The sequence below is a fragment of the Rutilus rutilus genome, assembly GCF_951802725.1.
Source record: "Rutilus rutilus genome assembly, chromosome: 8".
In the NCBI taxonomy this organism is placed as follows: Eukaryota; Metazoa; Chordata; class Actinopteri; order Cypriniformes; family Leuciscidae; genus Rutilus; species Rutilus rutilus.
This window is the reverse complement of record NC_140222.1, coordinates 23531176-23633511: the sequence shown is the minus strand read 5'-3', so window position 1 is coordinate 23633511 and position 102336 is coordinate 23531176. Positions and strand designations below refer to the sequence as shown.

The 102336-nt window shown below is 37.5% G+C and overlaps 1 protein-coding gene across 1 annotated transcript; it reads left to right on the top strand.

Annotated features, from left to right (window-relative positions):
* Positions 1-18766: 18766 nt before the first annotated feature.
* Positions 18767-88023, top strand: cntnap5b (contactin associated protein family member 5b). Its single transcript, XM_084417929.1, has 24 exons — positions 18767-18843; positions 35124-35234; positions 36817-37010; positions 38988-39135; positions 46739-46942; positions 48297-48481; positions 49557-49700; positions 54628-54892; positions 57658-57801; positions 58226-58397; positions 66888-66994; positions 67289-67408; positions 69432-69632; positions 72947-73103; positions 73293-73420; positions 75155-75325; positions 78125-78343; positions 78510-78749; positions 80078-80302; positions 80713-80846; positions 82675-82762; positions 82971-83174; positions 84347-84418; positions 84754-88023. Exons 1-24 carry the CDS (start codon positions 18774-18776, stop codon positions 84954-84956), a joined length of 3906 nt encoding a protein of 1301 aa, XP_084274055.1. The 5' UTR covers positions 18767-18773; the 3' UTR covers positions 84957-88023.
* The last annotated feature ends 14313 nt before the right edge of the window (positions 88024-102336 follow it).

Below are 102336 nucleotides of genomic sequence, written 5' to 3'. Positions count from 1 at the left end.
TTGTCCGAAGACATAGGCTCAGGAACAGTCTCTGGCTGGGCAGACGTGACGTGAACAGTCTCTGGCTGGGCAGACGTGACGTGAACAGTCTCTGGCTGGGCAGACGTGACGTGAACAGTCTCTGGCTGGGCAGACGTGACGTGAACAGTCTCTGGCTGGGCAGACGTGACGTGAACAGTCTCTGGCTGGGCAGACGTGACGTGAACAGGCTCTGGCTGGGCAGACTTGACCTTCCTCCTTCTCCGCCTACGATGGCAAGGCGGTAGCACCGAGCCCACCGCCTTAGGGGAAGTTCCACTCACCAGCTCAGGTGTGTTGGTAATCTTCTCAGGAGACCCAGACGTGACTGCTGTATCCCACTGACTCCGATGCTCAAGGTATCTGGAAAAACCCCAAAAGTCCAGGATTTCCAGACCCTTCATTTCCCACCCCGGCAATGGGTCATCAAGACAGGAATTAAAAATTTCTTTTAATGCTGCCTCATTGTATCCCATACCTCTTGATAGAGTCCAAAAAAATTGAGCTAGTCCACCCACCGACTGTCCCTGTTGGCGTAATGATGTTAGATTACTGAGTCGTCCCCTCCTCTCTTCATTGGTGGTAGGGGAACAGATTCGGAAACCCGTACTGCTGGATCTAAACATACTTCTTTTTGCTGAGTCCTCGAAATGGCTGGTTCGTTCTGTCACGTAGCGACTAAAGAAACTCAGGGAGGACTCAATTGCAAAAAGGAAAATAATGTTTATTTACAAGAGAGAAAACAAAACACAAAACAAAACCCACAAAGGGGAAAACATAACTAAATACAAAACAACAACTTCAAAAAGGAACATACCAAACGGGTCACGGGAGAACAGGAGAACATTACAAGACAACGAACCAGCACAAGACTACAAACACAAGGAGGCTAAATAGGGGAACAAACAAAGGAGGGTAACGAACACAACAGGTGGGGCAAATTAACCAATAACTGGATAACAAGATGGGAGGGGCTAAACGACAGACACGAGCACATGGCTCAAAACAATAAAACACCCATGTGCATGACAAGACAGGACAGGCATGTGACAAAACCAACACAGACTGTGGAAACTTCACACTGGACTTCAAGCATCTTGGATTGTGTGCCTCTCCATTCTTCCTCCAGACTCTGGGACCTTGGTTTCCAAATGAGATGCAAAATTTGCTCTCATCAGAAAAGAGGACTTTGGTCCACTGTGCTTTATTAAATCCAGAGTCAACGCAGCCGTCTACCAGGACATTTTCAGCGCTGGACATATGAGCTGGAAGCCCAAATTATGTACAAATAAACAACTAAATACTTGGGCCCTGAATCTATAATCTATGGAAGTTTAACGTTTTGAATGGAATTATGGAAATAAATAAACTTTTCCATGATATTCAAATTTTTTGGAAAGGGTCTGTATTGGCGACAAACGTTCTTCCATTGTCTTCCATCTGTAGCAGCAGACAATTTTAGATAAAATCTCATTATCTTTTGGGTTTCATCACGTTTAAATGGTGCAAAACAATCAAGTAGTTTAGCATTTTGACAGTATGACTAGATTAGTTTGTTACATTGCTGTTTCATTGGCACAATCGAATTTAGACTACCTTTTTTAATGCAATGTGACAAGTCATTAAAAGGTAAATTGACAGTCATTTTACCACTTACATTGAAAGCAATTGCAGGATGTCACATTTTTTAACAAAGAAAATGGAAGTAGCTTGAACAATGTTTTATACTAGCCTTGTGAAAAATACTTTAAAAAGTACTTACTTATTATGGAAATAATGAACTGGAAACACTTTACATAACATTATTTAATGCATTAACTTACATGAACCAACCATGAGCAATAGATTTGTTACTGTATTCGTTAGTCTTTGTTAACGTTAGTTAATAAAACTACAGCTGTTCATTGTTAGTTAATGTTAATTCACAGTGTATAAACAGTTAAATCGGCCAATGGCCAAGAGCTGCATGATGACATCATGACTTTGCGTAAACATACACGCCACTTTCAAGTCAAAAGTGGCGTGTTATTTATACGCATTTTGAGCTATCCGCGTGTATGTTCACGCCGAAACGAACCGTCATCTTCCGCGTGTATGTCTACGCCGTTAAATGTCCGAGTGAAACGGAGCAAAATGTACGTCAAAATTAATCATGTTGGTCCCCTTTGGAAAACGTGTAGATGTCACAGTTTAACAGCCTCAGACGTGAATCTTACACGTACCATTATCCCCGGACGTTTGCTAATCCTACCATCTAATCATAACCATTTCTTAAAACTACGTAGGCTACAATTATAAAGAAAAACAACAGACAGACAAATATAATCACAATAATTTATTTAATGAGAAATTGTCAAAATCGGTACCAAAAGTTGTTCACGTGACGATGTGTCCTCTCTGGCAGTGGTTTTGTATGAGGTAACAGCAGAATTTAACTTATTAATTCAAATCCATGAAAATGTTAATCCGTCTTCGGTTCAGTTCGCTCTGAGCGGCAGTGCGCGCTTCATTTCAAATGTGAATGTGCATGACGCAATCTGTGACGAAGCAGGCGAGGCGAGAGCCAATGAGCGTTTGATATTACTGCCGTAACCATAGTAACCTGTCGTAACGCTTCTTGAGGGCGCAATTTTTGAATTTGAATTCATAACAAGCGCGGGGTTTTGACGTTACGGTCAAGATGACGATTACTGGATAAAGGGCTGAGTTTGGATCTTTTTCTTGCAAATAATGGATTCTGAAGGTTTGGATTACATCAAGCTAATAAAATTGGTGTATTTTGTGAATCGATGTTGTGTTGTAAGGTTAATTATTGTGATTATACATTTTAATATTGTCCATAAAATGGGTATGTTTAGGTGTGGGAGTACAGTTAAGGGATCTTACATTTATAATCTATACATGGTATTAACCCCAGTGACGGGTAGGTTTAGGGACGGAGTTGGGGTAGGTCATATTTATAATGTAACTCAACGGCGTTGATAAACACGCTGAAAAGCGATTATGCGTGTTGATAGCACGCCAAAAATGGAAATCGAATTGGCGTGTCATACATACGCCATTTCATGAGATCAGCCTGCCAAGAGTGAAAATAATTGCTTTTATCAGCAAAGGATATGCATGTACATTCGTTAGTTAAATTGCTGTTTAATTGTCACATTTGAGTTTTTACATGCTAATATATAGGGATGCCCAAATACTATGTTCGGAAATAACCAAGGCTTTAAGAAGTTATCTGAAACATTCTTAAAAAGGGCCACATTTTTAGAGACATTATGGTAAAGCACAGGAAAACCTTGTTGGAATACAGTAGCACTCCAAGGCAGTGCACGTCCAATGAGGTCGTTCTGGAGAGGTATCTCTCTTTTTGCTATCATAATAAGAAAAATAGCGCATCGCTACAAGGTTTAATTCTTGTAGGAACGTCTGGCATTTTCTTGTGAGGTTCTTAATACCCAGACAGTAACTGAGAGAGCCATGGGCCCTTGTCATATTCCTTGACATGTCGCATAATGGGCCTATTGACAAACTGCCTGAGCTTCCCTTGGGCGGACGGCACATGAGTGGTGGTGAGTCTGAAACTCTTTTAGGAAAAGAAGCGTCTGATAAACAGTGCTTCGACCTATTGAAGTCCAACATAGACATAAATGTCATGATGACAGCTGGAGAGGCAGGGGAAAAAACCCTTTCAATTTAACAAGAGGGGAAATTAAAAAGAAGCAGAGTGTCAGTGTATTAGAGGAAACTGGAATAAAGAACCGTACTTTCCCTGCTCCGTTTTGACAGACCGCTACATTACCAGAGGAAAGTAACTCTTGACACCTGCAGTCTTGTGTGGAATGGTAATATAGACCTGAAGGCATTGCTAAGAAGAGCATGACATACTGAAAAATTACATTCATATTGAAATTTTTGACATTTGTTTTAAGACTTTGCAAACTTGGCACTATTTGAGACATATCTGAAACCTATTGAGACACCTTTAAAAGCTATGTGAGATTAATGGGGGTTTATTCTTTGTAGAAAAGGTGAATTACATCAATGTCTCAATTTCCCCTCCATTTTATCTCATTGATGTGAAGGAGAAACTATCATTATGATAATTTGGTCTTTGAAAGAATTTGAGAAAAGTTTGAGTTCATATTGAGATCTGACTTTTGTGATATGTAAATGTCTTGATTTGCTCTCCATTTTACTTTAAGTTTTAATTTTGCCTCAGATGTTCCTCTGAAGCTCCCTAGGATACATAAGTTAGACAAATGTCGACCTACAATAAAAGTATCAAATGAATGTGAATAGCATAACACATATCATTCAGTCTTGAACGAAATGTTTGAGTTCATATTGAGATCTGACTTTTGATATTGAGATCACTTCAAAAACTTGAGAGATTATTACTGGGGTTTTTTATTTATCAATTTGCTCCCCATTTTATCTTGTTGCTGTGAAGGAGAGAATGTTGAGACAATAAAGATATTTCTTTTGTGTGTTTGCATGGACAACTGAAGGTTCATCCTATAGGGAAAATTACTCGGATTGGTCTTTTTCTTTGTTTTATTTAAAGAAGGTAATCAATTTTGTCTCCTTAAAATCCCTAGGAGAAATTAAAACAAATTAGACAATTGTTGACATAAGATAAGAGTATAAAATGAATGTGGATGGCATAGCACAGATCATTTGCTCATGAAATGTTTGAGTTCATACTCTGATTTTGCAGACTTTGGCAAACCTGTAGAATTAATGGAGTAACATTTAATCTCATTGCGTCCAAAGAGAAACTACCGAGTTAGTAAAGAGATCTCCATTTATGAATTTCTTTCCTATGGTTGTGGATAACTGTAGAAGTTGAGTACTGAAATATCTGACTTTTGATTGCAGAAATATCCTGAGCAAAGTTTGGAGTTTGGAGTCTGTTCAGGTGAGCAATCTGAGTAGAAGGAAACGTAACCATAAATTGTTTGGCTCCATTTGCTCTCTAATAAATTTTCATTACAGTCTACTAGAATCAAATTAAATATTAAAGAGATCTCATGTGATTTTCATTTTCCAGGGGATAAAGAACAATCCAAATGGTATGAGGTGAACATAATGCACATTCATGTTTTAATAGCTGATGTACAGTACATGAACACGCTGGAGTTAAATGGAGAAATGGACCAAAAATAAATAAATAATATATATATTTAATATATAAAAATATATATATACATACAGACCCTTTCCAAAAAATTAGAATATCATGGAAAAATGTATTTCATATCAAAAGGACATTTTCAGATCACTTCATGCTTCCTTCAGCAGACAAGCTTTATGGAGATTCATTTTCTTCATTTTCCAGCAGGATTTGCACCTGCCCACACTGCCAAAAGAACCAAAACCTGGTTCAATGACCATGGTATCACTGTGTAATTAATGTGTGATTTCATGTAATATTCTAATTTTTTGAAATCCTGTTTTCGTGGGTTTTATGAGCTGGAAGCCCAAATTATGTACAAATAAACAACTAAATACTTGAACTCGTTTAAGTTGTGGGCCCTGAATCTATAATCTATGGAAGTTTAACGTTTTGAATGGAATTATGGAAATAAATCAACTTTTCCATGATATTCTAATTTTTTGGAAAGGGTCTGTATATATATATATATATTGTGTACAGCAAAGAGGCTCATTGCTGATCTGCTCACCCTCTTCTGCACTTTGTTTCGAAATGATGTTAACCATACAAAGGCCCGCAGCTATTCAATATGACTGAACTGTTGTGTAATTCCTCCATTATGAATCAAATCACAGGCATTTACTGAAGTGCCTCATAATGGCTTTATAATGGAAATTATCGTCGCTATCATCGGTCGTAAAAGTTAATAAATTTCAGCATATGCTCAGGGTGAGCTAATGTAAGAGGTTAATGGCGTTTCTACGGGAACGGGTGGAGCGTTCCGTAAATTTACCCCACAAAACCGCGATACTGGAATGTCAGGATGTCACACCATAACCAGATCCAGATAATGAGCGTCAATTTCTCGGAAACACAAGCCAGAGGTCTTCCAGCTGAGGAGAATCTCCATTAAGGCTGAAGTGCTTTGTCAGCCGAACTGTATTGCATCTTGCTTAACCAGATTAAGTGAATTTAGATCTATGGGAAGCACGTCCAGCTCTTCTTTCTGGGGAAATAAAACCTGTGAAATATTTGTAATACCTTGAGCAATCAAAGGAGCCAAACACCGGTTCTCTAGAGTCACGGCCTGTTAGTTGTGTAATTCACTTTCACTGTCTGAATTCAGATATCAGAAGCGTAATTAGTCACCTTTCTCTCTGTAGATGCCTTTTTTTGACACATTCTCTCCTTCCTTTTTTTTATCTCCCTTTATTTCCATCTGGCTTCCCAGCGAGGTGGGACAGAATCCATTGAAAACAGATGTTCCCTCACCTAGCCAGCTATTTTCCAGCACAGGCGCAGGAGGGATTATTCCACGCGACCTGAAGTGCCCTTTCAAAACACGTGCACGAAAGTGACGGCAGCGCCATAGTGAATGAATTTGAGCATCCGCACGTTTTCGAACATCGTCTGCTGGGCTGCCATAAGTCCCGCCATAAGTCCCATTGGGTAAGTTCACTCTATTAGTGTACTGATGATTTCAAACCCCCACATCCATAGAAGCCAATGATCCATGACGGATAGGACGGTTCCTCCGCCTTGGTTCCTTGCCATTTTCAGCACAGCCCTGATTTCCCCACTGTAAACTCGCGACTTTGGGTTTCCCGGGACTAGAACTCTAGGGATTGAAATGTCAAAAGAGTGTACGTTGCTTTAAGTGTAAATTTGAATTTAATTGAATTTAAATATATAGATAATAATACTGTGCTATAAAATGCCTACTAAAATATAGTTCTTACTCTAAAATCTAATTAGGCATATTAAAATCTGTTCTTGAATTAAGTACAATATGCACACATTTTGTGACTCTATATTTGTGCCAAACATAAAGCAGCATCACCACCATCTTTCGGAAATGCAAATCATTTGTTTAAAGAGTTTTGAGTTGTTGTTTTTGTCGTCGAGCAGTAGCTCCCTCAGCTGAGATTGTACCGCTAATCCGGAGCAAACAGAAGCCATAATTAAAGTCCAATACACTTCCGCATGGATGTAAAGAACCCATGGTGACAGACAGACAGAAATCTCCAGGAGAGTGAACACACACTGCTCTCTCTGACTGGATGTCAGCCAGCTGTCAATACCCATCTGCTGCTGGACTATGCAGATGAATGAGGAGAGTTTATCAGGTTTCAGAGTTGAAGAACAGTTCCGGCTCCTGCTTTGAAGTGGGATGAATTCAGTTGACAAGGTTTACGTTGCTTCCTTGTTGTTGCCAATTAGAGGCTAAAATTGAAATGACTACATAAAGTTTTGCAGATGCTCTTATCACACCAGTCTACAAATGATGAACAGCACAAGCTATTTATCGTTGGAGTCAACAGTGTTCCAAGTACAAAAGTTTCAGGTGGAAGCTAGAGTGGTACTCAATCTAAAGCTGTAGGGGAATGCTGAAAGAGAAAATATTTTGTGGTATAGGGTACAAATTACCTTTACTGTTGTGGTTCAGTTCCCAGGTGTGTCTTCAGCTGTTTCTTGAAGGTTGTTCCACCAAAGAGAAATGGAGAAGGTTCTGGAAAAAGCACAGTAAATGTGTACCTTGTTGCGAAGGAAACACCACACACTAAAATAAAGCTTCTAAAAGGTTCTTTTTCGTGGAACCTTTCAGTGAACAGTTCTTAAAAGGTGTTAAGAACATTTTTAAAATCTAAAAACTTTTTTTTATCCACTATAAAGAACTTTCTGTGGAATGGAATGATTTCATGAATGTTAAAAGTTCTTCATGGAATCATATAGATGCCAATACAAAAAAACGTTCCTTTCAACCCTCTGATGCTCTTCACATGGTAGTCAAAAATTTAAAGAGCATCTTGCATGTAAAAAAAAAAATCTAAATGAATATATAACCGTGTATGAAAATACCATATGAAAAGATAATGCAGGATTTAAAATGTTTTAAAACGACATAAGGACACCAATTTAGTAGATAAAGTGAGCGTTTATTTGCCTGCTCGTACAAACCGGGTCTTCTAACCTGCAAGATGCTCTTTAATTGTTTTAATGTTTGTTTGTTTTTTGTAGGGGATTCTATGGTACTATGTTATATTTATGCTGTAGTTATAATCCATTTATTAAATTTTTGAACATAGACCTGAAAAATGTCCAACTTTAACTTAAATCTTGAATGGTTTGGAGCACGGACTTAAGTTTGATTTCTTTTTAAAAACGACAGATTGGCAAGATTGGTAAAAAATGCACAAAAATAACATTTACATTTTTTATGAAATATGTTTTCCAAAACACGTTTTACTAGTTGTGTTCCAAATATGAGCTTGCTATCTCAAAATATTAGTTTTCAGTGATATTTAGTTTGGGTGCAGTACCAAACGTTTCCACTAGATGAAATTTGTTTCCCATTCATTTCTACGAGGAGTACAAGTGGCTATTTTTTACATGACCATTTGTGACCCTGGACCACAAAACATGGGTCAATTTTTTTGAAATTGAGATTTATACATACCCTGAAAGCTGAATAAATAATATTTCCATTGATGTATGGTTTGTTAGGATGGGACAATATTTGGCCGTGATACAACTAATTGTAAATCTGTAATCTGAGGGTGCAAAAAATCGAAACATTGATAAAATCGCCTTTAAAGTTGTCCATTTATGTTAACGATTGTATAAACATTTATATATTTACGGTAGGAAATTTACTAAATATCTTCATGGAACATGATCTTTCCTTAATATCCTAATGATTTTTGGCATAAAAGAAAAATCAATAATTCAATAAACTATTGCCACAAATATACAGTACCTACTTGTGACTGATTTTGTGATCCAGGGTCACATTTAACCTTTTCAAATCATGTTCATGATTTTGCGTGTGTGTGTGTGTGTGTGTTCCATAGCAAGTCCCAAAACCTAAAAACATTTTTTTCGGTCAAAAATGACCGAAGAGAACCAGAAGGTTAAGAGTGTACTGTTTGTACTGGCTCCAAAATTCAGAAACCAATATTTTGATCTGGAGAACTGACTGAGGAACCATAATAACCTGCTTCTCAATGTGCAAAGAACATTTGAAACACCTTTGTTCAAAGTTAACATGAAATTGTTCATTAATATATCATTCATTGGTGAAAATAGGGAGTTTCATACTAGAATGGGACCAGACCTGAATGTGCGTTTGCAGTGGATTGCGGAGGTATTTCGACCAGGATGTTAAGCCTGAAAATCAAGCCCATCCTTAAGAGCCTCTTGACATATTCCAAAGGTATGCTTCTTTTTTCAAACCTTACATTCAAACCTTACATTTCATTAACCTTACCCAGCATTGAACTTTTCGCAAGGTCATAGAAAGGTTGAGTTACCTAGTAGCTAAAACAATGACTTTGACGTCAGCCAAACAGGAAAGTCAGAAGTGGAGCAAGAAATTTAAATGAAAGACATACACTTCAAAAGGGTAGCAGCCTAACTCTTAAAGATACTGCAGAGCAGCCGAGGTGCTTTTGGGTTGTTTGAGATAAGAATGAGTCAGGAAGACAAGACCTTTATCAGTTGTAAAATAAGTGTTTCTGGATCTCGGATGACTTCTAGTGACTATTTGTTTTCATTGTTGTAACTAGTCACTTTTTAGATATAAGATATACAGGAGCCAAACAGGCCAGTGTATTAAAATCGATGCATGAACCTTCATCAAGTTCAACGATAATGAAATCCTGGACATGTATATTGAACCTCTTAATTTTTAATGACTCAGGAAAACCAAGAACAGAGAGAGTTCATAACCACACACACACACAAAGGAAGAAAGACTGAAATAGAGAAAAAAAAAATGAAGAACATAAAAATGGGAAACATCATCCACAATATGTAATTAATAAATAATGTCATTTTTTATTAATGGTTGTTCTTGCTCTACTTTTGTCTGTGTGTGGCTTCACCTTTGCTGGAATTGAAGGGGCTTTGTTTTACCCCATCTCTTTGGTCTATTTCTCTCGTTTCTTTCTCTTCCCGTCTTTTATCTGTTTGTTTCTCGCTCACCCTTTTTTCCTGAAGCTTTGCTCCTGGAGATGAACGCGGTGTCCTTTACACAGAAAGACTCACATTCTCTCCTTCTTAGCATGTTTTTCATCCAGCGTTGAGGAGTTTCTAACTAAAGCAGCGGTACGACAATAGATCAGCCGTGTTCAGAATAGTTCTATATAACTTTTCAAGAGATAAGCCGAATTTTACCACAAGTAGCAGTGTCGCACAACCAAATGCTTTTTCAGTGTCTGAATATATAATATGTGACACATTAAATTTGTGAATGAAAATGAGGTTGTTGCTTGACTGTAGCATTACATGTTCTGATTTAACTTGGTTTGTACTATACGGTAATGTTAAAGTCTTGATTCTTTATAGTGAGCTGGTTCACCCTAGACTGGGTAAACCCAGCCTGATCTGCCGGCAATTTGATTTCACCCTGTAGCTCAGCCTGGAAACCTGTACATTTATCTCTGCTGCTTCCTTTACAGATTTGCGGGAACCAATCACAAACTGGCTTATCCACCTGGCGCGCTATTGGCGGGTTTAATCCAATTCCAGAGCCGTTACGGCTCTGTCCAATTCCTTTTACTAACCTCTCGACGATACTCAATGTCTTCTTTTTAGCAAATAAATCACTCGAGTGGGTGTAAATACCACAAACTTTCATGTTTTTTTTTTTTTTTTTTGCATAACCTGCAAAAATCGCTCGATTCCATTGCTGCTTCTGCAAACCGCTGACCAACACGTTTGGTTACACATTTCCTGCCTGGAGTTTTCGCGTAGCTCTGCAAAGTACGTCACCCGGATCGTTGGTCTGATTGGTTGAAGGACTATCCAATTGACCCTTCGCTAAGCCACGCCCAAAAACCGCCACTGGCCAATCGTGGCTTAGCAACCGTAACTAGGCGCGGGAGGTCTGGCAAGCTTTCGAGCGAGGGAAACATGCCGAAGCGTTGTGCGTATGGATTGTGCAAATCTGATACGCGGTATCCTAAAAGTTTGGACAGGGTGGTGGATTTTGTTCCCTTCCCGAAACCTAAAACCCAAGAGGAGAAATGCCGGGCGTCATCTTCATTTATATTGCGCTTTTAACAATGTAGATTGTTCCAAAGCAGCTTTACATTGATAATAGAAAATTAAAAGTAATGTGTTTTGGCTTTATAGCTCTAGAATAAAGTTATTGTCCAGCTCGTGGATCAAGCAGTGTGATTAAAGGCAAGACGGAGGCTCACTGACATAACTTAACGTTACTTAAAAATATATTTCAGCATTTTGTTTATCAACGGCTAAACTAGTACCCCAATCCGATCGCGACTCTCCCGGTGTTAGTTCTAGCAGAGAATGTCTAATATGGCGAGAAGTTCCACTCTCACTACACTTCCGGCTTCTGAACTGGTTGCAGTTCCACTCTGATTCCATATGAGGGCGCTCACAGGACGAGTGCAGAATGAATGGAGGTCAATGGCGGTATACCCCTCAAAATCCACTTTTCTCAGGATATAATTTTTTGTCTAGTAATTTGAATGTTGTATTCGAAAGAAGATGCAAAGAAATTACACATTGCTGGGTGTTAGATTTTTTAGAGTCACTTATTTGCTTTAAAAAGTCTTTCAAAATGTCAATGACGTCAGAATGCTGACGTCATTAGCAGAATGCTAGCGTGTTATGGGCAACAACAACTCAACCTGTAAGAAATCAAAACGACATAAGTACTCGTTCATTCAACTTTCGACCTAAAACCCATGTTGAACTTGCAAAATCTACAATCAGATCTGAGATTTCTCAACGGCAATCGGGTGAAAGAGACAAATTTAGCCGTCTAGCCCCATTGACTCCCATTCATTTTGCACTCATGGCGAGCGCCCCCAGTGGAACTCTGGTGGTACTACAACCAAAATTCGGTTCAATAGGGCTTAATAGGGAGTGGGCAGGCTCTCCGTAGACGGGCTCTGGTTCTAGTATAAGTAAAAGGTAGGCTAGTTAGTAAAAGGAGGGAACATCAGGGGGCTTGCCGGAGATCTCCAAGGAAAAGGTTGGTATGCAAACTTAATCAGTTCATAACAGTAATGTTAGTCGCTTATGTGACCCACGACGTGTGAGCAGTAGCCTGGCGCACTAAAAATATAAGCGGGAGAATGTTATCATTGCAAAGTGGTCAGGCTAATGTCTTGTGTTTATTCCACAATACTTATGGATAAACTGTTTGATTTATAAATATTCAAATTTCACTCACCCTGCTGTGCATGCACATAGCTGTTCCTCAATTTGTGTGTTTCCCATTTGAATGGTCAGCGTATGAGGCGGCTGCTGCTTGCGCTGGGACCTAACGATCTAGACTTTAGCTTCAATTTTGATGAAATTATTCTCTAATCGTTTGCATATTATGTCGTGGATATATCCCTCTAATGCATACTGCAGTCCCTTTTGTCTTGCTCTCTCAGATTTTCACCTGTTGACCAAAAATGACTAATTATCTCCTTGGGAATGTCTGAGACCGGTGCATACTGTAATAGACGTGCCAGGTGCAAAAGCTTGACAGGCGTAGCAACAGTAACTAAGGAGGGCGGGGCTTAGCGAAGGGTCAAATGCGTCATTTGAACTATGCCCGTTGATCATGCCTCTTGTGCAATAGAAAATACATAGCAGACTCCCCAGACCAATGTTCAATCTTAAAAGATTGAGCTTGGTCTGGTGATAGCCAGACTAGGTTCACCCCTATCTTTCATACAGTATGTAGATTAAAAAGTCTGACATATTCTAGTGAATCCGTTTGTCTTTTTCAATTCTCACTTTTATTTGTAAAGTCTGAGTCGTTTGCTTGTATATGTATCGTTTAAAAGTCTGATTAATTTAAAGAATCATTAAAAAAAACGAATTATCGATAACCAGGCCAAAATGTTCTTTTTTTAGGGTGAAAAAATATTAGCTATGTTTTCAATTACTGTGTGTGAATTGCACTTTTTTTCAAGTTTTTGACTAGATTATTAACTTCTTTAAATCATGTTAGCAAGTTCTGAAATTGCTTTCCCAACACCATTCTCATCTCACCCTCATGCAACTGATGGCACCCGTCCAGTCTATCATTACCCAGCTTATTAAAGCGAGGTTAACCAAATGAAATCCAAACGCTCTCGACCGCAGGTGGAAGGCGAGAACCTTGACCGCGGACGGAAGACATGAGACGTGAGGAGCCGAGGGGAAGGGAGAGCGGGGAGAGTAAATTAAAAGCCGGTAATCTGTAAGTCTAACAGCATGATCAGAGCACAGCATGCTGGGAAGTTAAAAAACGATGAGACGGGAAATGGATCTCCAGCGAGAAAGACCAAGAAGAATTCCTAATGAGGAGAAAGCGAATTCCTGAAGGTTGGTAGTAAAATCCTTGGAATTATCTGTCAGAGAAAACCTTCTTAAACCTAAATAAGTTAACTACAATTTAAACTACAACTACGATAATTCAAATGTTCTATCGCTTTATGCATTATATAAATTGATAAAGTAGTTTTCTACACTGTAAAAAAATTATGATCAATAAGTTATGACAAAATGTTTTTACATTGCATTAACTCATCAAAATAAGTTAGGCAATGTTCAACTTTGTCTATAAGTTATACAAAATTCAACTCGTGTTTAAGTCTGTTTAATGTAATTTAAGTTGAAATTACTTAAACTTACAAGTTGATTGTACTTAAAAATTTAAGGCAGCAACGTTTTTAGTGTATTTGACTTAAATAACAAGTTTATATATATATATATTATGTGTGTGTGTGTGTGTGTGTGTGTGTGTGTGTGTAAGCAATAAGGTATGAGAGGCTGTGCTGTATTGTGAATAAGTCACGGCTGAAGGGCGTTGTTAGGCACGACGCGAAGTGGAGTATAAAACGGTTACCACACAATACAAATATTAAAGCCAAAAAATATGTATCAAAGCAACTTTCATGAAGTAAAATCACTAAAAGCCTTCCTCCGCTGGAAAAAAAATAGTCCCTGATCGTGAACGGCAACAGAATTTACAATATTTCGCCATTAGATGGCGGCAAAGACTGTCTTTATGAGTGAGTCTGTAGAGAAGACTTTTATATTGAAAGGACTGAAACTTGTTGCGATTGTGAACACTGAGAAGCAAGACGCAACTGACAAATGACTAGCTGGAAAAAACCCAACTGTTAAAAGGACAAGATACCGCAGCGGACATTCTTACGGATTTTTTTATTACGAATATAGGACTGACCTGAAAGAAAATGCTACATATAGGCCTACTGTAAATGCAGGTACACTGGCTTCTCACAATACTCTATAGAGCTGGTAAGTCCCGCCCCTTCCGCTAATCCCCCTGGACCTCTAGGTTGAAAAATCGTCAATGCAAGTGAATGGGAGAAAATAATTATTTTCTGGTCCCGTTTGAATTTTGCCATGAATGTGAACATATGTTGTCTGTGAATTTTTAATATAACTTTTCGTGTAAAGAATGCTACAATTTAGCGTGTAGAAGTTTGATACGGGTAGACTTTGTGTGTGAGCACTTTGTGGACTACAACTCCTCGCTGCTTTCGACGCGTTTGAAACGTCAACACCACTAGCACACGGACACTAGCTCACGGATCCCGCTAAACATGGCTGTGTCTTTGGTGCACTTCACCTCCTTCTTTCAGGGAGAGGACAAAATCGTTGATGTTGGCGAAAACCACGGGTAAGTCAACTTTATGGGGTGACGTCACATAGGCGACATGTAGTCTTTCTCGTTATGTCTTTTCCACAACTGCTAGCCGAAGAATCATACCATATACTGTCAAACTCGTAACAGGAAAAGTTATATAAAAAATTCACAGACAACATATGTTCAATTCATGGCACAATTCAAACGGGATCAGAAAATATTTATTTTCTCCCATTCACTTGCATTGACGGATTTTCAACTTTGAGGTCCAGCGGGGTTTTACGGAAGGGGCGGGACTTACCAGCTCTATACATACAACCGGCGTAGCGTCATAGAACGTCTCTGAAAAGGTTCACGCCCACTTTTAGGGGAAAACAAACCGGCGAGCGCCATACACAGTATCGGATTGAGGACGTGTACTAACCCTTACAAACATGTAATTTTTATTTAAACATTTTTTTTCACACAATAGGCTACCCCTATTATGTATTTGTATTTAATTAAAATTTTCCACACAGTATTTTGTATTTTTATTTTATTTTAAATACATTTCCATGTATTTATGCCCATCTCTGCCTGCCATTATCATCAATATCTTGCTGTTATGGAAATATCATGAATTACGGATGATGCTATCGAAAGCTAAATCAGGCTAGTTGTATGGCTGGACAGAAAAGTGCACTCAGTAGCTACTCTAAATATAAAGACATAATATTATACATTTAAAGATGTTTACTTCTTAAAACCGAAGTAAAATCATTCACTGGCTACCTGGTGACTCGATGAGGTACGAGTAAATGTCCGGGTAAGACACTTCTGGCCACTGGGTGGGGTTGTTAGACCAATTTGACGCTGGTAGGGACATGTTTTTAAGTTGCCCAAATTAAGTTTATAAATTTATCGTTCACACTCTATGGAAGGCAGGGTGGACATATAATTACTCGACATATTTCATCTAAGTGATTTCTGAAGTTATACACGTCTGCCGGCTGTGTACGGACGTTGTTTTGTGCCGCTATTTTGTATTGAAGTCTATGGGAAGTCTGGTTTGTTTTCCCCTAAAAAGGGGCGGTTACGAAATTTACAGTTAAGTTCCCGGATGTGCCGGTTGTATGTATAGCGCTGAATGACTGATGATCAGCTTCAATGAACGATATCAATGAGAATGTATGTTTACGTTGCTAAGAGTGGTTGCTAGGGGTGTTGTGTAATGATTCATAGAATGGTACTATGAATCATTACACAACACCCCTAGCAACCACTCTTAGCAACGTAAACATACGTTCTCATATATGTGCACACCTTGATGGCAAATTGCTTGGTCAACAATATTTCAACAATATTGAAACCCTCCACCTCTCCAACTCCACCTGCCTAGATCTGCTACTGGATTTATCATAAACATTTATCCTTTCTATACTGTTCATAAAAAGCTTAGTATGAGTCATAGAGATTGTAGAAAATAGTGTCAATGTTTCTGAACACAATAAATATGAATTAAACATCAACTGTGTTTATGCATGCATGTATACAATTACAAATACAGCTGCACTGCACTTATCTCTAAATTTTCCCAATGAGAAAATTACTGCAATTCTATTGCGGCAACATTGCGGAAAATTGCATTTACAAAAACATGTAACAAGATGTAAATGTGCCATGGCCGGCCACTATCTCTGTGTACGGACTGTATCAAAGAGGCTCTTTGCTTTTTGAACAGAGGGCGATATCATCATCTGTCCAAATGACCTCTGGGATTAATGCTCCAATCCCTGTAGTCTGGATTCTTATAATCCAGTCTCAAACACATGCCATTGTGCCCTTTAACATGCTGAGAGATTACCATCGCATCAATAAAATGCATTAACACTAATGTGTGTGTATATATATATGTGTGTGCGTGTATGTGTGTGTGTGTGTGTGTGTGTGTATATATATATATATATATATATATATATATATATATGTATGTGTGTGTGTGTGTGTGTGTGTGTGTGTGTGTGTAATTATTATTATTATATATATATTTTTGCATATAACTTGAGCTTTCTTTGTGCTCAGCTGCACCGGGTTCATAAAACAGTCACATTATGATGTCTTCAACTTGGTTTTCTCCATAGTGTATCATGATGGATCACCAAGCACTCGTCTTTGTATTTTAGATAATACAGAAAATAATTACCTCACTCATCCAGTCTCAAAGGGAACGTATCACATTAGCATTCTGGAGAAAATTGACTTTATAATGATATTAATCTTTGAGAGTTTTCAGGCAACATTTTTCTTTTATATTACACTCTTAAAAATAAAAGTAGTGATTCCATTTTTGGTTCCTCAAAGAACATTTCAGTGAACAGTTCTTAAAAAAAAAAAAAAAAAAAATCTTCTTAGTGTTAAGATTATTAACAGTTTAATAATTGAAAAGAACCCTTTTCTACTATAAAGAACTTTTGGTCCAATGGAAAGGTTCCATGGATGTTAAAGGTTATTCATGAAACAATAAATGCCAATATGGAGCCTTATGTTTAAGAGTGTAATAAATTATAAGCTAGGTCTATCCACTATTTTGTAGCCTACTAAGCTATGTCCACTATTTTTAGAGTTGTAAGGCCTGTTCACATCAATAACGATAAAGATATCATTCTAAAAAAAAAATCTAAATATAAAAGAATTCAGAGTTCACTCATGTATCGATAACGGCACGGATAAACGATATCCTTTAGAATCACTTTCAGAACATGTTTTTTTTTTTGTTTTTTGTTTTTTTTTACTGATGAACGATCATTTTGACAGCCAATCAGAATCCATCCTGTTTTAAAGAGCTCGAGCATTTAAAGTGGCATACGACAAACTCGCTCTATGTGAACGCTAATGTGGTCATCTTTATAGTTATCTTTACTGTTATTGTTCTTGGTGCAAACGGGACTTTAGACTTGATTTTTAGGTTTTCAGTGAGCAGTCCATTTGGTCACTGCAAAGCTTGTCCTAGTTGCAACATCTCGATTGTTTCTCCTAGACAGAAATCGGATTAAAAGCAGTGCAAATTCAGATCTTTACTGAAGGTTTCCAGATTTTTCTCACAGAAAAAAAGACCATTAATATCTCACAAAGAATCTCAGAAGACAAACAAATATAAAACTAAATCGCAATTTTATTCTCATTAAGACTAGATAATCCACATAATCTCTCCGTATTTTTTATAACGCTATATTCAGCTATTCACATGTTTTTTGCGTATGTATGACTCCAAATGTATGTTAGGAAAAACAACCACCAGCAGTACTTGCTATACCTACTTGATATTATTTTCCAAAGTTTAAGGATTATGTGTAGAATTTTAAACAATTTTAACTGATTGATATTGAAATGTTATGATATTATATAAAGATTTGAGACGCATACCACAAAAACAAACAGACAAATATTGCGAGTAAACGCGTCGTGTTAGAACTGGAGCGCGTCAGCTAGCGCTGTCCACATGTGTGGTGCTGAATTCTCTCTCTCTCTCTCTCTCTCTCTCTCTCTCTCTCTCTCTCTCTCTCTCTCTCTCTCTCTCAAAACTCAGCTGCTTTCCACAGATCGTATCATTCGGCTTACAGCGCACAACCTCTCCACGCTGTGTCTGCGCTTCAAAACGCACCAAGCCTCATTCTGACCTCACTATCTTCTTGACATCTGCTGGACATGTACAGTTCGGAATATGACTCAGATCTGAAGACATCAAGGCAAACCCGCTAAAAAAAAAACTTCGTGTACATAGAGTCTCGTGGGAAGAGCCTAACGTATGTCTTTAAGAGCAACTATGGGGGGAGTGTCTCGTTCGATTCATCACAGGACAGACTAGCCGAAGAGCCGCTGGACCCGATCCCGAACAGGATCCGAACTGGCTTTTTTTGGAGCTATTTTACACTGCCTGGGAATATAGTGCAACTTGGATAGCGTTACTGTGCTTTTGGAGAGATGATCGTGGTGGTGATGCATGCGCTGAGTCTCCACGCGTTCGCGCTCCTGTGCGCATTACGATCCACGCTGGCAGCGAATAACTGTTAGTATATTTACATACATTATCTTTATATATATATATATATATATATATATATATATATATATATATATATAAAATATACATATACATACACACACACGCGTGTGTGTGTTTTACTTGTTTAATGTTTACAAAAATATTGTTTAGTAATATATGAATAGTATTACATGCTAACTATATATATATTTTTTTTTTTGTGCATATATATCTGCTGTTTTCAGGATCTGATGTGTGTATGACAATAACTTTATAGCTTATTAGTAACAGCACTCTTAGTAGTTTTTATTTTGTGTTATATTAATAGTTTCTCATTGGAGGCACAAAACTCTCCATGGGTTCTAATTTCGGAAGCTTTTTATGGCTATCATAATGGTGATAGTATATATTCATTATCTTTTAATGCTTTGTACAGTATGGTTGTTATGCATTTCTGTTGGCAGCGAGTTTAATTAAATGCATGTTTAAGGTGCTGCCACTGAACTAATGAGGGCAGTCTGGGAGAAACAGCAACAGTCAAGACTTGTTCCACTCTTTGCTTTTGACTTTTGTGAAATCCAGGAAGCAAATACATACATTAAGGTGATTTATCTGTATGCAATGAAACGACTTAGGAGCTATAAATACGTTATTCAATAAATAATGTATTGATGAGTAAAATCTAAATACAGATAGACTTCTGTGGTCCACTTTAGAGTGAGATGCGACCTCTAGGTGGCGCTGTTTTCCCGTATAGATCTAACCTGTAATGTCATTGACATCCAAATGAATCATAGCGCCGTATTCAAGGGCCTTACACATACCATCAGTGGCACTTATGATGATTTATGTAATTCGTAGGAGGACATTACTTGAAAGAAAAGTTTAGCTCTAGGACTAAATGGCTTGGGGATAATTGTAGTTGTAATTTGAATAGCCGAGTGCACATTCTCTTTTGGTTGATTCATAGCTGATGGATCAATTTGAATGGTTGGATTTAAGAAAGGCTGGCAAACCAACCAAAGAAAATAAAAATACAGCAGGCAGAGCGACACTTGGCAAAACTTCTTTCCGAGCTTGTAAATATGAGTCATAAATCCGTCGAATTGAGATTTACATTACTCTCCGAGGAAGATTTGTTACCTCAGACTCTGGTGTTGCACTTGTGGTTGTCCAACATGAATATGCAAATCCCTTACGGTTCATTTGCATATGAGTCTAAACATAACATCCATAAAGAACTTGGCAGGTTGGAATCCAGGCCATGTTTGTGGATAGCGACTGGTTCCTTGACAGATAATTTAATGTTACATTAAGTGCATTATGATATTATTTATTAGTTTATTTTATATATATATGTCTATGTGTGTGTGTGTGTGTATAATATAAATTAGATAATAATTATATACATATATAATAAATTAAATATTAGATAAATTACATATATAATTTAATATTTCATTTTATTATAAATGTAGCCTATATAATTAACTAACTTATTATATATGTGATATATATATGTATGTATATATAAAATATGTATATGTGTATATATATATATATATATATATATATATATATATATAATATGTATGTATGGGTGTGTGTGTGTGTATGATGTGTATATATATATATATATATATATATATATATATATATAATCACATTGACTATTTATTTGATGATTATTTTACTAAAAAATAAAAGATTTTAATGACTACAGCAGTCGACTACAAGTTTGTGCAAAACCATTTGATCTGCGCTATTCAGGATGATTTGAGACTTATGAAGCTTTAACTGTCCAATCAAATTGCTCTTTACTTTTTAATACCAACTTTGATTAGCATGTTGTTTGATGGTCTGATCTGTAGCATCTACAAACTCAAAAGCATGTCACCCTTGACTGGAAATGGCTTCATGTTTGCGGCATAATTAGTAGCGCCTTTCTGGCCAAATAAATATTAGTGTTAGATAATAATGATAGATTAAGGATATAACAGAAGGCTGCAGGACATCGCAGGCACGAAACCATCTGTGGTTTAAACGCGAGCAGTTTGCTGATATTAATAACTGCACTAACCGTGCCGTTCTCATAACCCATTAGGTTGCACAGATTATAATTAACAAACTCTTCATACAACAGATTGCAAAGAGATAAAAGTGAGTCTCGTAATGAAATGCAGAACTGGAAAAGGGCCTAGAAACCGGCACCGAAAATATCAACGCCTCTGTATACTTTATTTACAGTGTATGGTAAGATTTGGAGACAACATTACAGTCTATTAAATGTAATGAGGGGAGCGTGTCTTTGAGAGAGTCTGTAGTTGGTGGCCTAGATTTCCTCTCTGCTTTGATCGAACATGCCTGACAGCGTTCAGACGAAAAAGTCAATTACTCCTTTTAATTACCTGATCTGGAAGGTCCAGACTCTGAAAAATCAGCTGGGACCTTATTGTGCTCTTAAATCGTCAATGTAAAGAGGTTGTGGAGTTGTGGTTGGTGCTTCAGGACCCAAAATGTTGTTATTCGACATGCGTGGTGACTGAAATCAAATATTGACGGTTTGGATGAAAACCATTGTGCATAAACTATTTTTACTCTTTGTTAACCTTGTCTGTCCTTGATGAATTTGTGCCAAAATTATGTTGAGATTTTGATTCCCTATATTTTATGTCAGCAATGTTGGGTTTAATGCATTACTGTAATTGAATTATTTTCCCCTTGAAAAAGTAAAGGATTAGCTACTCTTAATTTTTCTGTAAGTCAATTAGTTACTTCTGATGTAACTGCATTAAAAGGATAGTTCACCCAAAAATGAAATTTCAGTCATTAATTACTCAACCTCATGTCGTTGCAAACTAGTAAGACCTTCGTTCATCTTCGGAACACAAATGAAGATCTTTTTGATGAAATCCAAGAGCCATAGACAGCAATGTCATTGCAACTTTCAAGGCTCAGAAAGGTAGTAAAGACAAAGTTAAAATAGTCCATGTGACTACAGTGGTTCAACCTTAATGTTATGATGCGACGAGAAAAGTTTTTGTCAAAAAAAAAAAAAAAAAAACGACTTTATTCAACAATCTCTTCTCTTCCACGTAATTCCCCTACGCTGTTGACGTAGTGTAAACAGTGCAGCGCTTCCAGGTTCTACGTCAGAACGCCGCCTCACAATTGGTCGACGTTGGTCATGTGAGCACCACGAAACATGCTGAAACAGGAGCTAGCCAATAATGAGCCGGCGTTCTGATGTAGAACTGACAGCGAAGAGAAGAGATTGTTGGATAAAGTCATTACTTTTGTGTTTTTTTGCGCACAAAAAGTATTCTCGTCGCTTCATAACGTTAAAGTTGAACAACTGTAGTCACATGGACTATTTTAACGATGTCTTTACTACCTTTCCGGGCCTTGAAAGTTGCAATGACGTTGCTGCCTATGGCTGGTTCAGAAACCTCTCAGATTTCATCAAAAATATCTTCATTTGTGTTCCGAAGATGAACGAAGGTCTTACGGGTTTGGACTGACATGAGGGTGAGTTTAAACTGACTAAAAAAAAAGAAAAAAGAAGAGTTGAATCTTGTATAACTTATTCTTTTTTAAAATTGCTTAACTTTTACAGTGCATATGCATGATTGTTCTGTTTTATTCTTTACAGTGCAACATTTCTTTGCGAGCCACCAGTTGAGAACCACTTTGAAGGACAAATTCACTTAGAAATGCGTTCATTGTGTTTAGATGTTTTAAATTAGGATAAAGAATGAAAACTAGCTGGTTCACAGACAGAAAGGGCATTTCTTCTGGCCTCTCAAACGTCTCTCTCCCCTTGTCTAGGAAAGAAAACCGCAGCGCTTGCACTGTACAGTAGATCATTGTCTAACTCAATAATTGCCTCGATCTTGTCAGCACATGTGTCAGCTGTAATTTCGGCCCCAAACAAGAGGCGGATCCATAGCCGTTGTGAAAGCCTGACCTTAGAAGTTAAAGACAAACACCCAACCCACCTACAAAATTGCAAACGGCCTTTAGCCCGTGTACCTCTGTCTTTTTCACTGCCGGTGAGTGTTTATCACGACAGCGCCATTGGGTATTTTAAGACGTTTTATAAATGCCAGAATATCTATTCTGAAAGATGCGTGGGTTGGGGGGAAAAAAGGCAGAAAATGAGAAGATAAAGGAAAAAAGGAAAAGATTCTTAGCCAGTCTGAGAGATCCAAGGGAACGTCTTGGTTTTTAATAAGTGGCAAATTCCATAGGAAATTCCAAACCATTAATCAAAAGATAAGTAGTCAAGTTTGAATTCCTCTTCAGGGGTTTGGTGCAGTACATGAAGCAGTACTACTGAAATAACAAGATATACAATATATAAACAAGTTCTGCTTCATATTTCAATAGTACAAAATCCATCTTGACAAACAGCTGCTTTCAAATTCCAAAGTTTCCGTTGAACCAGAGTATCAGTGTCAAGTTTCCAAGGTGTGTGGGCCATATTCCTGGAGTAACATCCTTTCCATGAACCGCCAACCATCCATTCACTAATGTATTTTGCATACAAAAACGAAATTCTGGCTGAAATCGTAATCACGGTTGAGTAATCTAAAACTGAAATCTGATTTGTTGGTGCAGTGTGACTTCCTGGAGTACGCAAAATTCTGTTTGCATCAAGCTTCATTCGCTAATTGTCTATTTGCGCGAATTTGCATGTCAAATTGTGTTTTGTACGATTTTTTTAAGTTTGTATTTAAAATTCGCAATTTACAGAACTTAAAAGTAAAAAAAGAGTACACAAAATTCTGATCACATTAACCCTTAAACACATAACACGGGTCTTTAGTGACCCGGGACGTCATTCTCTACCCTCCTCCTCATTCATTTTTTAAAGTTTGACATCAACCTTCTAAGTGTTCCTCAATCAATTCATTCTAAACAATATAACAAGAAGAAAAAATGCCTGTTTTCCCATTATTATTATTTTTGTAAAAAGTGTATAGGGTTGGTAATGACCTTGAGTTGTGTAGCAGTGTAAGTATATTTTTCTGCACAACAATAATTGAATCTTTGATGTGCACTCAATTCTGATACACAACGATGAAGTGACGTTTCACTCATAGTTACCGCAAGCAGAAAACAAAAGAGTAGGAAGCATCATCAGCAAGTCTTATTTCAATCTTTCTACTTCAAAATTTCACATTTAATTTAATGTGTTATTTGTCGTTACTTTGTAATTATTTGTGGAACTTACTGGCAATTTCTGAGTGGAAATTGTTTAAAAGTAATTTTTTATTTTATTTTTTCAGTGTACTTTGGTAAATCTATTTCATATAAGGCTGAGGGCACATAAAAACAAAATTAACTGTGATTGGTCGCTTTACATGTCAATCAGATGGTATTTCCTGTCTAAGTGGGCGGTTCTAAAACTATAGTTTATGCCAATAAAAAATAAAAAAAGTTGCCATTGTTGTCTTTTGGAAAATAAAAAGACATATACAAACTCAAAAAAGTCATGCAAAGAAAAATCTTCCCAGGTTTATCAAGTTTATTTAACATGTTCTCACAAAACGCATAGCACAACCAGGACAGCCCAGCTGTCAGCCTTTAGAGAACCGTGCGGAGATGACTGACAGGTCTAATCCATCGACGTAAAAAACGGTGATAACAAACCTGAACTCAACTGATGTTCACTGCAGACAGTACCTTGAAAAACACGCTTCTTTAATGTATCTTCCCTTAATGAGATGCTTTTCAGTCTGTGTTAGTGGGCGTTTAGTCTGCCAAACATATGCTCCCCGACTTCGTAAATATCATCCAAAGCACAACAAACTCTTAACAAGCCGCTAATGGCGTTTCACAAATATCCCAGAAAGTTCTGCCAGCATCCCACACTCTTTGTGGTACAGCGCCGGAGACGTTCCCCGCTCTGATCAGTGCAGAGAAAAGGTTTTGTAAACCCATCTCAATATCTTTGATGGCGTCCCGGGTCACGGTTGTGTATTGTTGTTTACTTGAGTCAATAACCAATCGGAGGCCTTGATAAGTTTGTTTTTCCAAGTCTGCTGTATTAACCAAAGGGGAAAAACAGCAACAATGAAAAACACTGAGCTATATCTGGCCACATACGTACTAAGCAGTCTCAGCTGTTAAAATATTAACGCTTTAACCTTGTCGTAATTCCAGATCCTTGTGTAAACTAGTCTAGGACATTATTCTTATGTCCAGGGAATTGAAGTTGCTTTCAAATGTTCCAGTTTTAAAATGAAAATAAGCTTAGGGTTTGGTTGCATGTAATTATGGATAATTTATTGTTATTACTATAGTAACTACCGTACATATGTACCAAGGACACTAAAATTAAAGTGTTATATATAATACTCTTTATAGCATTTTAAAATGAGTATTGTATAACATTCATTATTTAAGTTCTGTAAATAGATTGTAATTTAATAGTACTTTATCATTTTTATTATTGTGTATAAAAACTATTATTATCATTATTATTATTATTATTATTATTATTATTATATTAAACATAATGCAATATAAAAAATACAGCTAATATAAAAAATAAAATACAATATACATATTTTTTCAGTTATGTATAATTTGAGTTATGTATAATTTGTCTACATACAGATTGTAATTTATTTGTATTATGTTTAAATCTCCTGTATGTATATAACTATTTAATATTTATAACTATTTTTTATTATCATTATTATTATTATTATAAATAGAACTAATATAAAAAATGCAAATATAAAAATACAAATTTATTTTGAAATTAAAACAAGTGGTGTATATTAATGTATATTATTAGTATTTGTATTATTATAAACATCTAATAGAAAAATACAAATAATAGAAAAATAGAAAATACTATATATTTTTATTTTGAAATTAAAATGAGTGTTGTATATTAATGTATATAATCATTATTATTATTATTATTATTATTATTATTAGATATAGAAAAAAAAAAAATATATATATATATATATAAATTCATTTATTATTATTATTATTATTATTATTATAATATAGCACTCCTATTTCCTTGATGAAATTATCAAGACCCTGATCCAAAGATGATTTATTTATATTGTATGGTTGTATTGTCCTGCCCTGGTTGCACCGGATTGTTTGTGGATTACAGAAGCGCAGAGAACCTTCTCTTTGAATGATTTATTTATATTTTTACCTACATTAAAATCTCATCTCAGTAACAATTATTCAAATTCTGTGATTCATATTCCAAAAATCGTGTATGCATCTAATATGTTACTGCTATTATAACTCTGTTCTGTTAAAAATGAGTGTGGACGTTATATCGATCATTCCCACAGTACAGATCATCTACCTGTCTGACTCAGGATGGTGTAATAATGGACAGAGATCGTATCATTATATCTGTGTTTTACTAGTCACTATTGTGAGGGTCAGGGAACGTCAGTGATGTTGCGACTTCAACTCGTATTGTTATTGAGCTCTATGTGAAGAAGATTAGTTTAAATCGGTTTGAAATTGGTTTGAAATCAGTTTTCGTCCTTGAAACTCAAAAAGAGCTATTTAGCCAAATGTTCAGGCTGCTCTGCAACAAAAATGGACTGGGGTGCAAAGTATAAAGCTCCAAAAAACATCATAAAAGTGGTCTATCCATCTGACTCAGACACAAATCAGAGTGATGTTCAGACCAATAAGTTGTTATTCAAGGAAAGTGTTGCTTTTTCTTGCACTGAATGCCAGAAGTGTCAATCAATACATGTACAAGCTCTCAGCATGAACTTCATTCAAACGTCTGAGTTGACTCCAAATCAATTAAGATCTGATTCAATTCTCAGCATAAACTCTTAAAAACAATGTACGTGTGGCGGTTGGCTTGTTTTCTATAACAAAAATGCCGTGCACTGTGTAATTCTGTCATTATTTACTCAGAAAGGACATATAGATTGGCATACAACATGAGGGTGTCTAAATAATGACTTTATTGAGATTTTATGTTTAAAACTCCCAATATTCCATTCTTATTCCATGATGAAATGTCCTCATCTTGCGATGCGCAGTTAAATGGCTGACGGTAAATTAGCCAGCCTTTGTCGTGCTCTTCTTGTTGTGTTCCACCTGCCGAGGTGAGCGTGGAGTGTCACAATGGAAGTGAAGAGTCTCTCTGTGTCGCTGTCAGGTTTAAATAATAGCCTCTCTTTCATTTTCCTCTTACATCAGCCCTCGCTGTCATGGGCAACCGCTAGTAAAATCAGGTCAGTGCTAAATGCCAAGCTTGAAGAGGGGGGCAAAAATGTGGCATTTTAATTACCCAAAATGCTGCACGATAGGGTGCAGAGGTCTGAGGTGGTGCTGTAAGTGGGACATGGTTGAATGTAAAATCCTGTTGTGAAAGGAGGATGATAAATGGTTTTGTAAATAATGTTTTTGTTTTGTAATCATTTTATTTAATTATTTATTGAAGTGTTTTTGTAATTATTATTACCATTAGTGTTTTCTCCATTTGGATGAGGAAGGAAGGAAGGAATAGGAAGGAAGGAAGGAAGGAAAGAAAGAAAGAAAGAAAGAAAGAAAGAAAGAAAGAAAGAAAGAAAGAAAGAAAGAAAGAAAGAAAGAAAGAAAGAAAGAAAGAAAGAAGGAAGAGTAATGAAAGGAAGGAAGGAAGGAAGGAAGAGTAAAGGCAGAAAGAAATAGGCAAAAAGGAAGGAAGGAAGGAAAGAAGGAAGGAAGAGTAATGAAAGGAAGGAAGGAAAGAAGGAAGGACGAGTAATGAAAGGAAGGAAGGAAGGAAGGAAGGAAGGAAGAGTAAAGGCAGAAAGAAATAGGCAAAAAGGAAGGAAGGAAGGAAGGAAGGAAGGAAGGAAGGAAGGAAGGAAGGAAGGAAGGAAGGAAGGAAGGAAGGAAGAGTAATGAAAGGAAGGAAGGAAAGAAGGAAGGAAGAGTAATGAAAGGAAGGAAGGAAGGAAGGAAGGAAGGAAGAGTAAAGGCAGAAAGAAATAGGCAAAAAGGAAGGAAGGAAGGAAGGAAGGAAGGAAGGAAGGAAGGAAGGAAGGAAGGAAGGAAGGAAGGAAGGAAGGAAGGAAGGAAGGAAGAGTAAAGGCAGAAAGAAATAGGCAAAAAGGAAGGAAGGAAGGAAGGAAGGAAGGAAGGAAGGAAGGAAGGAAGGAAGGAAGGAAGGAAGGAAGAGTAATGGAAGGAAGGAAGGAAGGAAGGAAGGAAGGAAGGAAGGAAGGAAGGAAGGAAGGAAGGAAGGAAGGAAGAGTAAAGGCAGAAAGAAATAGGCAAAAAGGAAGGAAGAGCAATGAAAGAAAGGAAGGAAGGAAGAGTAAAGGCAGAAAGAAATAGGCAAAAAGGAAGGAAGGAAGGAAGGAAGCAAGGAAGGAAGGGTAAAGGCAGAAAGAAATAGGCAAGAAGGAAGGAAGGAAGGAAGGAAGGAAGGAAGGAAGGAAGGAAGGAAGGAAGGAAGGAAGGAAGGAAGGAAGAGTAAAGGCAGAAAGAAATAGGCAAGAAGGAAGGAAGGAAGGAAGGAAGAGTAAAGGCAGAAAGAAATAGGCAAGAAGGAAGGAAGGAAGGAAGGAAGGAAGGAAGGAAGGAAGGAAGGAAGGAAGGAAGGAAGGAAGGAAGGAAGGAAGGAAGGAAGGAAGGGATGGATGGATCAATAAAAGAAATATAAGGAAAACAGACAGGAAGAAAAGAAAGAAGGAAAACAATTTGTAAAATATATATATATATATATATATATATATAATTTATTTATTTACAAATTGTATCTGTATATGAAAAAAACTTCCTTCCTTCCTTTTTGTCTATCCCTTCATTCATTTATATATGCAAAATAATAGATATTATATTGGAGTATTATTTTTATTTATTAATAATTATTAATTTACTTTTTATATAATGAGGACACATTTTATCTACCAAATAATAATATATTATAGATATAATAGTTTTATTATTAATGAATTAATAATAATAATAATAATAATAATAAAATTATAATATGCAGACATTTATAATGTTACTAAAGATTTGTATTTCAAATAAATCATTAAGCAGCTAAAACTGTTTTTTTTTATTTTTTTATTTTTTTTATTAATGATAATAAGACCCATTATTAATAATTGAACACCAATAATAATTGAGCATCAAATCATCATTTCAGAATGATTTCTGAAGGATCATGTGACACTGAAGACTGGAGTAATGATGCTGAAAAGGAATAAATTACAATTTTCAAAAATGTTCAAATAGAAAACCGTTCCAAATGTAATAATATTTCACAATATTACTGTTTAACTGTATTATTGATCATATAAATGCAGCCTTGATGAGCAGAAGAGACTTCATTATTACAGACTTTAGACCTGTGCGTGTGTGTGTGTGTGTGTGTGTGTGCGTGCGCGTGTGTGTGTTTGAATAGCCGTGGCGCCTTTAGGACAATCAAAAATGCCACAAACAAGACAGAGTCCCTCGTTGCTTAATCTACACAGATGTTGGTCTTGGTTTTATCTTCACATGCAAGATTAAACTCCTCTCACGAGGCTCAGGAATGATCCGGCAATTCTTAAACTACTTAAATGTGTTGGGAATGGGTAATTCAGCATCAGATAGCAAGAAGAGGGGTAGTAGAATGATCATTTTAGAGCCTATTTTTCACTGGATAGGCGTTTTGAGTTGGCTATATGGTGCTTTGGAAATTTTTTATAGGTTCTTCATATTAATATCTTGGGTTTTGAATCGTTTAAAGCTAGAGTGGGCAATTTATGAGCAAATTATGCAATAATAGAGTCATTTTTATTGTTTAGTAAGCTTTTATTTCTTTATTTTATCGTGTCATTTAACGAATTTGCTGGCAAACATCGCTGGCTTTTTTCGCTCTATTTAGAGCCTTTATTTTTAAGAGTGTACTGCTAAAAAGTCAAAAAGTAAAAAGTCTCATAACGTTGTGCACTGGTCTTCTTTTGAATGTTGAAGCTTACTAACTAGTGTTTGAAAACAAGTTTAGGTAAAAAAAGAAAAGAAGAAGAAGAAGAAAGCTTTAATCCACAGAGGACGGATTGTGTTCTGTGTACAAGGAAATCTGGGACACTCCGAGAGCGTGCAAACTCTCCAACAGGATTTAAATGAGTGTTTCACACTTTCTACAGGATGTAGGTGTCCATTCACAGATGTCCAGGCGTTTTCTGTTGCACCCCCCCTTCCCTACCTCTTTATGCTTCCATTGGTAAAGTTTGTTGGAGGCACCAGACTCAATTCAATGTGGGAAAAGCTTCTTTAAAACTGCATTAGAAATCACATGTTCTGTCACAGCGCAGATGCACTGGGACATCCAGGGATTCCATTAAAGGTGTGGACTCTTAAAAGCAGCTGGGGTCAGGAAAAATGGACTGTCGTGCTGGGCTTGCACCGGGCTGCTTTTACATCTAATAAAGCGTATGAATACTGCACAGGAGGGGGAATCGGGGGGGGAGCACAGGTCTTTGCTATTTCTTGGATTCTTGCCTCTGTTAATAGCCTCACACGTGTTTTTCCAAACTGCATTTGCTTAAAAGCTTTCAGTTTTAAATGGCAAACCATAGAGAACTGAGTAATGTCTGTAGGATGTTTTTATGATTCTGAGAGCTCGTCTCTGTTTGCGAACATTTCTAAACAACAGCCACGTCTTTCTTATAATGCTAACGTTTTACACCGTTCGACTGTCTAGCAAGCAAAACGGCGAATTAGGCGACCTATCCTCAAGCTAATACCAGTGCTGCTGAGTTGTTTTCCTCCCATAAACATTAATTTCGCAGCATGCATATGTCAGTAGAGCTGGCAGTGCTGACTAGGAGAATTTCCAAGGTAAACATAAAAATTTAATCTCCCCCCACCCCTCCAACCCTGTCTTCGCATTCATGCCGAGCATCCGTCTGATCCCGGTAGAAACAATTATGCGTAGTGTGTTTGTCAAATACAGGAAAACCAATGTTTTTTTACAGTTCAACAAGCAGCCCTGAGTGTGCGCTAACATCCCTTGGCCTTCGTTCTTGTCATGAATTGCTATTTAGAAAAAGTGAGCAGTGTTCTTGATTCGTTAAAGAGTTTTATTAATTACATGCATACATGAGTACACTTCATTTACACTAATTACTAATCTAAACAGAGATTATATTAGCATGATTAACCAATTATGTATGCAGCAATCAGGTCATTGTATTTGATTAGAATAAATCATTTTTTGGCATTCTGATGATTGGCATGAATTCAAACATTAAAGAATCATAATAGGCATGATTTTATAAAAAATTAAATAAAAAAACCCTGTAGATTTTGTTTTCTTGATTAGCTGTTTGTAGATGTGGGGGGTGGGGGTAACTCGCAAAAATTTGATTAAATGGAGAGCAAAGGAGGCTTTTGTTTAAAGCAGCACTCAGTAGCTTCGGGATTTCTTCGCTGTATTCTCGCTTTTTGCTGGCAGGTTTCTCTCTAGAGCTCCCCCCACAGCTTCGGAATAGATATTTGACAACACTGTTGTAAAAACTCGTTGGCGATTCTCAGACACCAGAGGCTAGTAGATCAACGACATCAAAGCAGATGGGATATTCTTTAAAACGTCTTCATTCAGGTTCGGACAGCGTGAGGGAGCGCAATAATGACAGCATTTTAGCAGATTTCTTTTGGCCGTAAAGCAGTTGTTTACATCGCGAGACCTGATATCACGCGATACTTCCTGACGCGGTGGCCCGCCGCCCCAAAGTTGCAAGTGCGTATTTTCCGCTCACGGGCACCAGGGGGGTGCGAAACGACCACCATTCAACCCGAAATAAGTATTATAACCATTCCAATGACTCCGAAGCTGTTCAGTTAAGGTAAAAAAGTTACTTAGTTCACCTTTAAAAGGACAGTTCACCCAAAAATTAAAATTCTGTCATTAATTACTCACACTCATGTCGTTCCAAACCCTTAAGACTTCCGTTCATCTTCAGAACACAAATGAAGATCTTTTTTGGTCAAATCTGAGATTTCTGTCCCTCTGTTGACAGCACAGCTAGTACTTGCTTCAAGTGATGCTTCAGAAAGTCCATAAAGAGATCGTAAAACTATTCCATATGAATCAAACGGTTTAGTCCAACATTTTCTGAAGAGTCTCGATCACTTTATATGATGAACAGGTTGAATTTAGGCTTTTGTTCACATTTAAACATTCAACTCACACATCGGTTGTGGTAAACAAAAGCTCAAGCGTGTTCACTTGACGTGCGAGAACCAATGAGGTTCATTCTCGTGTCACGCAGCACGTTTGAGCTCGATGAACCAATGAGGTTCATTCTCTCATTAGAATGAACCAATGAGTCATTGGTTCTTGCGGGTTACACAATACGTTTGAGCTTCAAGAACCAATGGTGTATTACACAGCACATTTGAGCTTCCACAAGAACCAATGAGGTTCATTCTTATGTGTTGGGCAGCACGTTTGAGCTTCTGCAAGAACCAATGAGGTTCATTCTCTCATTACGCAGCACGTTTGAGCTTCTACTAGAATGAACCTCATTGGTTCTTGCGGGTTACACAATACGTTTGAGCTTCAAGAACCAATGGTGTATTACACAGCACGTTTGAGCTTCCACAAGAACCAATGAGGTTCATTCTTATGTGTTGGGCAGCACGTTTGAGCTTCCACAAGAACCAATAAGGTTTATTCTTGTGTTACACAGCACGTTTTAGCTTCTGCAAGAACCAATGAGGTTCATTCTCATCTTACGCAGCACATTTGAACTTCCGCAAGAGGTTTGTTCTCGCACGTCAAGCAAGAATGGTTGAGCTTCTGTTTATGTTCGCTGATCAGTGTTTATGTGAATAAAAGCCTAAACATTTTGGACTAAACTGCTCAATTCATATGGATTAGTTTGACCATCTCTTTATGAACTTTCTTAAGCGTCAAAGTGTCAGTTGCGTAGCTGTCAATGGAGGGACAGAAAGATCTCAGATTTCATCAATAATATCTTTATTTGTGTTCTGAAGATGAATGAAAGTCTTACAGGTTTGGAACGACATGAGGGTGTGTAATTAATAACAGATATTGATTTTTTTTGGTGAACTATCCCTTTAAATATCTTTATGGAAAACACTGATCCATGACTGAGAACTCCTCTCTTATTAAGTCTTATGAGCTATGCAAGAACAAAAGCTCAGCAGTATTTTTTATTATTATTATTATTTTTACCTCTGGGAAGCATTTAAAGGATGTGTTACAAAGCAGCTCATGTAATGGACTTCAAAAGTATTCCTCTTTTAGAGCCATGACCGAGCGATTGGCATGCATGCTCAAGACACTTTGAATTATGCTCAAATAAGAGATACAGTATTGGTTCCAATCTTGCCCATCTGGTGTCTTGATTGTTTTCATGGATAAATCTGTAGAAAAAGAGTGCATTTCCAAGCCAAGTTGAGTACAGGACACTGGGTGCTCAGTACAGGACACTCAGTATGTTGCAGCAACTTCTGTTCACTTTCACAGAACCTTCCTCTTCATTTGCATTGCACAATTCCATTTGGAACTAATAGATCCACAGAATTCTCTGACAATCTCCTGGTATCCACAAATTTCATTCAGTTTAAGTTCTTTAAGTTGAAGAGTTAAAAACCATTGCATTTTGGTTTTTAACTCTTCAACTTAACAAAGAACTTAAATTGTTGAAACGCTGCAGTTTTTGAATAAAATTTACTGATACCCATAGAGTTAGTACACTTACTGGAGTTTGCAAAGGCAAATGCTGTGGATCCATTGGTTTCAAATGGCATTGTGCATTGAATGTAGTAAAAGTAGTAGTTCGAGCTTCAACGGATGCTCTGTCATGCAACCAAAAGTTACTGCAGCTCTAACATAGACACCATTAAGAAACAGATTTGTAGTTTCGTAAGAGCGGTGAATCGGTTTGTTTCAAAGGGAACAGCGCATCACAAGGTTGTAGAAGGAGAAACTCTCTGAAAATTACATCCTGGCATCCGACCGAGAGTTAAGAACACTTTAAAGTTTGCTGCAACATTGACCAGAGTAGGATCCAGTTGTGTTTTCAGAAATCCCACTTGATTTTAAATAAGACATGGCTTTTTCAACCCCCCTCAAAAGGGTCATACATATTCCTGTCCATCAAACATCTCAAGGAATGAAGCTTCAGGTTTATGGTTGTGCTGTATCGATTCTCATCTCTTGTGCCATCAGAGGATCAGGTGCTAGGCAGCCACTAGGTCAATCTCACTTCCCTTCTGCACAAGAAAAAAATCTAATCTGGTCTCTTTCCGCTGGCGGACGCAATGCTACCGATATCCTCCACACGAACGTCACAGCAGCGATATGAGAAAGCCCCTGTCAGTCATTCCTGTCATTCATATTTATGAGATTCAGAAACATCACTTGCTCAATTTGCTCACGTTACACGCTTACAGTGGAAAAGATAGAGAGATAGCCAGCAAAAGAGACTCCCTGTTGAAATATGCATCATGGGGCGGGTTTTTAAATGGCTTCATCTGGAGGAAACCTGCTTCGGAGGTTGCCTGTTTATTAGGGATTTTTTTCCCCAGAGCTAAATATACCGTCGATCCAGAAGAGGACGATTCTTTTTGACTTGTTTGCTCGAGTATCTTTGCCTCTCAAAGCCGTTGTAAGAGAGGAGACAGGGCCACATCTAGCTACCATCCTCTCTCCTTCCTACGACCTTACCCTGATACTCACTATTTCATGTCTCTTTATCTCCCTCTTTCTCCCTCTCATCTCCCCGTCTCACCTGGTCTGGAATACATTTGCAATTCTGTGAGTGATGGTATTTGATGTCAGGCTCATTCAGGAAGCGTTTGAAAGGTTAATTAGCTGAGAAATCAGTGCGGTTTTCTCAAACATTGAAATGAGAGCCGTTGTCAGATTTCTCACTCTCTCTCCTTTCTGCTCATTCTTTCTTGTCATTATCTTGCTCTGCACGTTAACCTGGGGAATGGATGTTGAAAGTCCCGTTTTTTTGACTGGATGAAAGGAAGTTTATCCCTGGGAGCACTGCAGACTGCTTTCTTCTGGTCCATTAACTGGTATATTCTGCCAAGGTTGAGGGTGTAAACAATTTTGCAACATTCACAAGCCATTTCATGTCTGTAGGGTTGACGTATTTCTTGGGAGAAGCTGAATATACAATGGGGAAAACAATGAAGGGCAGGACTTGATCCGTTATCCATTGGGAGTTAATTGGTTTATTAAAACTGGGCATTTCATACCAAAATAGAGTCATTCACAAACCATGAACGTCAAATCTGATTTGTTAATGTGTTTCCTGCTGTTCTAGATCACTGCAATGGGCCACTGGTCTCTGCTCTTCCTCCCACATCATTCCAGAGCTCCTCATCTTCCTCCGACAGTCAGTCACCATATTTCGCCAAACTCAACAGAAGAGATGGTGAGTAATCCCACTATAAAAATGGGAAAATGTGTTGTTGTTACCCTACTGAGGTATGTTTTCAGGTTTTACTGGTAATATCAAATTACATTATATACAGTAAAATGGGAAGTTTTGATTGTCATATACCATTTTAAATAAGATTATATTATATTCATTTTATAATTTGGTGAAAACATTACAATTATTATTTTAAATACAAACAGTATTTCGACAGTATTACATCAAGTACATGTTTTGATTAACTGGCAAAAACTGTACAGCGATGGTATCTGGTGCTAATACCATGGTGATTTTTATATAAATCATGCACTGATTGATTATTGTGTTTTTGCCTACTGGATGTGCACACTGTTTGCTTAATTCTTGTGTTTATAGACCATGGTATTTACATGGTACTAGAAAGAAAACATGTCCGTTGCATTCAGAACATGAAACTCTGTCATTTGATATGCCACAGCAGATATACATATCCAGTATGACTTGTGATGGAGTATTAGCATGCAGTACCCAGCCTTTTAGAGTCGATTTGATGTAATTCAGTTTGCTTACGGGTCAAAAGCAGACCAAACAGTGAATTACTGCCTGACAGTGACAGGGACCCCCATGTGACACGCACCTCTGTGGCTTGGTGTGGTTGTGCTAGTAGAGTAGTTCCTTGTGCTGAGACTAGCGCTGGGTTTGCTGTACAGTATATTTGCTCAGCCTTTTAATTGCAGTGCCAATGTAAGTTAGATTCACTGAGCTAATTAGTGTGAACAGACAGGTTTAAAAGAACCTCACTTGGCAGGCTTGTCTGAAGTTGAAGCTTGGCTGTCTGCGAAATGCTTCAAATATCTGTTTGCCTTTAATTAAAAGTTTATATTTTGTTAATGAAGGAATGTTTCCTAATTAACTACAGTGCTGAGAAACTTGCCAAAAGAAGCAACGCAATATTTTATTTATTTAGAGTTTTTCACAAGCCTGGCAGTAGATGTATAGTCGTTTTATCAGTAGCATGCTAGCTTTTCTTATACATTGTAGATTGTCATTGTAGATTGGCAAAATGTTGCATTGCTTTGTAATGATGTCTTGTGCATGAGCGAGCTGATATAAAAATAAAACATGCTATTCTAGGTTTCTTTCTCTCAAGACGTGTTGGGAATTCGGAATCATTTTAGTGAATCATTTCAATTAGAATGTTGGGTTTCTTTAATGAGTTGGTTCATTAAAGGTGTGATCACAATAGACTTTGTCTCATTCACTTAACATAACATAATTGACATAATTTCCTCTCGCCCATATTTATAGTGTGAAATAATTCAACATTCATAAATTCTACAGTAAAACCACCTTTGGGCTGTTGATATGAGCCATCAATAGCCTTAGTTTAGTATTAGTAATCCATGCAATCGGGAATTTGGCGAAAGATTTCCCCGTAGAGATTTTGCAACATGTTCAAGTTGGTCATACGGATTTGCCGCGTTGAGCAACCAAAAGCTGTTTGGTTTGAAAGTACTTTTGTTGTTGTTTTTTGCCTGTGAAATTTTTGTGGGTTGTACCTGGGCTTAGTTACATTACAACCCTTCTGTTCTTGTGTTAGGTGGCGGCGGCTGGGCTCCAGAACGAACAGACAGGCTACGGTGGCTGCAGGTGGACCTGCGGGAAAGGGTCGAGATCACAGCTGTGGCGACCCAGGGTCGTTTCGGGAATCCTGATTGGGTTACGAGTTACATGTTGCTGTACAGTGACACAGGAAGAGCTTGGAAGCAGTTCAGACAAGAGGACAACATAGGGGTGAGTTATCCAAGTACTCTTATAAATAATCCAGCCTTTTATTATATTTATTATGCATTAGTACTTCAGTCAGGGCAATAAGTACTCTAAAAGCTTTCCAAATAATGTGGATCAGGGGGGCTTTTATGACCGGAATAAAATGCATGCACACCCATAATCATTAAGCATCTGTATCCTTAACTAAATCATAATAATTTACTAGGATAAATTAACCCATCCTCCCCTGCACTGTTGGTACACACTTCCCATCGAAAACCAGCCACCCGTGAAACGTTACATTTTTAATTATCGACCTGAATTTCACTTAATCACCCAACCTAAGATTAAATACACCACCTATCTTGAGTGACGTGACTTTATATCCATTTCATGGTCTCCTGACTTCACCGGTCACTGGCAGTGCAGCTAAAATCCTTGTCTTCCCAACTTGAATTACGTTTTCTTTTCTTTTTTGGATAGTTTTATTTTGACAACTTTGGAATCAATCGGAGCGGCCATTGCACCACAAGAGACAGCGGTTGCATTGCCTCCACACTTACAGGCAAACAAATGGGCTTCACCCTCCTCTTCTGAATCAATAGTAGTCATTTCAAAGCTCCATCATTCCCTGGCGTTCTTATTAAGCACCGGCTAAAAGAGAGCTGGGGCGAAACATTACTGAGATCTTACCTGCCATCTCCGTCAACTCTCATTAAGAAAGCTTGGTTTTCCTGCTAATGTAATCATTGGAGCTAAACAAACAGAGAGCAGGAGGAGGAGGTGGATGCGGAGGTGGTGTATATATTTTCTGAGGCTAACTCGTCTCGTTGCAACTTTTTATGTAATTTAAATTTTTTTTGTTCAAAGATGGTTTAATGTTTGGTTCTTTTATCTTCCACCCCAGTGGGAGGAAAAAAAAGGTGCTGATTAGTTTGAGAACTGAGTTTAATGAAAGTCTTTGAAGGTGTGAAGCATTTTAATGAGTGGAAGATTAAAAGACGTGGAACATTTTTAAAGTGCGGTAGGTGCCTCCTGGTCATGCCGTTTTTCTGTTAGGCGCTACAGCTGGAGGTAGGACCCCCAGCTATTCTAAAACTGGAGGTTTAGATTAGCATTGACGCTTTGAGTGCAACTTAAAGAAACTAACGCTGCCAGAGGCTCCCCGCTAACTTTTTGTGTTAGTTTTTTTAAAATCTTAGGTAAATGCAGCTTGGCAAAAGTTCAGCTCTATGTATAGATAATCAACTCTCTGACTTTTGAAGAGTTTCTCTGAGGTAAACCTATATGCTAATTGAGACTAAGCTGGCTAAAAAACTGTTAGCATTCCCAGTCATTTCAATGTAAGTCTTTGGACTTTCTCATGCCACTTGGGAGGCTATGTGCAGTCAATGAAGAAACAGAATGATGAAGTAACGGCATCTACCAGCACATGTTAACTAGCTAAACCTTCAGACTTGAGTGCTAACATTGTACAACGTTAGCAATTGCACCTTAGTCACTGAAGAAATGTCTTAAATTGGCAATATCTTAATGTTTACCAAGACTTCACTACAGCACATACTGTAAATAGATGTAGGAGAGCTAGTAACACATTAGTGTTAAGGCGTGGTCACATTAGGAAAAGTTTCTATGAAAATTTAGTATTACCAACTTGAAATTCTCTATGTGGATTCCTATTGAAATTACTCATAAAAAAAATTAGCTAAACAATGGTACAATTGACAGCACCTCTACAAAGGCCTTCCATCTGGCAGGTTTAACTTTAGAAGAGTTTATGTGAGTCAAACATACATGCTAATTGAGATAAATGCATGCTAGCAATATACAACTTTGTCATTTTTGTACCACAGAATGCATTTCTTTGCAAACAAAAATGTGTCTGAAAATTATACCTTGTATACCTCTCCTCGTTTGTCATTATATTAACTCATCAATACATAGCAAGGCCAAATTTTGGGTAATTTTCTGTTTTGCAAACTTATTTATTTTTTCCTGCAGACTTTCCCTGGAAACACAAATTCCGATGGGATTGTTCACCACAAGCTCTCACACTCTATAAGAACTCGATTTCTGCGGTTCTTGCCGGTGGACTGGAGTCCCGGGGGGTGGATGGGCCTAAGAGTGGAGGTCTATGGCTGTTTATACAGTGAGTACTGAATTTACATTTGGTGGATAATAGGTATTTTGTTTTTTAAACAAGACATGAAATGGAAATTCATCGTTGTAAATGCATCTTAGTGGTCTTATTGTGAACGGTTCATCAATGTGTACAAGGCTGTTATTGGCTTTAAAAAACAAATTGTATGTGAAAATCGGACCAAATTTTCGTGCCGAACATTCATGTTGTTGTGAAAAGCCAAGCCAAGTCAACATCTTATAACCCAACTATAATCGACCCAGCTATTCATCGACGGCACATAAAATGCAAACTCACAATTAAAATTTAGTTCAGCTTCATAGCAATTCACTTTTCCATGTCCGCAATGATTGTTTAATTGTCGCGCTCCCAACTCTGAAAGATTTGAAGAAAACCCTGACATTCCTGACTGTATATTCCGATATTGTGGTGATGTTGGTGCGAGTCTTGCACACTCAATCATACTGATATGGTGTGAAGGAAGAAAGGACAAAAAACAAGCAAGCTGTGGTTTCAAAAGTTCAGCTAGTCTGTTTTTAGCTGATGCTAGTTCAATGTAACGTTGTTTTACTGCAGTCGGGTTGAGTTGGTTTAGACTTACCCTTCACTGGGTATCAAAGTGCAGGGTAACAATCAATCGGTTACCTCAAGGGTAGCTTGCACCACACGTCTAGCGTTTGAAATATTTATAATGCAGCCTTTCTAGTGCTTGTTTTCTCTCTTTTTTTTTTCTTCCCCTGATTGTTCCTTTCTCTCAGTCTCTCCTGAGGTGCTTTGTATTTGCAGTCTGCGCACTAGCTGCACCGATTGTCAATTCAAAGCTTGACTCGGCGACCTATCACTGCCATGTTTATTTTCTAAACGTTAATTTTGTGAGATAGGGCAGAATGTGACACCGCTGGGGGCGACTCGGTTTACCACGTTGATCAAACATGATAAGTGGGTGCTGACCACACAGTATTTCAGTAATAGGGTTTGATAACAGAGACGCTAGTGCTTTCTCAAAGTCAGACCGCTGGCAGGTTAGCACTAGCATTAGCGGCGGGCGCAGGCTCGCATTCCAAAGGAGCCGCAAATGAATTAGGCAGTGAATTAGTGCTCGGTAATTACATTTATAATTATCCCCGCGCTAGTACGCGCTGAACATACAATGGCTTGACACTGCGGTGCTCAATGTTAGTACAAAGGGCATATGAACAGGGGTGGAAAGAGGACTAAAAAATATACTCAAGTAAAAGTACTATTACTTTCTCAAAACAGCAGCCATGATTAACAGCAGTTGGTGCCATCTACTGTGCTGTGGTTAAAGTTTTCAATGCACGATTTTATTCGAGACCGAATACTCTCACCCTATCCGATCACGTAATGGATAGGGAGAGATGCAAAAAACTTGGCGTCAAACGCGGGGCGAAGTGAATTCGAACAAGTCTGAGACTTCAGAGAGGGAAAGACACAGAAAGAAAGCACATGTTTAGGATAGCGCATGGTCTCCCTCCATTCATATTTCTCTTCTTATTTGCTAATAAGCAAATTATTAATTGCTTTATTAATAATCTTCCTGATCAGTTTCATCATTTTAGCATCCCGGATAGCTTAGAAAAACTTGATATTGCAACAGAAACTTTTAACTCTCTCTTTTCCAGCACTTTAGACACAGTTGCTCCTTTGCGCTTAAAGAAGATTAAAGAAAATAATCCAACGCCGTGGTACAACGAGCACACTCGGGCCCTTAAGAGAGCAGCCAGAAAAATGGAGCGCAACTGGAAGAAAACAAAATTAGAGGTATTTCGCATTTCATGGAAAGAGAGCTCGATTGCTTACAGAGAGGCTTTAAAAGCTGCTAGATCTGCTTATTTTTCAAACCTATTAGAAGAAAATAAACATAATCCTAGGTATTTATTTGAAACAGTGGCTAAACTAACGAAAAAGAAAGCTTCAAACACAGAAGGTTCCAAGCAGCACAGCAGTAATGACTTTATGAACTTCTTCACTTATAAGATTGATAATATCAGGGATAAAATTATAACTATGCAACCGTCTACTACAGTATCGCATCAGGCAGTGCATTGTAGTCTCCCTGAGGAAAAATTTGATTCATTCATTGCTATAGGAGAGGAAGAATTTACTAAACTCGTTAAATCATCTAAATCTACAACATGTATGTTAGACCCTATACCGACTAAGCTACTGAAAGAGATGCTTCCAGAGGTCATAGATCCTCTTCTTAATATCATTAATTCCTCTTTGTCTCTAGGATACGTACCAAAAAACTTTAAGCTGGCTATGATTAAACCGCTTGTTAAAAAAATGCAACTTGATCCTTCAGAATTAGTCAATTACAGGCCGATCTCGAATCTACCCTTTCTGTCAAAGATACTAGAAAAGGCAGTATCTTCACAACTATGTTCCTTTCTAGAAAGAAATGATATCTGCGAGGATTTTCAGTCCGGATTTAGACCATACCATAGTACTGAGACTGCTCTCGTTAGAGTAACAAATGATTTGCTCTTATCATCCGATCGTGGTTGTGTCTCTCTATTAGTGTTACTCGATCTTAGTGCTGCGTTTGACACCATTGACCACGACATTCTTTTAAATAGACTAGAAAACTATGTTGGCATTAGTGGAATTGCACTAGCATGGTTTAAATCATACTTATCTGACCGTTATCAGTTTGTAGCAGTAAATGAAGAGATGTCTTATCAATCACAAGTTCAGTATGGCGTACCACAGGGCTCAGTACTAGGACCGCTGCTGTTCACTCTGTACATGCTGCCATTAGGAGATATTATTAGGAAACATGGAATTAGCTTCCACTGTTATGCCGACGATACTCAGCTCTATATTTCTTCAAAACCTAACGAAACTTACCAATTCACTAAATTAACAGAATGCATAGCTGATATAAAAAACTGGATGACTCGTAATTTCCTACTTCTAAATTCTGAAAAAACAGAGATTCTAATTATTGGACAAAAAACTTCCTCACGTAATAACCTAGAATACTGTCTAACACTTGATGGCTGCTCTGTTAAGTCTTCGTCGTCGGTTAGGAACCTGGGTGTGCTCTTTGATACCAATCTTTCATTTGAAAGTCACGTGTCTAGTATCTGTAAAACCGCATTTTTCCATCTTAAAAATATATCTAAATTACGTCATATGCTCTCATTGACAAATGCGGAACAATTAGTCCATGCGTTCATGACCTCAAGGCTAGATTATTGTAATGCTCTACTGGGTGGTTGCCCTGCACGCTTAATAAACAAACTACAGCTGGTCCAAAACGCAGCAGCTCGAGTTCTTACCAGAACCAGGAAGTATGACCATATTAGCCCGGTTCTGTCAAAACTGCACTGGCTCCCTATTAAACATCGCATCAATTTTAAAATATTGCTGATTACTTACAAAGCACTAAATGGTTTAGCTCCGCGGTACTTGAGCGAGCTCTTAACGCATTATACTCCTTCACGTCTATTGCGATCTCAAAATTCCGGCCAGTTGATAATACCTAGAATATCTAAATCAACTGCTGGCGGTAGATCCTTTTCCTATTTAGCACCAAAACTTTGGAACAGCCTTCCTACCATTGTCCGGGAAGCAGACACACTCTGTCAGTTCAAATCTAGATTAAAGACACATCTCTTTGACATAGCGTTCACATAATACATTATAGACTTCTATAATTCAATATTAGGCTGCATAGATTAGGTCAGCTGGAACCGGGAACACTTCCCATAAATCCTGATGTACTTGTTACATCATGAGAAGAATGGCATCTACGCTAATTTTAGTGTCTTTGTTTATCCCAAGGTTTTCCCGCAGCCTGCCGGATCCAGGCCGTTTCCAGATCTGATGAAGGACCTTCGCCTGGACCCGATGTCAATGCAGTGCTGAAGGGCCAACTAGTCTCTCCCTATGGAGGATCCCTTTCCCACTCTACAGATAACGCGTCGTCGGGAAAACTCAATTTGCGTATCTACCCCGAATTGATAAAATAAAATAAAATTCTGAATCAAAACTATAAGGAAACACCAGTAATTTGTTTAGGTTTGGTTTGTAGGGAATTCCAAACCTGCACACATATATTCAAACGCACATAACTATAGAACTCGTTCTTAATGTGCATCTGAACGCCATCAGCGTTTCTCACAGGTTCGCGTTTAAAGTCTGTGTAGAGAGAATGGTGTCGTCTTGGCGGCCCTAATTTAAAAACAAATGATCGTTGCGACGGAAGCGAATCAATCAAAACTAACTTTAGCTGGAAAATAACTTTATTAAAGAACCGCTATAAAGCCAAAACAATCTTACGTTATATTATACATTTATCTCTGTGAAGCTGCTTTGAGACAATCTACATTGTTAAAAGCGCTATATAAATGAAGATGACTTGACTTGACTCTTCTGGAGGATAAACCGGACATCCTCAGCGTTGCGTTGGCCTTATTCATGCACTCCCAGAATGCTCCTGAAGTCAATTAGTTTTAAATCTGTCAAGCGCCTCTGCTGCTAACTGCAATTTAAGGCCGTGGCTTCGTGGTATAAACTGTTTGTGTGTGTATGTCTGAAATGGGGAGTGTGTAGCAAGAGCATACGTTCTCTAAGTGTGTGTGTGTGTGTGTGTGTATCCCTGTACAGTCATTAATTCACAATGGAGCACTGCTGTGTTGATGCCACCAAGAGACCCATAAATAAAGAGAGGTCTAATTCTTAGTTTATGGAGGACTTTGCGTGTGTGTATTAAGCAAAAAGTAGGCCCACACAGAATATGTTCAATTTTCCCACATACTATATGTTCTAAGTAATGGGGGGACAATTATGAAATTTTGTTAAATAGATCTTAACAGAGTAAATTTGGTATGGAGTTATTTTCTTTTCAATCTGATTCCAAGGACTGTCAAGACCAGTATAGCAGATTTCGACACTGTTACTTATTTTTATTATCATTAATATTGTTGTTTTTACCATTTATATCATTTTAACCTTTTAAAACATGATATTTAAAAGTCATCATCATCATTGAAGACTAAAAATTGACTGTTTAGTGTTTTTTTTGTGTTTTTTATTCATTTTCTTTATAATTTCATAATGTATTTTGTGAAGTCAGACTATGTTTGTACTTGTGTGCTGAGCATAGAGCTGGTAGAGTTATATTTTGCTTAGAGGTATGCAATGTTCACTTAGCAGAGATGATGATGATACTTCAAATGTGTACAGCTGGTATGCTCTTTGCAAGAAAATGAATGTTTCAACTGATGCAAATGTACCATGTATACCACTAATGCATTAATGTATACACTGAGCAATAGTTTCTTAATGTGGAAAGTGGATTGTACCATGTCAAAGCATTAGGTGTTTTTCTACCTCAAAAGGAAGCTGTAAGTCTCTCTGTAATGTATATAAGCTCAATCTTACTGTAGCACCTCGGAGAAACATAAAGGCATGAGGGCGTGAGAGGAAGGTAACTTAGAGATGATGGGGTAAGGAAGGAGAAACCCAGAGAATCCATTTACAGCTATTATGATAGGGTGAGAAGATAGAGAAATGGGGAACAGAGAAATCTGGAATGAAGACCTCTCATGTAGCCTTATATTCTTATATGCCTGTTTCTCTCTGTCTGACACATGATACATAATAAATAGAGATCTCTTGGCAAAAGTAACTGGTGTAGCTTCCGTGATTCATCCATAATGGGGGAAACCATGATTTTTAAATCTACAATCATTATCACCAAAATGCAAAAATATATTAAGTCAATCTTAAATATCAATGTGTTTAATATTTTTGTCTTGTACTAATCTTAAATTAATACAAATTAAGATGTTCAAAGTGAAAAATATGTAGATGGACTTCATTCCATCAGAAATTCATTGGTTCAAGTGTTATATGAATATTATTTATATACTAGTATAATTTGTGTTAATATTTTGAATTAACTTTTTTATTTTTATATTTTTACTTGTCATTTTATTTAGTAACTTTTTTTATTTTTATTTTGTTTAATGCTGTAGTCATTTGTTTAATTTATTTATTTATTTATTATACAGGTTAAATTATGCTGGTTAATTATTATTTTATTTTATTTTTCAGTTTTAGTTTATTTATTTCTTCAACTTAAACTCGTTGCTTTGGCAACCATTCAAATTTTCGTTTAGTTTTTTTTTTTTTTTTTCATCTAATATTAATATTTTATTTCAGCATTTTATTTTGCCGTCTACAATCCTGAATAATGCATTATTCAAGCGTGACGTGATTCAACCGCGTGTTGTGTTTATCGAGCCGCCTGGCTGAGTTCAGATGCAGTCGAGAGTTTGAACTTCATTGTTTTTGTTCTTTCCCCTCAGGAAGGATTATACAATATGCATTTTATTCTGCTAAACCTGCCAGTGTTTTCAACTTCTTTCTATCCTCTCAGTTCTATACGACTCTTCTTTCTATCCTCTCAGTTCTCAAGGTCATTGTTTATGTAACTTCTATGGTTTTTTGATTACTGTTGTGCATCTAAGATTAAAAGACTTTGAGATAAAGATACATTTCCTTATCATTCCATCTTGACACGCATTGTGCCTCCATCGAGACGCCAACTCATGCAAAAAAACGAAAACCAAACACATTCTCGTCTGATCTCCTCACTTTATCTAACTCAGCCTCATTGCGCTTGCTGATGTTCCTGGACCCTCTGTGTTAGTTCTATATTCAGCAGACGGCTCCGAGCTTTTTGCGCGGCTTTGCTTGTCATGGCTGGTTAGCTTCAGTCTCTCGCACTCCGGCATCCGGCGAGGAGAGATGGAGAAAGAGAGCGAAAATTTAATGTCTGACCTCTGAGCCCGGGTCAAAAACCATGCACATTTCTTCCTTTTACCGCCCTGGGTAGAATTTGTTCTGAAGGGTTGCTTTGAGGCAGGCTTGGATTTTTCTTTAAATTCTGGCCAACGTTTTTTAAGAAGGAAATAAGAAAAATAAACTGACCTTACCTCTCAAGACGGGTCTTATTCAGAGACTTCATTGTGTTTCTTTTTTTCTTTTTTCTTTTTTTTACATGCACCTAATAAATGAGTGACACATTGCAAACTTTTGAGTGCAAGTTATATTAAATAATATGAAATAATTAAACGTATATAATAATAAAAAATAAAAAATAATAATTATTATGTTTTTATATAAATTAAAATAACACTTTCCCAAAGTTTACAGGTGTTTTTGTTTAGTTCTTTTTTGTTTGTTTTTTGTTTTTACTTTGCTTTGCTTTTTGTTTTTGTTTTTGTTTTTGTTTTTGTTTTGCGTTTGCTTTTCCTTTTGCTTTGCTTTCTGTTTTTGTTTTGCTTTTGTGTTTGCTTTGCTTTTGATTTGATTTGCTTTTTTGCTTTGTTTTTTGTTTTTGCTTTACTTTTTGTTTTTGCTTTGCTTTTGCTTTACTTTCCTTTTGATTTAGCTTTTTCTCTCTAAAAGATTATGAAAACACTTTTTTTTATTTTGGAAAATCATTTACTTATGAATTATGCACAATTATGGAAGTTTTAAAAGTAAATAAGGAAAATTTTGCACTTTTATCTTTATTGTTATTTATGACCATGATGCAGATTCATCTTTTTTTTCATAATTTTTTTTTTCATAGAGTCGGATGTTGCAGACTTCAATGGTAGGAGCTCTTTGCTGTACCGGTTTAATCAGAAGTCCACCAGCACGGTGAAAGATGTCATCTCCCTGCGGTTTAAGAGCCAGCGTGCGGACGGGGTCCTTGTGCATGGAGAGGGACAAAGGGGCGATTACATAACCCTAGAGCTGCATAAGGGCCGACTGGCCCTGCATATCAATCTGGGTGAGTGAGAGGTCTCTAGCCTTTTAAACTCAAAACTCAAGTGGGACGCCTGAAACATATTCTACGCCAGCATGTGGATGCAAATGCTTCGGAAAAACTTGATTTCATGCATTTTTGTGTTCTGAATTGCGGCAGGTAATAGATATGGACTAAAAGCCACAAAACTCAGATCTTGTTATCTTTGCAAGAGATTCACACTGTCTGTGTTTAGGTTATTCCACATATGGGTTTTGTAGAGCTCTCCTATCATTGCAGAAAGAGGCTTCGTTCACAGACACAATCTGATCTTATCGTAATCATGTGAGAGGCAGTTGTGAAACAAAGATTTGATTAAGAGGCCAAATCTGCGGCGTAATCACACATAAGTGTATGGAGCTGTCACGAAGAGTGGTCTAGTGTAGATTTCTGAGCCTCATGTTCAATTAGCACCATCACTCAGATGGAATAAGCTGTATGTTACGCTAAGAGCTGATTGCTAAGTATTCCAAGCCGAGATTGTTGATGCCGTTTATCAGGACAATGTTTTTGTGTTTACATCCGCCCCTTCATCTGAAAGCTGTCAAAGCTCATGCTGTATTTTGTCACCTTCATGGGTGATTCTCACTAAAATTTGTCTGCTTCATGTTTTGCTCCAAAATCAAAAGAGGTTATTTTTTTGCATACAGAAAATGAAACGTATATTTAGGCATATATTTATTTTGCTTAATGAGACAATTTTCATTAATGTTTAATTTATATATATATATATATATATATATATATATATAAACATTTATATTTTATAGTTAGATTTTTAATCGATTGACAACACTCATTTATATATAATTTAAATATAAATAAATAAATAAAAATATATACATTTTTCGCTAATACATTTAGGGATTACAACAAATATTGTTATGATAAATACTTGCCTTTTCCCCCATCACCGTCACTTCAGAAGGAAGATTTGCTTAATTGTCATGCAATAAATATCACAATGCAAAAAATATTATTGATGGTAAAAATAGTCTCTATTTTCTTTATGCAAAATATAATTTCTTCCGTCTCTCTTTATATTTTTGTGCTGAAATACGAGCTGAACATGTTCCTGACAGGCTTCTCTCACTTTGTCAAGATACTCTGTTCTTTCTGCACTTTTATCATCAGTACAGCAGGTTTTTTTCCAGGAAGTTCAGAAGGATCAAACATAGGAGACGGCACACGGCACACCTTTCCCAAGCTATTTATGGCTCGTTTGGAGAATATGTGCTTGAAAAGAGACTGTTTGATCATTTTGTTTGTAAGGTTGCCTATTATAAAGATGCTGTAAAATTAGCAACTGAAATGTTGTAATTTTGTCTTCTCTATCAAGACGACGCTAAGACGCACCCTAGCAGCGGCCATGTCTCTGTGTTTCTGGGTAGTCTTCTGGACGACCAGCACTGGCACTCCGTCCTGATCGAGCGATTTAACAAACAGATCAATTTCACCGTGGACAGGCTAACCAAACACGTGAGGACGGGTGGGCTGGATGATTCGCTGGAAGTCGATTATGAGGTGAGAATGTTTTTGATTACTTGCATTGTTTTTGTTTTTTTACATTTTTGTAAAGTATGCTTAACTATGGAAGCTTGTTTCCACCACAGAATAAAAAAAATAAAAAGGTAAACTTTAAGACAAAAAGTCAAAATTGCAAGTTATAAAGTCAGAATTGCGATATGTAAACTTGCAATTTGAGAAAAAAAGTCTCACAATTCTGTGACGGAAACTTCCGTACTTAACAGATCCTTATGGAAAAAAGTTACTTTTATCTAAGATCCCAGTCAAAATGAGAATTATATGGCTAGCTGATGTTAGTTTTAAGGTCTCCATACTTTTAGCAGATGTTTGCATTTTTAAATTTACACTCTCTTCTGGGAAAATGGACTAAAATATTGATGAGTTGTCCGAACTACAGATTTTTGTCAAATGGAATGGTACCTAGAATCAATTCATAATAAATCGACTGTTTAATTTATTAGTTTTAACAAATTTAATAATGCATTATTTTAAGAGATCTAGAATAAATGTATTCATTTATTATTAATAATTAATCATTTTAAAAATTAACCATTGCAGTCAATTTCGTCCCCCTTTTGATCTCCTTTTATTTGTATATTAATACATTATTTGTATATTCTGTTGTCTGTTTTTCGTTTGTTTATTTGTTGCACTTTAAAGTGCATTTTATGAAATTTGCTATGCAAGTAAAATATAATAAAAACAATAATAATAGTGTTTGTTTGTTTGCTGTTTACATTGTTTGTTGCACTTTGAAGACCATGACATAACATTTATGTTATTTTATGTTAATATTTATTTATTTATTTATTTTTTGACTGGATTTGATTTGTCTCAAAACAGTGCAGAAAATGCTGTACATTTTGAGCTGGACCTGCATAATTGCTTAACTACCTGTAATCAGTAACATGTTGAGTTAAAGTTTAGTAACATGGTGACCATAATCAAGTCATTTCGATTGGTTAAGAGCATAATACCTCTAGCGCCAAACCACTTGACTAATGATTGGACGCATTTCTCGCTGTGTTGTAAAACCTCTCCATCGCTGTTGTTTTTCATTCATTTCACAAAGCTCAGTTTTGGAGGCATCCCTCTTCCTGGAAAACCAGGCACGTTCCTGCGGAAAAACTTCCATGGATGTATGGAGAACCTCTACTATAATGGTGTCAACATCATCGACCTCGCTAAACGACGCAAACCTCAGATCTACACTGTGGTGAGGATGTTTGTTTTGAACATTTATTATTGATAATCTCATTCATTTGTTATTGTTGTTGTCAGAGCCATGAAAAGCTATAAAATAGGAAAAATCACCACAGGTCTTGATGAATTAGCAATCCCATCACACCCTATCCATAATGAATGGTTCTTGACCCGAGTATTTAGTGATTTCTCCCTAATAGCACCAGCTTGGAGAGATGCCAGAACTTTCTGCAGCCAAGTTTGTGGATCGTGATGAATTTTCATAGTTGGGACACAAACAGTGTTTGTAGCGAGATTGATTTATATTTTCATTCTCATTAGTTTTCACCTGCATTTTTGCAGAAATGGATCTTAACGCTGGCGTAGTTCTCTGTGGAACTGGGCAGCAGGGAGCGAAATGGAGCCGTTTGGATTCGTTCGAGCCGTCGCCAGTATACTATGGCACCGCAAGGGAGCTTTTTAAGAGAATGAATTGTGGTTTTGTCCACATTATTCCCACAGCGCTGAGAGCCATGTCATTAAAATATCTTTTACAAGGTGGGCAATCAGTCTCCAAGAGCTGCTCAGGCCTTGGATTACGCCTCATAAATGTTCTGCTGACGAAATACCTCATAAAAGCGTACGTCGCGAAAGGTCTGGGGACTAAATTACAGTCATTTTGAAATTAAGGTGGGGTTTTAATGAGACGGATGGCTTTGTGTAATGACACATTTCTACTTCTTCATCCGGCTTCACTACAACTGTGATGTTCAGATGTCCGTGTTATTTAATAGTGTTTTGGTTGTATTGAGATATTTGCTATCAATATATAATTGTTAACAGACAGATAGACAGATAGACAGATAGATAGATAGATAGATAGATAGATAGATAGATAGATAGATAGATAGATAGATAGATAGATAGATAGATAGATAGATAGATGGATGGATGGATGGATGGATGGATGGATGGATGGATGGATGGATGGATGGACGGACGGAAGGATGGACGGATGGATGGATGGATGGACGGAATGATGGATGGATGGATGGATGGATGGATGGATGGATAGACAGACAGATGGATGGATGGACAGATAGATGGATAGATGGATGGATGGACGGATGGATGGATGGATGGATGGATGGATGGATGGATGGATGGATGGATAGACGGACGGACGGATGGATGGACAGACAGAATGATAGATGGATGGATGGATGGATGGATGGACAGAATGATAGATAGATAGACAGACAGACAGACGGACGGATGGACGGATGGATGGATGGATGGACGGACAGAATGATGTATGGATGGATGGATGGATGGATAGACAGACAGACAGACAGACGGATGGATGGACAGATAGATGGATGGATGGATGGATAGACGGACGGACGGATGGATGGACAGACAGAATGATAGATGGATGGATGGATGGATGGATGGATGGATGGACAGAATGATAGATAGATAGACAGACAGACAGACGGACGGATGGATGGATGGATGGACGGACAGAATGATGTATGGATGGATGGATGGATAGACAGACAGACGGATGGATGGACAGATAGATGGATGGATGGATGGATGGATGGACGGACAGACAGACGGATGGATGGATGGATGGATGGATGGATGGATGGATGGATGGATGGATGGATGGACAGACAGAATGATAGACAGACAGACAGACAGACGGACGGACGGACGATGGATGGACAGACAGACAGAATGATGGATGGATGGATGGATGGATGGATGGATGGACAGATAGACAGACAGACAGACAGACAGATGGATGGATGGATGGACAGACAGACAGAATGATAGATGGATTGATGGATGGATGGATGGACAGATAGACAGACAGACAGATGGATGGATGGACAGACAGACAGAATGATAGATGGATTGATGGATGGATGGATGGATGGATGGATGGATGGATGGACAGACAGATAGATTGACAGACAGACAGAATGAGAGACAGACAGACATAGATGGATAGAAAGAAAGAAAGAAAGAAAGAAAGAAAGAAAGAAAGAAAGAAAGAAAGAAAGAAAGAAAGAAAGAAAGAAAGAAAGAAAGCTAGAAAAAGGAATCACCGAGGAAATCACAAAGGAATCACAGTCCTCTTAATCAAGGAACTTTTGTAAGATCTCAGTCTTCAGGTCTGGTATTGTTAGCGCTCGTTTCCCCGCTATGATTATGTGTAATGGCTTGTCGTCTGCTGTCATATCATGTCCCATCAGTGCAGTGGACTACACCAGAGTACAGCTAATCACTCCAGCCATTAATCTGGCCCACATGCTGGATATTGCTTCCTTTAATGGACCGGGAGGGAGTTCAGCGGGACTCTGGTACTAATGACGGAGAGGACCGAGTCCCACTTAGTCTGTGCCACCCTCTGAGAATTTCACAGCGGACACCTCCTCTCTCTCCGGCTCTCTCTCAATTATGCAGTACGTTTTCAGTGAGGCAAATATACAGGCTCCTAAGGGGCCTTTGGAGCCTAATTAGGGCCAGGAAATGAGGCATGGTGTCTCTTGAGCGACTAGCGCCATCATAGTGGGATTTTAGAGCATATGTGGAATGGGATTACTAGGGTCAAAAAGACTTTTATATGTCGGTTATATTACATTTGAATGTCTCCTAATCAGTTTGATTTGACCAGGGACAGTTTTGACACTGCCAGAAATATTTTTCTCCAGTATTTTTTCTTTTTCTTTTTCCCTAGTAAAATATTTAAGCTTCTCGCCATTTACTCCACAAGCAAAATGTATATTTTGAATAAATATTCACTTTGTTTTCTGAGAATATTATATACACATACAGTGCTGGTCAGAATTATTTGCCCCCTTGGTAAATTTGATCAAAGATTGCTGTAAAAAATAAATCTGCATTGTTTATCCTTTTGATATTGTATTAAAGAAAATCTAACCTTTCATTGAAGTAAAAGAATTGAAAGTGGGGGGGAAATCACATTATGAAATAAATGCTTTTATCCAAAACACGTTGGGAACAATTATTTGCCCCCTTTTATTAAATACTTTTTGCAACCTCCTTTTTCCAAGATAACAAGTCTTCTCGTATAATTACGGATGAGTTTGGAGAACACCTGACAAGAGATCAGAGACCATTCCTCCATACAGAATCTCTCCAGATCCTTCAGATTCCCAGATCCATGTTGGTGCTTCTTCTCGTCAGTTCAGCCCATTCATTTTCTATAGGGTTCAGGTCAGGGACTGGGATGGCAGATGCTTGGTTTTGTGCTCAGTTGACCCATTTTTGTTTTGATTTTGATGAACTAAACCCATATTAAGTGTTTGCTGCCAAAAAGATATTTTTTTATTTTATTTGTTTCATCTGTCCATAGAACGTTTGAAAAGTAACTGACACTACTGGAACTTCAAACGGGACGGGTTCTATGGTCAGATGAAACAAAATAATTCGCTTTTTTTTGGCAGCGCCAGCAAACACTTAATATGGATTTGTTTCATACAGGGATAAAAAAAAAGTACCCCATGTGCAAATTGAAATACTCTGCTGGATCTTTAATGCTGTGGGCCTAATTTTCTGCCAGAGATCCTGGACATCTTGTTCAGATACATGGCATCATGAATTCAATCAAATACCAACAGATACACTAAAACAAAACCTGAAAACCTGAGCTATAAATCTTATAACGGGCCATGTTTGGATCTTCCAACAGGACAGTGATCCAAAAACAAGCATCAAAATCAAAACAAAAATGGGTCAACCGAGCACAAAACCAAGCATCTGCAATGGCCATCCCAGTCCCTGACCTGAACCCTATAGAAAATGAGTGGGCTGAACTGAAGAGAAGAAGCACCAACATAGATCTGGGAATCTGAAGGATCTGGAGAGATTCTGTATGGAGGAATGGTCTCTGATCTCCTGTCAGGTGTTCTCCAAACTCATCCGGCATTATAGGAGAAGACTCAGAGCTGGTATCTTGGAAAAAGGAGGTTGCAAAAAGTATTTAATAAAAGGGGGCAAATAATTGTTCCCAACGTGTTTTGGAGAAAAACATTTATTTCATAATGTGATTTTCCCTCCACTTTCAATTCTTTTACTTCAATAAAAGTTTTTTTTTTTTTTTTTTTTTTTATAAAATATCAAAAGGAATAACAATGCAGATTTATTTTTTACAGCCATCTTTGATCATATTTACCAAGGGGGCAAATAATTCTGACCAGCACTGTGTATGAATATACACACACACAAACCTTTATGTTAGACTTGACAGCACAAAAAATGTAATATATATACAAAGAATTGTATTTACTCGGACATAATTCATTACAGAAGAAAATGTGAATACGAAGGCTGTTTCCTGTTGGCTTTAATCAAGTGTATTTCCTTCTAGATGGAGCCAACGGTGTCACCACAGGCTAGGGGTGTTTCTGTGGTGTTTGGGGTTTTATTGGATTGTGTTTAGCGAGTGCTCTGTCACCTCCTTACTTAAAGAATCCAAACATGTTCTTTTTCCTCAAACGGTTCCCGTGCGATAGTCCGACAGCCTGGAGCCGGCCCTGTTGTGGTTTGCTGTCTGAGACCGCACAGGAAGGCGGATCAATGGATTGTCCGCTATATAGTCCAGTGCCAATGGACTGTTGGTCTAAAAACAGACCCCTATTCTGTTTCCGTGGAGACCTGCAGTCTTCGAAGTCCTGACATTTGACTTACTGTTCATTCCCCTGTCGCTCCGACTGCCTGCAAGCGGGCAAAACCTGTCAGAGAAGGAAAGGAACATATTTCTGCGTGGGTTTGGGTTTAGATTTGGAGGCGAATTGTTTCTTTTTGTGTAAACACTGAAATATTTACTACACTTGTCCTTAAAGGAATAGTTCACCCAAAAAAAATACTGTTGCACAACCATACGCTGCTCTATTTTCCTCAGTTTTATCCATGTCCTGTCGTTTCAGGGGAACGTGACCTTTACCTGCTCAGATCCTCAACTGGTCTCCGCCACCTTCCTGAGTTCCAGCAGCAGCTTTTTGTCACTTCCGGTGGACGCTTCCACGGAAAAACTGTCGGTGACCTTCCAGTTCCGAACGTGGAACCGGGAAGGGATGCTGCTGTCCGCCTGGCTGAGGCGAGAGTCGGAGAGACTGCTTTTGCTTCTCGTTCATGGGCAGCTTAGGCTCACACACCACAGATCAGCACTTCAGAGCTCTGACATAGTCATCGGTGAGACGTCTACTTGTGTAAATCTGTGTCTTTCTGGAGCTCAACTTGTGGGATTTGAACCTATTACCTTCCGGTTCCACAATATTCCAAAAAATTCTTACTATTATTAATAATCATTTTTATTTGTCCCTCATTAAATACTTTAAGCATGCATCACACAACCAAATTCAGTAACACTTTATTTCGATGGTCCACTCTAGATATTTGGCTAACTATAAGTAACTTTGCAACTACATGTCAACAAAATTTTATTAGAATAATAGTAGATTGTCTGCTTAATGTTGGCTAACACTTTATTTTGTTGCTCCTCCAACATTCTACTGGCTATTAGGAACTTCGCAACTACATGTCAACTTATTCTATTAACCCGAACCCTAAACCTAACCCTAACCTAACAGTCTACCATTCGCACTGAACTAGCCACCAGGATGGTTCCCTGAGAACTAAATGTTCCCCTAGTGCTATTTCCCTGGTTAGTTAAAGGCATATCTGGTGTTTGTAAAGTGCATGTGTCCGCCGACTTTTTCAGCGGCGTTGATTCCGTAGTTTTTTCCCCATTCATTTCTCCCATAGGGATTTCAAAAAAGTCTTTGTTGAAGCGTTTTTAGCCATGAACCAAACCAATCAGCTATGAGGTGAATCATAACATTACAAACTTTGATTGGAAGCAAAAAAAGTATTTGAAAATCTGACAAAAATACAAAGGTACAAGACTGTGTACTTAACAGCTTTAGAGATAGAAAGAACTACAATCCCATGAAGCATTGCGAACAGCATAATCAAATTAAATAATGGATACATATAAAACTACTAGGATAAATGTTTATTGCAAAATATGCTTTTATATTCAAATATTTAAATATTTTGAGAGGACTCGATTACGTCATTTGCGGTGCTTCATGGTAGTGGGTGAAGCTAGTGAGATCTTTTGGTGCGTTTTGCTTGTTTCAACTCTCTGATTGATGTCATTTTAGTTTTTCACCTCAAATTTCGCTGTTAAACATGATTATTTTGAATCTAAGTTGAAATAATGTGGGCTGACGTCTTCAAAAGTAAGGTTGTTGTGAAAGGTTTACGAGTAATCATTAAAAAAATGGTTTTCCTTCCGGAGTCCTACTATTGCACACTGTTAGTTGTGAAGTGGGATTTTGGACCAATGAGAATTCACTAGGCGGGGCTAACTATATAAACACAGCACTACATAAAGTTAAACTGCTTAATTTTCTGCGCAACATTTTTTGGCAGGCATATCTGTATGAGAAAAATAAACTACATTTAAAATATTATTATTATAATTGTGTATATAATTGCTATTAATAATTTTCTATTATTATTATTAACAATATCCTATAAGGTAACACTTTACTTGAAGGGGTGTGCATAAGACTGACATGACACCGTCATAATCATGACATGACACATGTCATGAATATGAAGGAGGTTTTATGCATGTTTATGACAACTGTCATTAAGTGTCATTCGCTCAATTATGACATTTTTAATGCAAATATGACATTGTGTGAGATGTCTTTGTTATGGCAACTTGACATTACTAAGACAACACAACCTGTCATAAATATGTCATAAACATGACATTGCAGATTAATTATCATACTTAAGAAACCACTTAGCCTTATGGGTTAACGTTTCATTAAACTGTCATGTGGTTGGTTTTGACATTGGCTGTCATGAAGCCATTATAACATTTTAATGACAAATTAAATTTGTACCACTGTAGTTGAGGTCAAGAAAAACATTCATGACACAGTTATAATGGCCTCATGACAGCCAATGTCAAAACCAACCACATGACAGTTTAATGAAACGTTAACCCATAAAGCTAAGTGGTTTCTTAAGTTTGATAATTAATCTGCTACAGTATGTCATGTTTATGACAATTTATGTTGTCTTGGTATTGTCAAGTTGTCATGACAAAGACACTGACAGGTTATGATGTATTGGTTTATGTCAAGTTGTCATAACAAAGACATCTCAAACAATGTCATATTTGCATTAAAAATGTCATAATTGAGCGAATGACACTTAATGACAGTTGTCATAAACATGCATAAGACCTCCTTCATATTTATGACATCTGCCATGTCATGATTATGACGGTGTCATGTCAGTCTTATGCACACCCCTTCAAGTAAAGTGTTACCTAATATAATATTATATTATAATAGTTCATGTTATTTAAACAACAACAATAATACCGATAATATTAATAAAAGTAATTATTTGTATAATTATTATTGTCTCAAATATTCCTCCTCTCGGTGGTTGTTTTGTCGCTTCAAATCGCTGCATTTAGTCTGATTACAATTAGCTCATATTAAGAACAACAGATGTGAAAAGGGATGTCCCTCCAAGGGATTATTACACAAGGTTGTGCGCTTGTCTTCGCATGTGCGTCTCCAAAATACAACAACATGAACAAAATCCAATCCCGCGTGCACACGTTCGCCCTAAAAGCATTTACTGTGAATTCAAACAGGATTTTTTTGGTTGTAAAACACTCTTTGGCAGGCACACCTGTATGTCGACTGAATTTTGGATGCAGCTGCCTGGCAAGCTGCCATCGCAGACGGCAAAGTGAATCTCTGCACGTCCCTCTCAAGGGGAATAGTGGATTCTCTGCTGGGCTGACATATGCAGATTAACTCGTTGAGCTCCAGCGCACAAACCCCAGATCTGTCAATCATTCGCCCTGATTAATGCACGGTGTTCGAGGCGTAACATCGCTCTGTGTCTTCCTCTGCCAGGTCAGGCTCTGAGTGACGGGCAGTGGCACACGGTGTCCATTAGCGTGGGAGGTTTCCAAGTTTCCCTCTCGGTGGACGACGAGCCACCGTCCACCATGCAGCTGAAGGAGATCGCACAGCCTGGGAAGAGCGTGCTAATTGGCGGTAGAGTGCTAGTGTAGTTTTTCAATTAAAAGCATTGAATAATCATAATGTAATGCAACTAATCAATATGCAAATGGAATGTGTGGGCTGTAATCACAATATCCACTTCTTTGGTACTTTATCAATCATGTTATATCATTATCAAGTGATTTACAAGAGTTTTACCTCTTTTTTAGCAGTGGTATCAGGCTGCGTTCTGAGCTAATAATTCTACAGAACTATTAAAAACCTTCACTTATTGTGACTGATACCACACTTATTATGCCAAAATATAGCCACTCAGGAGATAAATTAACACAATATATTGTCAAAATATACATTTGCATTTAACTTTAACTACAAAAGAGAAGTTTTTCATTTATATAATTCTATTTAAATTTGTAACACTGCTACATTATTGATATCCATTATGTCTTTTTAACAGGTTGCCCATCAGTGTTAACCAATCAGGGTTGTCGGAATCCGACCCTGGCCTATCAAGGCTGCATGCGCTCTGTTATCATTAACAACCAGCCAATCAACTTTTACCTGGTGCAGCAAGGCCTGCTGGGAAACTACAGCAAGCTCCAGTTTGACATCTGTGGCATTCGTGACAGGTATAGATCCATTAGTCATTCCGTTTGATATGCTAACGACGAGTGGCTTTTTAAATAAATGATTGCGATTCACTCATTATGAGATGCTGTAATGAGTGACAAAACAACATAACATAGTGTTAAAATCTGTGCCAGGGATTTGCAAGCTAATTGGGATTCACCTTTTTGCCTGAAACTTCAGATGTGCGATAATGCTTCACACCCAAGAGGACTGATGGTTAATGTGATGTTTATGTGAATAACAAGCCAACCTCAAACAGCTGAAGTTTAACATTAGTGTAATCTGCGTGAGCACAAAAGCTGTGGGTTAAGTTTAAATCTGATGCATCAAACAAGGATTCAACCCCAACACATTTGTTAGGTGTTTTAAGAGTGCAATAAATTAGATGTAATTAGCAAGCTGGGAGACCTGAGATTACAGTTAAAAAGGAAAACTGCTTTAAAATGTATTATTTGAATGTGTGTTTGGGCAATGAACAGCTGTTCTGTATGTATGTGTTCTTCTTGTGAAAATGACACCATAGTACTCAACACTGTTGTTTACACTATGAATGATATAATGACAGAATTAATTGAAAAGAGGGAATGAGCAGATGTGACAATTCCTCCATTATCATTTATTCCTCAGCATCCTTGCCTGTTTTCCATGGTCTGTTTTCCATGGTCTACTTTATGGCACACATGCACACACAAGCGAGAGAGAAACAGGGAGGAATAAAAATGAGGCAGAATGACAGAGAAAGAGAGAGAATGCTAGGCAGGTGAGGATAAGAGCGTTTGGGTGGGGGTGAGAGAAAGCTAAGATTAGAGCATTAGACAAAAAAGAAAGAAAGAGAATGAATGAAAGACTGGTGTACTGAAGGATGGAGGAATGAAAGAAATAATAAAATAACATATAAATTGATGAAGGAAGGATGAAGGAAAGAACGAAGGAAAGACTAGTGTACTGAGGGATGGAGTGATGAAAGAAATACGACAATAATGGATAAATTAATAAAGAAAGGATGAAGGAAAAAAAGAATGAAATAATGAAAGAAAGACTAGTGTACTGAAGGATGGAGGGACGAAAGAAATAAAAAACAATGGTTAAATTGATGAAGGAAGGAAGGAAGGATGTAGGGATGGAAGAAAGAAAGGATGAAAGAAATAAGAAAATAACAGATAAATTGATGAAGGAAGGATGAAAGAGAATGAAAGAATAAAGAATGAAAGAAATAAGAAAATAACGGATACATTTATGAAGGAAAGAAAGAAAGAATGAAAGAACCAAAGAAAGATTAGTGTGCTGGAGGATGAAAAATAGAAAACAGATAAATTGAAGGAAGGACGAAAGTAAGAATTAAAGAGAATGAAAGAAATAAGAAAATAACGGATACATTTATGAAGGAAGGAAAGAAAGAATGAAAGAACAAAAGAAAGACTAGTGTACTGGAGGATGAAAAATAGGAAACAGATAAATTGAAGGAAGGATGAAAGAAAGAAAGAAAGAAAGAAAGAAAGAAAGAAAGAAAGAAAGAAAGAAAGAAAGAAAGTGAATGAAAGAAAGAAAAAAGAATGAAAGAAAGAAAGAATAATGTACTGAAGGATAGAGGAATGAAAGAAAGGAAGGATGAAAGAAATAAGAAAATAACAGATAAATTGATGAAGGAAGGAAAGAAAGAATTAAAGAAAGAATGAAAGAAAGAATAGTGTACTGAAGGATGGAGGGATAAAAGAAAGGAAGGATGACAGAAATAAGAAAATAATGCATAAATTGATGAAGGAAGGATGAAGGTATGAAAAAGGAAAAAAGAAGGAAAAAGCAAAAGAGGGTTAGGCGACAGGGTTAAAAAAAGAGGACGGAAGGATGAATGAAAGACAGATGGATGGATGGAAGAGAGAAGGAAAGACTAAGAAAATGAGTTTAGTTAGATTAGGGCAAGAGCATTTGATAAAAGGAAAGTCAAAAAAGAAAGCTATCTAGCTAGTCAGGTTAGGGAAAGAGCATTAGACAAAGAGAAAGATAGTCAGGGGAGAAAAGAGAGAGAGCGCCAGGTTTAGGAAAGAGCATTACTGAAAGGGAACGCTAGCCAGGGAAAAGGAGGGAGGATGAGATCGTAAATTCTCTCCCGTCAATCTCGTCTCTGCAGGTCTTTCTGGCAACGTATGCCACATTCTTCACCGAGCAAATGCTCAGACCTGGCACCTGGGCAAATGACTGTTGGCAGGGCCAGCATGGGGATGAATTGTGATTTCAGCTCTGCCAACATGCTGTGAACGTTCCAGGGGAAAAAGGCAGTTCCAGGCGTGCATCCACGACCCACTCAGTCTGATGTGCCCTTGTCAAACACAATTTGAAATACTCTTTTGACCAATCATCACCTCAGAACAAAAGCAGGCCAAAATTATTTTGTGACAAGTTTAATTGTTCACAAGAAACCATGGTAGCAGATGTTGAACTAAAACGTTATGTGAAACGTTTAGTTTTAAGGTTTCTTCCCTTTGAGAAGTTGTCCTCAATCCTTCGAGACCTCAATTTAAGACTAAATTCTGTCTTTTAAATTGTGATGATATACACTTTCTTATACTATTTGACAGAGAAGTTAATGTGGACTGTTCAGAATTTAGACAGGTCTAGCTAGATAATCCTAATTGTTCTATCTACTGACAACTTTTTGACACTTCAGTTCAGAGTGCAATACCCAAGAATGATTCTGATGGGTTGGCGAGCAGCATCCAAAGTAGGTGCGCGTCAGAATGATGGTTAGTTCTGATGCATTGGTGAGAAGCAACCAAAGTAGGGGCACATCAGAATGATGGTTAATTTTGTTGAGTTGGTTAGCAGCAACCATAGTAGGGGCCACGAATGATGGTTAGATCTGATGGGCTGATGAGCAGCAATGAGAATAGGAGCAAGTCAGAATTATGGTTCGTTCTGATAAGATAGGTAAGCGGCATCAAGAGTAGGGGCATGTCGTAGTGATGGATATTGCCAAAGGGTTGGAGAGCATCAAAAGTAGGGGTAAATTAAGGTGTTATTTAAATCTGATGGGTAGTTAAGCAGCACCCAGAATAGGTGCAAAATTGTCATTTCTGGTTGGTTGGTCAAGAAACAGATTTCAGATTAGAGGCATTAACCACAGGGTTAAGCTTTTAAAGGGATGGTTCGGAGTAAAATCAACCTAGGGTCCTTTGCACCATGACCTCGAGCCAAACACCCCCCCAGAAGCTTTTTTTCCCTGGGTCGAACATTATTAAAGTTAGAGCTTATTTAGAGATATCAGCCGAATGGCTTAGTGCAGGCGCTATTGGAACCTAGGATGTATCTCATAAATTACCCCACTAATAATGCCCAGAATAGTACCAAACTTCTACTGTAGTACAAAATAGGTTCTGTACTCATAAAATGAGGCATTGGAAAGTTTGTACTTACATCAGGAGTTTATTTAAATAACCCTTGCCTGGTGGCTAATGCTACCGCTAACCCGGGCGTCAAGGTCACTTCATTGATTTGGGAAAAGCACGTAAAAGTCCTGGCAGAAAGCGATGCCTAAGGATGTAGTGTAACAATGCCCAGTTCCAGGAATGCACTAATATTTTGTTGGTAGTACCAGTTTGCAACAATTATTAGTTAACACTAAGTTGTCAACACTTCAGAAAAAAATAATAAGAAATGTTGGATATACTGGCTTTCTGCCAGGATTTTTACGTGCTTTTCCCAAATCACTGAAGTGACCTCGACGACCGGGTTAGCGGTAGCATTAGCCATCAGCCAAGTGATATTTAAATAAACTCCTGATGTACTTACAAACTTTCCAATGCCACGTTTTATGAGTACAGAACCTATTTGTACTATTGTAGAAGTTTGGTACCATTCTGGGCATTATTAGTGGGGTAATTTACGAGATACAACCTATGTTCCATTAGCGCCTGCACTAAGCCATTCGGCTCATATCTCTAAATAAGCTCTAACTTTAATAATGTTTGACCAAGGGAAGAAAGGCTTCTGGGGGTTGTTTGGCTCAAGGTCATGGTGCAAAGGACCCTAGGTTGATTTTACTCCGAACCATCCCTTTAAGGTTAACTCAAAAAGGTGTGGGATCCTGACAGACAGAAAATAAGTAGTTCTGATTGAACATAAGTCATTTGAGGAGTTGCCTCACTATGCTCAATAAACTGCGTTAGAAAACTCTTATGGGTAGGTGAGCAGCATCCCGAAAAGGGGTATGTTGTAGTGATGGTTATTTCTTATGGGTTGAAGAGCGTCCAGAGTAGGGGCATGGCAGGGTAGTAGTTCATTTTGATTGGTATCTGCGAGCAGCATCCAGAATAGGTACATGTCAGAGTGATTGTGATTTCTGATCGATTAGTCAACAGCATCCAGTGTAGGGGGGCATATCATCGGAGCTATTCCAGCAGGACAAGCTTTCAAGGTTAACTCAAAAAGGTGTAATACAGCAGAAGATAGTTCTGTTTGAATGAAAGTCATTGGGAAAAAAATTCTCAATACACTGAATAAACTGCTTTAGTATTGTAACAGCTCATCACTTTGTAAATTGACTGCCTGAAAGCATCTTCAAAACATTTGCATATTTGTTGTCATTTTGGTGAAAGTTATATTTACTACGGAAAAATGGTTCTATAAGAGAAGTCATGGGAATATTGTAACAGGTAGGATCTATGGCAATATTGCAACAGGTAGGGTTCCTGCAGCCCAAGACTGGTTGCCCACTAAAGCTAAGCAGGGTTGAGCCTGGTCAGTACCTGGATAGGAGACTTCCTGTGAAAACTAGTTTGCTGCTGGAAGAGGTGTTAAGGTGATGATACATGGGGCAACTTTTTTGAGCAATGTTGCCGGGCAGTGTTGCTTGGACACTTTCCCATTGAGAATGGGCAACAAATTTCTATCTGGATACTTTAGATCGGTCGTGGGCCCTGTGTCTCACCTGGATGCCCGTTGACGGCAACATTGCCCATCAACATTGCTCAAAAAGTTGCCCCATGTAAAATCACCTTTAGTGAGGCCAGTAGGGGGTGCTCACCCTGTGATCTGTGTGGCCCCTAACACCCCTGTATAGTGATGGAGACACTATACTGTAACCATCCAAAGTACCATCCTTCAGATGAGACGTTAAACCAAAGTCATTAAAAATCCCAGAAAAAAGGAGTGGGGGTGTAACCCTGGCATCCGGGCCAAATTTGCCCCTGGCCTCTGTCCATCATCATGGCCTCCTAATCATCCCCATATACACTGATTGGCTTCGTGACTCTGTCTCCTCTCCACCAGTAAGCTGGTGTGTGGTGGGCGTTCTGGCGCACTATGGCTGCCGTCGCATCATCCAGGGTGGATGATGCACATTGGTGGTGGTTGAGGAGATTCCCCCCTTCCATGTAAAGACCTTTGAGTGTTGAGAAATGCATTATATAAAGGTAACAAATCATTATTATTAATATTCCCACAGATGTCCGCATATGGTAACTGACTGTTGTAAAGCTGCGGTCACATTAACAACATTTTGCCAAGATTTCACTGACAAAAAAGGGCCATTGTTTATAGTGACGAGCTGTATAAAGCAAGCTCAAAAAGAAGTCACTTTCATACCACGCAGCTTTCTGTTGGTCATCACTGCGAATTTGTGTGAACAACTTGGACATGAGCGAAATGTGCATGGGGAAATCTATCACCATCACGCTAAATTCCAGATTGCTTGGATTCCTACTTAAATGACTGGATTTCTCCCACTAAAATTTGGGTATCCGCACCCAAAGTTAAACTGTCATAGTTTGGTTACCCTTGATTGGTTGGTAAGCAGCAGCCAAAGTAGGGGAACATCCTCTTGCAACGATCCTGAACGCTGTTGAATTATGACTGTCTAGCCAAGCCAAGGACAAACACATAAAGAATAATTTGAGGGACAAATGAAACATTGAGATGCAACATCATTTAGAGCCACATGAAGCTTGTTGAGTACCAAGGCTGTAGAAGATGTGCCTGTTTTCGCTTCAGTAAAGCTTATCAGCCAGAGTAAATGAAGATAAATGAGGGCAGTTGTGGGTTCTGGCTGTCCTCTAGAAAAAGTTAGAAAGTCTCGAAAAGGTATGCTTCTCTCTGATGGCCTTTGATCACCATCCTAAATCATTTGTGTAGACCTATCCTAGCTATACTTTAGACACTTCTCCCTGTCTCTTGCTGTATTCCTTTCTCGTTCTGTATCAAGCCATCTTCTGTTTTTTGTCATAATTTGTGTTGTCTCTTTATCACTCTGTCTAACCTATGGCTAGGCCTGAAGTCCTTGTCCTTGTCAGCTGACTTCAGTTTGATACGTTAAGGTAGATCAATAGAGATGTGGACAGCGGCCACTGGGCAAAGACATCTCAGCATCTGCCAACAACTACCCTCCCTGAATAGCACCAGTGAGAAGGAACTGGTTTGTGGGTAAAAATATATAGCTATCCTTGGTGGTGATGCTACCCACATTGCCCTGTTCTTCATGAAGTGCAGTGCAGAAATAAGCGAATAAAATGAGAATGGGAGAGTGAGGGTAATCTTTAATCACACTCGCTATGGTTGAATGAAGATTCGCACCACAGCACTTTAGATATCCTTTGGTTGCTGTCCATGGCCCCTTAGATTTCGCTCCTTTTAACCTTTCTGTAGTAGTTTTTTTTTTTAAAGACTGGCCTTTGTACTCTTGTGCTTAACGTTGCAAGAAAGGCACAATTAAGATCTATTCAAATGTATTTCAGGGTTTAACAGTCAGGTTTCATCCTGCATTGTTCGTCAGTTAGCGCTGAGATCAGCCGGCACCGATGTACTGTAGATCGACCTCTACTGAGTTTAAGAGACGTTCGTAATCTTGCAGCCAGTGCGGCGAGACGGTTGTCATTCCTTTACTCCCTCCCTCATCACGCTTTTGTTTGATTCATTGGTTTATTTTTAAATGTTGTAATGTCTTTGTAGTGTTATGCCTCTGTCGTCTCTGAAACAAGATGTTTCGTTGTTTTTGCCTACTGTTGTAGGTAATACAGCGTTCCTGTCAATAAGTTAATTGAATTTAATGGAGGTTGACTTAATTTAATTAAGTTACAGCAAAAACATAAAATAATGATAGACTTGGAAAGACGTCAAAATTCCCTTGAGGGTCACATTCAGATTCCAATTACCGGTCTGGTATGGAACGCCCACTTTTGAAAAAGGCAATAGATAAAATTAAATATAAACTCTTCCAACATATTTTGGAGTTCAACTTCAGTCTGGTTTCATCCTTCATTGTTCATCCGTTAGTGCTGAGATCAGCTCACGCTGGTTTAGAATCGACCTCTGCTGAGTTTCAGACACGGCCGCAATCCTGCGGCCTACGAAGCGAGACGGTTGTCATTTCTCTCCTCCCTTTCCTCATCACACGCTACATGGATATGAGTTATTTCAGCCACAATGGAGTCTGACAGCTGTGTTTTCTTCTTCTTATCCTCATTATCCTGATCTTTTGTTCTCTCTCTGTACTCTAAATTAATCAAAGTAGCAATCAAGCATCATAAGATTCTTTAAAGTTCTTTTTCCTCACCTCTGCAGGTATTAATATTTTATACAGCATTTGATTAGAGTATTCAATTATTCAATTTTCTTTTAGTGACAGAAACTGTTAGAACAATAACACACCTTTCAGATTCAATAGTCTTTATTGTTTCTCTGGCAAAGCGGTGCTTCAGAAGAGATCGTAATTTTAGAGCTAAATACATACCCTGATGGTTTCGTTGAATTATATTTTAACAAGGGAGTTCAGTCGTGTTACAGTTTTAATTAGCATTTTTACATCCAGGTATTTAGCATATGATTTGCATTAAATCGTTTGTGTGTTATTGTCTTTCGGAAATTCAATTTCAGCAAAATTTCCTTTCTGAAGTTATTAGTTTGTCATTAGTGCTCCATTAAGTGAGTTCTATGAATAATGCATCATATGTTGGTAGATTTCTTTTCTTTTTTTTTTACCTGCTGACGAGAACGGGATCAGACAATAAATACCCTTTATCTCATATGCAATTAAAACACAGGATGTCGCATGCACGATAAAAACTTGTTGATCATTTCAAGAGTTGCTTAAAGTCGATATATTGTTTGTACCTATTTGACAATAAGACTCATATGACCCAACAGAGACAGCAAGAGCGAGTTTGGTTCTTGGCTTCAGATTTAACTTCATCACATTCACAATCTTTCATCACTTGTCCACCAGCCTCATCCTTGAGTGCGCGTTCAGTCTGTCGCAAAATTGATGCATCCTTCGTGAGCTTTCAGCCTCGCTCATCTATTTCCTAATAGTCACTTGTGGTTATTGATTGATGCCACGTCCTTAAATCCCTCCGAGCACAAAATGCATTACTGCTTGGTATTGTACCGTATGTCGCAGTGTGTCGTTTGGGTGATTTGTATAATTCGATTATGTATTTTTTTCACCGTGCCTTACAGTGAGTACTGTTAAAGTTTGATCAGCAATCTTATTTGTCTTGCAGATGTCTTCCTAACTATTGCGAGCATGAGGGAGATTGTTCTCAGTCCTGGAACACGTTCTTCTGTGACTGCTCGGGAACTGGGTACACGGGAGCCACCTGTCATAACTGTGAGTCGACAAGAACGATAACGATCACGGCAAACAAAAACAGCAAGTTCATTGAACTCTTTGTTTGTTTTTGAGAAAGTAGCTACAAACTCTTTCAACTCTCTCAGGTTTTGGGATTGATTGAAGTTTGATTGAAGTTTTTCTTTTGAAGTTCTCTGTTCTTTTCAATTTAGTAATACTGCTTACAAACGCAAAACAAACATGTATTTCTACAATGCTGAATGAACAATTTTCCTTCATTGATGAAGCTCAGTATGAACTGACTTGATGTTTTTGTTGCTGTTTTCTGGTCAGCCATCTTTGAACCCTCCTGCGAGGCCCACCGGCTCACAGGAAGTGCCTCTGGCTTTTTCTCAATCGATCCTGATGGGAGCGGATCACTTAAATCCACAGTCGTCTACTGCAACATAACCGGTGAGACCTCGGTGGGATAAAAACATGTGTTAACATGATTACTGCAAGTGTGGGATAAAAATAGAGATGCATGCATAGTGTATTTGCAATGTTTTTATATGTTAGAAAAAAAACAACATTTACAGCTAAGTTTTGGCTTGGCATTCTATTTCTAAGACCATTTAGAATTTTCTAGAACTTGTTTTGTTTGTTTTAAACTCACTGAATATTTAGTAACACTTTACAATAAGGTTCAATTCGCTAACATTAATGTATTTATTAGTTAATCTACTCCATTTTAGGTATTATGAACAAACAATGACCACTAATTGTACAGCATTTGTTAATCTACAGTAAGTGCTATTATTTACTGTTAAATTAATGTTTGTTTACAATCAATTAATGTTATTTCATACAATTTGAAATTGTTAATGTACACTGCTGATTGGGGTCGGTTACATTTTAAAATGTTTTTGAAAGAAGTCTCTTCTGCTCACCAAGACTGAGTTTATTTGATCAAAAATACTGTAGTAAAAAAAAAAAAAAAAAAAAAAAAATGTATTCCAAAGCTGAATTTTCAGCATTATTACTCCAGTCTTCAGTGTCACATGATCCTTCAGAAATCATTCTAATATGCTGATTTTGGAGAAACATTTATTATTATCAATGTTGAAACCAGTTGTGCTGTTTTATATTTTTGTGTAAAATGTCATATTTGTAATATCTGTGTAACATTTGTAATATTTACATAATGTGACATTTTGAAATGTCTAATAAACATATTCATTTCTTATTTTTTAATCTGACTAACCCCACACTTGAAGATATATATAAATATAACACTATAATATAACTTGAAATGTTAAAAATATATTAGCTTATGTAGAAATGAACATTTAAAGAATTTCTTAAGTTAATTAAGTTAAAAGATTGTTGATTGCATTAACTAATGTTAACATAGAACCTTATTGTAAAGTTTTACCAAATGAAACTGCAATTGACCAATACTGAACAAAGTTAACATTAATGTAGACTACAGAAATAATATCAAATAACTCTCAAGGGTGAATTAAATCTTCAGCCACCATGTCCCAGACATAAAGCTTCCTTAAAAGTGTTTACCGGCAGAATTTTTTTCGGATTATTGTGGGGTTGTGGTAGGAGTTTCTGAAGGTACAGAGCTGTCGAAATTGTTGAAGGCAGTTTTCGGCCAGGGGAAATCTGTTTGAATCCACACGAAGGCGGAGTCATTAATCAGAGCGTGAACTTGTCCAATCGCTGATGGATGCTGCATTGTTTGCCAGGGCTGTCTGTGTCCCAGGGTGCCGAACCACAGGTCTGTCCGGGGGAAACCGTGTATCGGTCCGTTTTGCTGGACCGTTATACAAGCTGCTTGTTCTGTGAAATATTACTCATCTCCTGCAGAATTGTGATAAAGCATTGCTCTCTTCCACACATGCGCTGGCTCGATCCACTAGAATAAAGTGCCATTGACTTTGGCCAACCTCAATTAGAAATGCCGCATGAAATGTAAATTACTGTACGCTTGGCACATGCAGACTTAAGTGCCTGCTGGCTGGGTAAACACAACCCCCCACCCCCCCCACCCCCCCCCCCCCCCCCCCGCTGAGGTGTTTGCCGGATAAATGAGAGCTGACGTCAGGGGTGTAGCGAAGATTGGCCTTAACTCTGGGCGGGAAGAGACTTGCTACGCGGCTTTATTTTTAAAGCTAATTGAAGCCGTGCTCTTTCTCGTTACGGTTTGTGTACGTTATTATCTAGATTACAGATCGCTCTTGTGACTGAATGAATCAAGGAGGTATAACGTGCTGTCTGCGGGTTCAGTTTAGTAAAGGATTTGACACTGCAGATAAAATGGACTATGTTGGGAACTGAATGGTGCTACTTACTACATACTGCAGTATATGCTGACTAAAAATAGTATTTTCAGTTAGTGATGGCTTGAATTGATAAATAATGAATTGATGATTTAAACCACTTTTCATGTCTAAAAGTCTTGTGCGTATCTATCTGTGTTTTCCAGATGATAAGGTATGGACGGTGGTGAATCACAACAGCACTGATATAGTGAGAGTTCAAGGGTCGTCCCTTCAAAAGCCCCACGTGATGAGGTTCAACTACAGCGCGTCTCTGGAACAGCTGCGGACTCTTGTGGGCAGGTCTGAACAGTGCCAACAGGAAGTTGTTTATCTCTGCAGGAAGTCCCGCCTCTTCAACACATGGGGTGGGTATTGGACAACTTCTGCAGTTTGTGTGCTTCAACTTTTAGTTTTTCCATCTAATATTTTTATATTATATGGTGCTGGGCAACGATTAATCGCGATTAATCGTGATTAATCGCATCCAAAATTAAAGTTTGTGTTTATATAATATATGTTTGTGTACTGTATAATTATTTTGTATATATAAATACACAAACACATGCATGTATTTAAGAAAATTTTGTTATTTATATATAATATAAATATATATACATTATAAAAAATGCAAATATTTCTTAAATATATACGTGCATATGTGTGAATTTATATATACAAAATAATTATACTCAGTACACACGCATATATTATGTAAATACAAACTTTTATTTTGGATGCGATTAATCGTTCCCAAGCACTAATATTATAGCATTTCAGCTTAGTTTAAGTTAAAGCTACACTGTGTAATTTTTTAAGTTGATTCTTAGCAAAAAACATTTTGTTCTTTCAAAATGATATGTGCTCATTAATGTGTAATTACTTCTACCAACTAATCAAGTATTCTCGTAAGCGTAGAATCTGCCATTTAGAATACATACGAGCGAGTCGCTCGAATGGCGGCAGCCATGTTGCGCCTCCATCTTGAAATTACATTAGCCAAAGAGGGACATACCTGGAATTACACTCAGTGGCACCGTGACGAATGCGAGGGGGAGATTACTCGCGACCGCCAGCAGATTTGAAATGGAGTTAAAACGCCCTCGGAATGGGAGGGGCTAGAAAGTAATATTCAGTTGGTAGTCATAAACAATTTCACCGCTAGATGGGAGAAAATCCTACACAGTGTAGCTTTAACAAACATGTTTTAAATAGTTTTTATTTTAGTTAACGAGAATAACCCTGATAATATATAACTGATCATTGCTTAAAGGTAGGGTAGGCAATTTTCGGAGCTGCTAGCAATAGCAAGTTAGCTTTGAAAACATAAGATCCCACCCTCCCTTCAGAGCGACTCCAAAGCCACTCAACCTCCAAAACACATGAACGGACACAGCAGAGTTTGCAGAGCGTCAGAAGACGAGAGACGGCGTTAAACTACCTCATGTCTCAAAGCACATAACATTACAATAATAATGAACATAAACAACTTAAAAAGCACTGACCTATACCACCTGACTGCTGCAGATTCATTTCGGCGTTGATAGTGTTGCCATTGAAATGCATAAATTCAATTCATGACCTGCTCCAAGTATAACGTCATGGGTTTCCATCTCTTCCAAATTACAGTAGTTAAGACGTGAACGCAGCATAAGCTGGTTGTTTTGGTTCAGGAGAAACTGTAAAAGGTGGCTGCTGTTTCGTTTGCGGTGCTCGGTGACTGTCGTCTGTCTAATTCTGCATAGCATGAAACGTGGTGATGACGACGTGTGACGTCTGCTCGAGCAGGTGCGTGGAGGTATGGAAATACATACGTTGACAGGCAGGTAGAACATCGTATGATTGGGCGTACATTTTATGGACCTAAGCCTTCCACAGGCGATATATATATATATATATACTGTAACTAAATTTAGATACACAAGTGATTGCTATCAGGATGTGAAGAGAAGCAGCATAACAACTTCTGGAACAAATTGCCTACTCTGCCTTTAATGTCAAGCAGTCACTCATCAGTGTTCACTATCCGATCAGTTCATCTTTTCCAAGTCCTTTTTTCTTTGATTAAACGTCTCAGCTCATTGGATGATTTACCCGAAGTGGAGTTTGTTCAGATCTATAATCTGACTTGACCCCAATCTAATTTTCAATATTAATTGATGGGAAATGGCGACATTTATAAACTAGCCGGCCCTTGAAATTGTTCATCAGTTTTTGCCGGGCACAGGGATATTTGCATAATGAGATCTGAAGTTGGGTCCCCGTTCTTGTGCTCTGGTGGCTGTAGAGCAAAGTCACAAGGATTGGCCTGATTTTCCCTGGGGGATATTGGGTATAAAGACTAAATGTGTGGAATAATTGTCGCTGGATCTGGTGGGAATATCTCCATTGACTATAGTCTTTTTTCAGATCTGTTAACTTCAGAGGAACACTATGTCAATTCTGCCCATAGTTTTACTGCGGTAGAACGAAAACCTCTAGTGTAATTGTCAGATAAAGTTTTTTGATTATTATTATCATTTTTTGACATTTGTCGAATTAGTGTGTAAACCCCTTTTTAAATTGAAATGTTTGTTTGTTTAACTAGTAATGAATTAATAACTTATTTATTAGGTAACACTTTACAATAAGGTTCAATTACAGTTAACATTAGTTAATGGATTAACTAACATTAACGAACAATGAGCAATACATTTATTACTAAATGTATTCATATCTGTTAACCGTTCATTGTTAGTTCATGTTAGCTGAGGTTCATTAACTAACGAAACCTTATTGTAAAGTTAACATTTATTTTTAAAATGAAGCATAACAATTATATATGGATTATTATTATAATTATTATTGGCATTTGTCAAATTAATGTATGAACCCTTTTTTAAATTAAAATATTTATTTATTTATTTATTTATTTATTTATTTATTTATTTAATTAATGTTTAAATTGATATAATAGCATAAGCATAAACATTATATATGCAATATAATAATATTAATTATTATGAATATTATTATTATTATTATTATTATTATTATTGGCATTTGTCAATTTCATGCACAGTATAAACCCCTTTTTAAAATAAAATGATTTTTTTATATATATTTATTATTCGATATTCTAAAGTTTTATATATATATATATATTGCCATAAGCATAAACATTATACAGAATATATGCCATATAATAATAATTAGTAGTAGTAGTAGTAGTATTATGTTTATTGGCATTTGTCAAATTCATGTATAAACCTCTTTTTAAAATAAAATGCTTATTTATATTTTTTATTTTTGAAGTGACTATATTTGACAAATGCAAAAAAAAAAAAAAAACATTTGACAGATGCAACTTTGTGACTTTATATTAAAACTACTAATACTATTATATAATAGTATATACTATTATAATAGTTTAAGTAGTAGTTTTAATAGAAAGTCACAGTAAAGTTGCATTTGTCAAATATAGTCACAATTGCTATTGTTTTTGTTTTTTGTTCTAACTGCCAAATGTATATATAATAGTGTTTTATTATACTGTTTACCAGCCACAACACAAAACTACATATTGACTGCCGGTATTGAATTTCTATATTGGCACATCCCCAAGGCATTTTTAGTTATCAAGCGGTGGTAGATGTCAGAGTCATTGTCAAAATGAAGAAATATGTTGTGTTGTTTGCTCCAGATGGGACGCCCTTGTCCTGGTGGCTGGACCGGGCGGGAGAGAGAAGGACGTACTGGGGTGGATTTCTCCCCGGGGTGCAGCAATGCGCCTGCAGCCTGGATGAGAACTGCATCGATATGAACCACTTCTGCAACTGTGATGCTGACCGCAGCTCATGGTACAAGCCTCGCGTTCAATCCGTTTGCCTACATTGTTTGTCTGTTTCTACACTAGTGGTCTTTCGTATTTGAATTCCAGTTGTTTTGTTTGTGATCTGTTGAATATCTACTCACCACATGTACAATATCAATACCCGTAGATGCTGAGGGCAGCCATGTGAACACAGCTATTGTTTGCTTGTGAACAGGGAGAATGACACTGGAGTTTTGTCCTACAAAGAGCACTTACCAGTGACCGAGATCTTGGTTGGAGACACAAACCGAAGCGGGTCAGAAGCGATATACAGAGTCGGATCTCTCCACTGCTACGGGGACAGTACGTAAGGCCTTAACCATACGGAAAATATCATGTTTTATCACACTATACAAGTTTTCTTTAGCTAAATATCTCATGTGCATGCCATTTGATTTGAGACAAATATTATTACACGGCCGTTCAAAAGCTTTTTTACGATTTTTATGTTTTTAAAAGAAGTCTCTTCTGCTCACCAATGCTGCATTTATTTGATTAAAAAAAAAAATATTTGATATATATATATATATATATATATATATATATATATAGTGAGATATTATTACAATTTAAAACAGTTGTGTTCTATGTGAATATATAGTAAATTGTAATTTATTCCTGTATCATTACTCCAGTCTTCAGTGTCACATGATCCTTCAGAAATTTACTTGAGTACAGTACTTAAGTACAATTTTGAGGGATCTGTACTTTACTCGAGTATCATTTTTGGGGAGTACTCATGACTTTACTCAAGTACATTTGAGAGGCAAATATTGTACTCTTTACTCCACTACATTTCTATCCATAACCGTGAGTACCCGTTACTTCTAATAAAAATAAATTTAAAAAAAAGGAAAAAAGAAAAATCTCGGAAACCCTCAATTTGTTGTTTCCTTCTCAAACGTGATTGGATTGTGCAGGCGCCACTGATTGGGACAGCCTATCAGCAATCACCTTCAGCTTTCCACCAAAGTCAACTCCATGGTCAGATTTAGATAAGAGACGAAACCATGGACGAAACAATGGATGAAGACGCAGCAGGTCCATCCCGGGAATGTGCCAACCCGTGGCCCCACCTCGCCAGACTATTTCAATTTTCTGAACAAGTTAATGATAGTTTTCGCTTCAAGTGTTTGCTGTGTTTACCAATGTAAGTACTGTGGCTGTAGTAATGCAATATTTAGATAATGTACTCTTGTACTCTTGATACTCGAGTACTTTTAAAAACAAGTACTTCAGTACTTTTACTTAAGTAGACATCTGACTGTAGTACTTTTACTTGTACTTGAGTAAAATTTAGCAAGGGGTATCTGTACTTTTACTCAAGTAATGAAGCTGTGTACTCTGTCCGCCTCTGATTATTATTATTATCAATGTTGAAAACAGTTATTTACATGTTTATTTCAGGATTCTTTGGTGAACAGAAAGTTCAAAAGAACAGCATTTATCTGAAATAGAATTAGCTTTTGTAACATTAAATAATACCGTTCAAAAGTTTTTGGGGGGGAAATAATGATGGAATTAAATTGAAGTTATAAAAGTTATAGTAAAGACATTTATAATGTTACAAAAGATTCTATTTAAAAAAATGCTGTTCTTTTGAACTTTCTATTGATCAAAGAATCCTGAAATAAACATGTAAATAACTGTTTTCAACATCGATAATAATAATAAATGTTTCTTGAGCATCAAATCATCATATTAGAATGATTTCTGATGGATCATGTGACACCGAAGACTGGAGTAATGATGCTGAAAATTCATCTTTGATCACAGGAATAAATTACATTTTAAAATATATAAAAATAGAAAACACTTATTTTAAATTGTAATAATATTTCACAATATTACTGTTTTTTTTTTTTTTTTTTTTTAAATAAATGCACCCTTGGTGAGCAGAAGAGACTTCTTTTAAAAACATTAAAAAATTTACCGGTCAAAAATTTTGGAACGGCAGTGTGTATATTTATAATTTCACTCCTCATCCAAAAAGAGTATTTGTATAAAAACAATATAATCGGTCTCCTCTGACCTCAGGGTTTCTGTGGAACGCCGCCTCCTTCTACCAGGAGTCGTCCTACCTGCACTTCCCCACGCTTCAGGCCGAGCTCAGCGTTGACATCTCGCTCTATTTCAAAACCACGGCTCCCTCCGGAGTCTTCCTGGAAAATCTGGGCACAAAAGACTTCATTAGAGTGGAGCTCAGCGGTGAGTCCCTTTATATTGATATCTGGAGCAATCAAATTAACTTTTCAAATAGAAAGATCCGAAACATGCTCAAAAGATCAATATATTAAGAACACGCTAAGCAATAGGAGATGAAATATGACCTGAACATGTTCCCTGACAGGTTTTGTGAGTTTCACCCGTCTCGCTAATGCTTTAGCAACACAAATATGGAGATAAAATGGCAAAACACGCTCATATTCATGCCATGTCATTAGTATTTGCAGCAAAGAGGAGAGGACGTAGCCAGTTTCAGTGGAAAGAGCAGTTTAACTGAACTGTGGCGCTGTGTTCTGCAGCCACTGAAACCATCAGCTGTGTAATTACTGTACACAGTTCACTGAGGCTGTTCATCTTCATCATATTGCCTGCCGCCGCCTTTTTTAGATATTTTCCCATAAGTATTAGTGCTATTTTTTTCCCACCAAGAGTTTTCAGAATACACTGCCTGCATTTAAAAGAGGTATTACAATAATGTTAACGTGAAAATTGAAGACCACAAAAGACCACAAAACCAGTCACATGGGTCAATTTTTTTGAAATTGAGATTTATACATCATATGAAAGCTGAATAAAGAAGCTTTCCATTGATGTATGGTTTGTTATGAAAGGACAATATTTATCCGAGATAACACTATTTGAAAATCTGGAATCTGAGGGTGCGAAAAATTGTCCATTTATGTTCGCGATTGTGCTGCATTCACTCACAAAAATAAATGTTTTATATATTTACGGTAGGAAATTCACAAAAGATCTTCGTCAGAACATGATCTTTACTTAATATCCTAATGATTTTTGGCATAAAAGAAAAATCTATCATTTTGACCCATACAGTGTATTGTTGGCTATTGCCACAAATATACCCCTGCTACTTAAGACTGGTTTTGTCATCCAGGGTCACATATTGAATAAATATTTAATTATTTAATTTAAATTAACCAAATAATTACATGATTATATTTGTAAGTAATGTATATAAAATATATATAAATATTTTTATATTATATGTAATATTTATAATTTCTAGTCCTTTATATATTTTTTTTATATTTACTTATTTTTTTTAAATAATTTAAAAATAATGACATGCTATATATATAATAACATATAACATTTTATAAAATTTATGTCATATATGATGCCACACTTTGAGCCTTTTGTGCAGAATACGGTTAAGACATCCTTTTATCACCTCAGAAATATAGCATGTAATGGTCTTCTAGCTGGGGTATCTAAATCCTCAATTGACAAACTTCGAGATCTACAAAATTCAGCTGCTAGAGTTTTGTCTGGGGCCAGGGCTAGGGATCATATCGCCCCTGTCTTGGAGTCTTTGCACTGGCTACCTATCAGGTACCGTATTGATTTTAAAATCCTTATGTTGGCATAAAAGGCTTTGCATAATCTGGCTCCTCAGGATTTGACTGATCTATAAATGCCTTACACACCACATCGTAATCTGCGTTCCTCTCAGAGTGGTCTCTTGGTCGTTCCCAAAACACGGCTTCGTTCTAGGGATGATAGAGCATTTTCTTCCTATGCTCCTAAGTTTTAGAATTCTCTCCCGGCCGACATCAGGGAAGCAAATACATTAGTGACATTTAAATCTCTTCTCAAAATATTCTATTTTAGGATTGCTTTTACTTGATTATTCAATTTATTTGTTTCTTTTCATATTTAAAGTGTGTTGTTTTCTCTGTTGTTATGTTTGCCTGCACTGAAAAAAATGATTTATTGACTTAGTAGAATTTACTAAAAAAAATTATGTTAATTGGTTCCACATAATTCATTTTAGCCACATTTAAACAAATGCATTACGTTGAACTAAGTTCAACTTGATGCATTTGTTTAAATGTAGCTAAAATCAGTTGCGTGGAACCACTTACGATAAAAACATTTAGAAAATTCAATGAATTTACTGAAATCATTGAATTTACTAAAAAAAATGATTGTAAGTGGTTCCACGCAACTGATTTTAGCTACATTTAAACAAATGCATCAAGTTGAACTTAGTTCAACGTAATGCATTTGTTTAAATGTAGCTAAAATCAATTATGTGGATCCAATTAACATAATTTCTTTTAGTAAATTCAACTAGTCAATGAATCATTTTTTTCAGTGTGTAAAGCACTTTGAGAAAGCAACTTTTAAAGGCGCTACATAAAATAAATGTATTATTATTATTATTATTATTATTATAAAAAAAATAATAATTGATGATAATTGTTTCTATATTTATTAAATATTGAATCATTTAATTTAAATTAACAAAATAATGAAATAATTATATTTTTAAGTAATGTATTTAAACATTTATATAAATCTTTTTAATATTATATGTAAGTTTTTAGTCTATTTATTATATTTTATTATTTAAATAAAATATTCACTTATATTTGTAAATTATTTAAAATAAATTGACGTTGTTGTTATTGTTATGATTTATTATGTGTTTATATTATAATAAAATATAAATTATATATAAATATATATTCTGTGTGTGTTTACAAATGTTTGTGTGCACCTAAAATTTATTTTTATTACCAAAGTAAAATCATTAATATTTACCTACATATATTAATAAAGCATCTTAATATTTGAATTGAGTCATTAAATTCGAGTTGTACACAAAATAAATCAAACTCCACATAATTCTTTGCTACTTATAAACATAAAATATAAATATGAATATCAAATTACCTACAAATCAGTAGCTAATAAATCCTTTCCACAAATTCCTGTCAGCATTATGAAGTGATTTGTGTCTTTTGTGTCCCGCAGCCCCTTCTGTCGTGACCTTCACGTTTGATGTGGGCAACGGCCCGGTGGTTCTGACGGTGAAGTCTCACGTCCCGCTGAACGACAAGCAGTGGCATTACGTCCGAGCGGAGAGGAACGTGAAGGAGGCGTCGCTGCAGGTGGACCAGCTGCCCTTGCGCATCCTGGACGCCCCAAACGAAGGCCACACACACCTTCAGCTCAACAGCCAGCTGTTTATTGGTAGGCACAGCCATGAGTGACAGCAAGAGAATAATATCCCTGTACCTCAACACAGATGTTGTTAATAGGGTTTAAATGCAAATCATCTGACATCTCATTTTAAATGTATTTTTTGCATGTGCATTGGAAGACTTAAAACGTCAAAACATTTGTGTGTATTCAACAGGAGGCACGGCATCGAGGCAGAGAGGATTTCTAGGGTGCATCAGGTCATTAAATATTAACGGCATGACGCTCGACCTTGAAGAACGGGCTAAAATGACCCCTGGGGTCACTTCGGGCTGCCCGGGTCACTGCAGCAGCCAAAACAGCTTGTGTCACAACAGGGGGAAGTGTATCGAGAAAAGCAGCGGCTATGTTTGTGACTGCACACACTCTGCCTACGGAGGACCCAGCTGCAAGAAAGGTACGTTATTTTTTTGTCTAAAAGTATTTTGTGCTAATATGACTTCGTTTGTGTCGGTCACTTGGTTTCTGAAAAAACGTTGGTCCAAAATCACGCACATGACCACCACCACAATGTCGTAAAATACCAGTGGGAAGGATTTTCTTTAAAGGAACACGCCGACTTTTTGGGACTTTAGCTTATTCACCGTATCCCCCAGAGTTAGATAAGTCCATACACACCCTTTCCATCTCTGTGTGTGCTGTAACTCTGTCTGACGCACCCACCGCTAGCCTAGCTTAGCACAAAGACTGGAGGTAAATGGCTCCAGCTAGCATACTGCTCCCAATAAGTGACAAAATAACACCAACATTTTCCTGTTTACATGTTGTGATTTGTATAGTCACAGCGTGTACAAATAACAAGGTCACATGAGACATAGCCATCCACAAACCGTATACATACTGGGAACTATATTCTCAGAAGGCGAAGCACTGCTACTGCTACTGCTAATTACTTATTCCAAACATAATGATTGACAAAATATTCCGTGATTTATGACTCAACGATTCCCCGCCATTGACGGAATTGATGGGATATTTTTCACACACAATCTCGATAGTTTTGCTGTTCATCAAAAACAGTTTGTTTTAACTTTGGCATCCTCCTCACTTCTCTACGGCGTATCAAAGAGCGTTCCAGAAGGAGGACGTTTAAGAGCTCGGTAACCTTGATTTCTGAAGACGGCGCTGTGCCCACAGATTGCACCTGATCAAAGCTGAGCAGGATAAAACATGAGATATTCAGTGCAATTCTGCTATTCTCTGTCTGTCTCGCTGTTCCGATATGGCTTGCATCCATGACCGTGAACCGTAGTTGTTTGGATGAATTTCGCTCAAAGGGCTGTAACCTGACCAATCCCAGCGGACCCTCCCTGCCCATCACCCTCAATGCTAAACCTCTCTGCTGTCAATACAGCCTTTATCACATTTGATCCTTTGATATGTCAGACAGCCGAGCCATTCAGCTCTCTGTGAATGCGACTTTCTTGGCTTTGCATTTTCTTTATTGGACTCTAGAGGGATGGTGTTTCTATTCTGATAATAGTATGAGTAAATGAACACCGTGAGATGCCCAGGGGTCGGTTGCAGTCCAAGCATAATTTTGCATTCATTTAGAGTTAAATGGTTCATTTCCTCTGTATTTCCCACTCTGTCCATTCAGCATTGTGTCCTTGGTGTTCGACAGCGCGTTAATATGCTGATAGGGAAACAAAAACACGGCCAATCACTGTCTAGGATCTGGCCACAAGCATTTGCGACAACGTTTTGTGTTTTCTTTCTTTCCAGAAGTTTCCGTGTCCTTTGAAAGCGGGTCTTCGGTGACCTACACCTTCCAGGAACCGTTTTCCGTGATGCGCAACCAAACCCGTCAGTCCTCGGCTATCTTCGCCCAAAGCAGCAATTCACGAGAGAGCATCGCTTTCAGTTTCCTCACGACTCAAACGCCCGCCATGCTTCTGACAGTCAACACCTATCATCAACAGTACATGGCCATTATTTTGGCTCACAATGGTACTAACATAAGATTACTTTAATATTGTCTATTACTATGATATTGTCATTACTTTGATGTATATTGTATAGTAAAATGTATAGGAATTTATATAATTATAAGGATCTTTTTGCGTTCTATTTTCATTATATATGAAATTTTTCTATTTTATTTTGTCCTGTTACGGCCTTGTATCAGCCAATCAAAGCTGTTCTTTGATTACCTTCAAACTGCCGGTAGATGATTATTACAACGATGGTGATGATTGGAGAGGAGCATCTTTTTCTGTGTTTCTCATATTTCAAAACAGCGGTCAAGCTAGCAATTACCCTCATCAGTGAGTCATTCAAAGTGTGTTGTGCTGACTTGATTCTGTCTCACTTATGTCTCAAATTGCCTGCCTTTCTCGCGTCTCATCGGCATCCCACAGGGAGTTTGCAGATTTGGTATCGGTTGAACAGAGAGAAAGAGCCTGACATCTTTACGCCAACGTCTTTTAATTTGGCTAATGGAGAGCTCCACAGAGTCCAGATCCATAGAGAGGGAAGGGACATGTACGTCCAGGTGGGTGATGCCTATATTTCAAACAACAAAATCAATTTCATAAGAAATTGGCACCATAGTATATGTTTTGTGGAACCTACTAACTTGTATAATGAGTGTTTGCAGTTATGTCAACAATATATTATTAAATCATTGGTCCTCATTCATGAAAAGTTCAAAAACAAAACCAAGACATTGTAGATAAAAATGGTTTTACGAAAATTTTTCACACAAATTCAATTGAAAAGTATGCAGTCATGCAACAATTTACGCAAGTATGGTTTTACCAACAAATTGCACAAATTCAATTAAAGATGCGGGTCGCCTTCATGCAACAATTTACTAAAGAGTTTTCTGAACAATTTACACAGAAATTTAATTAAAGATGAACAGTAGGTTGCAGTCATGCAACAATTTCCTGTACAAATAGTTTTATGAGAAATTGCACCGAAATTCAGTTAAAGATGTGAGTTGCAGTCATGCAACAATTTACGTAAGTTTTATAAAAAAATCGCACTAAGATTTAACTTAAATATGTGCGACAAATTACATATGAATGGTTTTACAAACAGTTTCGTGCAATTCGTGTTTTGCAACTCTGCGTAATGTATTTAGTAACATTTTGCACCAACATTTTTATGTCTTAGGTCAAATTTATGTAAAATTGGTTCTGTGAACAATTTGCAACAACTCGAATAAAGGTGTTTTGCATTGTGCAACAATTTACATAACATTTTTTTTTTTGGAAAATACATATTCGATTTACGCTTGAATAGTTTTACAAAATATATAACACAAGTTAGATTTTTCATAAGAATAGTTTTACACAGTTTACAATGACATTGGGTTCCACTCGTTTTTCAAGATTGAGTACCGATATTGCTTTGGGAGAGTTGTAGCATCATTAATCGCATTCCTCTCAATTGATTTAGATCAGATTTGTTTTTAGTCTGAGTTGGCTGATGATACATTGAAGTTTTGTATCCACCCTGGTAGCACAGAATTTATGAGCAGTGCTTAAAGGGATAGTTCACTTTGAAATACATTTTTGGTATGTTTTAGCTTACCTCAAGGGCATCCAAGATGTAGGTGTCTTTGTTTCCGTAGTAGTTTCAATTTTGATATTTTTAGGTCAAACCGTTCTTGTCTGTCAGTCATATAATGCAGGTCTATGGTCACCACCTCAAAGAGCATGCACAGAGAAGTCCAAATTAAACAATTCCCCATCGTAAGTACACATTGATGGCCTAAGACACGAAACGAGCGGTTTGTGTGAGAAAACGAACAGTATTTATATCGTTTTTACCTCTTGTACACAACCACGTCCAAGTGATCTGAGGGGGTGCGCGCTTCCTGGTGTGTGACGCCCTCAGATCACTTGGACGTGGTTGTGTACAAGAGAAACGATATAAATACTGTTCGTTTTCTCACACAAACCACTCGTTTCGTGTCTTAGGCCATCAATGTGTACTTACGATGGGGAATTGTTTAATTTGGACTTCTCTGTGCATGCTCTTTGAGATGGTGACCATAGACCTGCATTATATGACTGACAGACAAGAACGGTTTGACCTAAAAATATCCAAATTGAAACTACTGCGGAAACAAAGACACCTACATCTTGGATGCCCTTGAGGTAAGCTAAAACATATCAAAAATTTATTTCAAAGTGAACTATCCCTTTAAATTCAAGGGTGTTATCAGTATTCATCACACAGTGTTGCGGATTAACACACAACATCATCTCTCACACCAATAAAATATCAAAGTATTTGTGGAATCTTATGAATGTCACGCACCATCTCTCTCTTTTTCTCTGGTTTTCTCTCTGTATCCTTCTCCTTCTTAGATTGATAAAGATACCAATCTGAAATACAGCCTGTCCACGGACAAAGAGTTGATCACGATAAGGTCTTTGACATTGGGGAAAGTCACAGGTAGGCGGCTTAATTAAACTCCAAGATTAAAGCTGTGGGTGTGGGGCTATTGCTTAACTGACTAATTCACCACACCAAGCCAACTTGAGTTAGTTTGATGGGCAAGAATATATCGCTTAGCACTATTTTAGCTAGTTGTTGGCACAAATATCAAAGAACCTCCTGTCCACCAATCACAGTTGAGGTACCGTCTCATTATTGTTCTCAGGTCGAGCTGGTGTAGACGAGGAGGTTCTCCAGGCAGGATCGAAAGGTTTCATTGGTTGTCTGTCTTCAGTTCAGTTCAACCATTTGGCTCCTCTCAAGGCGGCCATATTGAATCGAGCCAGCTCGTTGGTTAGCGTTCTTGGTAACCTGGTAGAGTCAAATTGCGGAGAGCTGGCGGATAAGTCTTCATCCAGATCTTTGTCAGGTTGGTAAAGCTACCATTAGTATCTTACGTTTTCAACAAATGAATGGGATCAGGGTACGGACAACAAATTCTAAGAAATTAACCCTACACAGTAAAATGTGGCTGCAATTAGTTTTAACAAGTTCAAATTTGTTGAGATAACTTAAATATCCAACTAAACTAAAGTGAACTAAACTTAATATTTTAAGTCAAGCATGAACACATACTTTTTAAAGTTGAAACAACGCATTATTTCTTAATCACAGCAATCATTTTTTACAGTGTACTGTGAGGTGAAAGTCACATCTTTATTTGTGTTAATTAATTATGTAAACAGTTGAATAGGACATTCCAGAATCACACACAAGTTAAGTGAAATTGAATATCAAATAAAGATCCATTGCTGTGCTCCTCATACCAGAGTCCAGTATATTTTAAGGAGATTTTATTTAATTGATGCATAGTTATCTTCTCTCAGAAAATTATATTACTCAGCAAACACTTTCGAATACATTTTTAACAGTCAACACTAAATTCGATTTTAGAATGTTTATCCAAAGCAAACTTCAAAAACCTGATTTAGGTATGGAAGCTTGTTTCCGCTACTGAATACTTTTTATTTCCGAATTTTCTTCTCGCAATTGCGAGCTTAGATAGCATGGCGTTCAAATGTGACCTTTATCTTGCAATTCTGAGATGATCAGAATTGCGAGATATAAAGTCGCAAGTGCAAGTTATAAAGTCAGAATTGTGAGAGATAAACTCGCAAATTGTAAGAAAATGTCAGAATTGTGAGCTGACTTTTTTGAGAAATAAAGTCAGAATTGTGGGATAAACTCACAATTGCGATAAATTAAATCAGAATTGCGGGATATGATCTCGCAATTGTTAGTTATACAGTCAGAATTGTGAGATATAAACTCGCAATTGTAAGAAAATGTCAGAACAGTTGTGAAAAAATTCTTTTTTTATTCAATGGCCGAAACAAGCTTCCATATAATGGCTCTATTATTATATTTCAACTTGTTACTCGCCATGAAAATAGCCAAGGAAGCTGGCATGACGTTAAAACACCAACTAGTCAAACCAACAAACCAGCCAACATTGTCAGGTTGGTATAAAGTCAACGTTCGAATTGAAGGTACAATTTAATGTACAGTAATTTCCATATCATTTATTCATTTTATTCACAGAGCACGCAGATACAGGAAGTAGAGGGAAGAAACTTCCGAACGCTACCCAAAATGATTCTGCGGTAATTGGAGGTATGTGCTACTTTCCCGCTTCATTTTTTTAAAGCAAATTTGCTATGAAATCAAACCTTTTTTACGAATATTCACAGAATTATATCATGTCAACTTTCGGTAAGGTATCTTGGAGGTGCAAAAGTTGACACAAAAGGTGTAGTCTCATTAGGAAACTTTTGCGTGCAAAAAAGGTCCATTGTCCAAAGCGCAGAACTTGATCACGCTAAACCCTGAATCATGCATTCCTTTTGTAATGACTGGATTTTGCCCATGGAATTTCGGACTAACGGAAAAAGTTAACTTTCTGCGATTGCATCGGCACAAGCGCCACTTACTTATTCTGTCTCTCGTAGGTTTAATAGCAGCAGTAGTGCTCATTACCCTCTGCGCCGTGGCCGTGATGACCCGTTTCCTGTACCGCCATCGACACGAACGTACCCGGCAGCTGGCCACCGTCAAGGAGAAAGATCACCAGCCCAGGCCAGAACTCCGATACCGGGCCGAGTTGGACCTACACAGTGCCATGAGAGACAGCAGGAAAGAGTACTTCATCTGACCTGTGGCATACGAAACTCGTGACCCCCGCTGAGTCGCTGTGACCCTGTGTTGTGCGCCAACTCAGTGGACAGGGATTGGGGACAGGAAGTCAGCTGAGCCTCTTGGACACAGCCAGTGCCCTTCACCCTCCCAACCACTGTCCTTTAGCATCCAGGATTCAGGGAACAGAAAGTTCACAACACTGATATGTTGAATTATAGTGGTGCGCAAGCAGCGTGGCGGATTTTAACACACCGGGTTCATATCGGTGGTTCTTTGCTGCAGTTTTAGACAAAATGTTCCCAAGAGTTAGAAGATCAGGTGGCTTCAAAGCTCTGAAGCCGTTCCCAAACATGGCCTTCAGCCCTTCGCAGAGAATGGAGAATCAAACGTTTGAAGCGACTCTTTTGCTTTCAGGGCTAATTATTTAACCAGACAACAAAGAGATTACAGAATCGTTTGTGTGCGCACACACGCGAATCACTCTGGCAGAAAAACAAACACTCGACGGTCTCCATTCTGTGGACTGTGACCAATCAAACGGCTCTGGTGCTGTACTAATCCGGCACGAATGGTCTTGTTCAGCCACGGGCGAGCACAATGTAGTGATGCAAATAAAGTGGGTGATGTTACCAGTGGGGCTCTTTCACTTCCCTCCTTCCTTTGCTCTGTTTCTACATTCACTCTTGTTTCCTTTCCTAAGGACTAATTGAAATGGCATTCACGATGCGTTTAACCTAACAGTCATGTGACGAATCTCAGACTGAAAGAGCAGGAAATAATGACTTGTTTGTATCCATGCTTGTATCCTCGTGAAAAGTGGGTATTACGGGTGGTTGAAGGGGCTGGATTGCAGATGTCATCTAAAAAGGAGGCGGAGCAATTTATTCCCTTTTTTTTGTTCTTTTTTTGTTCTTTTTTTTGGTATTTGGAGTAATTTGAAGCAATGATTCATTTGAAATTCAAAAAGACCAGGAACCATTTCATTATGGTTATGTGATATATCTCAGAGTGAAACTGAATATTCAGAGAGAAATAATGTAGAGTTGGGATGTTGTGTTTTGTTTTATTCAACAAGATTTGATTGGATTGTGAAAAATCTGTCAATATTATTTTTCCTGCCACACACGGTCTTAGTTACATCAGCAGAAAAGTTAAGTGGAATAAGTTAAAAACATTGATATTTGCACAATAAAACCAGTCACATTTGTAAAAAAAAAAATTCCATTTAGACTAGTCCTTAAAGACCCCATGAATTATTTATTTTTTTACGCAGTTTTCTTTCCTGGACTGACTTATTTCCTGTTGAAACAGGAAATTGAGGCACGATGTATCAAAGGGCTTGTCCTTTATGCAGTAAACTAAAGGCTTTCAGCTATTTCGTGGCTAAATCATGATTTTCAACTGATTTTGCTAATCAATTGTAGTTGGAATCTGGCGGAGGGAAATTCTCAGTCTAATTGATTTTATTGGACTCAAATCTGTGTGGTCCAAGATCAGTATTGGTCTGTTTATATAGTAGATGAAGACCGTAAATGTGAAATGCGTAGAGGTGCTAAGCATTTATTTACTCAATTTTTAAAGGTGTGCTAGCAAATAAACAGCCTCAAAGCTTATAGACGCGATCTTACAAGCCACAGAACTCCAATTTTGATTTCATGGGGTCTTTAAGGAAAGTTATAGGGTCAATTTAGATTTTATGTTGTCTTTATAGTTTAAGACTCATTCGTACGGTGCATCTGTTTCTGGTGTTATCACTCTATCACATGCTCTTACAGATTTTCTTGCTGGAAGTGCATGTCTGATGCGCCCTATAAGGATGTTCCAGGCCCTAACACGACCCCTAAAATCTGAGGTCAGTGATTGGTTGGAAGATATGTTGTTCCAGAACCCCCAAAAAAGTTGTTGAAATGATGTTCTACTTGCATAAATCACGTTAATTGGGTCTCAGCAACATTTTTGCATTGTAAACTCTCTGCCAAGCCTGAAGAACTTGAAATAAGGCCTCAATGTCCCAAACAACTGAGAAGGTACATTTTCTTTCATGTTTACCTGTGTAAATTCTCATATGCTGTTCAAACGTGATGACGATGTCTTTTCTGGGAACAAAATGTTCCTTGTGAATCCACTGAAGAGAAGTTTTCACACTGAAGTGCATCACACCAGTCCACAATAAACTCTTAGACTGGGAATATGAGAATTCATTCTGTACTGGTGGGACCTAATTCTATTGCATTATGTTCCAGAGGAACCGAGTAATGGAGTCAAAATATCATTCGCATCCTTTTAAAGGTTGCTAGGTCTTTCCCGTATGAGCCTCAAATATGACTTAGATCATATTAAGATTTCTTCCTCGCCGCTCTGAGATATAATCTAAATATAATTGGTTCCCGGACTCAACATGATAAAAAAAACAAATGTTCTGAACAGGATAGTATAGGAAAGGGTCAAGATGTGCAGATTCCTCTGATAATACCCACAATGCAGCAGATCGAAGCTTCGAGGCGGTATCTAATCATCGCCCCACCCAACCCCCTCATTTGTCATTTTCAGTGGCGTCAGGACAAAGAATCAGTAATGCTAGATATTTATCTAGCCGTGATCTATGTAAATGTCACTCCCGCGACGGAACAGATTTGATGGATCCTCTCTCAAACAGCCCTGGGCTCAGAACTGAGTCCGATTTACAGCTAAATCCATCTCAGCGTGGATAAACACCAGCCGGAATGTCGTACCACGATTGGCCCGCTCCTCTCATTAGATTTCCGTGCGTCTCACGAAGGTAATGAATCCTCAATCTCAGATATTTATGCCTCCGAAACGGACGCGAAGCGGGGCGGCTTCCAGAGCAATTTTAGCAGCTCGAAGGAAGTTTAAGATGTGATGTAGGTTATTTAGATTAAGCTGCACATCACTAGAAGTACAAAAATGGGAACTTTTTTTAATGGTCGCAGTACATCCAGAAGCGTAGCAAACATTACAAATGCAGGGGACTTTTTGGGAAATAATTGTTGTATTTTAATAGCTTGATTCAGCTTGAAATTGAAAAAAATAAATCCCCCAAAAATGATCGAAAATTTGGTTAAAGTAAGTCCTTTTGCATATTTTGTTATTTTAGTATTTATCATATTATAGTATTTATTAATTTACTTTTATTAGTATATTTTCCATTTTCATTTGTTTTAGGAATTGTAATTTGTTTATATTTATATTTTTCAGTTTTAATCAGTTTAAAACACTGTAAAAAAAAAAAGTTGCTGCCTTTAATTTTGTAAGTACAATGTACTTGGATATGTAAGTAATTTCAACTTAAATTACATCAAAATGACTTAAAAAGGAGTTGAATCTTGTATAACTTAAATAAAAAAAAAAAAAATTTAACTGCTTAACTTATTTTGATGAGTTAAAGCAATGTAAAAACATATGTTGTCATAACTTACTGATCATATAATTTTTTACAGTGAACTTATTTCATTTCAAGTAGTTGCCATAGAAATATTTCCAATTTTCATTTGTTTGTTTTTTTATCTCAGATTTATGTTGTATTTGTCTCAGCCTTATTTTGATTATCGAAAACATTTTAACAGTTTAGGTGAACAATAGCAACACTGATTGCACATGAACATCACCTAAATAGGCTATAGTTTGATTCAAATATTGACTAAATTAAAAGAAAATTATGAGAAAAAAAAAATCTCTAGAACATCTAGTCCATTTACCTGCTTTTCATCAAATCATTTAGTACTATTGGGTGAACGTTGTCGCCTAGTTAATGTTCATGAGCTACTATTGATATGGCTTATCAACTCGTTCCTTCTCCAATGATATCTGAAAAACATAAGTTTCCACAAGGTGTGACCTGTTAGTATATCTTAGCCTTTGTGAATTTCCACCGAATGCAGGAATATGAAGTAGTAGCTGTTTTTGAAGGACCCAGAGTATTGTGTTTGTAGCCGTGGCAGTTGTGTTATGCTGTTTTGTAGATGTTTGCTGAAATTCGCAGAATTCACCAAGCTGCTGTCACGTAATGCACACGGCTCTCGTCCTCCATAACAAGCGCAGAGCGTCCGGTACACCAGAAAGCACTAACAAATAACACCTTTCACAGGAAAAATCTTATGTTGTTATCCGAACAGTCTTGGTTGCATGACATTCTGCTGAATGTCACGGGTCTGCTAGGATTCTAAGAAAAAGAAAAAAAAAAAAAAAACTGCAGTCAGTTGCCTAAACTAAGTGCATTTAAATCTTTGGTGCCCTTTATATTAGGTGTCTTTAAGTATGTACTAACATTTAAATGAATCATTTGATACAATGCACTTATTGTGTACATGCATGCTTTAAAAAACACCTGCATGTAATTACAGCTGTAATTAATTTCTGTAATTACATCTATATTTACACTGTTGAACCTACTTATACCACCAAACTGACAGTATCCCACCTCAAGAGCAGTAAAAGTGTTTTGCAATACAATATGAACACAATAAGTACATTGTACTTATTTTCCTATGTAAGCACATAGTTGTTAAGGGCACCTAATATAAAGTGTGTCCAAATCTTTTATTAACATGACAAATCACTGACTATGTTCTGGACTATAATATACACTAATGACTGACTTATTTTAGGCTTGTTTTATATGGGTAGAATTATACAAGTGTATTGTAAATAAATGTATATTTAATAATAAAAAACAGAGACATTTTTGTAGCTTTCTGTGGTACATTTTTGTGTCTTGCTTTCTTCTAACCACAATGTTTATCAGTAATGGTTATGTTAGAAAAGATCTTGACATGCATTGAGAATCTGTCTCGGCCTTGACAGGAACAAACAATGGGTTTTGTTCTTGTGGGTTTGCGTTCATTAAGCAAGTGTCAAGTGTTAGAAATGGTTGCTTTGGAACTATATAAAGATAAACATGGGGTTTATTTTGCACTGGGTGAGTTATAGTTACATTTTGTCCTAACTTTTATCCTGCTTTTTTTGTTGCTTTACTTGTTTTTTTTGTTTTTTTTGCTCTATGGATTAACTGTAAATATGCAAATACTGTAAGTCATACAGGTTTGGAATGATATGAGGGTGAGAAAATAGTAAAAGTTTTCGTTTTTGTGTGAACTATTCCTAAAATAATTGATCTGTCCTTGGTAAACGTGAAATGATGTGAAGTGACAAAAATCACAGCCAATCAGAACATTTTGATGTTTAAATGACAGCTATATGGTCTTTTGGACCAATGAGATTTCACTGTGGGAGGGGCTACAGGCATGACATGGCAGAAGTAGAGACTAAAGGCCTGTTCACACCAAGGATGAAAACTATAAAGATAACGATAAAGATATAGTTATATAAATCGTTCTCAATATTAAAGAATAGCAGGACAAAAACTCAAATAAACATTTACGATAAAGGCCCTTGCACACCGAGTCCGAAATTCGCGTCCGAAATTTCCGCACGTTACAAAATAAATACGACCTCACGTTATGTCAATCACACATGCACACTGCCTCCGAAACATTATGATGTAATTTTCTTTCTGCATTCCTCAACATTTTATTAAACAATCCCATTTTGAGCTGAATTAAGTCAAAAAAAGGACCTATCCACCTTGTCCTAACTAGTCACGATAGTCACGTCAAGTTTTGATTTTTGTAGTTGTCATTGAAAGCGAAATATTGCACATTGCAAATAAATCAGCCAATCATAACAAAAAATACTGCTATACAGGCGCGCTGGAAGCTGTTTCATGCGAGGGGGGCTGAGGGCTGGGTTGGAAAATATGTGACGTCATTATGTTGTGGCTGACGACAAGACATGACATTTCTCTGTAGGCCTACTGTATATGTGTTGTAGCCATTAAAGAAAACATTTAGTTTCATATTTATGTTTAAATATTATAGGCTAATGTTATTTTTTTATTTAATCAATGTTGGTTATGAAAGAGAGCATATGCAGCATGAGAAAGATAAAGATCATGAGATGCGCAATATGACTGGAGACACGGAGACATGATTTTGACCACTTCATTGAGTTTTGTTTTGTAGAAAGACTATTTTTAAAAGATTTTCGTTTTGTATAAATTGTATCTTAATTTTGATCAATGTTTTATCAACCAATTGCCTGTATTTAATAAATAAGAAGCAAATATATAGCAGACGATGTAATAAGGCGCCGACACGATCACTTGCATTGCACGTGAACTGGAGGGCGCCGAAACTCAGCTTGTGCCTCACAGATTTGAGAAATATAGGCTATCTATTATAGAAAGCTTGAAATGTCTACTTTTAAACGAAACTATTCAAAACGAAAAGAAATAGGCTACTCTCTGATTATGTAATCCATATGAAATGTGCATTTCTCTCTGGCGTTCATGGCGAGTCCGCATCGCCAACTTCATCTTTGCAGCGACACAGAAAACACCAGTTTATTAATAAACAATTAAATATCTCCTTGCTATTTTTGACACATTCATACTTTTGCTGGTTCTTTGTGGCAATCTTTATGCGTGCGGCCGTGCGCTTGAGTGCAGCTATATTATGTACACGCTCATTATCCTGTATATAGCCTATTTAAGTAATAAAATTTATATAAAGGGCCGATTTGTCCACTAATGGCTAAAATGAACAACTACTAGTCGACTAGAAAAAAACTTTAGTCGGAGGCAGCCCTTATTCCACATATTTTCGAACCAGCAGGCCATTCTGGGTTAAGCAAGCGACCCTGAGCGGAATGAGCGAGGGAGCGGAATATTCAGAAATGCGCTCTCCGCTCACGTGCTCTGATCGGAACAAAGCATGACAAATTCAAACTTTATTTCATTTTCTCCATAGCTTGAACACTCACTACATTAGGCATAAGAGAGTTAGTTAACGCTGTCCATTTATTTATTTTTATTTCACGTTTTTAAAGTACAATATTATGTTAGTCCACAGCCCCCCACTCTCACTTCCCGCGCTACTGCTGCTATATATGTGTTTTTCTGGCTAAACTTTTCATAAAACGGGCTACATAAAGAGAGGTACACCTTGTCCAAACCAGTCGCGATGTGTCAAATTTTGAGAATTATGTTTATTATTGTCGTCGCTGAAAACAAATGTAACCATGTTTAAAGCTCAGGGAAGGAGGAGGCGGGAACCGGCGAATGTTCAACAAACTAATCATAAAATTAACAAACAACAAAACGAAAGTAAAGCTGCAGCTCCTCCTTGAGACTCGCTCCGTTCCCACGGCTCTCGGCCCCGCCCTGCTTGCCACAGCGAAATATTTATTAACCAAATTAGAAAACGGTCAAAAATATATTTTGACAAAATGTTTGACGACACTGATTTGCGCAACTACCTCAAAAACGTTGAAAATGATTTGCCGCTCGGTCAGCGCGTAACATTATACAAATGTAATCCCATGCCAAATTTCGCTGTAATGTCGATTCTCTTTACGTATTGGTTTTCTTGAAATAAAAGTGCTGATCTAGAATCTACTACTATCCCATTGAATATGATCTCTTGGAGTTGAACCTGGAACGACAGTCGTATTCGAGTTTCTTCATACCGATGCAACAAAGCTTCAGACGCTGATGTTGAAAGAAAATAAATAAATAAAAATCAAGATCGGTTAAAAGCTTTTTGGAGAAGAATTCAGCATCCGATGCAGGCAGCACTTTCAGGACTGGATCAGGTATCCGAGTGTCAGGGAAAATAAAGTCCAGGTGAATGTAGCGAGGTAATTCTGAGTCCCTAATGCAGAAAGACAGACAGGAAGGGATACGGTGTCAAAATCAACCATCTAACAAGTTGTAGGACAAAAGGTTGAGTGTATCAACTAACGGGGAGAAAAATTGAGGTCTCTTTTTATTTCCCTTTTCGCCCTGTTGTGCAGGAAGATAAGGCGGGATTCATGTCACCATTTTAACTTCCCGTCTCTTTCCAACAGCCCAAATGAATATTTTAAAATGTTTAGTTTTGCTCATTGTCCTTTTTCTCTCTCTTTTATCTATCAGCACAGCTCTTTTAGTGGGCGTATGGCTGTTGAAGTGGGAACTGTACTTTGATAATTCAAGTCTGTAATGAGTAGACGAGTAGGTGGGAACATATAGACTCCCACAGTTCGCTTGTTTGCAGGTGGTCTCCAGTGCCAGGGTTCAATTGCTTGGTTCAAACCAGGATTCGATTCCACCCCCTCATTGTCTAGTCCTTGCAGGTCACCTTCACATTTTAGTGTTTGACTATTAACCATGGTTCGTTTGCATCATCAGCATGATTAGTGTAGTTAGGTAGAGACTCGGGAACAGAAGGCACTTGTATTCAGTTGGAGAAAAAAAAGTAAAAAAAAACAGTAATAGTGAAGAGTCTATATGACAGGCAGATTGAGGGAGGGGTTGAAAATAAGGGGCCTCGATGATGTCACCAGAAAAAAAATATCGTTTTAGGGGTGGAGCAAGTTGTTATATTTTGATTATAAACTTAAATAGGGTCGATTTTCATTTCATACACACAGATTGGCATTTGTACTTGTCTATTGCGAATTTATTATTATTTGAACTGAACTTTCATTAATTCCTTTGCTTTTAGATTTGTTCACAATTGGCGGACAAAAGATATTCGGTTAATTCAGATTTGAATGTTTCTGAATTAATTTTTCGTGACTCTTTCAACGTAATTATTTTATTGATTACGCAATAAGGCTAAATAATACTGATTAAATAGTATGGTTTATTCATTTGTATAAGATGGAGGGTCACTTTTAGGATCCTCTGTAGAAAACATGGCGCTAAGCTTTGGATTTTTATTTCGATCAAAAATTTTACCTAAAAACATAAGCTGCTTATAATCTTCTCCCCTCCTGAAACATTACATTTGATTACCAATTATGTAGTTTACGCAGAACCACAAAAGAGCTCAACACATTTTCTAGAACGTGTTTATTTTGTTGCTAATGCAATGCTGGTAATAGCATCTCTAACCACTACAGCTAGAAAAAGGTTTTCTGTTTACACAAAAATGGCATTAGGGTCGTCTTACTTATCATAATGTTACTGAAATGAGTGAAAAATAGTGATGTTTGCAGCAAGGTGGGTAATGGGGGGTAAGTGACTGCTGCTGGGTAATAATGACAGTTTAGCATTTTCATGTATGCTAATGTATAACTCTTTGGAATCTGTTCATATGCAAAACTAGCGATAATTTAATCTAGCTTTCTAAGCATGATGTTTTGTTTGTTATTTTCAAGCTTCAATACATATAACACCATGTCCTAGCCTAGCGAATTAAAGCAACAAAACAGGCTGTTAGTTTGTTTTTTTGTCATGTTGTGACTTCAAATAGCTGATTTTAATCAAATACTTTAAGTTGCACTGCATTTTGCTATTTGTACCCCTTTTCTACATCGTACACAGCCGACGCAATGCTATGCTGTTAGCAACATAAAATGTATCCTACTTAATTTAAGCAAATCCAGTGTAAAAACAAGTCAGTCTGGCTAGGAGACAGTGTAAACATATTAGTATATGCTAGCATAGTGCTACACAGTCAGTGCTAGCATGGTCACATAGCAATAAACCATGTGCAACTAGCCACAGTTCTAATCATAAAAAACTCATGATAATCCATTTATTTGTCAGATAAAGAATTGAATTCGCCTTACGAATTGCATTGAGCGCTTGCTAAAATTAAAAAGTAGTGACTCCTGCTGTGTAATAGAGTTTGAAAAATGGATGGGGATAAAAAATAGCACACTGAAACACTCAACGCCCTTCTGAGAGGGCGGAGGTGAAGTGTTACGAAGCATCAAACTCCCACTCGCCGCATATAGATGGAATTTAACCAGAGCAGAAGTGATGGCAGCCGCATATCAGCTTTTAATTTAAAGCTGGGCCTTCAACCAGTAATTTCATTAAAATGAGTCCAAGTGCGGAGTGGAACTCAGTCGTAACTATCTCGCATCATCATTCAAACCTGCAGAAACACTCTCTCCTCCTGACGTACGACCCCTCTCGTCAGATCGATCATCTCTCTGGTTTTCTGTCTCCTGCCTAAAACCTCTGCCTCTCAGCTCAGATCAAATCCAACTAATGGCTTCCCACCGCCATCATTTATAAATGCACACCTCTGGCATTCTTTCCCATTCCCTTTTTTTCTCACTTTCTATGTTCCCTTCAATGTTTTAAGGTGAAGGGCATATCATTCATTAATCAAAGTGTCACCTGTCCGTGACAGGCGTAGATCAGCAAGGCTTGATTTAGTGCTAAATTGCGCAAGTGTTCAAAGTTAAGTGAGTAAATGTTGACAAGACTGAATCATACGGCATCAGTAGGTGTGATGGATGTAAAGGATTATGGATAAATGTATGATGTTCATATCTAAATGCATTTGTCTAAAGGAATAGTTCAACCAAAATGAAAATGGTCATCATTCCTTCTCCAGAGGGAGTCAAGGTTTCATAGGTGTTGGAATTCAATCATAAAAATATTTCATGTTAGTGTGTTTTTTTTTTTTTCAATATATAACTATTTTACAGTGGTATTTATATATTGGCAACTAATTTACAGTGTTATTAATTTATTTGGAATATACCAATATTGTATGGTGTTATTTATTTGGAATATACAACTATTTATGGTGTTTATGGTGAGACTTTTTCCAACTTCTCAGGTTTTTGCCCTGAGAAAAAGGCCCCCATAATCGCAAAATTTGTCTCCTCTAGAGCTTCAGAACAAATTTCAATAGTGTTTCATAATACACTCAGATTTGCCAAGAGACCAAAAAGAAAAAGGCCCCAATTATCTCAAATTAGTCTCCAGAGCTTCAGAAGAAATCTCAACAGTGTCTCAAAATGCGCTCAGATTTGCCAGGAGACCAAAAACAAAAAGGTCCAATAATCACACATTTGTCTCCTCTAGACGTTTCAGAACACATTAATTTAATCGAATAGTCTCAATATGCGCTCAGATTTGCCAAGAGACCAAAGAGAAAAAAGGCCCCAATAATATCAAATTAGTCTCCAGAGCTTCAGAAGAAATCTCAACGGTGTCTCAAAATGTGCTCAGATTTGCCAAGAGACCAAAGAGAAAAAGGCTCAATAATCAAAAAATTTGTCTCCTCTAGAGCTTCAGAAGAAATCTCACCGGTGTCTCAAAATGCGCTCAGATTTGCCTGGAGACCAAAGAGAAAAAGGCCCAATAATCTCAAATTTGTCTCCTCTAGAACTTCAGAAGAAATCTCAACAGTGTCTCAAAATACGCTCAGATTTTCCAAGAGACCAAAGAGAAAAAGGCTCCATAATCTCACATTTGTCTCCTCTAGACGTTTCAGAACAAATTAATTTAATTGAATAGTCTCAATATGCGCTCAGATTTGCCAAGAGACCAAATAGAAAAAAGGCCCCAATAATCTCAAATTAGTCTCCAGAGCTTCAGAAGAAATCTCAACAGTGTCTCAAAATGTGCTCAGATTTGCCAAGAGACCAAAGAGAAAAAGGCTCAATAATCTCAAAATTGTCTCCTCTAGACTAGGGCTTCAGAAGAAATCTCAATAGTGTCTCAAAATACACTCAGATTTGCCAGGAGACCGAAAAGAAAGAGGCCCAATAATCTCAAAATTGTCTCCTCTAGACTAGGGCTTCAGAAGAAATCTCAATAGTGTCTCAAAATACGCTCAGACTTGCCAGGAGACAGAAAAGAAAGAGGCCCAATAATCTCAAATTTGTCTCCTCTAGACTAGGGCTTCAGAAGAAATCTCAATAGTGTCTCAAAATACGCTCAGACTTGCCAGGAGACAGAAAAGAAAGAGGCCCAATAATCTCAAATTTGTCTCCTCTAGAGCTTCATAACCAATTTCAATAGTGTTTCATAATACATTCAGATTTGCCAAGAGACCAAAAAGAAAAAGGCCCCAATTATCTCAAATTAGTCTCCAGAGCTTCAGAAGAAATCTCAACAGTGTCTCAAAATGCGCTCAGATTTGCCAGGAGACCAAAAACAAAAAGGTCCAATAATCTCACATTTGTCTCCTCTAGACGTTTCAGAACAAATTAATTTAATTTAATAGTCTCAATATGTGCTCAGATTTGCCAAGAGACCAAAGAGAAAAAGGCTCAATAATCTCCACATTTGTCTCCTCTAGAGCTTCAGAAGAAATCTCAACGGTGTCTCAAAATGTGCTCAGATTTGCCTGGAGACCAAAAAGAAAGAGGCACAATAATCTCAAATTTGTCTCCTCTAGAACTTCAGAAGAAATCTCAACAGTGTCTCAAAAAGCACTCAGAATTACCAAGAGAACAAAGGCCCCAATAATCTCAAATTTGTTTCCAGATCTTTAGAAGAAATCTCAACAGTGTCTCAAAATGAGCTCAGATTTTCCAGGAGACCAAAAAGGCCAAATAATATCACATTTGTCTCCTCTAGACCTTTCAGAGCAAATTTTAATAGTCTCAATATGCGGTCAGATTTGCCAAGAGACCGAAGAGAAAAAAAGGCCCCAATAATCTCAAATTAGTCTCCAGAGCTTCAGAAGAAATCTCAACAGTGTCTCAAAATGTGCTCAGAATTGCCAAGAGACCAAAGAGAAAAAGGCTCCATAATCTCAAAATTGTCTCCTCTAGACTAGGGCTTCAGAAGAAATCTCAATAGCGTCTCAAAATACGCTCAGATTTGCCAGGAGACCGAAAAGAAAGAGGCTCAATAATCTCAAATTTGTCTCCTCTAGAACTTCAGAAGAAATCTCAACAGTGTCTCAAAATGCGCTCAGAATTACCAAGAGAACAAAATCCCCAATAATCTCAAATTTGTCTCCTCTAGACTAGGGCTTCAGAAGAAATCTCAATAGTGTCTCAAAATACGCTCAGATTTGCCAAGAGACCAAAAAGAAAAAGGCCCCAATTATCTCAAATTAGTCTCCAGAGCTTCAGAAGAAATCTCAACAGTGTCTCAAAATGTGCTCAGATTTGCCAGGAGACCAAAAACAAAAAGGTCCAATAATCTCACATTTGTCTCCTCTAGACGTTTCAGAACAAATTAATTTAATTTAATAGTCTCAATATGTGCTCAGATTTGCCAAGAGACCAAAGAGAAAAAGGCTCAATAATCTCCAAATTTGTCTCCTCTAGAGCTTCAGAAGAAATCTCAACGGTGTCTCAAAATGTGCTCAGATTTGCCTGGAGACCAAAAAGAAAGAGTCACAATAATCTCAAATTTGTCTCCTCTAGAACTTCAGAAGAAATCTCAACAGTGTCTCAAAAAGCGCTCAGAATTACCAAGAGAACAAAGGCCCCAATAATCTCAAATTTGTCTCCAGATCTTTAGAAGAAATCTCAACAGAGTCTCAAAATGAGCTCAGAATTTCCAGGAGACCAAAAAGGCCAAATAATATCACATTTGTCTCCTCTAGACCTTTCAGAGCAAATTTTAATAGTCTCAATATGCGCTCAGATTTGCCAAGAGACCGAAGAGAAAAAAGGCCCCAATAATCTCAAATTAGTCTCCAGAGCTTCAGAAGAAATCTCAACAGTGTCTCAAAATGTGCTCAGATTTGCCAAGAGACCAAAGAGAAAAAGGCTCAATAATCTCAAAATTGTCTCCTCTAGACTAGGGCTTCAGAAGAAATCTCAATAGTGTCTCAAAATACACTCAGATTTGCCAGGAGACCGAAAAGAAAGAGGCCCAATAATCTCAAATTAGTCTCCAGAGCTTCAGAAGAAATCTCAACAGTGTCTCAAAATGTGCTCAGAATTGCCAAGAGACCAAAGTCTACAATGAAATATCAAATCTTATTACAAGCATTTTTCATTAAAGAGTTGCTATCCACATTCATTTAATTCCTCTATATTCTTACTCTATCAACAGTTGTCTCAATTCTTTCTCCTAATGATCTTTGGGAGCAATATCTGAGACAAAACTGTAAATCACAATCCTCTTTTACAGGTTTTCTGGACTGAGTTTAGCAAACTTTTTGCGCCAAAGAAACAAAAAAATAGTTCATCAGGGAGAAGTTCTTATCAACAAGGGTGTTTTGTTGGTCTTTTACCCTTTAAAACACATTCTGTAGGTTCTGTGGGCCGACATATGCTGACTCGTTCAAACTGAGAGACGTTTCAGCAGAGCAGGTGGAAGAGAGGTTGAACATAACCCAATGTGTCATTGAAAAAAGAGGCAAACATCTGTCACAGTGCTATCTCAGCTCTAAAACACCTCTCCGTCTCTGCCTCACACACACACATAATACAGAGCAGCGATAGGGCACACTAAACTACTTTATAAACACACCCGAAAACAAACCTGTCAGGTTGCTCCCGGAACGATATACATTTAAAAAGAGACGAGTACAAAAAGAGAAGAGGGAGAAAAGGTACAATCTTTGAGAAATGAAACTATGTGGGGGTGATGCAGTGTGTCATTTTTTTTCTGAAAGCAATTCGTTCTGTCATTCATAAGCAAATAATTTCAACTAATGGTGAGAATTTATAATAAAGTAGATTTTTATATTTTCTGCAAAAAACAACTGTGCAAAACTCATTTCTGCTGCTAGGATGTTCATATTGCCACTGAGTCTCTATGATATTCTGGCCTCCAGATATGACTCGAATCCACATGGAAGCCCGTTTCTGCTTCAGAGTTAAAAAGTCACAATTTCTTGTAATTGGGACTTTATATGACTTAATAAAGTATCTCATAATTGGGACTTTATAGCTCACAATATGACTTTATATCTCACAGATGGAGATTTATATCGCATTATAGGATTTCATTTCTTGTAATATGTCTTTATATCTCTCAATTGTGACTTTATTTCTCCCAATATGACTTTATATCTCGCATCTCTCAATTATGACTTTATTTCTCCCAATATGACTTTATATCTCGCATCTCTCAATTATGACTTTATTTCTCCCAATATTACTTTATATCTCACAAGTCACAATTATGACTTTTCATCGGACATTTATGACTTTATATCTTATAACATGACTTTATATCTCACCATTGTGACTTTATTTCCCCAAATATGACTTTACATTTCTAAATATTGACTTTACATCTCAAAATATGACTTTATATCTCGCAGTGACATTTAAAAATCTCAGTATTGACTTTAAAATCACAACAATTATGACTTTTCATCTGACATTTATGACTTTATATCTTTTAACATGACTTTATATCTCAATATTGTAACTTTATTTCTCCCACTATGACTTCACATATCAAAATACTGACTGTCTCAAAATATGACTCTATCACAATATGACATTTATATTTGAAATATCATATTGCTATATATAGCTAAATGTAAATATAATTATTGACTTATCTCATAATATGACTTTATATCTCACTATTGTGACTAGTTCTCCCAAATAATATGTCTGATCACTTATAAAAGTAATAACACACTTCTCAACATGGTGCACTATTTGATGTCTGTAGCACAAACACTATGTGATGAGTAAAACTCATTAATCTTTGATAATTGAGAATAAAAAATTGCAATTAGCTAATGAATCGCTCTACTTGTTTGGATTTTTGTAATTTGCCCTCGGTCAACTTAAACAGCACAAAGCTTGATGGAAGAAGTCACCTTTCTGTGGATTGAATCAGGGAATGCTGAAGGTTTTGCCAAGCAAGACATTTTCTTGGGTCAACATATTTTGTTGATCCTGAAACAACATTACTGTCTGAACCTAACCCTAAGTTATCCCTAAAATCAGAGGGAAATGATAGGTGAATGTAGAAATGTAGAAGTACCAAACCCTTATTGTAAGCCTAAACATGATGTAAACTGTAAACCTGTCCCTCAAATCTGATTGGTTGAATGGAATGTTGTTCCAGGATCAACAAAAATGTTGCACGTGGTGAAATCACATTCACCGGGATGGCATGATGTAATTTCACACAAGGAAAACTGTAATAAATCATAGGCTACATAACAAGTCCCAACCGAACTGACAATTTACAACCGGCGCTGCACAAATGTGTCAAACTAGTCGCGAAAGAAAGATGTGGAAATAGCTCCTTCACAATGCAAAGCCTCTGTATAGGAATTGTAATAGTATTCCCTCAGCTCAACATGAATAAATTAGCACGTTTAAACAGAAGTGTGGTAAAGACCAGCTGCTCAATCCCATGTGAGCTCTTCCATGCCATTTCCCTCATCACTTTGGGAAAATTTAACTAAAACCAGCTTGTTTCGTTCGCTAAAAGGCTATATTAGTGTAAATACTTTTTATAATCTGCAAACAATTTTTATCATGCAAAGTTTTAAAGTGTTAATGTGACATTTAGTAAAGAGTATGAAGACAGACCTCTTATTATTCCTGGACGAGTCGACACATCAGCAGTGTTTGGCGTTGGATACTTGACTAGGTGTTTTCCGAAGTCTTCTCAACTCTGCCTTGCAGGTTGCACAGAAACCCTGTGAAATTTCTGCATTTGGCTCTTTAAACCGCGGAGAGAAATATCCTCCAGGGTTGGTCTGCTAGCCGCCAGCCTCGCACCGTCTCATTATATATATCTCCCTCTCTAACCTGCTATTTGCACTTATTTCCATGTGCAGTATTATGCGTGTCCCTGAGGACATGTTAGGGCAAATATAACTGAAACGTGATATAGTTTTCCAAAACTGACTCGTTAAGACGTCTAATAGCGTATGTTACAAAACAACTTTTAATTGGCTGCAATTAGAGTGACCACCCGTCCCGCGTAGCGCGTGCGCGCACAGCGTTTGAAGCCCAATTCACGCGTCACGCAAATTGAGACCGTGTCACGCATAATCTATGCTTGCTCAAAAAAAAGTTGGTCGCTCTATTCACCTTATTTTCGAACGCGGAAGTAAATATGGGTCCAGTTTCCGGTTTTTGTGCGGCACTTCCGTTTCCTCGCTTCTCTGGGCTAACTAACGATATCGATTGCGAAGGATTATGCAGAGTTGACAGAAAAATGTTACACATGCCGTAGCAGATGAATACAACAAAGAACTAAAGCCCCGCCTCACCCAGGTCGGGTATTGGACCTGGTTGAAAACACTCATGCATCTAGCTGGCAGATTGCCAAAACTTCGCCGGCGCCTTCAGCACCGCCCTAAACACGGTCGAGCCAACGCTGGACTAAGTTAATATATCTATGGAGGTTAGGCTATTTTGTCATGTCAAATGTATTAATAATGTCATCAGAATGCAACCAAAGCACATGATAGCAATAAGTAGATCATAGATGGCTATAAATAATTATAAATCATACAAAATAAATGCCATGATGATCATGCCATGATGACTAGATTTTATACAGGGGTTACTATAATGATTTTGTTTCTCCTTGGAGTTTTTATTCAGACTTCGTAGCCCAGCCACTTTTCTGGTATCGGGTGGTCTTCTGTAGGTCTTGTGTTCACGAAATGAAAAGAACAAACATACGGTCG

Excerpts from the sequence above, each read along its gene's own strand:
- cntnap5b (XM_084417929.1), top strand. The coding sequence starts at position 18,774 with ATGCATGCGCTGAGTCTCCACGCGTTCGCGCTCCTGTGCGCATTACGA. Across the intron at positions 57,802-58,225 it reads GAAGAGCGTGCTAATTGGCG|GTTGCCCATCAGTGTTAACC; the intron begins GTAGAGTGCTAG and ends TCTTTTTAACAG. Across the intron at positions 83,175-84,346 it reads TTCATCCAGATCTTTGTCAG|AGCACGCAGATACAGGAAGT; the intron begins GTTGGTAAAGCT and ends TTTTATTCACAG.